Here is a 144,179-nt window from a genome sequence, read left to right as displayed (position 1 = left end):
GAGAAGTGAACTGTAGACAGAGAGACAGACAGAGAAGTGAACTGTAGACAGAGATACAGACAGAGAAGTGAACTGTAGACAGAGATACAGACAGAGAAGTGAACTGTAGACAGAGAGACAGACAGAGAAGTGAACTGTAGACAGAGAGACAGACAGAGAAGTGAACTGTAGACAGAGAGAAAGACAGAGAAGTGAACTGTAGACAGAGATACAGACAGAGAAGTGAACTGTAGACAGAGATACAGACAGAAGTGAACTTTAGACAGAGAGAAGTGAACTGTAGACAGAGAGACAGACAGAGAAGTGAACTGTAGACAGAGAGACAAACAGAGAAGTGAACTGTAGACAGAGAGACAGACAGAGAAGTGATCTGTAGACAGAGATACAGACAGACAAGTGAACTGTAGACAGAGAGACAGACAGACGAGTGAACTGTAGACAGAGAGACAGACAGAGAAGTGAACTGTAGACAGAGAGACAGACAGAGAAGTGAACTGTAGACAGAGAGACAGACAGAGAAGTGAACTGTAGACAGAGAGACAGCCAGAAGTGAACTGTAGACAGAGAGACAGACATAGAAGTGAACTGTAGACAGAGAGACAGACATAGAAGTGAACTGTAGACAGAGAGACAGACATAGATGTGAACTGTAGACAGAGATACAGACAGAGAAGTGAACTGTAGACAGAGAGACAGACAGAGAAGTGAAATGTAGACAGAGAGACAGACAGAGAAGTGAACTGTAGACAGAGAGACAGACAGAAGTGAACTGAAGACAGAGAGAAGTGAACTGTATTCAGAGATACAGACAGAAGTGAACTGTAGACAGAGAGACAGACATAGAAGTGAACTGTAGACAGAGAGACAGACATAGAAGTGAACTGTAGACAGAGAGACAGACAGAGAAGTGAACTGTAGACAGAGAGACAGCCAGAAGTGAACTGTAGACAGAGAGACAGACATAGAAGTGAACTGTAGACAGAGAGACAGCCAGAAGTGAACTGTAGACAGAGAGACAGACATAGAAGTGAACTGTAGACAGAGAGACAGACATAGAAGTGAACTGTAGACAGAGAGACAGACAGACATAGAAGTGAACTGTAGACAGAGAGACAGACATAGAAGTGAACTGTAGACAGAGAGACAGACATAGATGTGAACTGTAGACAGAGAGACAGACAGAGAAGTGAACTGTGGACAGAGAGACAGACATAGATGTGAACTGTAGACAGAGAGACAGACAGAGATGTGAACTGTAGACAGAGATACAGACAGAGAAGTGAACTGTAGACAGAGATACAGACAGAAAAGTGAACTGTAGACAGAGAGACAGACAGACATAGATGTGAACTGTAGACAGAGAGACAGACAGACAGAGAAGTGAACTGTAGACAGAGAGACAGACAGAGAAGTGAACTGTAGACAGAGAGACAGACAGAGAAGTGAACTGTAGACAGAGATACAGACAGAAAAGTGAACTGTAGACAGAGAGACAGACAAGTGAACTGTAGACAGAGAGACAGAAAGAGAAGTGAACTGTAGACAGAGAGACAGACAGAGAAGTGAACTGTAGACAGAGAGACAGACAGAGAAGTGAACTGTAGACAGAGATAAGTGACCTGTAGACAGAGAGACAGACAGAGAAGTGAACTGTAGACAGAGAGACAGACAGAGAAGTGAACTGTTGACAGAGAGACAGACAGAGAAGTGAACTGTAGACAGAGAGACAGACAGAGAAGTGAACTGTAGACAGAGATACAGACAGACAAGTGAACTGTAGACAGAGAGACACACAGAGATGTGAACTGTAGACAGAGAGACAGACATAGATGTGGACTGTAGACAGAAAGACAGACAGAGAAGTGAACTGTAGACAGAGAGACAGACAGAGAAGTGAACTGTAGACAGAGAGACAGACAGAGAAGTGAACTGTAGACAGAGAGACAGACAGAGAAGTGAACTGTAGACAGAGATACAGACAGAAAAGTGAACTGTCGACAGAGAGACAGACAGACAGACAAGTGAACTGTAGACAGAGAGACAGACATATATGTGAACTGTAGACAGAGAGACAGACAGATAAGTGAACTGTGGACAGAGAGACAGACATAGATGTGAACTGTAGACAGAGAGACAGACAGAGAAGTGAACTGTAGACAGAGAGATAGACATAGAAGTAAACTGCAGACAGAGATACAGACAGAGAAGTGAACTGTTGACAGACAGACAGACAGAGAAGTGAACTGTAGACAGAGAGACAGACAGAGAAGTGAACTGTTGACAGAGAGACAGACAGAGAAGTGAACTGTAGACAGAGAGACAGACAGACGAGTGAACTGTAGACAGAGAGACAGACAGAGAAGTGAACTGTAGACAGAGAGACAGACAGAGAAGTGAACTGTAGACAGAGAGACAGACAGAGAAGTGAACTGTAGACAGAGAGACAGCCAGAAGTGAACTGTAGACAGAGAGACAGACATAGAAGTGAACTGTAGACAGAGAGACAGACATAGAAGTGAACTGTAGACAGAGAGACAGACATAGATGTGAACTGTAGACAGAGATACAGACAGAGAAGTGAACTGTAGACAGAGAGACAGACAGAGAAGTGAAATGTAGACAGAGAGACAGACAGAGAAGTGAACTGTAGACAGAGAGACAGACAGAAGTGAACTGAAGACAGAGAGAAGTGAACTGTATTCAGAGATACAGACAGAAGTGAACTGTAGACAGAGAGACAGACATAGAAGTGAACTGTAGACAGAGAGACAGACATAGAAGTGAACTGTAGACAGAGAGACAGACAGAGAAGTGATCTGTAGACAGAGATACAGACAGACATAGAAGTGAACTGTAGACAGAGAGACAGACAGAGAAGTGAACTGTGGACAGAGAGACAGACATAGATGTGAACTGTAGACAGAGAGACAGACAGACAGAGAAGTGAACTGTAGACAGAGAGACAGACAGAGAAGTGAACTGTAGACAGAGAGACAGACAGAGAAGTGAACTGTAGACAGAGATACAGACAGAAAAGTGAACTGTAGACAGAGAGACAGACAAGTGAACTGTAGACAGAGAGACAGACAGAGATGTGAACTGTAGACAGAGAGACAGACAGAGAAGTGAACTGTAGACAGAGAGACAGACAGAGAAGTGAACTGTAGACAGAGAGACAGACAGAGAAGTGAACTGTAGACAGAGAGACAGACAGAGAAGTGAACTGTAGACAGAGATAAGTGACCTGTAGACAGAGAGACAGACAGAGAAGTGAACTGTAGACAGAGATACAGACAGAAAAGTGAACTGTCGACAGAGAGACAGACAGACAGACAAGTGAACTGTAGACAGATATACAGACAGAGAAGTGAACTGTTGACAGAGAGACAGACAGACAAGTGAACTGTAGACAGAGAGACAGACAGAGAAGTGAACTGTGGACAGAGAGACAGACAGAAAAGTGAACTGTCGACAGAGAGACAGACAGACAGAGAAGTGAACTGTAGACAGAGATACAGACAGAGAAGTGAACTGTTGACAGAGTGACAGACAGACAAGTGAACTGTAGACAGAGAGACAGACAGAGAAGTGAACTGTAGACAGAGAGACAGACAGAGAAGTGAACTGTAGACAGAGAGACAGACAGAGAAGTGAACTGTAGACAGAGAGACAGACAGAGATGTGAACTGTAGACAGAGAGACAGACATAGAAGTGAACTGTAGACAGAGAGACAGAGAGACAGACAGAAGTGAACTGTAGACAGAGAGACAGACAGAGAAGTGAAATGTAGACAGAGAGACAGACAGAGAAGTGAACTGTAGACAGAGAGAAAGACAGAAGTGAACTGAAGACAGAGAGAAGTGAACTGTATTCAGAGATACAGACAGAGAAGTGAACTGTAGACAGAGAGACAGACAGAGAAGTGAACTGTAGACAGAGAGACAGACATAGATGTGAACTGTAGACAGAGAGACAGACAGAGAAGTGAACTGTAGACAGAGAGACAGACAGAGAAGTGAAATGTAGACAGAGAGACAGACAGAGAAGTGAACTGTAGACAGAGAGACAGACAGAAGTGAACTGAAGACAGAGAGAAGTGAACTGTATTCAGAGATACAGACAGAGAAGTGAACTGTAGACAGAGAGACAGACAGAGAAGTGAACTGTAGACAGAGAGACAGCAGAGAGACAGACAGAGATGTGAACTGTAGACAGAGATACAGACAGAGAAGTGAACTGTAGACAGAGAGACAGACAGAGAAGTGAACTGTAGACAGAGATACAGACAGAGAAGTGAACTGTAGACAGAGATACAGACAGAGAAGTGAACTGTAGACAGAGAGACAGACAGAGAAGTGAACTGTAGACAGAGAGACAGACAGAGAAGTGAACTGTAGACAGAGAGAAAGACAGAGAAGTGAACTGTAGACAGAGATACAGACAGAGAAGTGAACTGTAGACAGAGATACAGACAGAAGTGAACTTTAGACAGAGAGAAGTGAACTGTAGACAGAGAGACAGACAGAGAAGTGAACTGTAGACAGAGAGACAAACAGAGAAGTGAACTGTAGACAGAGAGACAGACAGAGAAGTGATCTGTAGACAGAGATACAGACAGACAAGTGAACTGTAGACAGAGAGACAGACAGACGAGTGAACTGTAGACAGAGAGACAGACAGAGAAGTGAACTGTAGACAGAGAGACAGACAGAGAAGTGAACTGTAGACAGAGAGACAGACAGAGAAGTGAACTGTAGACAGAGAGACAGCCAGAAGTGAACTGTAGACAGAGAGACAGACATAGAAGTGAACTGTAGACAGAGAGACAGACATAGAAGTGAACTGTAGACAGAGAGACAGACATAGATGTGAACTGTAGACAGAGATACAGACAGAGAAGTGAACTGTAGACAGAGAGACAGACAGAAGTGAACTGAAGACAGAGAGAAGTGAACTGTATTCAGAGATACAGACAGAAGTGAACTGTAGACAGAGAGACAGACATAGAAGTGAACTGTAGACAGAGAGACAGACATAGAAGTGAACTGTAGACAGAGAGACAGACAGAGAAGTGAACTGTAGACAGAGAGACAGCCAGAAGTGAACTGTAGACAGAGAGACAGACATAGAAGTGAACTGTAGACAGAGAGACAGCCAGAAGTGAACTGTAGACAGAGAGACAGACATAGAAGTGAACTGTAGACAGAGAGACAGACATAGAAGTGAACTGTAGACAGAGAGACAGACAGACATAGAAGTGAACTGTAGACAGAGAGACAGACATAGAAGTGAACTGTAGACAGAGAGACAGACATAGATGTGAACTGTAGACAGAGAGACAGACAGAGAAGTGAACTGTGGACAGAGAGACAGACATAGATGTGAACTGTAGACAGAGAGACAGACAGAGATGTGAACTGTAGACAGAGATACAGACAGAGAAGTGAACTGTAGACAGAGATACAGACAGAAAAGTGAACTGTAGACAGAGAGACAGACAGACATAGATGTGAACTGTAGACAGAGAGACAGACAGACAGAGAAGTGAACTGTAGACAGAGAGACAGACAGAGAAGTGAACTGTAGACAGAGAGACAGACAGAGAAGTGAACTGTAGACAGAGATACAGACAGAAAAGTGAACTGTAGACAGAGAGACAGACAAGTGAACTGTAGACAGAGAGACAGAAAGAGAAGTGAACTGTAGACAGAGAGACAGACAGAGAAGTGAACTGTAGACAGAGAGACAGACAGAGAAGTGAACTGTAGACAGAGATAAGTGACCTGTAGACAGAGAGACAGACAGAGAAGTGAACTGTAGACAGAGAGACAGACAGAGAAGTGAACTGTTGACAGAGAGACAGACAGAGAAGTGAACTGTAGACAGAGAGACAGACAGAGAAGTGAACTGTAGACAGAGATACAGACAGACAAGTGAACTGTAGACAGAGAGACACACAGAGATGTGAACTGTAGACAGAGAGACAGACATAGATGTGGACTGTAGACAGAAAGACAGACAGAGAAGTGAACTGTAGACAGAGAGACAGACAGAGAAGTGAAATGTAGACAGAGAGACAGACAGAGAAGTGAACTGTAGACAGAGAGACAGACAGAGAAGTGAACTGTAGACAGAGATACAGACAGAAAAGTGAACTGTCGACAGAGAGACAGACAGACAGACAAGTGAACTGTAGACAGAGAGACAGACATATATGTGAACTGTAGACAGAGAGACAGACAGATAAGTGAACTGTGGACAGAGAGACAGACATAGATGTGAACTGTAGACAGAGAGACAGACAGAGAAGTGAACTGTAGACAGAGAGATAGACATAGAAGTAAACTGCAGACAGAGATACAGACAGAGAAGTGAACTGTTGACAGACAGACAGACAGAGAAGTGAACTGTAGACAGAGAGACAGACAGAGAAGTGAACTGTTGACAGAGAGACAGACAGAGAAGTGAACTGTAGACAGAGAGACAGACAGAGAAGTGAACTGTAGACAGAGAGACAGACAGAGAAGTGAACTGTAGACAGAGATACAGACAGACAAGTGAACTGTAGACAGAGATACAGACAGACAAGTCAACTGTAGACAGAGAGACAGACAGAGAAGTGAACTGTAGACAGAGAGACAGACAGAGAAGTGAACTGTAGACAGAGAGACAGACAGAGAAGTGAACTGTAGACAGAGAGACAGACAGAGAAGTGAACTGTAGACAGAGATACAGACAGACAAGTGAACTGTAGACAGAGAGACAGACAGAGATGTGAACTGTAGACAGAGAGACAGACATAGAAGTGAACTGTAGACAGAGAGACAGACAGAAGTGAACTGTAGACAGAGAGACAGACATAGATGTGAACTGTAGACAGAGAGACAGACAGAGAAGTGAAATGTAGACAGAGAGACAGACAGAGAAGTGAACTGTAGACAGAGAGACAGACAGAAGTGAACTGAAGACAGAGAGAAGTGAACTGTATTCAGAGATACAGACAGAGAAGTGAACTGTAGACAGAGAGACAGACAGAGAAGTGAACTGTAGACAGAGAGACAGACATAGAAGTGAACTGTAGACAGAGAGACAGACATAGAAGTGTACTGTAGACAGAGAGACAGACAGACATAGAAGTGAACTGTAGACAGAGAGACAGACAGAGAAGTGAACTGTGGACAGAGAGACAGACATAGATGTGAACTGTAGACAGAGAGACAGACAGAGATGTGAACTGTAGACAGAGATACAGACAGAGAAGTGAACTGTAGACAGAGAGACAGACAGAGAAGTGAATTGTGGACAGAGAGACAGACATAGATGTGAACTGTAGACAGAGAGACAGACAGAGATGTGAACTGTAGACAGAGATACAGACAGAGAAGTGAACTGTAGACAGAGAGACAGACAGAGAAGTGAACTGTAGACAGAGATACAGACAGAGAAGTGAACTGTAGACAGAGATACAGACAGAAGTGAACTTTAGACAGAGAGAAGTGAACTGTAGACAGAGAGACAGACAGAGAAGTGAACTGTAGACAGAGAGACAAACAGAGAAGTGAACTGTAGACCGAGAGACAGACATAGAAGTGTACTGTAGACAGAAAGACAGACAGACATAGAAGTGAACTGTATACAGAGAGACAGACAGAGAAGTGAACTGTGGACAGAGAGACAGACAGATGTGAACTGTAGACAGAGAGACAGACAGAGATGTGAACTGTAGACAGAGATACAGACAGAGAAGTGAACTGTAGACAGAGAGACAGACAGAGAAGTGAACTGTGGACAGAGAGACAGACATAGATGTGAACTGTAGACAGAGAGACAGACAGAGATGTGAACTGTAGACAGAGATACAGACAGAGAAGTGAACTGTAGACAGAGAGACAGACATAGAAGTGAACTGTAGACAGAGAGACAGACAGACATAGAAGTGAACTGTAGACAGAGAGACAGACATAGAAGTGAACTGTAGACAGAGAGACAGACATAGATGTGAACTGTAGACAGAGAGACAGACAGAGAAGTGAACTGTAGACAGAGAGACAGACAGAGAAGTGAACTGTAGACAGAGATGACAGACAGAAGCACAGTGAACTGTAGACAGAGAGACAGACAGAGAAGTGAACTGTAGACAGAGAGACAGAAAGAGAAGTGAACTGTAGACAGAGAGACAGACAGAGAAGTGAACTGTAGACAGAGAGACAGACAGAGAAGTGAACTGTAGACAGAGATAAGTGACCTGTAGACAGAGAGACAGACAGAGAAGTGAACTGTAGACAGAGAGACAGACAGAGAAGTGAACTGTTGACAGAGAGACAGACAGAGAAGTGAACTGTAGACAGAGAGACAGACAGAGAAGTGAACTGTAGACAGAGATACAGACAGACAAGTGAACTGTAGACAGAGAGACACACAGAGATGTGAACTGTAGACAGAGAGACAGACATAGATGTGGACTGTAGACAGAAAGACAGACAGAGAAGTGAACTGTAGACAGAGAGACAGACAGAGAAGTGATCTGTAGACAGAGATACAGACAGACAAGTGAACTGTAGACAGAGAGACAGACAGACGAGTGAACTGTAGACAGAGAGACAGACAGAGAAGTGAACTGTAGACAGAGAGACAGACAGAGAAGTGAACTGTAGACAGAGAGACAGACAGAGAAGTGAACTGTAGACAGAGAGACAGCCAGAAGTGAACTGTAGACAGAGAGACAGACATAGAAGTGAACTGTAGACAGAGAGACAGACATAGAAGTGAACTGTAGACAGAGAGACAGACATAGATGTGAACTGTAGACAGAGATACAGACAGAGAAGTGAACTGTAGACAGAGAGACAGACAGAGAAGTGAAATGTAGACAGAGAGACAGACAGAGAAGTGAACTGTAGACAGAGAGACAGACAGAAGTGAACTGAAGACAGAGAGAAGTGAACTGTATTCAGAGATACAGACAGAAGTGAACTGTAGACAGAGAGACAGACATAGAAGTGAACTGTAGACAGAGAGACAGACATAGAAGTGAACTGTAGACAGAGAGACAGACAGAGAAGTGATCTGTAGACAGAGATACAGACAGACAAGTGAACTGTAGACAGAGAGACAGACAGACAAGTGAACTGTAGACAGAGAGACAGACAGAGAAGTGAACTGTAGACAGAGATACAGACAGAAAAGTGAACTGTAGACAGAGAGACAGACAAGTGAACTGTAGACAGAGAGACAGACATAGATGTGAACTGTAGACAGAGAGACAGACAGACAGAGAAGTGAACTGTAGACAGAGAGACAGACAGAGAAGTGAACTGTAGACAGAGAGACAGACAGAGAAGTGAACTGTAGACAGAGATACAGACAGAAAAGTGAACTGTAGACAGAGAGACAGACAAGTGAACTGTAGACAGAGAGACAGACAGAGATGTGAACTGTAGACAGAGAGACAGACAGAGAAGTGAACTGTAGACAGAGAGACAGACAGAGAAGTGAACTGTAGACAGAGAGACAGACAGAGAAGTGAACTGTAGACAGAGAGACAGACAGAGAAGTGAACTGTAGACAGAGATAAGTGACCTGTAGACAGAGAGACAGACAGAGAAGTGAACTGTAGACAGAGATACAGACAGAAAAGTGAACTGTCGACAGAGAGACAGACAGACAGACAAGTGAACTGTAGACAGATATACAGACAGAGAAGTGAACTGTTGACAGAGAGACAGACAGACAAGTGAACTGTAGACAGAGAGACAGACAGAGAAGTGAACTGTGGACAGAGAGACAGACAGAAAAGTGAACTGTCGACAGAGAGACAGACAGACAGAGAAGTGAACTGTAGACAGAGATACAGACAGAGAAGTGAACTGTTGACAGAGAGACAGACAGACAAGTGAACTGTAGACAGAGAGACAGACAGAGAAGTGAACTGTAGACAGAGAGACAGACAGAGAAGTGAACTGTAGACAGAGAGACAGACAGAGAAGTGAACTGTAGACAGAGAGACAGACAGAGAAGTGAACTGTAGACAGAGATACAGACAGACAAGTGAACTGTAGACAGAGAGACAGACAGAGATGTGAACTGTAGACAGAGAGACAGACATAGAAGTGAACTGTAGACAGAGAGACAGAGAGACAGACAGAAGTGAACTGTAGACAGAGAGACAGACAGAGAAGTGAAATGTAGACAGAGAGACAGACAGAGAAGTGAACTGTAGACAGAGAGAAAGACAGAAGTGAACTGAAGACAGAGAGAAGTGAACTGTATTCAGAGATACAGACAGAGAAGTGAACTGTAGACAGAGAGACAGACAGAGAAGTGAACTGTAGACAGAGAGACAGACATAGATGTGAACTGTAGACAGAGAGACAGACAGAGAAGTGAACTGTAGACAGAGAGACAGACAGAGAAGTGAAATGTAGACAGAGAGACAGACAGAGAAGTGAACTGTAGACAGAGAGACAGACAGAAGTGAACTGTATTCAGAGATACAGACAGAGAAGTGAACTGTAGACAGAGAGACAGACAGAGAAGTGAACTGTAGACAGAGAGACAGCCAGAAGTGAACTGTAGACAGAGAGACAGACATAGAAGTGAACTGTAGACAGAGAGACAGACAGACATAGAAGTGAACTGTAGACAGAGAGACAGACAAAGATGTGAACTGTAGACAGAGAGACAGACAGAGAAGTGAACTGTGGACAGAGAGACAGACATAGATGTGAACTGTAGACAGAGAGACAGACAGAGAAGTGAACTGTAGACAGAGAGACAGACATAGATGTGAACTGTAGACAGAGAGACAGACAGAGAAGTGAACTGTAGACAGAGAGACAGACAGAGAAGTGAAATGTAGACAGAGAGACAGACAGAGAAGTGAACTGTAGACAGAGAGACAGAGAGAAGTGAACTGTATTCAGAGATACAGACAGAGAAGTGAACTGTAGACAGAGAGACAGACAGAGAAGTGAACTGTAGACAGAGAGACAGCCAGAAGTGAACTGTAGACAGAGAGACAGACATAGAAGTGAACTGTAGACAGAGAGACAGACAGACATAGAAGTGAACTGTAGACAGAGAGACAGACAAAGATGTGAACTGTAGACAGAGAGACAGACAGAGAAGTGAACTGTGGACAGAGAGACAGACATAGATGTGAACTGTAGACAGAGAGACAGACAGAGATGTGAACTGTAGACAGAGATACAGACAGAGAAGTGAACTGTAGACAGAGAGACAGACAGAGAAGTGAACTGTAGACAGAGATACAGACAGAGAAGTGAACTGTAGACAGAGATACAGACAGAGAAGTGAACTGTAGACAGAGAGACAGACAGAGAAGTGAACTGTAGACAGAGAGACAGACAGAGAAGTGAACTGTAGACAGAGAGAAAGACAGAGAAGTGAACTGTAGACAGAGATACAGACAGAGAAGTGAACTGTAGACAGAGATACAGACAGAAGTGAACTTTAGACAGAGAGAAGTGAACTGTAGACAGAGAGACAGACAGAGAAGTGAACTGTAGACAGAGAGACAAACAGAGAAGTGAACTGTAGACAGAGAGACAGACAGAGAAGTGATCTGTAGACAGAGATACAGACAGACAAGTGAACTGTAGACAGAGAGACAGACAGACGAGTGAACTGTAGACAGAGAGACAGACAGAGAAGTGAACTGTAGACAGAGAGACAGACAGAGAAGTGAACTGTAGACAGAGAGACAGACAGAGAAGTGAACTGTAGACAGAGAGACAGCCAGAAGTGAACTGTAGACAGAGAGACAGACATAGAAGTGAACTGTAGACAGAGAGACAGACATAGAAGTGAACTGTAGACAGAGAGACAGACAGAGATAGTGAACTGTAGACAGAGAGACAGACAGAGAAGTGAAATGTAGACAGAGAGACAGACAGAGAAGTGAACTGTAGACAGAGAGACAGACAGAAGTGAACTGAAGACAGAGAGAAGTGAACTGTATTCAGAGATACAGACAGAAGTGAACTGTAGACAGAGAGACAGACATAGAAGTGAACTGTAGACAGAGAGACAGACATAGAAGTGAACTGTAGACAGAGAGACAGACAGAGAAGTGAACTGTAGACAGAGAGACAGCCAGAAGTGAACTGTAGACAGAGAGACAGACATAGAAGTGAACTGTAGACAGAGAGACAGCCAGAAGTGAACTGTAGACAGAGAGACAGACATAGAAGTGAACTGTAGACAGAGAGACAGACATAGAAGTGAACTGTAGACAGAGAGACAGACAGACATAGAAGTGAACTGTAGACAGAGAGACAGACATAGAAGTGAACTGTAGACAGAGAGACAGACATAGATGTGAACTGTAGACAGAGAGACAGACAGAGAAGTGAACTGTGGACAGAGAGACAGACATAGATGTGAACTGTAGACAGAGAGACAGACAGAGATGTGAACTGTAGACAGAGATACAGACAGAGAAGTGAACTGTAGACAGAGATACAGACAGAAAAGTGAACTGTAGACAGAGAGACAGACAGACATAGATGTGAACTGTAGACAGAGAGACAGACAGACAGAGAAGTGAACTGTAGACAGAGAGACAGACAGAGAAGTGAACTGTAGACAGAGAGACAGACAGAGAAGTGAACTGTAGACAGAGATACAGACAGAAAAGTGAACTGTAGACAGAGAGACAGACAAGTGAACTGTAGACAGAGAGACAGAAAGAGAAGTGAACTGTAGACAGAGAGACAGACAGAGAAGTGAACTGTAGACAGAGAGACAGACAGAGAAGTGAACTGTAGACAGAGATAAGTGACCTGTAGACAGAGAGACAGACAGAGAAGTGAACTGTAGACAGAGAGACAGACAGAGAAGTGAACTGTTGACAGAGAGACAGACAGAGAAGTGAACTGTAGACAGAGAGACAGACAGAGAAGTGAACTGTAGACAGAGAGACAGACAGAGAAGTGAACTGTAGACAGAGAGACAGACAGAGAAGTGAACTGTAGACAGAGAGACAGACAGAGATGTGAACTGTAGACAGAGAGACAGACAGAGAAGTGAACTGTAGACAGAGAGACAGACAGAGAAGTGAACTGTAGACAGAGAGACAGACAGAGAAGTGAACTGTAGACAGAGAGACAGACAGAGAAGTGAACTGTAGACAGAGATACAGACAGAGAAGTGAACTGTAGACAGAGAGACAGACATAGATGTGAACTGTAGACAGAGAGACAGACAGAGAAGTGAACTGTAGACAGAGAGACAGACAGAGAAGTGAACTGTAGACAGAGAGACAGACAGAGAAGTGAACTGTAGACAGAGAGACAGACAGAAAAGTGAACTGTAGACAGAGAGACAGACAGATATGTGAACTGTAGACAGAGAGACAGACAGATAAGTGAACTGTAGACAGAGAGACAGACAGAGAAGTGAACTGTAGACAGAGAGACAGACAGAGAAGTGAACTGTAGACAGAGAGACAGACAGAGAAGTGAACTGTAGACAGAGATACAGACAGAGAAGTGAACTGTAGACAGAGAGACAGACAGAGAAGTGAACTGTAGACAGAGAGACAGACAGAGAAGTGAACTGTAGACAGAGAGACAGACAGAGAAGTGAACTGTAGACAGAGAGACAGACAGAGAAGTGAACTGTAGACAGAGAGACAGACAGAGAAGTGAACTGTAGACAGAGAGACAGACAGAGAAGTGAACTGTAGACAGAGAGACAGACAGAGAAGTGAACTGTAGACAGAGAGACAGACAGAGAAGTGAACTGTAGACAGAGAGACAGACAGAGAAGTGAACTGTAGACAGAGAGACAGACAGAGAAGTGAACTGTAGACAGAGAGACAGACAGAGAAGTGAACTGTAGACAGAGAGACAGACAGAGAAGTGAACTGTAGACAGAGAGACAGACAGAGAAGTGAACTGTAGACAGAGAGACAGACAGAGAAGTGAACTGTAGACAGAGAGACAGACAGAGAAGTGAACTGTAGACAGAGAGACAGACAGAGAAGTGAACTGTAGACAGAGAGACAGACAGAGAAGTGAACTGTAGACAGAGAGACAGACAGAGAAGTGAACTGTAGACAGAGAGACAGACAGAGAAGTGAACTGTAGACAGAGAGACAGACAGAGAAGTGAACTGTGGACAGAGAGACAGACATAGATGTGAACTGTAGACAGAGAGACAGACAGAGAAGTGAACTGTAGACAGAGATACAGACAGAGAAGTGAACTGTAGACAGAGAGACAGACAGAGAAGTGAACTGTGGACAGAGAGACAGACATAGATGTGAACTGTAGACAGAGAGACAGACAGAGATGTGAACTGTAGACAGAGATACAGACAGAGAAGTGAACTGTAGACAGAGAGACAGACAGAGAAGTGAACTGTAGACAGAGATACAGACAGAGAAGTGAACTGTAGACAGAGATACAGACAGAAGTGAACTTTAGACAGAGAGAAGTGAACTGTAGACAGAGAGACAGACAGAGAAGTGAACTGTAGACAGAGAGACAGACAGAGAAGTGAACTGTAGACAGAGAGACAGACAGAGAAGTGAACTGTAGACAGAGAGACAGACAGACGAAGTGAACTGTAGACAGAGAGACAGACAGAGAAGTGAACTGTAGACAGAGAGACAGACAGACAAGTGAACTGTAGACAGAGAGACAGACAGAGAAGTGAACTGTAGACAGAGATACAGACAGAGAAGTGAACTGTAGACAGAGAGACAGACAGAGAAGTGAACTGTAGACAGAGAGACAGACAGAGAAGTGAACTGTAGACAGAGAGACAGACAGAGAAGTGAACTGTAGACAGAGAGACAGACAGAGAAGTGAACTGTAGACAGAGAGACAGACATAGAAGTGAACTGTAGACAGAGAGACAGACAAGAAGTGAACTGTAGACAGAGAGACAGACAGAGAAGTGAACTGTAGACAGAGAGACAGACAGAGAAGTGAACTGTAGACAGAGAGACAGACAGAGAAGTGAACTGTAGACAGAGATACAGACAGAGAAGTGAACTGTAGACAGAGATACAGACAGAAGTGAACTTTAGACAGAGAGAAGTGAACTGTAGACAGAGAGACAGACATAGAAGTGAACTGTAGACAGAGAGACAGACAGAGAAGTGAACTGTGGACAGAGAGACAGACAGATGTGAACTGTAGACAGAGAGACAGACAGAGATGTGAACTGTAGACAGAGATACAGACAGAGAAGTGAACTGTAGACAGAGAGACAGACAGAGAAGTGAACTGTGGACAGAGAGACAGACATAGATGTGAACTGTAGACAGAGAGACAGACAGAGAAGTGAACTGTAGACAGAGAGACAGACAGACATAGAAGTGAACTGTAGACAGAGAGACAGACAGAGAAGTGAACTGTGGACAGAGAGACAGACATAGGTGTGAACTGTAGACAGAGAGACAGACAGAGATGTGAACTGTAGACAGAGATACAGACAGAGAAGTGAACTGTAGACAGAGAGACAGACAGAGAAGTGAACTGTGGACAGAGAGACAGACCTAGATGTGAACTGTAGACAGAGAGACAGACAGAGATGTGAACTGTAGACAGAGATACAGACAGAGAAGTGAACTGTAGACAGAGAGACAGACAGAGAAGTGAACTGTAGACAGAGATACAGACAGAGAAGTGAACTGTAGACAGAGATACAGACAGAAGTGAACTGTAGACAGAGATACAGACAGAAGTGAACTTTAGACAGAGAGAAGTGAACTGTAGACAGAGAGACAGACAGAGAAGTGAACTGTAGACAGAGAGACAAACAGAGAAGTGAACTGTAGACAGAGAGACAGACATAGAAGTGTACTGTAGACAGAGAGACAGACAGAGATGTGAACTGTAGACTGAGATACAGACAGAGAAGTGAACTGTAGACAGAGAGACAGACATAGAAGTGTACTGTAGACAGAGAGACAGACAGAGAAGTGATCTGTAGACAGAGAGACAGACAGAGAAGTGATCTGTAGACAGAGATACAGACAGACAAGTGATCTGTAGACAGAGAGACAGACAGACAAGTGAACTGTAGACAGGGAGACAGACAGACAAGTGAACTGGAGACAGAGAGACAGACAGACAAGTGAACTGTAGACAGAGAGACAGACAGAGAAGTGAACTGTAGACAGAGAGACAGACAGAGAAGTGAACTGTAGACAGAGAGACAGACAGAGAAGTGAACTGTAGACAGAGAGACAGACAGAGAAGTGAACTGTAGACAGAGAGACAGACAGAGAAGTGAAATGTAGACAGAGAGACAGAGAGAAGTGAACTGTAGACAGAGAGACAGACAGAGAAGTGAACTGTAGACAGAGATACAGACAGAAAAGTGAACTGTAGACAGAGAGACAGACAGAGAAGTGAACTGTAGACAGAGAGATAGACATAGAAGTAAACTGCAGACAGAGATACAGACAGAGAAGTGAACTGTTGACAGAGAGACAGACAGAGAAGTGAACTGTAGACAGAGATACAGACAGAGAAGTGAACTGTAGACAGAGAGAGACAGAGAAGTGAACTGTAGACAGAGACACAGACAGAGAAGTGAACTGTAGACAGAGAGACAGACAGAGAAGTGAACTGTAGACAGAGAGACAGACAGAGAAGTGAAATGTAGACAGAGAGACAGACAGAGAAGTGAACTGTAGACAGAGAGACAGACAGAAGTGAACTGAAGACAGAGAGAAGTGAACTGTATTCAGAGATACAGACAGAGAAGTGAACTGTAGACAGAGAGACAGACAGAGAAGTGAACTGTAGACAGAGAGACAGACAGAGAAGTGAACTGTAGACAGAGAGACAGACAGAAGTGAACTGTAGACAGAGAGACAGACATAGAAGTGAACTGTAGACAGAGAGACAGACATAGAAGTGAACTGTAGACAGAGAGACAGACACACATAGAAGTGAACTGTAGACAGAGAGACAGACAGAGAAGTGAACTGTAGACAGAGAGACAGACAGAGAAGTGAACTGTAGACAGAGATACAGACAGAGAAGTGAACTGTAGACAGAGAGACAGACAGAGATGTGAACTGTAGACAGAGATACAGACAGAGAAGTGAACTGTAGACAGAGAGACAGACAGAGAAGTGAACTGTAGACAGAGAGACAGACAGAGAAGTGAACTGTAGACAGAGAGACAGACAGAGATGTGAACTGTAGACAGAGATACAGACAGAGAAGTGAACTGTAGACAGAGAGACAGACAGAGAAGTGAACTGTAGACAGAGAGACAGACAGAGAAGTGAACTGTAGACAGAGAGACAGACAGAGAAGTGAACTGTAGACAGAGATACAGACAGAGAAGTGAACTGTAGACAGAGAGACAGACAGAGAAGTGAACTGTAGACAGAGAGACAGACAGAGAAGTGAACTGTAGACAGAGAGACAGACAGAGAAGTGAACTGTAGACAGAGAGACAGACAGAGAAGTGAACTGTAGACAGAGAGACAGACAGAGAAGTGAACTGTAGACAGAGAGACAGACAGAGAAGTGAACTGTAGACAGAGAGACAGACAGAGAAGTGAACTGTAGACAGAGAGACAGACAGAGAAGTGAACTGTAGACAGAGAGACAGACAGAGAAGTGAACTGTAGACAGAGATACAGACAGAGAAGTGAACTGTAGACAGAGATACAGACAGAGAAGTGAACTGTAGACAGAGAGACAGACAGAGAAGTGAACTGTAGACAGAGATACAGACAGAGAAGTGAACTGTAGACAGAGAGACAGACAGAGAAGTGAACTGTAGACAGAGAGACAGACAGAGAAGTGAACTGTAGACAGAGAGACAGACAGAGAAGTGAACTGTAGACAGAGAGACAGACAGAGAAGTGAACTGTAGACAGAGAGACAGACAGAAGTGAACTGAAGACAGAGAGAAGTGAACTGTATTCAGAGATACAGACAGAGAAGTGAACTGTAGACAGAGAGACAGACAGAAGTGAACTGTAGACAGAGAGACAGACATAGAAGTGAACTGTAGACAGAGAGACAGACATAGAAGTGAAATGTAGACAGAGAGACAGACACACATAGAAGTGAACTGTAGACAGAGAGACAGACATAGATGTGAACTGTAGACAGAGAGACAGACAGAGAAGTGAACTGTGGACAGAGAGACAGACATAGATGTGAACTGTAGACAGAGAGACAGACAGAGATGTGAACTGTAGACAGAGAGACAGACAGAGAAGTGAACTGTAGACAGAGAGACAGACAGAGAAGTGAACTGTAGACAGAGAGACAGACAGAGAAGTGAACTGTAGACAGAGAGACAGACAGAGAAGTGAACTGTAGACAGAGATAAGTGACCTGTAGACAGAGAGACAGACAGAGAAGTGAACTGTTGACAGAGAGACAGACAGAGAAGTGAACTGTTGACAGAGAGACAGACAGAGAAGTGAACTGTAGACAGAGAGACAGACAGAGATGTGAACTGTAGACAGAGAGACAGACATAGATGTGAACTGTAGACAGAAAGACAGACAGAGAAGTGAACTGTAGACAGAGAGACAGACATAGATGTGAACTGTAGACAGAGAGACAGACAGAGAAGTGAACTGTAGACAGAGATACAGACAGAGAAGTGAACTGTAGACAGAGAGACAGACAGAGAAGTGAACTGTGGACAGAGAGACAGACATAGATGTGAACTGGAGACAGAGAGACAGACAGAGATGTGAACTGTAGACAGAGATACAGACAGAGATGTGAACTGTAGACAGAGAGACAGACAGAGAAGTGAACTGTAGACAGAGATACAGACAGAGAAGTGAACTGTAGACAGAGATACAGACAGAAGTGAACTTTAGACAGAGAGAAGTGAACTGTAGACAGAGAGACAGACAGAGAAGTGAACTGTAGACAGAGAGACAGACAGAGAAGTGAACTGTAGACAGAGAGACAGACAGATGTGAACTGTAGACAGAGAGACAGACAGAGATGTGAACTGTAGACAGAGATACAGACAGAGAAGTGAACTGTAGACAGAGAGACAGACAGAGAAGTGAACTGTGGACAGAGAGACAGACATAGATGTGAACTGTAGACAGAGAGACAGACAGAGATGTGAACTGTAGACAGAGATACAGACAGAGAAGTGAACTGTAGACAGAGAGACAGACAGAGAAGTGAACTGTAGACAGAGATACAGACAGAGAAGTGAACTGTAGACAGAGATACAGACAGAAGTGAACTTTAGACAGAGAGACAGACAGAGAAGTGAACTGTAGACAGAGAGACAGAGAGAGAAGTGAACTGTAGACAGAGAGACAGACAGAGAAGTGAACTGTAGACAGAGAGACAAACAGAGAAGTGAACTGTAGACAGAGAGACAGACATAGAAGTGTACTGTAGACAGAGAGACAGACAGACATAGAAGTGAACTGTAGACAGAGATACAGACAGAGAAGTGAACTGCAGACAGAGATACAGACAGAGAAGTGAACTGTAGACAGAGAGACAGACAGAGAAGTGAACTGTAGACAGAGATACAGACAGAGAAGTGAACTGTAGACAGAGATACAGACAGAAGTGAACTTTAGACAGAGAGAAGTGAACTGTAGACAGAGAGACAGACATAGAAGTGAACTGTAGACAGAGAGACAGACAGAGAAGTGAACTGTGGACAGAGAGACAGACAGATGTGAACTGTAGACAGAGAGACAGACAGAGATGTGAACTGTAGACAGAGATACAGACAGAGAAGTGAACTGTAGACAGAGAGACAGACAGAGAAGTGAACTGTGGACAGAGAGACAGACATAGATGTGAACTGTAGACAGAGAGACAGACAGAGATGTGAACTGTAGACAGAGAGACAGACAGAGAAGTGTACTGTAGACAGAGAGACAGACAGACATAGAAGTGAACTGTAGACAGAGAGACAGACAGAGAAGTGAACTGTGGACAGAGAGACAGACATAGGTGTGAACTGTAGACAGAGAGACAGACAGAGATGTGAACTGTAGACAGAGATACAGATAGAGAAGTGAACTGTAGACAGAGAGACAGACAGAGAAGTGAACTGTGGACAGAGAGACAGACCTAGATGTGAACTGTAGACAGAGAGACAGACAGAGATGTGAACTGTAGACAGAGATACAGATAGAGAAATAAACTGTTGACAGAGAGACAGACAGAGATGTGAACTGTAGACAGAGATACAGACAGAGAAGTGAATTGTAGACAGAGATACAGACAGAAGTGAACTGTAGACAGAGATACAGACAGAAGTGAACTTTAGACAGAGAGAAGTGAACTGTAGACAGAGAGACAGACAGAGAAGTGAACTGTAGACAGAGAGACAAACAGAGAAGTGAACTGTAGACAGAGAGACAGACAGAGAAGTGAACTGTGGACAGAGAGACAGACATAGATGTGAACTGTAGACAGAGAGACAGACAGAGATGTGAACTGTAGACTGAGATACAGACAGAGAAGTGAACTGTAGACAGAGAGACAGACATAGAAGTGTACTGTAGACAGAGAGACAGACAGAGAAGTGATCTGTAGACAGAGAGACAGACAGAGAAGTGATCTGTAGACAGAGATACAGACAGACAAGTGATCTGTAGACAGAGAGACAGACAGACAAGTGAACTGTAGACAGAGAGACAGACAGACAAGTGAACTGGAGACAGAGAGACAGACAGACAAGTGAACTGTAGACAGAGAGACAGACAGAGAAGTGAACTGTAGACAGAGAGACAGACAGAGAAGTGAACTGTAGACAGAGAGACAGACAGAGAAGTGAACTGTAGACAGAGAGACAGACAGAGAAGTGAACTGTAGACAGAGAGACAGACAGAGAAGTGAAATGTAGACAGAGAGACAGAGAGAAGTGAACTGTAGACAGAGAGACAGACAGAGAAGTGAACTGTAGACAGAGATACAGACAGAAAAGTGAACTGTAGACAGAGAGACAGACAGAGAAGTGAACTGTAGACAGAGAGATAGACATAGAAGTGAACTGTAGACAGAGAGACAGACAGAAGTGAACTGAAGACAGAGAGAAGTGAACTGTATTCAGAGATACAGACAGAGAAGTGAACTGTAGACAGAGAGACAGACAGAGAAGTGAACTGTAGACAGAGAGACAGACAGAGAAGTGAACTGTAGACAGAGAGACAGACAGAAGTGAACTGTAGACAGAGAGACAGACATAGAAGTGAACTGTAGACAGAGAGACAGACATAGAAGTGAACTGTAGACAGAGAGACAGACACACATAGAAGTGAACTGTAGACAGAGAGACAGACAGAGAAGTGAACTGTAGACAGAGAGACAGACAGAAGTGAACTGTAAGACAGAGAGAAGTGAACTGTAGACAGAGATACAGACAGAGAAGTGAACTGTAGACAGAGAGACAGACAGAGAAGTGAACTGTAGACAGAGAGACAGACAGAGAAGTGAACTGTAGACAGAGAGACAGACAGAAGTGAACTGTAGACAGAGAGACAGACATAGAAGTGAACTGTAGACAGAGAGACAGACATAGAAGTGAACTGTAGACAGAGAGACAGACACACATAGAAGTGAACTGTAGACAGAGAGACAGACAGAGAAGTGAACTGTAGACAGAGAGACAGACAGAGAAGTGAACTGTGGACAGAGATACAGACAGAGAAGTGAACTGTAGACAGAGAGACAGACAGAGATGTGAACTGTAGACAGAGATACAGACAGAGAAGTGAACTGTAGACAGAGAGACAGACAGAGAAGTGAACTGTAGACAGAGATACAGACAGAGAAGTGAACTGTAGACAGAGATACAGACAGAAGTGAACTTTAGACAGAGAGAAGTGAACTGTAGACAGAGAGACAGACAGAGAAGTGAACTGTAGACAGAGAGTCAAACAGAGAAGTGAACTGTAGACAGAGAGACAGACAGAGAAGTGATCTGTAGACAGAGATACAGACAGACAAGTGATCTGTAGACATAGAGACAGACAGACAAGTGAACTGTAGACAGAGAGACAGACAGACAAGTGAACTGTAGACAGAGAGACAGACAGAGAAGTGAACTGTAGACAGAGAGACAGACATAGATGTGAACTGTAGACAGAGAGACAGACAGACATAGATGTGAACTGTAGACAGAGAGACAGACAGAGAAGTGAACTGTAGACAGAGATACAGACAGAGAAGTGAACTGTTGACAGAGAGACAGACAGAGAAGTGAACTGTAGACAGAGACACAGACAGAGAAGTGAACTGTAGACAGAGAGACAGACAGAGAAGTGAACTGTAGACAGAGATACAGACAGACAAGTGAACTGTAGACAGAGAGACAGACAGAAGTGAACTGAAGACAGAGATGAAGTGAACTGTATTCAGAGATACAGACAGAGAAGTGAACTGTAGACAGAGAGACAGACAGAAGTGAACTGTAGACAGAGAGACAGACATAGAAGTGAACTGTAGACAGAGAGACAGACATAGAAGTGAAATGTAGACAGAGAGACAGACACACATAGAAGTGAACTGTAGACAGAGAGACAGACATAGATGTGAACTGTAGACAGAGAGACAGACAGAGAAGTGAACTGTGGACAGAGAGACAGACATAGATGTGAACTGTAGACAGAGAGACAGACAGAGATGTGAACTGTAGACAGAGAGACAGACAGAGAAGTGAACTGTAGACAGAGAGACAGACAGAGAAGTGAACTGTAGACAGAGAGACAGACAGAGAAGTGAACTGTAGACAGAGAGACAGACAGAGAAGTGAACTGTAGACAGAGATAAGTGACCTGTAGACAGAGAGACAGACAGAGAAGTGAACTGTTGACAGAGAGACAGACAGAGAAGTGAACTGTAGACAGAGAGACAGACAGAGAAGTGAACTGTAGACAGAGAGACAGACAGAGATGTGAACTGTAGACAGAGAGACAGACATAGAAGTGAACTGTAGACAGAGAGACAGACAGAGAAGTGAACTGTAGACAGAGAGACAGACATAGATGTGAACTGTAGACAGAGAGACAGACAGAGAAGTGAACTGTAGACAGAGATACAGACAGAGAAGTGAACTGTAGACAGAGAGACAGACAGAGAAGTGAACTGTGGACAGAGAGACAGACATAGATGTGAACTGGAGACAGAGAGACAGACAGAGATGTGAACTGTAGACAGAGATACAGACAGAGATGTGAACTGTAGACAGAGAGACAGACAGAGAAGTGAACTGTAGACAGAGATACAGACAGAGAAGTGAACTGTAGACAGAGATACAGACAGAAGTGAACTTTAGACAGAGAGAAGTGAACTGTAGACAGAGAGACAGACAGAGAAGTGAACTGTAGACAGAGAGACAGACAGAGAAGTGAACTGTAGACAGAGAGACAGACAGATGTGAACTGTAGACAGAGAGACAGACAGAGATGTGAACTGTAGACAGAGATACAGACAGAGAAGTGAACTGTAGACAGAGAGACAGACAGAGAAGTGAACTGTGGACAGAGAGACAGACATAGATGTGAACTGTAGACAGAGAGACAGACAGAGATGTGAACTGTAGACAGAGATACAGACAGAGAAGTGAACTGTAGACAGAGAGACAGACAGAGAAGTGAACTGTAGACAGAGAGACAGACAGAGAAGTGAACTGTAGACAGAGATACAGACAGAAGTGAACTTTAGACAGAGAGACAGACAGAGAAGTGAACTGTAGACAGAGAGACAGACAGAGAAGTGAACTGTAGACAGAGAGACAGACAGAGAAGTGAACTGTAGACAGAGAGACAAACAGAGAAGTGAACTGTAGACAGAGAGACAGACATAGAAGTGTACTGTAGACAGAGAGACAGACAGACATAGAAGTGAACTGTAGACAGAGATACAGACAGAGAAGTGAACTGCAGACAGAGATACAGACAGAGAAGTGAACTGTAGACAGAGAGACAGACAGAGAAGTGAACTGTAGACAGAGATACAGACAGAGAAGTGAACTGTAGACAGAGATACAGACAGAAGTGAACTTTAGACAGAGAGAAGTGAACTGTAGACAGAGAGACAGACATAGAAGTGAACTGTAGACAGAGATACAGACAGAGAAGTGAACTGTAGACAGAGATACAGACAGAAGTGAACTGTAGACAGAGATACAGACAGAAGTGAACTTTAGACAGAGAGAAGTGAACTGTAGACAGAGAGACAGACAGAGAAGTGAACTGTAGACAGAGAGACAAACAGAGAAGTGAACTGTAGACAGAGAGACAGACAGAGAAGTGAACTGTGGACAGAGAGACAGACATAGATGTGAACTGTAGACAGAGAGACAGACAGAGATGTGAACTGTAGACTGAGATACAGACAGAGAAGTGAACTGTAGACAGAGAGACAGACATAGAAGTGTACTGTAGACAGAGAGACAGACAGAGAAGTGATCTGTAGACAGAGAGACAGACAGAGAAGTGATCTGTAGACAGAGATACAGACAGACAAGTGATCTGTAGACAGAGAGACAGACAGACAAGTGAACTGTAGACAGGGAGACAGACAGACAAGTGAACTGGAGACAGAGAGACAGACAGACAAGTGAACTGTAGACAGAGAGACAGACAGAGAAGTGAACTGTAGACAGAGAGACAGACAGAGAAGTGAACTGTAGACAGAGAGACAGACAGAGAAGTGAACTGTAGACAGAGAGACAGACAGAGAAGTGAACTGTAGACAGAGAGACAGACAGAGAAGTGAAATGTAGACAGAGAGACAGAGAGAAGTGAACTGTAGACAGAGAGACAGACAGAGAAGTGAACTGTAGACAGAGATACAGACAGAAAAGTGAACTGTAGACAGAGAGACAGACAGAGAAGTGAACTGTAGACAGAGAGATAGACATAGAAGTAAACTGCAGACAGAGATACAGACAGAGAAGTGAACTGTTGACAGAGAGACAGACAGAGAAGTGAACTGTAGACAGAGATACAGACAGAGAAGTGAACTGTAGACAGAGAGAGACAGAGAAGTGAACTGTAGACAGAGACACAGACAGAGAAGTGAACTGTAGACAGAGAGACAGACAGAGAAGTGAACTGTAGACAGAGAGACAGACAGAGAAGTGAACTGTAGACAGAGAGACAGACAGAGAAGTGAACTGTAGACAGAGAGACAGACAGAGAAGTGAACTGTAGACAGAGAGACAGACATAGAAGTGTACTGTAGACAGAGAGACAGACAGACATAGAAGTGAACTGTAGACAGAGATACAGACAGAGAAGTGAACTGTAGACAGAGATACAGACAGAGAAGTGAACTGTAGACAGAGAGACAGACAGAGAAGTGAACTGTAGACAGAGATACAGACAGAGAAGTGAACTGTAGACAGAGATACAGACAGAAGTGAACTTTAGACAGAGAGAAGTGAACTGTAGACAGAGAGACAGACATAGAAGTGAACTGTAGACAGAGATACAGACAGAGAAGTGAACTGTAGACAGAGATACAGACAGAAGTGAACTGTAGACAGAGATACAGACAGAAGTGAACTTTAGACAGAGAGAAGTGAACTGTAGACAGAGAGACAGACAGAGAAGTGAACTGTAGACAGAGAGACAAACAGAGAAGTGAACTGTAGACAGAGAGACAGACAGAGAAGTGAACTGTGGACAGAGAGACAGACATAGATGTGAACTGTAGACAGAGAGACAGACAGAGATGTGAACTGTAGACTGAGATACAGACAGAGAAGTGAACTGTAGACAGAGAGACAGACATAGAAGTGTACTGTAGACAGAGAGACAGACAGAGAAGTGATCTGTAGACAGAGAGACAGACAGAGAAGTGATCTGTAGACAGAGATACAGACAGACAAGTGATCTGTAGACAGAGAGACAGACAGACAAGTGAACTGTAGACAGGGAGACAGACAGACAAGTGAACTGGAGACAGAGAGACAGACAGACAAGTGAACTGTAGACAGAGAGACAGACAGAGAAGTGAACTGTAGACAGAGAGACAGACAGAGAAGTGAACTGTAGACAGAGAGACAGACAGAGAAGTGAACTGTAGACAGAGAGACAGACAGAGAAGTGAACTGTAGACAGAGAGACAGACAGAGAAGTGAAATGTAGACAGAGAGACAGAGAGAAGTGAACTGTAGACAGAGAGACAGACAGAGAAGTGAACTGTAGACAGAGATACAGACAGAAAAGTGAACTGTAGACAGAGAGACAGACAGAGAAGTGAACTGTAGACAGAGAGACAGACATAGAAGTGAACTGTAGACAGAGAGACAGACAGAGAAGTGAACTGTAGACAGAGAGACAGACAGAGAAGTGAACTGTAGACAGAGATACAGACAGAGAAGTGAACTGTAGACAGAGAGACAGACAGAGAAGTGAACTGTAGACAGAGAGACAGACAGAGAAGTGAACTGTAGACAGAGAGACAGACAGAGAAGTGAACTGTAGACAGAGAGACAGACAGAGAAGTGAACTGTAGACAGAGAGACAGACAGAGAAGTGAACTGTAGACAGAGAGACAGACAGAGAAGTGAACTGTAGACAGAGATACAGACAGAGAAGTGAACTGTAGACAGAGATACAGACAGAAGTGAACTTTAGACAGAGAGAAGTGAACTGTAGACAGAGAGACAGACAGAGAAGTGAACTGTAGACAGAGAGACAAACAGAGAAGTGAACTGTAGACAGAGAGACAGACAGAGAAGTGAACTGTGGACAGAGAGACAGACATAGATGTGAACTGTAGACAGAGAGACAGACAGAGATGTGAACTGTAGACTGAGATACAGACAGAGAAGTGAACTGTAGACAGAGAGACAGACATAGAAGTGTACTGTAGACAGAGAGACAGACAGAGAAGTGATCTGTAGACAGAGAGACAGACAGAGAAGTGATCTGTAGACAGAGATACAGACAGACAAGTGATCTGTAGACAGAGAGACAGACAGACAAGTGAACTGTAGACAGAGAGACAGACAGACAAGTGAACTGGAGACAGAGAGACAGACAGACAAGTGAACTGTAGACAGAGAGACAGACAGAGAAGTGAACTGTAGACAGAGAGACAGACAGAGAAGTGAACTGTAGACAGAGAGACAGACAGAGAAGTGAACTGTAGACAGAGAGACAGACAGAGAAGTGAACTGTAGACAGAGAGACAGACAGAGAAGTGAAATGTAGACAGAGAGACAGAGAGAAGTGAACTGTAGACAGAGAGACAGACAGAGAAGTGAACTGTAGACAGAGATACAGACAGAAAAGTGAACTGTAGACAGAGAGACAGACAGAGAAGTGAACTGTAGACAGAGAGATAGACATAGAAGTAAACTGCAGACAGAGATACAGACAGAGAAGTGAACTGTTGACAGAGAGACAGACAGAGAAGTGAACTGTAGACAGAGAGACAGACAGAGAAGTGAACTGTAGACAGAGAGACAGACAGAGAAGTGAACTGTAGACAGAGAGACAGACAGAGAAGTGAACTGTAGACAGAGAGACAGACATAGATGTGAACTGTAGACAGAGAGACAGACAGAGAAGTGAACTGTAGACAGAGATACAGACAGAGAAGTGAACTGTAGACAGAGAGACAGACAGAGAAGTGAACTGTGGACAGAGAGACAGACATAGATGTGAACTGGAGACAGAGAGACAGACAGAGATGTGAACTGTAGACAGAGATACAGACAGAGATGTGAACTGTAGACAGAGAGACAGACAGAGAAGTGAACTGTAGACAGAGATACAGACAGAGAAGTGAACTGTAGACAGAGATACAGACAGAAGTGAACTTTAGACAGAGAGAAGTGAACTGTAGACAGAGAGACAGACAGAGAAGTGAACTGTAGACAGAGAGACAGACAGAGAAGTGAACTGTAGACAGAGAGACAGACAGATGTGAACTGTAGACAGAGAGACAGACAGAGATGTGAACTGTAGACAGAGATACAGACAGAGAAGTGAACTGTAGACAGAGAGACAGACAGAGAAGTGAACTGTGGACAGAGAGACAGACATAGATGTGAACTGTAGACAGAGAGACAGACAGAGATGTGAACTGTAGACAGAGATACAGACAGAGAAGTGAACTGTAGACAGAGAGACAGACAGAGAAGTGAACTGTAGACAGAGATACAGACAGAGAAGTGAACTGTAGACAGAGATACAGACAGAAGTGAACTTTAGACAGAGAGACAGACAGAGAAGTGAACTGTAGACAGAGAGACAGACAGAGAAGTGAACTGTAGACAGAGAGACAGACAGAGAAGTGAACTGTAGACAGAGAGACAAACAGAGAAGTGAACTGTAGACAGAGAGACAGACATAGAAGTGTACTGTAGACAGAGAGACAGACAGACATAGAAGTGAACTGTAGACAGAGATACAGACAGAGAAGTGAACTGCAGACAGAGATACAGACAGAGAAGTGAACTGTAGACAGAGAGACAGACAGAGAAGTGAACTGTAGACAGAGATACAGACAGAGAAGTGAACTGTAGACAGAGATACAGACAGAAGTGAACTTTAGACAGAGAGAAGTGAACTGTAGACAGAGAGACAGACATAGAAGTGAACTGTAGACAGAGAGACAGACAGAGAAGTGAACTGTGACAGAGAGACAGACAGATGTGAACTGTAGACAGAGAGACAGACAGAGATGTGAACTGTAGACAGAGATACAGACAGAGAAGTGAACTGTAGACAGAGAGACAGACAGAGAAGTGAACTGTGGACAGAGAGACAGACATAGATGTGAACTGTAGACAGAGAGACAGACAGAGATGTGAACTGTAGACAGAGAGACAGACAGAGAAGTGAACTGTAGACAGAGAGACAGACAGTACGAGACGAGAGCAGAGGTGAACTGTAGACAGAGACGACAGAGGCAGACAGAGAGAGTGAACTGTAGACAGAGAGACAGACAGAGAAGTGAACTGTAGACAGAGAGACAGACAGAGAAGTGAACTGTAGACAGAGAGACAGACAGAGAAGTGAACTGTAGACAGAGAGACAGACAGAGAAGTGAACTGTAGACAGAGAGACAGACAGAGAAGTGAACTGTAGACAGAGAGACAGACAGAGAAGTGAACTGTAGACAGAGAGACAGACAGAGAAGTGAACTGTAGACAGAGATACAGACAGAAGTGAACTGTAGACAGAGAGACAGACAGAGAAGTGAACTGTAGACAGAGAGACAGACAGAGAAGTGAACTGTAGACAGAGAGACAGACAGAGAAGTGAACTGTAGACAGAGACACAGACAGAGAAGTGAACTGTAGACAGAGAGACAGACAGAGAAGTGAACTGTAGACAGAGAGACAGACAGAGAAGTGAACTGTAGACAGAGAGACAGACAGAGAAGTGAACTGTAGACAGAGAGACAGACAGAGAAGTGAACTGTAGACAGAGAGACAGACATAGAAGTGTACTGTAGACAGAGAGACAGACAGACATAGAAGTGAACTGTAGACAGAGATACAGACAGAGAAGTGAACTGCAGACAGAGATACAGACAGAGAAGTGAACTGTAGACAGAGAGACAGACAGAGAAGTGAACTGTAGACAGAGATACAGACAGAGAAGTGAACTGTAGACAGAGATACAGACAGAAGTGAACTTTAGACAGAGAGAAGTGAACTGTAGACAGAGAGACAGACATAGAAGTGAACTGTAGACAGAGAAGTGAACTGTAGACAGAGAGACAGACAGAGAAGTGAACTGTAGACAGAGAGACAGACAGAGAAGTGAACTGTAGACAGAGAGACAGACAGAGAAGTGAACTGTAGACAGAGAGACAGACAGAGAAGTGAACTGTAGACAGAGAGACAGACAGAGAAGTGAACTGTAGACAGAGAGACAGACAGAGAAGTGAACTGTAGACAGAGAGACAGACAGAGAAGTGAACTGTAGACAGAGAGACAGACAGAGAAGTGAACTGTAGACAGAGATACAGACAGAGAAGTGAACTGTAGACAGAGAGACAGACAGAGAAGTGAACTGTAGACAGAGAGACAGACATAGAAGTGAACTGTAGACAGAGAGACAGACAGAAGTGAACTGAGACAGACAGAGAAGTGAACTGTAGACAGAGAGACAGACAGAGAAGTGAACTGTAGACAGAGAGACAGACAGAGAAGTGAACTGTAGACAGAGATACAGACAGAGAAGTGAACTGTAGACAGAGAGACAGACAGAGAAGTGAACTGTGGACAGAGAGACAGACATAGGTGTGAACTGTAGACAGAGAGACAGACAGAGATGTGAACTGTAGACAGAGATACAGACAGAGAAGTGAACTGTAGACAGAGAGACAGACAGAGAAGTGAACTGTGGACAGAGAGACAGACCTAGATGTGAACTGTAGACAGAGAGACAGACAGAGATGTGAACTGTAGACAGAGATACAGATAGAGAAATGAACTGTAGACAGAGAGACAGACAGAGAAGTGAACTGTAGACAGAGATACAGACAGAGAAGTGAACTGTAGACAGAGATACAGACAGAAGTGAACTGTAGACAGAGATACAGACAGAAGTGAACTTTAGACAGAGAGAAGTGAACTGTAGACAGAGAGACAGACAGAGAAGTGAACTGTAGACAGAGAGACAAACAGAGAAGTGAACTGTAGACAGAGAGACAGACAGAGAAGTGAACTGTGGACAGAGAGACAGACATAGATGTGAACTGTAGACAGAGAGACAGACAGAGATGTGAACTGTAGACTGAGATACAGACAGAGAAGTGAACTGTAGACAGAGAGACAGACATAGAAGTGTACTGTAGACAGAGAGACAGACAGAGAAGTGATCTGTAGACAGAGAGACAGACAGAGAAGTGATCTGTAGACAGAGATACAGACAGACAAGTGATCTGTAGACAGAGAGACAGACAGACAAGTGAACTGTAGACAGGGAGACAGACAGACAAGTGAACTGGAGACAGAGAGACAGACAGACAAGTGAACTGTAGACAGAGAGACAGACAGAGAAGTGAACTGTAGACAGAGAGACAGACAGAGAAGTGAACTGTAGACAGAGAGACAGACAGAGAAGTGAACTGTAGACAGAGAGACAGACAGAGAAGTGAACTGTAGACAGAGAGACAGACAGAGAAGTGAAATGTAGACAGAGAGACAGAGAGAAGTGAACTGTAGACAGAGAGACAGACAGAGAAGTGAACTGTAGACAGAGATACAGACAGAAAAGTGAACTGTAGACAGAGAGACAGACAGAGAAGTGAACTGTAGACAGAGAGATAGACATAGAAGTAAACTGCAGACAGAGATACAGACAGAGAAGTGAACTGTTGACAGAGAGACAGACAGAGAAGTGAACTGTAGACAGAGATACAGACAGAGAAGTGAACTGTAGACAGAGAGAGACAGAGAAGTGAACTGTAGACAGAGACACAGACAGAGAAGTGAACTGTAGACAGAGAGACAGACAGAGAAGTGAACTGTAGACAGAGAGACAGACAGAGAAGTGAAATGTAGACAGAGAGACAGACAGAGAAGTGAACTGTAGACAGAGAGACAGACAGAAGTGAACTGAAGACAGAGAGAAGTGAACTGTATTCAGAGATACAGACAGAGAAGTGAACTGTAGACAGAGAGACAGACAGAGAAGTGAACTGTAGACAGAGAGACAGACAGAGAAGTGAACTGTAGACAGAGAGACAGACAGAAGTGAACTGTAGACAGAGAGACAGACATAGAAGTGAACTGTAGACAGAGAGACAGACATAGAAGTGAACTGTAGACAGAGAGACAGACACACATAGAAGTGAACTGTAGACAGAGAGACAGACAGAGAAGTGAACTGTAGACAGAGAGACAGACAGAGAAGTGAACTGTGGACAGAGATACAGACAGAGAAGTGAACTGTAGACAGAGAGACAGACAGAGATGTGAACTGTAGACAGAGATACAGACAGAGAAGTGAACTGTAGACAGAGAGACAGACAGAGAAGTGAACTGTAGACAGAGATACAGACAGAGAAGTGAACTGTAGACAGAGATACAGACAGAAGTGAACTTTAGACAGAGAGAAGTGAACTGTAGACAGAGAGACAGACAGAGAAGTGAACTGTAGACAGAGAGTCAAACAGAGAAGTGAACTGTAGACAGAGAGACAGACAGAGAAGTGATCTGTAGACAGAGATACAGACAGACAAGTGATCTGTAGACATAGAGACAGACAGACAAGTGAACTGTAGACAGAGAGACAGACAGACAAGTGAACTGTAGACAGAGAGACAGACAGAGAAGTGAACTGTAGACAGAGAGACAGACATATATGTGAACTGTAGACAGAGAGACAGACAGACATAGATGTGAACTGTAGACAGAGAGACAGACAGAGAAGTGAACTGTAGACAGAGATACAGACAGAGAAGTGAACTGTTGACAGAGAGACAGACAGAGAAGTGAACTGTAGACAGAGACACAGACAGAGAAGTGAACTGTAGACAGAGAGACAGACAGAGAAGTGAACTGTAGACAGAGATACAGACAGACAAGTGAACTGTAGACAGAGAGACAGACAGAAGTGAACTGAAGACAGAGATGAAGTGAACTGTATTCAGAGATACAGACAGAGAAGTGAACTGTAGACAGAGAGACAGACATAGATGTGAACTGTAGACAGAGAGACAGACAGAGAAGTGAACTGTAGACAGAGAGACAGACAGAGAAGTGAAATGTAGACAGAGAGACAGACAGAGAAGTGAACTGTAGACAGAGAGACAGACAGAAGTGAACTGAAGACAGAGAGAAGTGAACTGTATTCAGAGATACAGACAGAGAAGTGAACTGTAGACAGAGAGACAGACAGAGAAGTGAACTGTAGACAGAGAGACAGACAGAGAAGTGAACTGTAGACAGAGAGACAGACAGAAGTGAACTGTAGACAGAGAGACAGACATAGAAGTGAACTGTAGACAGAGAGACAGACATAGAAGTGAAATGTAGACAGAGAGACAGACACACATAGAAGTGAACTGTAGACAGAGAGACAGACATAGATGTGAACTGTAGACAGAGAGACAGACAGAGAAGTGAACTGTGGACAGAGAGACAGACATAGACGTGAACTGTAGACAGAGAGACAGACAGAGATGTGAACTGTAGACAGAGAGACAGACAGAGAAGTGAACTGTAGACAGAGAGACAGACAGAGAAGTGAACTGTAGACAGAGAGACAGACAGAGAAGTGAACTGTAGACAGAGAGACAGACAGAGAAGTGAACTGTAGACAGAGATAAGTGACCTGTAGACAGAGAGACAGACAGAGAAGTGAACTGTAGACAGAGAGACAGACAGAGAAGTGAACTGTTGACAGAGAGACAGACAGAGAAGTGAACTGTAGACAGAGAGACAGACAGAGATGTGAACTGTAGACAGAGAGACAGACATAGATGTGAACTGTAGACAGAAAGACAGACAGAGAAGTGAACTGTAGACAGAGAGACAGACATAGATGTGAACTGTAGACAGAGAGACAGACAGAGAAGTGAACTGTAGACAGAGATACAGACAGAGAAGTGAACTGTAGACAGAGAGACAGACAGAGAAGTGAACTGTGGACAGAGAGACAGACATAGATGTGAACTGGAGACAGAGAGACAGACAGAGATGTGAACTGTAGACAGAGATACAGACAGAGATGTGAACTGTAGACAGAGAGACAGACAGAGAAGTGAACTGTAGACAGAGATACAGACAGAGAAGTGAACTGTAGACAGAGATACAGACAGAAGTGAACTTTAGACAGAGAGAAGTGAACTGTAGACAGAGAGACAGACAGAGAAGTGAACTGTAGACAGAGAGACAGACAGAGAAGTGAACTGTAGACAGAGAGACAGACAGATGTGAACTGTAGACAGAGAGACAGACAGAGATGTGAACTGTAGACAGAGATACAGACAGAGAAGTGAACTGTAGACAGAGAGACAGACAGAGAAGTGAACTGTGGACAGAGAGACAGACATAGATGTGAACTGTAGACAGAGAGACAGACAGAGATGTGAACTGTAGACAGAGATACAGACAGAGAAGTGAACTGTAGACAGAGAGACAGACAGAGAAGTGAACTGTAGACAGAGATACAGACAGAGAAGTGAACTGTAGACAGAGATACAGACAGAGAGTGAACTGTAGACAGAGAGACAGACAGAGAAGTGAACTGTAGACAGAGAGACAGACAGAGAAGTGAACTGTAGACAGAGAGACAGACAGAGAAGTGAACTGTAGACAGAGAGACAGACAGAGAAGTGAACTGTAGACAGAGAGACAGACATAGAAGTGAACTGTAGACAGAGAGACAGACAGACATAGAAGTGAACTGTAGACAGAGATACAGACAGAGAAGTGAACTGCAGACAGAGATACAGACAGAGAAGTGAACTGTAGACAGAGAGACAGACAGAGAAGTGAACTGTAGACAGAGATACAGACAGAGAAGTGAACTGTAGACAGAGAGACAGACAGAGAAGTGAACTGTAGACAGAGAGACAGACAGAGAAGTGAACTGTAGACAGAGAGACAGACAGAGAAGTGAACTGTAGACAGAGATACAGACAGAGAAGTGAACTGTAGACAGAGAGACAGACAGAGATGTGAACTGTAGACAGAGATACAGACAGAGAAGTGAACTGTAGACAGAGAGACAGACAGAGAAGTGAACTGTAGACAGAGAGACAGACAGAGAAGTGAACTGTAGACAGAGAGACAGACAGAGAAGTGAACTGTAGACAGAGAGACAGACAGAGAAGTGAACTGTAGACAGAGAGACAGACAGAGAAGTGAACTGTAGACAGAGAGACAGACAGAGAAGTGAACTGTAGACAGAGAGACAGACAGAGAAGTGAACTGTAGACAGAGAGACAGACAGAGAAGTGAACTGTAGACAGAGAGACAGACAGAGAAGTGAACTGTAGACAGAGAGACAGACAGAGAAGTGAACTGTAGACAGAGAGACAGACAGAGAAGTGAACTGTAGACAGAGATACAGACAGAGAAGTGAACTGTAGACAGAGAGACAGACAGAAGTGAACTGTAGACAGAGAGACAGACAGAGAAGTGAACTGTAGACAGAGAGACAGACAGAGAAGTGAACTGTAGACAGAGAGACAGACAGAGAAGTGAACTGTGGACAGAGAGACAGACATAGATGTGAACTGTAGACAGAGAGACAGACAGAGATGTGAACTGTAGACAGAGAGACAGACAGAGAAGTGAACTGTAGACAGAGAGACAGACAGAGAAGTGAACTGTAGACAGAGAGACAGACAGAGAAGTGAACTGTAGACAGAGAGACAGACAGAGAAGTGAACTGTAGACAGAGATACAGACAGAAGTGAACTGTAGACAGAGAGACAGACAGAGAAGTGAACTGTAGACAGAGAGACAGACAGAGAAGTGAACTGTAGACAGAGAGACAGACAGAGAAGTGAACTGTAGACAGAGAGACAGACAGAGAAGTGAACTGTAGACAGAGAGACAGACAGAGAAGTGAACTGTAGACAGAGAGACAGACAGAGAAGTGAACTGTAGACAGAGAGACAGACAGAGAAGTGAACTGTAGACAGAGAGACAGACAGAGAAGTGAACTGTAGACAGAGAGACAGACGAGAAGTGAACTGTAGACAGAGAGACAGACAGAGAAGTGAACTGTAGACAGAGAGACAGACAGAGAAGTGAACTGTAGACAGAGAGACAGACAGAGAAGTGAACTGTAGACAGAGAGACAGACAGAGAAGTGAACTGTAGACAGAGAGACAGACAGAGAAGTGAACTGTAGACAGAGAGACAGACAGAGAAGTGAACTGTAGACAGAGAGACAGACAGAGAAGTGAACTGTAGACAGAGAGACAGACAGAGAAGTGAACTGTAGACAGAGAGACAGACAGAGAAGTGAACTGTAGACAGAGAGACAGACAGAGAAGTGAACTGTAGACAGAGAGACAGACAGAGAAGTGAACTGTAGACAGAGAGACAGACAGAGAAGTGAACTGTAGACAGAGAGACAGACAGAGAAGTGAACTGTAGACAGAGAGACAGACATAGAAGTGAACTGTAGACAGAGAGACAGACAGAGAAGTGAACTGTAGACAGAGAGACAGACAGAGAAGTGAACTGTAGACAGAGAGACAGACAGAGAAGTGAACTGTAGACAGAGAGACAGACAGAGAAGTGAACTGTAGACAGAGATACAGACAGAGAAGTGAACTGTAGACAGAGAGACAGACAGAAGTGAACTGTAGACAGAGACAGACAAGAAGTGAACTGTAGACAGAGAGACAGACAGAGAAGTGAACTGTAGACAGAGAGACAGACAGAGAAGTGAACTGTAGACAGAGAGACAGACAGAGAAGTGAACTGTAGACAGAGAGACAGACAGAAGTGAACTGTAGACAGAGAGACAGACAGAGATGTGAACTGTAGACAGAGAGACAGACAGAGAAGTGAACTGTAGACAGAGAGACAGACAGAGAAGTGAACTGTAGACAGAGAGACAGACAGAGAAGTGAACTGTAGACAGAGAGACAGACAGAGAAGTGAACTGTAGACAGAGAGACAGACAGAGAAGTGAACTGTAGACAGAGAGACAGACAGAGAAGTGAACTGTAGACAGAGAGACAGACAGAGAAGTGAACTGTAGACAGAGAGACAGACAGAGAAGTGAACTGTAGACAGAGAGACAGACAGAGAAGTGAACTGTAGACAGAGATACAGACAGAGAAGTGAACTGTAGACAGAGAGACAGACAGAGAAGTGAACTGTAGACAGAGAGACAGACAGAGAAGTGAACTGTAGACAGAGAGACAGACAGAGAAGTGAACTGTAGACAGAGAGACAGACAGAGAAGTGAACTGTAGACAGAGAGACAGACAGAGAAGTGAACTGTAGACAGAGAGACAGACATAGATGTGAACTGTAGACAGAGAGACAGACAGAGAAGTGAACTGTAGACAGAGAGACAGACAGAGAAGTGAACTGTAGACAGAGAGACAGACAGAGAAGTGAACTGTAGACAGAGATACAGACAGAGAAGTGAACTGTAGACAGAGAGACAGACAGAGAAGTGAACTGTAGACAGAGAGACAGACATAGAAGTGAACTGTAGACAGAGAGACAGACAGAGAAGTGAACTGTAGACAGAGATACAGACAGAGAAGTGAACTGTAGACAGAGAGACAGACAGAGAAGTGAACTGTAGACAGAGAGACAGACAGAGAAGTGAACTGTAGACAGAGAGACAGACAGAAGTGAACTGTAGACAGAGAGACAGACAAGAAGTGAACTGTAGACAGAGAGACAGACAGAGAAGTGAACTGTAGACAGAGAGACAGACAGAGAAGTGAACTGTAGACAGAGAGACAGACAGAAAGTGAACTGTAGACAGAGAGACAGACAGAGAAGTGAACTGTAGACAGAGAGACAGACAGAGAAGTGAACTGTAGACAGAGAGACAGACAGAGAAGTGAACTGTAGACAGAGAGACAGACAGAGAAGTGAACTGTAGACAGAGAGACAGACAGAGAAGTGAACTGTAGACAGAGAGACAGACAGAGAAGTGAACTGTAGACAGAGATACAGACAGAGAAGTGAACTGTAGACAGAGAGACAGACAGAGAAGTGAACTGTAGACAGAGATACAGACAGAGAAGTGAACTGTAGACAGAGAGACAGACAGAGAAGTGAACTGTAGACAGAGAGACAGACAGAGAAGTGAACTGTAGACAGAGAGACAGACAGAGAAGTGAACTGTAGACAGAGAGACAGACAGAGAAGTGAACTGTAGACAGAGATACAGACAGAGAAGTGAACTGTAGACAGAGAGACAGACAGAGAAGTGAACTGTAGACAGAGAGACAGACATAGAAGTGAACTGTAGACAGACAGAGAAGTGAACTGTAGACAGAGATACAGACAGACAAGTGAACTGTAGACAGAGAGACAGACAGAGATGTGAACTGTAGACAGAGAGACAGACATAGAAGTGAACTGTAGACAGAGAGACAGACAGAAGTGAACTGTAGACAGAGAGACAGACAGAAGTGAACTGTAGACAGAGAGACAGACAGAGAAGTGAACTGTAGACAGAGAGACAGACAGAAGTGAACTGTAGACAGAGAGACAGACAGAGAAGTGAACTGTAGACAGAGAGACAGACAGAGAAGTGAACTGTAGACAGAGAGACAGACAGAGAAGTGAACTGTAGACAGAGAGACAGACAGAGAAGTGAACTGTAGACAGAGAGACAGACAGAGAAGTGAACTGTAGACAGAGAGACAGACAGAGAAGTGAACTGTAGACAGAGAGACAGACATAGAAGTGAACTGTAGACAGAGAGACAGACATAGAAGTGAACTGTAGACAGAGAGACAGACAGAGAAGTGAACTGTAGACAGAGAGACAGACAGAGAAGTGAACTGTAGACAGAGAGACAGACAGAGAAGTGAACTGTAGACAGAGATACAGACAGAGAAGTGAACTGTAGACAGAGAGACAGACATAGAAGTGAACTGTAGACAGAGAGACAGACAGAGAAGTGAACTGTAGACAGAGAGACAGACAGAGAAGTGAACTGTAGACAGAGAGACAGACAGAGAAGTGAACTGTAGACAGAGAGACAGACATAGATGTGAACTGTGGACAGAGAGACAGACAGAGAAGTGAACTGTCGACAGAGAGACAGACAAGTGAACTGCAGACAGAGAGACAGACATAGATGTGAACTGTAGACAGAGAGACAGACAGAGAAGTGAACTGTAGACAGAGAGACAGACAGAGAAGTGAACTGTAGACAGAGAGACAGACAGAGAAGTGAACTGTAGACAGAGATAAGTGAACTGTAGACAGAGAGACAGACAATGATGTGAACTGTGGACAGAGAGACAGACAGAGAAGTGAACTGTCGACAGAGAGACAGACAGAGAAGTGAACTGTAGACAGAGAGACAGACAGAGAAGTGAACTGTAGACAGAGAGACAGACAGAGAAGTGAACTGTGGACAGAGAGACAGACATAGATGTGAACTGTAGACAGAGAGACAGATATAGATGTGAACTGTAGACAGAGATACAGACAGAGAAGTGAACTGTAGACAGAGAGACAGACAGAGAAGTGAACTATAGACAGAGATACAGACAGAGAAGTGAACTGTAGACAGAGATACAGACAGAAGTGAACTGTAGACAGAGAGACAGAGATAGAAGTGAACTGTAGACAGAGAGATAGACAGAGAAGTGAACTGTAGACAGAGAGACAGACAGAGAAGTGAACTGTAGACAGAGATAAGTGAACTGTAGACAGAGAGACAGACATAGATGTGAACTGTAGACAGAGAGACAGATATAGATGTGAACTGTAGACAGAGATACAGACAGAGAAGTGAACTGTAGACAGAGAGACAGACAGAGAAGTGAACTGTAGACAGAGATACAGCCAGAGAAGTGAACTGTAGACAGAGATACAGACAGAAGTGAACTGTAGACAGAGAGGCAGAGATAGAAGTGAACTGTAGACAGAGAGACAGACAGAGAAGTGAACTGTAGACAGAGAGACAGACAGAGAAGTGAACTGTAGACAGAGATAAGTGAACTGTAGACAGAGAGACAGACATAGATGTGAACTGTGGACAGAGAGACAGACAGAGAAGTGAACTGTCGACAGAGAGACAGACAAGTGAACTGCAGACAGAGAGACAGACATAGATGTGAACTGTAGACAGAGAGACAGACAGAGAAGTGAACTGTAGACAGAGAGACAGACAGAGAAGTCAACTGTAGACAGAGAGACAGACAGAGAAGTGAACTGCAGACAGAGAGACAGACAGACAAGTGAACTGCAGACAGAGAGACAGACAGAGAAGTGAACTGTAGACAGAGAGACAGACAGAAGTGAACTGTAGACAGAGATACAGACAGAGAAGTGAACTGTAGACAGAGAGACAGACAGAGAAGTGAACTGTAGACAGAGATACAGACAGAGAAGTGAACTGTAGACAGAGAGACAGACAGAGAAGTGAACTGTAGACAGAGAGACAGACATAGAAGTGAACTGTAGACAGAGAGACAGACAGAGAAGTGAACTGTAGACAGAGATACAGACAGACAAGTGAACTGTAGACAGAGATACAGACAGAGAAGTGAACTGTAGACAGAGAGACAGACAGAGAAGTGAACTGTAGACAGAGAGACAGACATAGAAGTGAACTGTAGACAGACAGAGAAGTGAACTGTAGACAGAGATACAGACAGACAAGTGAACTGTAGACAGAGAGACAGACAGAGATGTGAACTGTAGACAGAGAGACAGACATAGAAGTGAACTGTAGACAGAGAGACAGACAGAAGTGAACTGTAGACAGAGAGACAGACAGAAGTGAACTGTAGACAGAGAGACAGACAGAGAAGTGAACTGTAGACAGAGAGACAGACAGAAGTGAACTCTAGACAGAGAGACAGACAGAGAAGTGAACTGTAGACAGAGAGACAGACAGAAGTGAACTGTAGACAGAGAGACAGACAGAGATGTGAACTGTAGACAGAGAGACAGACAGAGAAGTGAACTGTAGACAGAGAGACAGACAGAGAAGTGAACTGTAGACAGAGAGACAGACAGAGAAGTGAACTGTAGACAGAGAGACAGACAGAGAAGTGAACTGTAGACAGAGAGACAGACATAGAAGTGAACTGTAGACAGAGAGGTAGACATAGAAGTGAACTGTGAACAGAGAGACAGACATAGATGTGAACTGTAGACAGAGAGACAGACAGACAAGTGAACTGTAGACAGAGAGACAGACAGAGAAGTGAACTGTAGACAGAGAGACAGACATAGAAGTGAACTGTAGACAGAGAGACAGACAGAGAAGTGAACTGTAGACAGAGATACAGACAGACAAGTGAACTGTAGACAGAGATACAGACAGAGAAGTGAACTGTAGACAGAGAGACAGACAGAGAAGTGAACTGTAGACAGAGAGACAGACATAGAAGTGAACTGTAGACAGACAGAGAAGTGAACTGTAGACAGAGATACAGACAGACAAGTGAACTGTAGACAGAGAGACAGACAGAGATGTGAACTGTAGACAGAGAGACAGACATAGAAGTGAACTGTAGACAGAGAGACAGACAGAAGTGAACTGTAGACAGAGAGACAGACAGAAGTGAACTGTAGACAGAGAGACAGACAGAGAAGTGAACTGTAGACAGAGAGACAGACAGAAGTGAACTCTAGACAGAGAGACAGACAGAGAAGTGAACTGTAGACAGAGAGACAGACAGAAGTGAACTGTAGACAGAGAGACAGACAGAGATGTGAACTGTAGACAGAGAGACAGACAGAGAAGTGAACTGTAGACAGAGAGACAGACAGAGAAGTGAACTGTAGACAGAGAGACAGACAGAGAAGTGAACTGTAGACAGAGAGACAGACAGAGAAGTGAACTGTAGACAGAGAGACAGACAGAGAAGTGAACTGTAGACAGAGAGACAGACATAGAAGTGAACTGTAGACAGAGAGGTAGACATAGAAGTGAACTGTGAACAGAGAGACAGACATAGATGTGAACTGTAGACAGAGAGACAGACAGACAAGTGAACTGTAGACAGAGAGACAGACAGAGAAGTGAACTGTAGACAGAGAGACAGACAATGAAGTGAACTGTCGACAGAGAGACAGACAAGTGAACTGTAGACAGAGATACAGACAGAAAAGTGAACTGTCGACAGAGAGACAGACAGAGATGTGAACTGTAGACAGAGAGACAGACATAGAAGTGAACTGTAGACAGAGATACAGACAGAGAAGTGAACTGTAGACAGAGAGACAGACAGAGAAGTGAACTGTAGACAGACAGACAGAGAAGTGAACTGTAGACAGAGATACAGACAGAGAAGTGAACTGTAGACAGAGAGACAGACAGAGAAGTGAACTGTAGACAGAGAGACAGACAGAGAAGTGAACTGTAGACAGAGAGACAGACAGAGAAGTGAACTGTAGACAGAGAGACAGACAGAGATGTGAACTGTAGACAGAGAGACAGACATAGAAGTGAACTGTAGACAAAGAGACAGACAGAAGTGAACTGTAGACAGAGAGACAGACAGAGAAGTGAACTGTAGACAGAGAGACAGACAGAGAAGTGAACTGTAGACAGAGAGACAGACAGAGAAGTGAACTGTAGACAGAGAGACAGACAGAGAAGTGAACTGTCGACAGAGAGACAGACAAGTGAACTGTAGACAGAGAGACAGACATAGATGTGAACTGTAGACAGAGAGACAGACAGAGAAGTGAACTGTGGACAGAGAGACAGACATAGATGTGAACTGTAGACAGAGAGACAGACAGAGAAGTGAACTGTAGACAGAGAGACAGACAGAAAAGTGAACTGTAGACAGAGAGACAGACAGAGAAGTGAACTGTAGACAGAGAGACAGACAGACAGAGAAGTGAACTGTAGACAGAGAGACAGACAGAGAAGTGAACTGTAGACAGAGAGACAGACAGAGAAGTGAACTGTAGACAGAGATAAGTGAACTTTAGACAGAGAGACAGACATAGATGTGAACTGTGGACAGAGAGACAGACAGAGAAGTGAACTGTAGACAGAGAGACAGACAGAGAAGTGAACTGTAGACAGAGATACAGACAGACAAGTGAACTGTAGACAGAGATACAGACAGAGAAGTGAACTGTAGACAGAGAGACAGACAGAGAAGTGAACTGTAGACAGAGAGACAGACAGACAAGTGAACTGTAGACAGAGAGACAGACATAGAAGTGAACTGTAGACAGAGAGACAGACAGAAGTGAACTGTAGACAGAGAGACAGACAGAAGTGAACTGTAGACAGAGAGACAGACAGAGAAGTGAACTGTAGACAGAGAGACAGACAGAAGTGAACTGTAGACAGAGAGACAGACAGAAGTGAACTCTAGACAGAGAGACAGACAGAAGTGAACTGTAGACAGAGAGACAGACAGAGAAGTGAACTGTAGACAGAGAGACAGACAGAGAAGTGAACTGTAGACAGAGAGACAGACAGAGAAGTGAACTGTAGACAGAGAGACAGACAGAGAAGTGAACTGTAGACAGAGAGACAGACAGAGAAGTGAACTGTAGACAGAGAGACAGACATAGAAGTGGACTGTAGTCAGAGAGGTAGACATAGAAGTGAACTGTGGACAGAGAGACAGACATAGATGTGAACTGTAGACAGAGAGACAGACAGAGAAGTGAACTGTAGACAGAGAGACAGACATATAAGTGAACTGTAGACAGAGGGACAGACATAGAAGTGAACTGTAGACAGAGAGGTAGACATAGAAGTCAACTGTGGAGAGAGAGACAGACATAGATGTGAACTGTAGACAGAGAGACAGACAGAGAAGTGAACTGTAGACAGAGTGACAGACATAGAAGTGAACTGTAGACAGAGATACAGACAGAGAAGTGAACTGTAGACAGAAAGACAGACAGACAAGTGAACTGTAGACAGAGAGACAGACAGAGAAGTGAACTCTAGACAGAGATACAGACAGAAGTGAACTGTAGACAGAGAGAAGTGAACTGTAGACAGAGAGACAGACAGAGAAGTGAACTGTAGACAGAGAGACAGACAGAGAAGTGAACTGTAGACAGAGAGACAGACAGAAGTGAACTGTAGACAGAGAGACAGACAGAAGTAAACTGTAGACAGAGAGACAGAGAAGTGAACTGTAGACAGAGAGACAGACAGAGAAGTGAACTGTAGACAGAGAGACAGACAGAGAAGTGAACTGTAGACAGAGAGACAGACAGAAGTGAACTGTAGACAGAGAGACAGACAGAAGTAAACTGTAGACAGAGAGACAGACAGAAGTGAACTGTAGACAGAGAGACAGACAGAAGTGAACTGTAGACAGTCAGACAGACGGGGGGTGAGATATGTGTTGTTCGTTCTGGAATTAAATATGTGCTATTCAGAATAAGCTTGTAAGCTCGATAATGTAAGGGCCAGGAAATAAAATAGTTTCCATCTTCTCCTGGTCGCTGGTGGTAATAGGAGCTATTAGACCAGCTCACAACCTGCCTGCTGATTAATCACACTGTGTAGTGTTATTCCTGAGACAGTGCCATCTCTCTCTCTCCCTCACTTTCTTCAGCTCTCTCTCTTTCTCTCCCTCTGTCTCTCTCGCTCTCTTCAGGTCTCTTTCTCTCTTCAGCTCTCTCTCTGTCTCTCTCTCTTCAGGACTCTTTCTCTCTTCAGCTCTCTCTCTTTCCAGGTCTCTTTCTTTCTTCAGGTCTCTCTCTTCAGCTCTCTCTCTTCAGCTCTCTCTCTTTTCAGGTCTCTTTCTTTCTTCAGGTCTCTCTCTTCAGCTCTCTCTCTTCAGCTCTCTCTCTTTCCAGGTCTCTTTCTTTCTTCAGGTCTCTCTCTTCAGCTCTCTCTCTTCAGCTCTCTCTCTTTCCAGGTCTCTTTCTTTCTTCAGGTCTCTCTCTTCAGCTCTCTCTCTTCAGCTCTCTCTCTTTTCAGGTCTCTTTCTTTCTTCAGCTCTCTCTCTTCAGGTCTCTTTCTGTCTCTCTCTCTTCAGGACTCTTTCTCTCTTCAGCTCTCTCTCTTCAGGTCTCTCTCTTCAGGTCTCTCTCTTCAGCTCTCTCTCTTCAGCTCTCTTTCTGTCTCTCTCTCTTCAGGACTCTTTCTCTCTTCAGCTCTCTCTCTTCAGGTCTCTCTCTTCAGGTCTCTCTCTTCAGGTCTCTTTCTCTCTTCAGCTCTCTCTCTTCAGCTCTCTTTCTAGCTCTCTCTCTTCAGGTCTCTCTCTTCAGGTCTCTCTCTTCAGGTCTCTTTCTTTCTTCAGCTCTCTCTCTCTCTCTCTTCAGGTCTCTCTCTTCAACTCTCCGTCTCTCTCTTCAGCTCTCTTTCTCTCTTCAGCTCTCTTTCTCTCTTCAGCTCTCTCTCTCTCTTCAGGTCTCTTTCTTTCTTCAGCTCTCTCTCTCTCTTCAGGTCTCTTCAGCTCTCTTTCTCTCTTCAGCTCTCTTTCTTCAGCTCTCTCTCTCTCTTCAGGTCTCTTCAGCTCTCTTTCTGTCTTCAGCTCTCTTTCTCTCTTCAGCTCTCTTTCTCTCTTCAGCTCTCTCTTTTCAGGTCTTTTTCTCTCTTCAGCTCTCTCTCTCTCTTCAGGTCTCTTTCTTTCTTCAGCTCTCTCTCTCTCTTCAGGTCTCTTCAGCTCTCTTTCTCTCTTCAGCTCTCTTTCTTCAGCTCTCTCTCTCTCTTCAGGTGTCTTCAGCTCTCTTTCTCTCTTCAGCTCTCTCTTTTCAGGTCTTTTTCTCTCTTCAGCTCTCTCTCTCTCTCCAGGACTCTCTTCAGCTCTCTCTCTCTCTATCACTCTATTCAGGTCTTTCTCTCTTCAGCTCTCTCACTCTCTCTCTCTCTCTCTAGGTCTCTCTCTCTTCAGCTCTCTCTCTCTCTCTCTATCACTCTATTCAGGTCTTTCTCTCTTCAGCTCTCTCTCTCTCTCTTCAGGTCTCTTCCACTCTCTCTCGCTCTTTCTTTCTCTTTCTCTCTTTCCTTAGCTCTTCCTCTCTGGTGCTTTGTTGTGCAAGCTGCAGGCACGATCAACAATAAACCACCTCACTCAGAGCGGGGGAAGGAGGAATGGAGCGTGCACTTTTTGGGGGAGGAGGGTGGGTATTGGAGAAAGAGGGTGGATTTATTAAGTTTAGACTACAATTCAAAGTATGCCAGAAACAAGTAATGAATCTCCAACAAGAAATAAATAACTTGTGTATTTGAGGGCGAAGGACGAGATAAGATGGGTGGGAAGTGAGAGAGCAGGGTGGGGTGAAAGCAAGCTTTTTACCCAACGTTGTAATAATTCTTCAGAGTGTTTGTTTATTTTGAAGGATATACATCTCTATTGTGATGTAAATTCACACACGACGGCCCCTGCCGGGGCCTTACAGGGCCAGGGCGAGTTATAGAAATGTATAGGTGTGTGTGTGTGTGTGTGTGTGTGTGTGTGTGTGTGTGTGTGTGTGTGTGTGTGTGGGGGGGGGGGGGGGGGGGGGGGGGGGGGGGGGGGGGGGCATTGGGCTTTTACAACAGAATACAGCAGCCATATTATGTGAAAGCTAAAAGGCTACAGTCTGGCAGTGAGGCAGTAAAGGAGAAGGAAGATAGTCAAATGAAGCTGGGCTTAATTGGATAGTCATTGATTGTTTCAAGAGCCGCTGTCCGGTTGCTGATGCATGATGGGTAAGGACGCTGACCCCCCAGACACAGGCCATCCGTCAGAGGTAATGAACGCAGGTTGTTGGGGCCACATCACAGAATCCCAGTCTGTGTGAAAGCAGCTCTATTGAGTGACCAGACCAGACCAGACCATGCACATGGCACCATTGTGCTTTTTTGACAGCCATTATCGCCTCTGTTAGGCATTCCAAGTACATGCACGCAGGCAGCAGATTGTTCATGCCTTAAGGTGCTAGCTATGTATGCTGCCCTTTTTTTCTTTCTTTTTGACTTCTCAAAGAGATTCTAGAAGAAAAAGAATTGGAAGAAAACCAGTGGCAATTCTTTTCCCCCCGCAAGTTTAAAACAGCATCAGAGCAGACCTAGTGTTCATGCCTTGGCTCGTGTGGTGGAAACAGTTGGAGATGTCCGGGGGAGTCTTGTGTATTCTAATGAATAGGAAACAGAATGGGCTGTATTTATTCATCTCTCACTATCCCTTCACTGGATTCCAATGCCTTGCACATCTCTCTGTGTGCGCATCTATGCAGCAGACCCCTGCAGCAAACTGCTGAGATGAATAAATAGCCTTCCAAATGGTGCTGTCTAGAAAGACAAACAGAACAATTGTAGACAGACAGATATAGACAGGGGGACTAAGGGCTTCCCTAAACCCAATCCTAGTGTATGCTACCTGGGTAAAACTTTCTAGGAGAAGGGGATGGTCCCCTGGGAGTCAGTCGGTAGGGTTGGCTGGAGGCTGTTGATTTATGAACGCAGATCTCTGCCCCCAGGGCAGCTGAGTTGGTGTGGGCAGAGTTGGGCACTCAGTGCAGCGCATCATGTATGGCACAGAGCCAGAGAAGCAGAGAACTAGGGGGCATTAGACAAGTGAGCCAGCAAGGGGTGGAAGGAAAAAGAAGATAAAGGTAGAAAGGAGATCGACAAACAGAGAGAGAGAGGGGAAGGGAGAGAGAGAGATGAATGCTAAGATCGTCAATGTCTGGATGTGAAAGCAATTAGACAGCAGGCCTTTGTCCATTTAGAGGAGAGAGAATTGATCTGATCCTGAATCAAAAACCACAAGAACTTACAACATGCCACAGCACACAAAAATGATTAACTGTAAGGCAATACTGCTTGAATCACTTGATTTGTGTTTGAAATGTGCCATACAAATAAAATGCCTTATTATACTATTAATGCTTCTGTTATATACCCGTATATGACCCAATTGAGTTGTGGTCTGCCACATGTCAAATCAAATCAAAGTGTATTTGTCACGTGCGCCGAATACAACAGGTGTAGTAGACCTTACAGTGAAATGCTTACTTACAGGTTCTAACCAGCAGTGCAATTTTTTAAGTATAAAAAAAAATAGTATTTGGTGAACAATAGATGAGTAGAGAAATAAAAACAACAGTAAAAAGACTGAAAAATAACAGTAGCGAGACTATAAAAGTAGCGAGGCTATAACAGTAGCGAGGCTACATACAGACACTGGTTAGTCAGGTTGATTGAGGTAGTATGTACACGTAGGTATGGTTCAAGTGACTATGCATATATGATAAACAGAGAGTAGCAGTAGCGTAAAAGAGGGGTTGGCGGGTGGTGGGACACAATGCAGATAGTCTGGGTAGCCAATGTGCGGGAGCACTGGTTAGTCAGGCTAATTGAGGTAGTATGTACATGAATGTATAGTTAAAGTGACTATACATATACGACAAACAGAGAGTAGCAGCAGTGTAAAGAGGGGTTGGGGGGGGGGGATGCAAATAGTCCGGGTAGCCATTTGATTATCTGTTCAGGAGTCTTATGGCTTGGGGGTAAAAGCAGTTGAGAAGCCTTTTTGTCCTGGACTTGGCCCTCCGGTACCGCTTGCCATGCAGTAGTAGAGAGAACAGTCTATGATGTTTTTTACCATTTTTAGGGCCTTCCTCTGACACCACCTGGTGTAGAGGTCCTGGATGGCAGGAAGCTTTGCCCCAGTGATGTACTGGGCCATACGCACTACCCTCTGTAGTGCCTTGCAGTCGGAGGCCGAGCAGTTGCCGTACCAGGCAGTGATGCAACCAGTCAGAATGCTCTCGATGGTGCAGCTGTATAACCTTTTTAGTTTCCTGAGGGGGAATAGGCATTGTCGTGCACTCTTCACAACTGTCTTGGTGTGTTTGGACCATGTTAGTTTGTTGGTGATGTGGACACCAAGGAACTTGAAGCTCTCAACCTGCTCCACTACAGCCCCGTCGATGAGAATGGGGGCATGCTCAGTCCTCCTTTTCCTGTAGTCCACAATCATCTCCTTAGTCTTGGTTACGTTGAGGGATAGGTTGTTATTCTGGCACCACCCTGCCAGGTCTCTGACCTCCTCCCTATAGGCTGTCTCGTCGTTGATCAGACCTACCACTGTTGTATCGTCTGCAAATGTAATGGTGTTGGAGCCGTGCCTGGCCACACAGTCGTGGGTGAACAGGGTCAAAAAGCACAAGAACTCACAACATGCCACAGCACACACAAATGATTAACTGTAAGGCAATACTGCCTGAATCACTTGTGTGGCATTGTGTTTGAAATGTGCCATACAAATAAAATGCCTTATTATACTATTAATGCTTCTGTTGTATACCCGTATATGACCCAATTGAGTTGTGGTCTGCCACAGGGGCTCAATTAATAAAGTGTATTACTGTATTATATTCTTAGAAATAAAGAAACCATGTTCACATTTCACAAAATAGCCCTGTTTCCATTATGTATGATATTTGAAGAGCATAAACTGTAATGACAGACAGCCAACTAATACTATGAAAGTATTGAGTCTCACAGCAAGCACTTTGCGTTGATGCTGAAATAGAATGCACTGGTGGCTCTGCCTCTTTCTCTCGCTCGCACACACACGCACGCACGCGCACACGCATACACACAAACACGTGTGCAGGCGCATGCACGCACACCCCTACTCACTTGTGTTATTTAAAGAAATCCAATTAAGTTTAATTCTGAACATAATCAGTCTTTCATTAACTTGCATTTATATCTAAAATAAGTGTAGATCAGTTATGATGAGGCCCTCACACGTGTTGCACCAACCGTGTAGAAAGGGCTCTTCTATTCTTCTCTCACAGTGCAACACCACCCTCTGCTGTACTCACACGTCATCATGTAACACAGGCGCCTCTGATAGGGGCTCTCAAAGCCATATTGAAGATGATCATATAGGTGTAATATACTAGTATGTCATTAAGTGTCCAGAAAGCCATTCCATTGCTATGATAAACATAAATATTGTAGTGAGCATAGTCTACAGCTTTCTGCATTCTTTAACATGCTGGTGCACGGTAAAAATGAGGTGTGTCAATTCCATGAACTTCTCTGCTGTTTTATTTCAACTGTTCTTTCATGTGAATATCAAAGAAATTCATCAAAAATGAAATACAGAAAAAACTTGTTGATGGCTTCATTCAAATGAGGATTGCATATTTATAGATGGGCAACAATAGGAGTGAAGCGGCCGCCTGGCAGAGCTCAGAAGAACAGAAACATCAGAGGACTCTCTCGGAGCTTCCTGTTGACCTCGGAAGTGTCCCAAATGGCTCCCTATTCCCTGTATAGTGTACTGCGTTTGACCAGAGCCGTTAAACGTAGTGCACTATAAAAGGGAATAGGGTTCCATTTGGGATGTGACCCTCGTGTCCACTAACTTTGGACTGACCTTGGACACGTTTTAAAATGCCGGTCAGAGTCTGAAGCATTCTGAAGCATCACTCACGTCACAAAGACATCAATAAATCAGTCACGAATAGGAAGTCATGCTGTTTTAAAATTCCATTTGACTCTTATACTACAAGCTATGCTCCATTCAACTTAATGCGTTTGAGCTTTCGGACAAAGTGGTCAGATCTCATTGACCCAACCTCCGAATACAAAAATTAACTCCATCATGTATACCGTAATTTACATAGACTATCATATTGGTCGCCCCTATTCCGATTGGCTTCAATCTGGCTACATGGTTTCTCCTTAATGACCAACACATTCCCAACATCAGAGTGTCTTAGCGAAAGCTTTCAGGCCCACCCTGTGTTAATTGCGATGCCATGCTTATTTGTCACGTAGAAAGCAGCTAGTGTAGTGTAATTACGGGAGGCCTGTGTACCTCTGATACATTATTCCTGAGTGCGTGTCACAGCATGCTAATGAGCTAATGTATTCTTGCTGTTATTGCAATTAGGAGCCCATGCTCAGTAATGGAGGACGGAGGGCTAGTATCAGGGCTAGGGTTGCATCCCAAATGGCACCCCGTTCTTTATATTGTGCACTACTTTTGACTAGAGCCCTCTGGTTAGAAGTAGTGCACTATAAAAGGGAATAGAGTGCCACGTGGGACGCAGCGAAGACAAGCAGGTGCCTCTGAATCTGTGGGTCACAGTAAAGAGAGGCTCGTTACAGACATAAAGGGATGATGAGATCTGCAGGGTTAAGTGTTACATTTTCTAAGGGAAGACTGTAGTGACTTCATCTTGTAAATCAAACAATCATTTAAAACACTACGGCCTTTACAACTTAACGCCTAACAATACGGCGTACAATAATATTAATATGACCAAATATTAACATTTTGCTCAGAAATGAAAAATAATAATACAATATCCAGATTTTCATAGCTTTGTGCTCTACATTCAGTGGTATTGGATGAGGTCTATCATAGTAATGCCCTGTTTTTATTCCAATTCCCCCCAAATGACATTTTAATGAATTCTACAATGAATAACCAACCAAGAAATTATTTTTCAATATCCTCTAATCATATTCCGCCATCCCACTATATTAGAAGATTTAATAGGAGAACGTGCAGAAAACGCAGCATAAAGTGATGCTGGATTTCATTAAGAGTTAATATTCTCAACAAAAAGGTGTGGAATGCGTGTTTTTTCAATCTAGAATAGTCCCTCAAGCATCCGTCTCATTTATTAACAAATTCTGCCCCAAAAATGTTACATTTTCCTCACCTATAAAAACAATTAGAAGACCACATATCTCGTCTTTCTGATTCTTATTCTTATTTTTAATGTATAACAGATCAACTGTTTCCGTTCTGAAATGGCTCTAAAAGGGGCAGTACACCAACGCAGTTAGAGGAACGGACCAAATGTAATGTCATCCCTGATGACAACAACGATGTTCACTCACTTCTATAGCTGGGGCACCTACTAACCATGGGCTATGTCCCAAATAGCACCCTATTCCCAGAGCCCTATGGGTCCAGGTCAAAAGTAGTGCACTAAATAGGGAATAGGGTGACATTTTGGGATGCAACCATGATGTCCTTTACATCACCCATACAGGTCAAGCCCCCAGCCATGCAGGCTCCGAGTCTGGCTGATTGGCTGATCTGATGACTTCAGCCTTTCTGTTCTCTTTATGTCCATATTCATACGTAATGATGCTCCGGTAATACTATAATCAATCCCTAAGTCATAGACCCACGTTTCTTAAGGGACGATGTTCAAGAAGATGGTCTCGTTGGACCATTTTTTATGCAACGGAAAAGGAATTAGTGGCAGTGTTTAGATTTGATATCTACATGTGCCACGGCATAGTTTACACCCTACTGTTACACAGAATCTCCCCGTGTTGCCATTCTGCAGGGTGTCCATTTATCTACCTCATAATTGCCATAATTTAAACCACACACACACACACACACACACACAAAACCTGTGAGAATCATGCAGAGAGCTGGTTATGTGCTGGTTATGTGCTTTGATCCGACTTTACCGACTTTCTCACAGCAGGGGCCACAGTGAGAGAAAAGCAACACAGAGAGACAGAAAGAGACAAGGACACAAATGCAGATCAGATATAAAGAACCGTAAAGAGAAGAGCACTACCTAGAAGTGAGTGAAATCTTCGTTATGACGGATATGGGTTCTGTACAAAGACAAGAGACCGACAGATAGAGTGCCAGAGACACAGAAAAACAGACAACCAGTAGTGAGTGTCCTTACATCCTCCAGAGACAGCCAGTCCATTGCTCTCCCTTTATCCCTCTCTTCCCCGAGGGTGATATATTCAAAAGAGATTCAGGTCAGATTAAGTATAGATTTTGTAAGTCGTAAGGGGATGGACTGTGCCATTGATCCAATTTAGGGGCAGAGAAATGGGGTGATCATTGTACGAGTAATTATATGCACAAACTTCTATCCCCCCTTTGCCCATCTGGTCTCCTGTTTCCATCAGATCTCATTAAAAAACTATGGTTGAGACCAGCCCATCTCTGTGTTTGCCAGTTGACTACACCATAAAAGTCAGTCTCATTGTTCCCTGTTGTGCGATAAGCTGAGTGCACAAATTGGAAAGCGGACTGATTACGTCTCAATAGAGGCATGAAACCCTGACACTCATTTCACATTCACTCTCCCAATCTCCCTCTCAACCTAAAAACTATTTGTCTCTCTTCACACACAAAATGTCTGTCTTCAATGTCTCCTTCCCTCCATCTCAGTTGTATTCCCGGTCTTTATGTCCCTCATGTGAAGTGAAGTAAAAAACATGACAGAATGAGAGCCGAGAGAAAGAAAGAAAAAGGTGTGTGAAAGAGATGGACAGAGACAAAGCAAGAAAGAGTGAGTGTCACAATAAGGACTAATTGTACTGGACAATATCAGAGTATTAGGTTCAAGCAAAAATGCTTAAGTATTTAAATGCCTTCAGGGTGTTTTAGAGAGCGCATAAATTAAACAAGGTAGGGGATTCAGGGCCTTTGTAGCTGGGTGTTAACATAGTGCAGATCACCTTCATGAAAAACTAGAGAATTGACTACCAATGTTGAAACTGGCACGGACATTAGTGAACATGTTACTGGCCCTGTCTACATCACAGAACATCAGGCCTCCTACAGAGTGGACAACAGAGGCAGTTACCCAAACAGCACCCTGTTACCTGTGTAGTGCACTGCCTTTGACAAGGGCCCATTTCACAGGACCTTCACTCTAAATCTGTGTAGAGTAAAGGTCCTGTGAAGCAGCATGGTAGTGGTGATCCTGCTTCGTCCCAAATGGCACCCTATTCCTTATCTATTCCCCATGGGCCCTTGTCAAAGGCAGGTAACAGGGTGCTGTTAGGGTAACTGCCTCTGTTGTCCACTCTGTAGGAGGCCTGATGTTCTGTGATGTAGACAGGGTCAGTAACATGTTCACTAATGTCCGTGCCAGTTTCAACATTGGTAGTCAATTCTCTAGTTCTGAACTGCCTGACAGCTATATGTTAACATTCTTAACATGTAAGTATACATAAACAATTCTAGCCTGGAAAGAGTATTGCATTTTGCTCTCTCAGGAAAGGCATGAATTCTAGCCTGGAAAGAGTATTCCGTTTTGCTCTCTCAGTAAAGGCATGAATTCTAGCCTGGAAAGAGTATTCCGTTTTGCTCTCTCAGTAAAGGCATGAATTCTAGCCAACAACACGGCAACTCTTTTTCACAGGCAAAACCAAACCAAAGTTATTTCCTTTTGTTAGCTAAAAGGAGGGGAATTAGCTGACCACATTTCACTGTAATTCGCAGTGAGTTCCATGTAGAGAATTCCTTGGAGATTAGGCCTCCCACTTTGCATGGCTTTATCCTCATAAGTGCTTTGTTGAAGCCAATGTACGCAGTGTGCTACGATTATCAGCCAACATCATGTTCCTCATTTAGTATTTATTGTGTTTTTGGACAAGGTATGACATTAATCCATTCTTTGGTTTTATTTCCCTGGTACCGTTTCCAAATGCTAACATTTTAGCATTTGTGGCACAAATCCCATTCAAGTTATGGTACGGACATCATTTTTCGCGCATCATGTCCAAATCATCCGAAAGTATCTACAATTGATTGTGAAGCTCAACAAAGTCACTTATAACTGCTTTGAACATGAGGCGTGAAAAAAATGCTAATATCTGTACCATGACATTAATGGGATTTGTGCCACAACTGCAAAAACGCATTGCTGTCACACATTGTCCATAGACTGCTTTACAGAGTAAGGCAACCAATGTAATTTTGTCATTTGGGTGAACTAGTTATGAAACAAAACGTGTATACATTTCCATCAATGTTACAGGATGGGATCAATACTGCTGTAAGACATTAGTAAGCAGTTCAAAACTGTTTTTAACACGGACCCCTTTGTCTCCTCTATCCACGGCCCACGCTCTCATGCACATACACAGACCCACACCAGAACACGATCAACAGACACGAATAACGATACAGTGGCGACATGTGGACATTATAATGTAGTGCACGCACAAAACACACCAGAACAAGCATTCTTTGCAATGTAAATACAGACTGGAGGGACCAGATAGGATGAAAAAAAAAATCCTCCATTTACTAAAATGCCACGGGCTGTTTGTACGTCTGTCTGCTACGTACAGCAGGAATTATATGGCACCCTGCCAAGCAGCAGCCCCGGTGGAAATGTTAGAAAATGATGCACATTCCATTTTGCAGATGTGTTCGTGGTGGAGCGTTTCGGGTTCACATGCTGTGGTGGGTTTCTGTGTGTGTGATGGGGGGGGGAGGGCAGGTCATTCCAGAATATTGGGATTCAAGCAGTAGAATATCCCTGACAATTGTTAAGGCCAGGTCCCAGCAGGTAACAGACAGTGCTACCAGTTCTCTCTTTGGCTGACCCGTGAAACACAGCAAACAGACAATTGATAACCCCCCCCCCCCCATCTTTATCAGGTAGAGTAGCTGAAAACAAAGCAGGAAGCTCAGGAGTATAGAACGAACCAGGGTGTGATCTTAGTTCCCTTTCCCACACCCACTCAGCACCAGCAGGAGCACTAACTCCTTCTCTTTATCCATTTGTCGAACTCGCCTTCTCTTCATCTGTCCATCTCTATTCACTCCTCTTCAAAAGGCAATGGAAAATTCCCCAGCTGAACAGACAACACTGTATCAGGATATGAATCTATCTTCAGACTGTGGAGTGGTTGGTTCTCTGTACAGATTCTCATTTACTCTTCTTTCCATAAAGTTTAGGCCACTAGGCAGGTAGCCGAAAGGTTGCTGGATCGAATCCCTGAGCTGACAAGGTAAAAATCTGTCGTTCTGCCACTGAACAAGGCAGTTAATCCACTGTTCTCCGGTAGGTTGTCATTGTAAATAAGAGTTTGTGCTTAACTGACTTGCCTAGTAAAAAAAATAGGTTTTGAATGTAAAAAAAGGTTTCAGGTGTGATTATTGAATTAGTAGATCTTTTTAAAAAACCATGCGTCTTTCTTTCACATTCGTCACACTGTGACCCACACTTAAATTCACCGACCTTTGGGCTGGCTCGTAATGAGCCCTGGCGTGCAAAGCAGGTCCTTGAGAAATGGGAGTGATATGGAAGGGGATATATCCTGGAGATATGGCGCCATCTGCAGTTCATATAGCCCAGCTACAGTTTTATCACTAAACCAGAAGATGGTGCTGAAAATACAAATGCATCTGACAAGATAAAGGGACCAAATGGTTTCAGAGCCAATAGTACCAAGTTTAATGGTAGTTTGGATAATCAGGAATAAAATCGTTTTAGAAAACAAGCAGCTGTACACACAGAAATTAACCTCACAGACAATAAATACAATCAATCAGCATAGCTTCCCACAGTAGCCGACAGGGAAATTCGACATGGCTATACAACAAGACAGAACAGAGAGAAAGAAAACTAGCTACAATTCTGAATAGGCCTACGTGTACCTGATCACTACAAAACCAGGAAGGGTATCTTATGACAAAAGCAAAATGGAGTACACTCAAAGGTTTGACAACAGAATAGAGTCTAAAAGCATCTATTTAAAAAGACTTAGCTGACTACGGTTTTACTTTCACTTTAATACAGTGAGTGACAAACGCAACTGAATAGTATGAGTTTTGAAAGCATGATCCAAATAAAAACAGCCTACTATGTTGCAAAGCTCTACAGTATACTAAGTCCAGACAGATGCACTGATAGTGGTTTTGTCATCTTATTTTGTTTTATAGATACTCAACGGAAGTGTTCATTTTTCACCACCAAAACAAACAGGGAATGTTATCTAAACTAAAAATGCTGGAAATAGAAGGGGGGGGGAATCCTACAGTTGGCCTGGTTTAAAGGTCAACATCCCTGCCGGGTTGCTGATCCATCTCAATCGCATTTAGCTATAGCAAATCATTCTCTGTGCAATTATACCTATATTAGAAAGAAAGGCTGAGAGGATAGAACCAAAGCACCCTTCCTCCAGCGAACCCTTAAAGCAAGCCACTCGCTCTCGCTGGATAATGTGGGCACCAAGGGGCTTAAACTGCACTAGAAGAATCTAGAACCGAAGCACCTCAAAACACATCAGACAGTGAAATCAAATGTGAAATCAATATGATTGATGGAGAACCTGGTATATTACAGTCATGTGATGAAGCATTTACTGCAGTTTTGAATGGGTCTTCTTGGCTGTTGTTTTTATAACATCTCAGCATCGTAATGAAGAATGTAAAACCTTGTTTTACAGTGTTTTGCTTGCTTGCTGCTTATGAGGTCCAGCGCCACCAAGCCACCTTCATCCTGTCCCAGACTGCATCTATAGAGTCAAAAGCTGGGCGGACATCCAGGATGGAGAACTCATAGGTGTCCTTGTTGATCTCTCCGTCGTAGTAGTCGATCACGTAGCGGACTTCCTTCCCACAGCGGTCCACGATCCAGTCATGACGGTCAAACGGCAATTCATATCTGTAGAAACAAATTTACGTAAATACATTATACTGTGAAATGAACTGTGTAAGCATATCAAGGCACTTCCGCTTTCAAATTACCATGTTATGTTGACGCTTCAATTCAGAATGTACTCTCTGCACAAATAACTTCTTACAGAAACATTTTAAAGTTAAACTCACCCCATCCAGTGACGCATTCGAGCCCTTGGGGAGAACTCCTTAGCTTTGCCACCAAACCGTTTCAGGGATGGACCACATGGACATTCCCTAACAAGTAACATGTCAGTGGGGAACAGGTCAATTCTTTACATTTATTTCCCCATTAAAAAAAACAAACATTTTGTAACAAAGTAAAAGAGGTGCTGGATCTGGGGGCCAGACGGGTTATTGATGTGTCAGCCTGGAAGGCCTCTAAAAGGATGTAATCCATGATTAGCTTAAGTATTAACTATGACCAACTATGAATAAATAAATCCATGATTAACTAAGTACTTGATATACTGGCTCTGAAACGGTTCCGTATTTTTTTTTCTACTCACCCGGCATGGAGGGCCTCCCACTTAAGAATCTCCTGCCATGCTTGCTCGTTGTTGGTGTTGTGGATCTTGATGATGTTGGACATGTCCTGCTGACCCAGTTCATCTTCCTTCCAGCGCCACCTGGTGATGAAGAGGTTAACATGGCTGGTGAGAAATTGAACCTTTCTGCTGTTTTAATGCTGCAATATGTAACTTTTTGGGTGACCCAACTAAATTCACATAGAAATGTGAGTCATAGATCTGTCATTCTCATTGAAAGCAAGTCTAAGAAGCAGTATATCTGTCCTATGTGTGCCATTTCTTTGTTTCCCACGCTCAGGTTTAGTTTTTGCGTCTTATACTTTCGGTTTTGTACACCAGCTTCAAAAAGCTGAAAATACAATAATTTAGGTTATGAAATGGATATTTCACAGCAGTTTAGATGGTACAATGATTCTCTACACTACACAAACTGAAATTAGGCGAAATATTAGAATTTTTGCAACCAGGAAGTGAAATGGCGGAGCAATTTCTGCATAGTGCATCTTTAAAGGACAGAAGTGCTGAGTGATTAACTGAAATTGCAGTTATTTTTCCATTTTTAAACTTTAAACTTTCTGTGAGCTCAATGTGCACAAAGCAGTTTCTCTAGAGATAAATCAGACCAGTCTGGACTGTGCAATGTAGTAGGGAGTTGTAGTTTCCAACAGGCCAATATTAGACATAATTGTCACATTCTATGTATTAAACTAACTACAATGACCATAATCCATTGCGCATCTACTTGTCTGGTCTGTGTTTCTCTTACGCCTGCTATGGAAGAGAGAAGAATGCGCAATGGTGAGGTGATATATACAAAATCTAAGTGATTTATAGTTGGTATTCAGCAGTCATAAAAGTATTCCTTATTTACATTGAAATACAAAATAGTGATTTTGTCACATTTGACATTTTTACATTTTAGTCATTTCGCAGACGCTCTTATCCTGAGCGACTTACAGTAGTGAATACATACATTTCATTTTCATTTCATGCATTTTTTTTTGTCAGACAGCATAGGCAGCAGCTCTATAGAGATGAGATGATGACTTGGAATTGAATAACAGCCAAATGTATTATAAACAACAACTGAAATATTTATTATTAAAGTAAAGTAATGTGAATAAATGGGACTTTTAAAAATGGTTTTATTCTGTGTTACAGTATTCAACCCACAATGCATTTAATGCTAAAAAATAATAATCTAAAACTAAATCTGTGATAATTTGGATATAGTCGAACCAAAACGACTGCAAAAAGCACTAAATGCTCAGCACTAAAGGACAGTGCTGCACAGTGTCGTCTCCTGCTTCTGGAAAGCAGTGTTACGTATAACGAGTACTTGCATGTCTACTAAATAAAACTAAAAAAGTCAGACCAAAACACCTCCCAATTACAGTGTGTTCGCAGATAGTCAAGACCCTGCACTTGAATAGCCCAGGCTATATTTTACAGCTTACTATTCCACCATTTTCAGGAAACAAGATCTGCTCAATTGTATCCTTTGTAAAACTACATTGTTGTATCAAAAGTTAGGGTATCCTTACCCCTTTCTGAGCATGGCGTTCCAGAACATCTGTTCCGAGGGGTAGACCCAGTTCTTGCCCGTTCCGGCCCGGGGTATCTTAGACTCCTCTCGGTTCACTGGTAGAGGGAAGGGCTGGTCTGGGGCAGGGACCTGGTTGGGTGGAGGCATCTGGACAGAACAGGATGATAATAACATTAGCCAACATGTTTAACCTTTGTCTCTATCAACATTTATAAAGTTACTTTTCCCTTCACTAGTCTAGTTGAGCACAATCAACCAACCAGCTGAAATCATGGTGAGAAAAAACCCATAAACATGATCTAAAATCAGCCATACTCGACAGCGATACTGCCCCAGAACGGGGTGACTGCAGGTCCCGACCAAAAAATGTAAATCAACTCAGTCCGGCTTTCAACTTACTGCTGGTGAGAGTTGTAATAGTAGCATGCAGAATGTGCAATTTCCAAATTTGGTAGTAAATGGCAGTTTTCCTCTTAGAGAGCTACACTTCAAAAGTATGTGGGCACCCCTTCAAATTAGTGGATTAGGCTATTTCGGCCACACCCGGTGCTGACAGGTATATAAAATCCCTCACACAGTCATGCAATCTCTATAGACAAACATTGGCAGAGAATGGCCCGTACTGAAGAGCTCAGTGAGTTTCAACATGGCACTGTCATAGGATGCCATTTTTCCAACAAGTTAGTTCATCAAATTTCTGCCCTGGTCAACTGTAAGTGCTGTTATTGTGAAGTGGAAACGTCTAGGAGCAACAACGGCTCAGCCTCGAAGTGGTAGGCCTCACAAGCTCACAAAACGGGACCGCCAAGTGCTGAAGTGCGTAGTGCATAAAAATGGTCTGTCCTCAGTGGCTACACTCACTACCGAGTTCCAAACTGCCTCTGGAAGCAACGTCAGCACAACAACTTCGTCGGGAGAGTCATGAAATGGGTTTCCATGGCCGAGCAGACACACACAAGCCTAAGATCACCACGCGCAATGCCAATTGTTGGCTGGAGTGGTGTAAAGCTTGCCGCCATTGGACTCTGGAGCAGTGGAAACGCATTCTCTGGAGTTATGAATCACACTTCACCATCTGGCAGTCCAAAAGACAAATCTGGGTTTAGTGAATGCCAGAAGGCCCCTTAGTTCCAGTGAAGGAAAATCTTAACGCTACAGCATATAATGACAATTCTGTGCTTCCAACTTTGTGGCAACAGTTAGGGGAAGACTCTTTCCTGTTTCAGCATGACAATGCCCCCGTGCACAAAGAGGTCCATACAGAAATGGTTTGTCGAGATCGGTCTGAAAGAACTTGACTCCCTGCACAGAGCCCTGACCTCAACCCATCAAACACCTTTGGGATGAATTGGAACCCCAACTGCGAGCCAGGCGTAATTGCCCAAATCAGTGCCCGACCTCATTAATGCACTTATGGCTGAATGGAAGCAAGTCCCGGCAGCAATGTTGCAACATCTAGTGGAAAGCCCTCCAAGAAGAGTGGAGGCTGTTATAGGAGCAAAGGGGGGGGGACCAACTCCATATTAATGCACATGATTTTGGAATGAGATGTTCGACAAGCAGGTGTTCACATACACAAAAGTATCTATAACCTGTCCGAAATGTCCAGCTGATCAACAAGCCCATGTTAGGCTAACCAGCTATCTAAATCTTGTAGTTATCATGGCCAGATTACATTCCCAGGGGCCTCGACCCCCATAGATTTTTTTGTTGAGTCACTCTGGGATCATATAAGACATGGCAAAATGTGTAGAATTGCAGGAAATAAGCTTTAAAACTGCAACATTTTCTCTCCGCGAACAAGAGGGGTGTATCATTTTGAACCATTTGGGGTTATGAGGTGGGGGTTTGTTACTACTCCGATATCCTCCTGACCTTTGCCACCTAGGACATTTGCCTGAGCGTACATTCTGAACTAGAAGTTGAGTACCCCTGCTCTACAGTTCCACTGGTAGCAGTGAACAGTTAACATGTACATGCATTATCATCATACTGACCATGTTAGTGGGGTCAATGTCAGTCTGGCTTTGTCCAGCTGCTGCTGCCTTCATAGGACACTCCACAAACTCATAGGCCCGGTCCTGGTGCACTGGCCCTGCTGCAGCAGCAAGCTTCTCTTCTGTAGGGGCAGGGGCAGCAGCAGTAGCCTGGTGCATGGGGCACTCTGATGGAGGGGCAACTGCTGAGGGCATTTATGGCAAAACAAAAGTTAGAACACAGATCCAGGGAATAGGAACAGGAGTTTTTCCTTGTCAAGTAGGTGACACAGTCAGGAATAACTCCTTCCCAAAAGAGAAAAGCTCCACGTGATACATCCTCAGAGGGAAATTGTTACCACAACCTGCCAGACACAACAAAGATCATCCAACACATCAATCACTACACAGATTACAAATTGTGCACTATATACTTTGAGAACCTTTATCTCTTGAAGGTTTTGGCATTCGGGTCCAAATGGTCACCTCTGAGCACTTCTACAATGGGCTAATATTATATGGAAAGTTTCAATCAAATCAAAAGAGGTGCTATGAAAAAAAGTGTTTGAATTAAAATGAATTTACCCTACTAACAATAGTACATGGTAAGCAAAGCTCAGGAAAAACTCAAGAAAAAGCGATATAGACCGGCGAGCTATCGGTTCTGGTGATGAAGCAGAGATGGAGCCTACCTTTGACTGGTGCCTGTGCCTGGTGCATAGGACAGCCCTGTGGTGGGGCCACGCCGCCAACAAACGCAGGAGGGGGAGAGGCCATCATAGATTCGGCCTTGACTGTGGGTGGAGCAGGACTGGACATAGTGGCACCCATCCTGACTGACCTGTCCTTGTCCAGAAAGATGGGCTAGAGGACGGAAGTGGTCAGACGTTAAGTTAACACTCGTCAGCCAAAATACTACTTAGCTTCTTGATAGTACAGTAGTTTACTGGCAGCTATTTTTCTGTCTGATAAATGATAGCTAGTCTGGAGAAAAGATCTAACTAGTTACGCCAGCAAATGCAGTTATGTCGCTAGCTAGAAAAAGCCGAACTTGTTACAAAATAAGTTGTATAATTCAGTTACATATTACCTATAAGCTAGCATTAGCTGCTAGCTAGCACTTTTTCAATGATATGTCTAGAAATAGATGTAACGTTACTGAAAACAAAGCGTATCACACCATCGGATATGTCCTCACTGTATAGTTTACTAATCTGATCAACATAAAGGATCATAAGCACAATTTCCAACATCAAATCACCTACCTGGGTCCTTGAAATCACTGGCGCTTTATCACCAATGTCAACGTGCGGACACGTTTCCCACAATGCAATGTACTCGGCACATTAGTTGTTCGATAGGTCGCTGTGACGCTCCGCAGTTGTGAAACAGTTCGTCTTCTTCCTCGATGAGGTTTAACGGCGGTTGGCATCCAATAAATGTTGCATTACTGCCATCTACTAGACTGGAGTACAACTCCCTTATACGTTGCTTGAATTATTCTTTTTTTAAATACCCTACCATCTAACACTACATTCACAAAAAAATAAAAACAAATGAACAGCACCCTACTCCACTATATAAATATATTTAGTCCTACCTCAGGTCAACAACCTGAAAGGATGGGACACCACCACTTTACACACCTTGTAACTCTTCTGAAGTCAAGTCTTGAACACCCAAATACCTCTCTGCAGCTGCGACCACAACCTCAATTTTCCGCGACTTATGTTCCATCCTTGCAATAGAGTTGATAACCATTGCTGAAAATGTAAAAAATCCAAACTTACTGAAACATATATCTGTTGTTGGCCTATCCCTATGTACTGGTACAGATCTACTACTCACACCATATCCTCTCAGGATCCCTCCCCCTTGACCCATCTTCCTCTACTTTCTTCACTGCATCAGCATTTTCTGCACTACTCTAACCCTGGAAACCTCAACCTGCCTCTCTCGCACAGGACATTTCTGATTCCCCGCCCCATGGGCACCCCTACAATTAACACATACCACTACTTCCCCAAAGCTACACATTCCTTTGTCTCATGCCCTTCTGCACACTTCTCACACCAAGGAACCTCCCTCCTACACACTGCTGCCACATGCCTATAAGCTTGACACCTGTAACAACATGCACAAAGTAGATGTCCTAACCGACTTGCCAAAACTATAGTTTGTTAACAAGAAATTTGTGAAGTGGTTGAAAAAAAGGAGTTTTAATGACTCCAACATAAGTGTATGTAAACTTCCGACTTCAAATGTAAGAGCTTCATGTATGAGCTTTTGTGCTGAATACATTACATTGACACAAGTAATTTTTCCAACAATTGTTTACAGACAGATTATTTCACTTAAAATTCACTGTATCACAATTCCAGTGTGTCAGAAGTTAACATACACTAAGTTGACTGCCTTTAAACAGCTTGGAAAATTCCAGAAAATGATGTCATGGCGTTAGAAGCTTCTGATAGGCTGATAAACATCATTTATTTGAGTCAATTGGAGGTGTACCTGTGGATGTATTTCAAGGCCTACCTTCAAACTCTGTGCCTCTTTGCTTGACATCATGGGAAAACCTAAAGAAATCAGCAAAGATCTCAGAAAAAAAATTGTAGACCTCCACAAGTCTGATTCATCCTTGGGAGCAATTTCCAAATGCCTGAAGGTACCACGCTCATCTGTACAAAGAATAGTACGCAAGTATAAACACCATGGACCCACGCAGCCGTCATACCGCTCAGGAAGGAGATGCGTTCTGTCTCCTAGAGATTAATGTACTTTGGTGCAAAAAGTGCAGATCAATCCCAGAACAATAGCAAAGGACCTTGTGAAGATGCTGGAGGAAACATGTACAAAGTATCTTTATCCACAGTAAAACGAGTCCTAACCGACATAACCTCTTGCCCCCATTCGTTTAACGCAGGGCACCTTCTCCCTCTGATCAGCAGAAACACAAACAATTATCACAAGACCACTTCTTGTTACTCTCACCGATTCCACAGCACCCAACTCTGTTTTCACCCACCCTGAAACCACAAAGAGATGAGCCTAAAGGCAAGGGCCCACTTTTTCCAAAAACTTCACTCCTACTGTCACAGACTCATCTTCATCCTGACCCTGGGTGCAAGCCTCGGGGTCAGAGAACTTCACCACAACTACCACCTCCGATACTTCAACCTCATTCACTTCCATTTCTCCTCCTGTCTTCAGCTCACTCCGCTTACACTTTCTACCATTCTTCTTTAACAAACCATCTCCCTTTTTTTCCTCAATTTTTTACTGACTCAAGCTCACCCTCTTCCTCCCTCTCTCTCTTAGATTTCCTCTGCCTCTTCCTTCGTATTCCAAGTATTCGTCTCCTTACAATAATACTGCACTTCTCCTTACAAACATCTTGTTCTTGCCTCCTCAACGGACGCCATTTATCTGGCTGTCACAATCTCTGTACAATCAGCACGAACCCCTCAGGATGTCCAGCCACAAAGTCATAGCCCGTGTTCATGAGCGTCAAAACCGTGGTGTATCATGGGTAAATTGTGACTGACTGACTAATCGATAAATAATATTGAGTTATTAGTTATTTAGGATGCAAGGGGATTTGTTTGCGAAACAGTAGTCCTACAAACGATGGTTTAGTATGTGGTCCCTTCCTACTATAGATTATAATTAAAGCCAGAGGAGGTGTGGTGTATGGCTAACATACAACAGCTAAGGGCTATTCTCTGCACAACGCAACGAGGAGTGCCTGGATACAGCCCTTACTGGAGGTATATTGGCCATTTACCACACCTCTTCAGGCTTTAATTATTAATAAGGGTCCTTATTGCTATTATAAACTGGTTACCAACATAATAAGAACAGTAAACATGTAATTTTACTCATACCCTGTGGTATTGACTGATATACCACTGCTTTCAGCCAATCAGCATCCAGTACCCAAACTACCTGGTTTGTAATAAAATCCATTGTTCTCTTTCGTTTTCGTAATGGATCGCCAAATGACCTATGGGAACTCCTTCCTCTTCACCCAATGTGATTGAGTTGTTTATTAATGTCCAAGATGTTTACAGTCACAGCGACCTGTCACTATAAAAGGCGTGTTTTATGTATTTGATACCATTCCACTGATTCCGCCATTATCACAAGCCCATTCTCCTCAATTAAGGTGCCACCAACCTCCTGTGGCTACTGGTCCTCACTTGACCAATTCCACCAGAGCTGAGACTGACAGTACAATGTTGACTGTGCCAGTCAAATAGCTTCATCTTGGTGGGAGTTTCGAGCCTGGACCTTGATACATATTTAGGCGGGAGTCTCGACCCCGAAGCACGACGGGTTGGAACCAATGGTAACTGTAACTTTATTTTGAAGCATCTGAAGCCAAAACCGAGACAATCAAAGAACACAAGACACAACAAAACAAACAAGGCATTTGTTGTTACCTTTTCTTGGAACACACTTCCCTTATGTAAAAATTAATTCTTTGAACACTTAAAATAATTTAACTTGGCAAGTCAGTTAAGAACAAATTCTTATTTACAATGAAGGCCTACCAGAACGCAAAAGGCCTCCTGCGGGGACGGGGGCAGGGATTAAAAATACAAAATAAAATACAAATATAGGACAAAACACAGATCACAACAAGTGAGACACCATAACACTACATAAAGAGAGACCTAAGACAACAACATAGCATGGCAGCAACACATGGAAACACAGCATGGTAGCAACACAACATGACAACAACATGGTAGCAACACAACATGGCAGCAGCACAACTCCCAGCCTTAGATGAGCACACATGTTGCATTCTTTGCTTGGGAGCTGAACATGCTCAACCGGCTACACAGGGTAGCAACTTTAGAACTCAATGCTGAAACCAAGAGCATTGACATCTCAACTTGCACGTTTTGAGGGTGAAGCCTCTGGATTCTCAGCAGATGAGTCTCCCACACAGATCAATGATTATTCAGAAAGCTCCAGGTCCTCCCTCCTGAATCCTCCTCCCCCTCCCCCCCCTCCTCCCTCTCTGCGGATGACTTCGTCAACCATTTTGAAAAGAAGGTTGACGATATCCGATCCTCGTTTGCTAAGTCAAACGACACCGCTGGTCCTGCTCACACTGCCCTACCCTGTGCTTTGACCTCTTTCTCCCCTCTCTCTCCAGATGAAATCTCGCGTCTTGTGACGGCCGGCCGCCCAGCAACCTGCCCACTTGACCCTATCCCCTCCTCTCTTCTCCAGACCATTTCCGGAGACCTTCTCCCCTTCCTCACCTCGCTCATCAACTCATCCTTGACCGCTGGCTACGTCCCTTCCGTCTTCAAGAGAGCGAGAGTTGCACCCCTTCTGAAAAAACCTACACTCGATCCCTCCGATGTCAACAACTACAGACCAGTATCCCTTCTTTCTTTTCTCTCCAAAACTCTTGAACGTGCCGTCCTTGGCCAGCTCTCCTGCTATCTCTCTCAGAATGACCTTCTTGATCCTAATCAGTCAGGTTTCAAGACTGGGCATTCAACTGAGACTGCTCTTCTCTGTGTCACGGAGGCTCTCCGCACTGCTAAAGCTAACTCTCTCTCCTCTGCTCTCATCCTTCTAGACCTATCTGCTGTCTTTGATACTGTGAACCATCAGATCCTCCTCTCCACCCTCTCCGAGTTGGGCATCTCCGGCGCGGCTCACGCTTGGATTGCGTCCTACCTGACAGGTCGCTCCTACCAGGTGGCGTGGCGAGAATCTGTCTCCGCACCATGCGCTCTCACCACTGGTGTCCCCCAGGGCTCTGTTCTAGGCCCTCTCCTATTCTCGCTATACACCAAGTCACTTGGCTCTGTCATATCCTCACATGGTCTCTCCTATCATTGCTATGCAGACGACACACAATTAATCTTCTCCTTTCCCCCTTCTGATAACCAGGCGGCGAATCGCATCTCTGCATGTCTGTCAGACATATCAGTGTGGATGACGGATCACCAGCTCAAGCTGAACCTCGGCAAGACGGAGCTGCTCTTCCTCCCGGGGAAGGACTGCCCGTTCCATGATCTCGCCATCACGGTTGACAACTCCCTTGTGTCCTCCTCCCAGAGTGCTAAGAACCTTGGCGTGATCCTGGACAACACCCTGTCGTTCTCCACTAACATCAAGGCGGTGACCCGATCCTGTAGGTTCATGCTCTACAACATTCGCAGAGTACGACCCTGCCTCACACAGGAAGCGGCGCAGGTCCTAATCCAGGCACTTGTCATCTCCTGTCTGGATTACTGCAACTCGCTGTTGGCTGGGCTCCCTGCCTGTGCCATTAAACCCCTACAACTCATCCAGAACGCCGCAGCCCGTCTGGTGTTCAACCTTCCCAAGTTCTCTCACGTCACCCCGTTCCTCCGCTCTCTCCACTGGCTTCCAGTTGAAGCTCGCATCCGCTACAAGACCATGGTGATTGCCTACGGAGCTGTGAAGGGAACGGCACCTCCATACCTTCAGGCTCTGATCAGGCCCTACACCCAAACAAGGGCACTGCGTTCATCCACCACTGGCCTGCTGGCCCCCCTACCTCTGAGGAAGCACAGTTCCCACTCAGCCCAGTCAAAACTGTTCGCTGCTCTGGCACCCCAATGGTGGAACAAGCTCCCTCACGACGCCAGGACAGCGGAGTCAATCACCACCTTCCGGAGACACCTGAAACCCCACCTCTTTAAGGAATACCTAGGATAGGATAAAGTAATCCTTCTAACCCCCCCCCCCCCTTAAAAGATTTAGATGCACTATTGTAAAGTGGTTGTTCCACTGGATATCATAAGGTGAATGCACCATTTTGTAAGTCGTTCTGGATAAGAGCGTCTGCTAAATGACTTAAATGTAAATGTAAATGTAATGACGGGTCTCACTTCCCTTGTGATCCACTGCTCAATAAACGCCATCACCTGGGCACAAATCTCAACGCGGTGAGATGCATAAGGAGCTTAAGTCACTGGACAGTCATATGTCAACCATTGAGTCTGCCCTCGAGCACATCCTGACCAGTCTTCCCCGCCAGTAACAAACCCAACCCTACCTCTGAACGAAGCGTGGTTGTTGAATCTGATGACACAGACTATGATCACTCTGATGAGGATGCTATGTACCACAGCTTTAGCATTATCCAGTCTCAGCCTACTGGCCTGGCAGGGATGATCGAACAGAAAATATCCATGTCTGAAATCTTTGAGAGGGCAAGCAGGAACCTCATCGTGGAACATGCACCTACTGCCATGGCGTCCACATCCACGTTTGATTAATTCAGTTCGTCAAAGACCGACATCCATCCCGTTGTTCAAAGACTTTGTGCATGAGCTCCAATGCACTTGCCAAATGACAGAACCCATGCCATGCCAAGCATGGTGCAGATGAGAATGGTTTTGGCCATTTCCCCCGTATGGACAAATAATTTGCTTCACTTGTTATGCCTGTTTCTCTCTGTCACAGTTCGGACCAAGAGCTACCTAACAAACTTTGCAGGACATCTGAATGCTTCCTACGCAGGACACATGACAGCACTGCTTCAGCTGCTAGGCTTAGCAATTCAGCAGCAATACCGGCCTTCTATCAGAAGGGGCTTCAGGAATGCGTCTCAGCAAACTATGATGCTGAGATTATGAAAGAACTGTCTACAGTTACAGACCTGCTCATCCAGTGCCTTCAGGGCAATGCTCAGATGGTTGGGAAATATTTGTCAACACTCTGTGTTGCACGACGCCACCTATGGTTAAAGCAGTCCAAGCTCCCTGACAAAGAGAAGTTTCCACTCCTAGGTGTACTCATATCACCTGGCCAGACATTTGACCCAGCAGCGGCCCAACTCCTCCAAGTGTCTAAGGAGGACAGAGAAGCACAAATGGAGCTTCAGCGCCTCATTCCAAAGCCTAGAATGCAAGCCATTACTCCTGTCCCAGGGCCCCAACTGGGATACCAAGAAACCAGGCTGAGAATCACACTGCACCTGCTCAGGAGTGGAGGGACAGACACTCTCAGCCCTACCGAAGAGGTTGAGAGCAGCATCGCACAAGGGGCAGAGGTGCACCATATGCAGACCGCATCCCCTCTGCACCACAGTTCGCAGAGCCTCGGTCCTGATGGGACCGACTCTAGCGCAACACCGTTTCCTCAAGTACCACCTTTCCAGTTGGAAAAGGTCAACGGCCAACAAATGGGTATTACGCACTCCAGCACTACATACTACAATTATATCAGTGATCCCCACGCTTCAGGGGTGTCTTGAAAACAAATGCTCGCAACCCTGCTCAAAAGCAGACACTGCTCAGAAATCTCCTTGCTCCTGGAAAAGCATGCAATCGAAAGCATGCAATCGGGGAAAAAAAGTAAAAAATTTAGAAGCACACACTTTGGCACACGCATCCATGGTCTCACATCACCTCTCCAAATTGGGACTAACAACGAATTGTGAAAAGAGTTCTCCGATCCCCACTCAGTGTCTGCACTTCCTGGGCTTCATGCGAACAACACTCTCCAGAAAGAGTTGTATCTCTGACAAATTGTCTTTCAACATTAAAACTGAGAAAACAGGTGACTGCATTAGTCAGAGGCACCTGGGCCTCCTAGCTGCTGCAGTCCATGTTGTAACACTTGGCGTGCTCAACATGCGACCAATACAGTGCTGGTACAACAGACACAATCTACAGTATGTCCCAGAAGGGACAAATACAAAAAACTGAGTTGATGGAGAGCAATACAATGGTGGCGCTTAGCACTTCAAACTCCCAGTGGAGTTCTCCTAGGCGCAGGTCATAACCAGGTGACTTTTACAGCAGATGCCTCCCTACAGGGATGCGGAGAATTCTTGAACCAGTCAGGGGTCCATGGTGTATGGTCAGCACCATGGACAATGGCTCACATTAATATACATTTGGACTTTCCTCCAGGAGATTTTTGCTGCAGTGAAGTCCCCATCTACATTGGAAGTGTATATGGCAATCATCTCTATGGGTCATGACCAGATTGCTGCTGCATCACCAGGGTCACACCCTCTAATATCATAATAATTATTATCATAATTACTAAGGATGAATTTTCCACTTCTCTTATTGCCTTCTCTAACCCCAAACCCGGTCTGGTCTGCCGAGTCTGCTTTACAAGCGTTCCTGGAAGTCATGCGATGTTGGGCCTCTGGGTTTAGAAAAGTTTTGGCAATAGCCTCATATGTTCATTTGTAATATTTGATGTCCCAAATCCCCTTCATAAAGTAGAACACACAAACAGACAGTAAGCAAATTATTTTATTCTGAATATTTATTGACACTTAAAATGCTGCATATTGCTTTACTCAGGCAAATGGCATCAGGTGTAAAATTAAGAACAACAAGTGTGAATTCAATTTAAAAACGTTCATGTTTTTGCCAACATGTAAACTTTCACTTTCCACAAACAGGTCAGGGGTGGTGCTGAATGTTTCTCTCTTTGAGTGAACATTGGACCCCATATCTTCATTACATTTGGAACATTTTAATAAAAAGAAAAACATTCAAATCATAAAAAGCAACACATATCTTCACAGATTTGACATGTATTGTAAAAGATCAACAACAAAAGTAAACAATAACCATCACCCAAACATTAATTTGAACAACTTGAATACATTTATAGGATTCAGGGCTCATCTCTGTAGGCTGAAATCATCTCTGTAGGGTGTATTTCCCCATCTTTCATTCAGTAAAAACTTGCAAAATGAGAGAACTAGTATTTTGAAAGCTGGACTTAAATTTTGAAAGCCTATCTTGTACAATAACCAGTGGTGTGTACTTTCTATTGGTTTTTACTAATAAACATTACTTGAAAAAAATACACAATTACAATGAAATGCGAGACATAAGGTATTCATGTTTATTTGCACTGCCCATATTGCAACTGTGCTGATTAATATCAACTATAATTTTCCTAACTGGATATTTCTGTGCTGGGTGTTAGCCACAGTTGTTTCACATGTTCACAATCATCAACGCTGGATAACATAATGAACAACAAGTACAGAAGAATACTAATGGGGTTAGACATCATGTACATGTCCAGGATTTTTTTTAAAGAAACAAAATACAGCTTGCAATAAAATTGCTATTCGTTTACAGTGATCTCCATGCAGTACCACATGCATTTATAGAGGGTGTGTGAAGAGAGGAACATGATCATGCATGAGCATACTGTCACAACCATAGACTGACTGTATGGCCACAACACACAGTACTGAGGGCTGATGTTCTCATTATGACTATATACCAAAACTCTACCATAGCTTCCTTTCCATAATCCCTCCCTCCGTCACCATATTTCCCCCCTTCATCCTTTCAGATCAGTGAACATCGAGGAGAGTTGATAAGGAGGGGAGACGATAGTAGAACATGTTCAGGGTTTGTACAGTTTTGTTCAACGGAAATGTATAGCGCTTCAGTTAACACTGCTCTATACTGGCACACGTTTCACTGAGAAATAGTTTATTACTGTACATTCATTGCCATAATCCACTCCACACAATTGTATATAATTATGCCATCCTTTTCAGAATGAACATGTGTTGAAATCACATTGAGGTGGGCTTATCAAAACAAACACTGTAGAAAGAACATATTTTGGACATTCCATTGGAAAAGCGGTAACAAAAGCTCACTGTGCAATTAAAATCTGATTTTAAAAAGGCAACCATCACAAAAGAAGACTGGAGAACATGACAAGGCCAAATATGATGACTTGAGTTCCCTATTTTGTTTCACAGACCATTAAAAATATGCTTATGTGTGTCCACCATAGAAATGAAAGTACAGTCAAAATTCAAGTACACAAGTTTTTGAAAAGTAAACTTTTCATTTGGATGAGGACAATGCTAGTAGTTCCTTATCCTCACAAACATTTGTCATCATTCTACTTTGTGTTAAATAGCCATTCAGTCAGTAAAATACTAATGTAGTACGACACACCCTCTTTTCCAAAGACTGTACACGTAAGTCGTGTGTGTGTGTGTGCACTATACTTAACTGCTCAGTGAGAAAGCAGGTATAACATTGATTATAAAATGCATGTCACTGTATCTTGAAAGCTTTTCCTCATAAATGTACATCAATAATACCTCTAATATGCCATTCATCTCCTTAAATAATATATGTAGGTACAAACATTGGCGTGCTGCCCCATTACATAACTGGTAAAAAATATATAACATTTGATACAGTTCAGAAGAAGTTTCTTACCCCAAGATCCTAGAACAAGGGACAAAATATTGAGGACAAAAAGCTCATGTATTATATCTGAGCAAATAAAATCTGAGAAGAATGTCAGAATCCAGCTAACACCGCTCACGATGCATTTCCCTATCGCTTCAACTGACACGTTCTCAAGTTCTCTTTCAACATCCTCTTTCACAGGCAAGCAGCACGGCATATCCTATGGCAATACCAGCAAAATGCGCCGCCCGCCGTCCTCTTTTCGATTAAAACAAAATATTTAAAAAATATATTTAAACTCAAAATCCCCCAAAATCAGTAACCCAGCTGGGCAAATATAAGGAATGGATTCATGCATTTCCTCTTTAACTTTCCCTTTTTCCCATGGAGTGAGAGGCCTTACTCCATTTGAGCCGGGGATATATCAGTCTAATTCAGCATTGACTCAGTTTCAGAGTGACTCCTTGAGAGTGAATGAGAGAGCTGAGCTGAAAGGAATCAAGGTTTAATTGCACTAGATGTCCATCCAGTTCTGACAGACACTGTTTGGGTTTAAAGGGGAAGTTGCTACACCCTGTCCTCCCTCAGCAGACAGACAGCAGCATGGGCTTTTTAATGACACAAACCATTACTGAAATACTTCCTGCATTGGTTCCTCTGTGTTCAAAACGTTAATATTCAACCTCTGTGATTCAGGCAATCAGAATATATATACAGTTGAAGTCGAAAGTTTACATACACTTAGTTCGTAGTCATTAAACCTCGTTTTTCAACCACTCCACAAATTTCTTGTTAACAAACTATAGTTTTGGCAAGTCGGTTAGGACATCTACTTTGTGCATGACACAAGTAATTTTTCCAACAATTGTTTACAGACAGATGATTTCACAGTAATCACAATTCCAGTGGGTCAGAAGTTTACATACACTAAGTTGACTGCCTTTAAACAGCTTGGAAAATTCCCGAAAATGATGTAATGGCATTAGAAGCTTCTGATAGGCTAATTGACAACATTTGAGTCAATTGAAAGTGTACCTGTGGATGTATTTCAAGGCCTACCTTCAAACTCTGTGCCTCTTTGCTTGACATCATGGGAAAACCAAAAGAAATCAGCCAATATCTCAGAAAAAAATTGCAGACCTCCACAAGTCTGGTTCATCCTTGGGAGCAAATTCTAAACGCTTGAAGGTACCACGTTCATCTGTACAAACAATAGTGCGCAAGTATAAACACCATGGGACCACGCAGCCATCATACCGCTCAGGAAGGAGACGCGTTTATTCTCCTAGAGATTAACGTACTTTGGTGCAAAAAGTGCAAATCAATCCCAGAACAACAGCAAAGGACCTTGTGAAGATGCTGGAGGAAACAGGTACAAAAGTATCTATATCCACAGTAAAAACGAGTCCTATATCGACATAAAATGAAAGGCCGCTCAGCAAGGAAGAAGCCACTGCTCCAAAACCGCCATAAAAAAGCCAGACTATGGTTTGCAACTACAAATGGGGAGAAAGATTGTACTTTTTGAATAAATGTCCTCTGGTCTGATGAAACAAAAATAGAACCGTTTGGCCATAATGACCATCATTATGTTTGGAGGAAAAAGGGGGAAGCTTGCAAGCCGAAAAACACCATCCCAACCGTGAAGCACTGGGGTGGCAGCATCGTGTTGTGGGGGTGCTTTGCTGCAGGAGGGACTGGGTGCACTTCACAAAATAGATAGCTTCATTAGGAAGGACAATTATGTGGATATATTGAAGCAGCATCTCAAGACATCAGTCAGGAAGTTAAAGCTTGGTTTGTCTTCCAAATGGACAATGACCCCAAGCATACTTCCAAAGTTGTGGCAAAATGGCTTAAGGACAACAAAGTCAAGGTATTGGAGTGGCCATCACAAGGCCCTGACCTCAATCCTATAGAATATTTGTGGCCAGAACTGAAAAAGCATGTGCAAGCAATGAGGCCTACAAACCTGACTCAGTTACACCAGCTCTGTCAGGAGGAACGAGCCAAAATTCACCCAACTTATTGTGGGAAGCTTGTGGAAAGCTACCCGAAAACGTTTGACCCAAGTTAAACAATTTAAAGGCAATGCTACCAAATACTAATTGAGTGTATGTCAACTTCTGACCCACTGGGAATGTGATGAAAGAAATAAAAGCTGAAATAAATCATTCTCTCTACTATTATTCTGACATTTCACATTCTTAAAATAAAGTGGTGATTCTAACTGATCTAAGACAGGGAATTTTTACTAGGATTAAATGTCAGGAATTGTGAAAAACTGAGTTTAAATGTATTTGGCTAAGGTGTATGTAAACTTCCGACTTCAAATGTATATGAAAGCCAAATGAAATGGAGGTGCTTCAAGTTGTTTTGGGGAGCACAGGACCATTCACACATTGAGTCTATGGTCCAGAACAAGCAGTAAACGTTTGACTTGGTGAAGCGTTTGGGGAAAAACGGACGTCATCCCAGACATGCTGTTTTGTGATAAAATGCAACAGAAAAATGAATTTGCCATGCACAGGAAGTATTGCTAAGAGGCAGTTATACACATCACTGCCCAAGATATTGCCCCTTTGTCCACATCAATGTCCTGCGTCCACTACCATATAGTTCAGTCAGTGCAAGACTTGGCTTTTTGGGAGTTAGTTGACACTGAAATAGTAGTCCCAGTCAGGTAAAGTTACTAATCCAATTGTGCACTAAAAGGGGACAGCGGTTCAATGGTCTCTCCCTACCCATAACATCAACCATCCTCTTGCTTTTTAGTCAGTCTTTCCGTTCCCCTGTGTCCCCACTTTGTGTTGTCGGGCCGAGCGCATGACCTTGTAGCAGCCGCGGGCGATCTTGTGCATCCACATGACGTTCATGACATCCAGACAGATGCTGGAGATGATCCAGGCAGCGCAGCCTCCCCGTGGGACCTGGTAGAAGGCTTCGGTGCCATACACGGACCACATGCGGCTGTAGTAGAGGGGCATGACGGCAATGCGAACCAGGAAGAAGACAACGGCCATGGCCATCCCATTAGCGATGTTGGGCCTGGAGGACTTGGGGTAACCTAACACTTCAAAGAACCAGCTGGAAGAAAGACAGTCAGTACAATGATGTAGAGGAGGAGAAAAACTGAAGTTAACACAACTCTGGGCCTAATGGGATTCAAACAATATAAAAGGGTAATCTCTCACAGGTGGACATAAAAACATCCAGTGAAATCAATATATGAAAGTAATTGTCCAGTGTTTCCAGATTTGTATGAAACATGACCTATAATTATAGTATGAGTGAAATAATTTCTCCTTCCAAAAATGTTAAAAAGCAGCTTCTTTGTGTTGGAATGGTGTGGGCGTACCCCAACAACAGAATGGTGTGGGCGTATAGCGGTCAGTAAAAATATTCACGCGAGACAACCGCTGGTCGACCAGTTCACATCATCCTCTATGAGTAAAAAGAAAGCATTTAAACAGTCTGTTTGAGATACAAGTTTGGGTGGATTTTTTTTTTTTTTCCCTCCAATTTATGCTTTGGCCACATACGAGTATAGGATGAGTCAACAACATTATTTGGGTGCGAGTTAGCAGAATATTAAAAGTGAGATTTTCACTGGACAGTTACTTAACAAATGAATAGGGTTTATTTTTTCAGCAGCTGCTTTGCAGGGCTTCTGAGCCAATTGGTCACGAGTGTCACTGTCCTGTCTAAACTCAGGCCTTAGTGTGGTTGGTACCTACCATAGACATATTCAATGTGTTTATATACATCTGCTACCTACCGCTGGTTGACACACGGCGTGGAGAACTCTGCAAGCAGACGGAAGTTAGCAAAATAAGGCAACATTCCGTGTCCCTGGAAGAACAGGGTAAAAACAGGAAAATGGAGAGAAACAATGAAACAGGAAAGAAAGGGACTCAAAATGCTTTCATTTGATCAAACATCACATCAGTATAGTTAAAGGGAAGCCTTCACACCATGTGTGTACAGAAAGATTAATCCAACATCATTAACAAAAGAACACATGATAATGGTAAAAAAAAAAAAATGGCGGGGGGAAACGATTTAAGATCTCGCTTTTACCATGCGTAACTTTTCAAATTAATTAAGGAGACATTTTAGAGGGGGTTGGATCTAAAATTCAATCATTTAAATGACTTTCTGATTATAGGTCTGCTCCATGGCTATTTTTCAGGAGACTCAGCTAATGTCTTCAGGCTTTTTAAGGGTCCACATTTAGTCTGTGTTCTTATTTCATCTTCAGTAGACCCCAATATACGGAGAGCTCATTCATATCATTGAGGGTATATTTACGATGACAGCCTCGATGACAGCAATGAGGTTCCAGGACTAAAGAAACACACGAAGTTAGTGACTCAGTAAAAAAAAACAGTGTCGGTGAAAAAGCTAAATTACAGTCCCTTCACAAACACACAACATGAATGGGTTAGCAACATTTCTAATAGCATAGTGTTAAGTAAAGCTCAACATAGTGTGCACGTACAGCCAGGGTTTGACGTGTAGACATTCAGCTACTAGCCAAATGAGCAATGATTAGCCATGCATATAAGAGCGATGCTGATCTAAGGGCTGGCATCAGCTCGCTCTCTGCCTGGTGGTATACAAATCTGCTCATAAAACAAGTCTCATTTCCATATCCTATTGCTAACACTGGGCAGGCTTAACACAGGGCAAGATTATCCAAATAGCACACACCGAAAGTGGAAACTTACCTTATAAGACTGAAACAAAAGTTCATATGTGGCATATACTTACTCTCAAGATATGGACATGGTTCAAGTTATACCAGAGAGGATATGAACTTTCCCAGCATCTCCATGCTAGGACCTCTAGGTACTGGTAAATCCATACTGTTACTGGACAGATAGGTCATATCTGCTCAGTGTATCACAACAGCAATAACAGCAGACAAGACAGGAAGGATTCAGTCTAGAGGAGTCAGGCCTGGTCTTAAGCTTTTACACAACCTAATTTGAATTGGGTAGTTTTTGCATGAATGTTTCGCTGGTAATTGTGGGACTATATTATTTTAAGAAACCGTATTAGCAAAGGATAGAGAGACAGACCGTAGAGAAAGTTAGAGGTCGCAACATTGTATCTGTCCCATTATGGCGTATGTGAGAGTATGGGCAGCGCCATTGAGGCCATCTCCATTTTGAAGTAGTCAATATTCCTCTTCTACTACTTCTATGAGTTGGTAAACAAATGGAAAGGGTGCATACTGCCACCTGGAGTGTGTTGTTTGAACAGGTATAAACCCAAGGTTGGCGATTTCCTGCCACCTGCAGGTATGGAATGTTTGCTCACAAGTATAATTCATTGGCTGATCCCCTAACCCATAGGAAGTCCCACCCAGTTGATTAATTCAAAATGTTGAATGTCCTTAATGGCGTTGCCCATTCTTAAACTGGCTTTTGGGCACTAGAGTCCTCTTATCGATCTCTATGAGACAGACAGATTAGAGAGAAAGGTGCAACTATAGTTAGAAGCATAACGAAGCAACAACATTGATAACATGGGCTTTCGAAATCAAACAGCAATCAAATATTAGCCTATGAATTAGTTTGCTTGTTCTGGGTATAGACTTATTGTTTTTACAATGATCTAATATGCCATAATCTACATAAAACAGCTGGTTCAATTAATAATAGTCACCGAATTAACAACATACTGACATAACAGCTTTGATACAATGCCACACAAAAAAGTAAAATCAATCAATTAGTAAGTTATAAAGGGCTTTTTAGTTGAACGGATTGCAGCAAATGTGAATAGTATGTCCCAAAGTTACTTGGTTTTTGTAATAACAAGCATGACTGTACTAAGCAGTCATGAGTGTCCAGTGACAGTATGGCCTTTAAAATAATAACGCTTTCACATTTTCTCTCAAATGTACATTGAAATGCATTGTACCTCAGAGCAGTTTTGCAATGCATACACTGTACATTATTGTCCTTCCAAGTTAGATATGAATACAATTTGCATACAACGCTAAGGGATAAACTCAACTAAGCTTATTGTAGAAAGATTTAAGGTTATGGGATGGTTTGAACCAAGTCCACTCTTAAAAACAGAGACACTAGAGGCTTGAAGTTAAGTGGGCAAGCCCTCACAGAGCTAAAGCATTACAGTGAGGACACATTCATAGACGAGACACATTTAAGCATCATTCATGGCAAACGTGTTATTATCATCATCATCAACATTTCAGTTATTCTCAAGGGTCCTCTGCCATAACAGTCTAGGAAGAAGCAGCTTTGGAAATAGTGGGGCAGAGGACGAGAGTTTGAGAGAAAGGAGGCAGAACTCATCTTTGGCACAAAACAGTAAGAGGCAGTAACGTTGTTTTGGCATGCACATACAGTACTGTTGGAGACCCCTCCACCAACATTGGGAAAGCCCGGACAAATGGAGGCATGCACAGCTCAGCACAGCTCAGTCCAGCTCAATAAAAGGCTGAGGGATCAGTGAAATAAATGCAGGTCTTAAGGGCAAGGTGAGGAGGAAGGGAAGGAGGGTGTCGGCCATTACCATCATTAAGCATTCCATGCAAAAAATACCAACATTGTTATGAGCTACAGAACCTGGTGATCTGGATGGCTACAGACCAAGGGTGAACAGCAGTGTCCTGGATGGCTGGGCGTACAACCTGTTCCACCATTATAACCAGTGGTTATAACCAGGTCCATTGTCACTGTCCAGACAAACAAGCACGTTCCTTGACTAGACAGTGCCGATTAAGCATGGTAATACCCGAAAAATCAACAAACATATCAGTCATTCTTTCAATCCAAACTATCCCTAATGATCATCCTGACCAAAACGTATGCATACTTCTTGTATCAGAACCGCAATCATTTTCACAGTGAATCACAATCCCTAACATGAGACAAAACGTAACCAACGAAAGCAATTCCCAATAACTTCCAACACATAGGCTGACATAAGAGTGCTGCTCCTGGGTGAATGATACTGTCAAGCCAACAGTATGGCCCTATACTCTTCTAATGATTCCTATACACATAGATTCAACAGCTGAGGATTAGCTAATGAGATGCATTAGAAGAACATGTGAAAATAGTGCCAGCAGGCGAGCGCCACATGTTCTCACTAGCAGAGTCCTAGCAGAGCTAATAGGAACAGAACTATGTTAACATGTTAGCACTCTCCTTACACCCAATCTCCTGGCCCTGTCATCACAATCACCCAGCATGACATGGCACAGCTGTTCACCTTTAGTTGTCTCTTTCCCATCTTGCCTGCACGTTCTGCTATTGGACAATAGGGAACTCACCAGTACATAGTAGTAAGCATACAACGCTGCCAGGTGGTGCACTACAAAAAACTTGTCGCCTATCGCCTTCCAATAGTAAAATATTAGCAGCAGATCTGGAAACAGACGAAAAGAACACAGTATTAAACAGAACATATTACATCAAGGTGAACAAAAGTGTTAAGAAATGCAACAACAAAAATTCTGGTACAGCCAAAAAAGGTAAAACAAAACCGATTTTGCCAATGTCGCCGAAGAGTGGCTAGGGATTGCCAAGAGGTCAGGTAGTGAACGAAGACCTTTAGAAGTGTGTATGAGACTAAAGTGTCTTTGTTGTTCTCACCAGATATGAGGTAGCCTGTTGTCACGCCAACATTTATCTTCACAAGTGTTGGATCTCCCCTGTTGGCAGAAAAAGACACAAATGGGTAACTTTCAACACACAGTAATAGTATGTACAGAACACAGTGGCTCCATCATGCACTTCAACAAAGCGACAGAGTCCTCACCAGACGGGGTCTTCATTGATGGCGTCATCAAAGAGCAGGATGTAGAGGCAGAAGAGTCCCACCAGCAGGGCATGAAGCGTGGACACTGTCCTAAAAGAACACACACACACCCCTTGTCAAATCTGTGATAAAACACTTTAATAAGTGATGCAGATTAAGCGTTCCTGTGCACAGTGCAGGTGGAATTAATTGATTGGTTGTACGGCCACCGGCAGACAGATTCAGACCAATTAGAACAGGAGATTAAACACCGTTCAGGGGTCACTCAGACAGGCAGGCTATTAGGCAGTCAGACAGGCAAGCAGGCAGTCAGACAGGCAGAAAGCCAGTCAGTCAAGCAGGTTAGACAGGTTGTCAAGTAAATCAGGTGCTCAGGCAGACTCAGTTAGGCTGTATCTACTGTAAGCCAGGTCTGCGCTCCTCCTGTAACTACCCACATCAACATCTCCCTGCCAGTCTGCCAGAGAAAGACCAGACCACTACAGAACCTTCACAGACAGGGTCATCTGAGGGTAATCTGTAATCTTCAAGACAGCTGTACTGCAGTATACAGTACACTCTGCTATGGACAGACAAGTCAATAAAAGGGACAGTTGTAATAATAATAACTGACACCATAAGGATTTTATATCATAACTGTGCATGGTACACAGTGTACCATATGGTGTGATAAGTGTATTTTTGTCAGATATTTTGATTAGTAAATCTGGTGAGATATGGAGCCACATTAAGTCATGAACTGTGTAAAACCACTGGATGACTTGAGGAGTTGACAAATTAACAACTTAGCAGGCTGTCGACACTTTACTGTAAATATTCTGACCCACAATTGTGGATACGTTCGAAAACATTAACCAAGTGTGAACGTGCCCATTATGGAAATAATGAAGATGACTCTATTCTACATCCACTAAAATGTATGCATTAATGTGCTGACACATGAAGCATATTATCAGTGTGTGTTGCAGCCAGTAGCCAGTGTTCTATACCTTGAGTTCCACTCCACCTTCTGCTTGTCTGCAAGGCGTAAGAAGCCAGGGCTGACATGGGTGGAGACCCAGGGACTGACCCGGTGGAAGAGCCACTGGAAGGATAGGAAACTGGTGACCGAGATGACCAGAATGAGCTGGCTGAACAGGTCCATGGCCGCCTAAGCCCACTGGAGAGAGGAAGGGAGAAAGGTGAACCGTCAGTTGGATAGATTCAACAAAACACATATAGGTTGCGTTGAGACAACATACAGTGGGGAGAACAAGTATTTGTTAACCTGCAAAATCGGCAGTGTTTCCTACTTACAAAGCATGTAGAGGTCTAATTTTTATCATAGGTACACTTCAACTGTGAGAGACGGAATCTAAAACAAAAATCCAGATAATCACATATGATTTTTAAGTAATTAATTAGCATTTTATTGCATGACATAAGTATTTGATACATCAGAAAAGCAGAACTTAATATTTGGTACAGTAACCTTTGTTTGCAATTACAGAGATCATACATTTCCTGTAGTTCTTGACCAGGTTTGCACACACTGCAGCAGGGATTTTGGCCCACTCCTCCATACAGACCTTCTCCAGATCCTTCAGGTTTCGGGGCTGTTGCTGGGCAATACGGACTTTCAGCTCCCTCCAAAGATTTTCTATTGGGTTCAGGTCTGGAGACTGGCTAGGCCACTCCAGGACCTTGAGATGCTTCTTACGGAGACACTCCTTAGTTGCCCTGGCTGTTTGTTTCAGGTCGTTGTCATGCTGGAAGACCCAGCCACAACCCATCTTCAATGCTCTTACTGAAGGAAGGAGGTTGTTGGCCAAGATCTCGCGATACATGGCCCCATCCATCCTCCCCTCAATACGGTGCAGTCGTCCTGTCCCCTTTGCAGAAAAGCATCCCCAAAGAATGATGTTTCCACCTCCATGCTTCACGGTTGGGATGGTGGTGTTCTTGGGGTTGTACTCATCCTTCTTCTTCCTCCAAACACAACGAGTGGAGTTTAGACCAAAAATCTATTTTTGTCTCATCAGACCACATGACCTTCTCCCATTCCTCCTCTGGATCATCCAGATGGTCATTGGCAAACTTCAGACGGGCCTGGACATGCGCTGGCTTGAGCAGGGGGACCTTGCGTTCACTGCAGGATTTTAATCCATGATGGCGTAGTGTGTTACTAATGGTTTTCTTTGAGACTGTGGTCCCAGCTCTCTTCAGGTCATTGACCAGGTCCTGCCGTGTAGTTCTGCACTGATCCCTCACCTTCCTCATGATCATTGATGCCCCACGAGGTGAGATCTTGCATGGAGCCCCAGACAGAGGGTGATTGACCGTCATCTTGAACTTCTTCCATTTTCTAATAATTGCTCCAACAATTGTTGCCTTCTCACCAAGCTGCTTGCCTATTGTCCTGTAGCCCATCCCAGCCTTGTGCAGGTATACAATTTTATCCCTGATGTCCTTACACAGCTCTCTGGTCTTGGCCATTGTGGAGAGGTTGGAGTCTGTTTGATTGAGTGTGTGGACAGGTGTCTTTTATACAGGTAACGAGTTCAAACAGGTGCAGTTAATACAGGTAATGAGTGGAGAACAGGAGGGCTTCTTAAAGAAAAACTAACAGGTCTGTGAGAGCCGGAATTCTTACTGGTTGGTAGGTGATCAAATACTTATGTCATGCAATAAAATACAAATTAATTACTTAAAAATCATACAATGTGATTTTCTGGATTTTTGTTTTAGATTCCGTCTCTCACAGTTGAAGTGTACCTATGATAAAAATTACAGACCTCTACATGCTTTGTAAGTAGGAAAACCTGCAAAATCGGCAGTGTATCAAATACTTGTTCTCCCCACTGTATAGGCAAAACAACGAACAACTGTGGATACAACTAGGTAGACAGGCAGTATACTAAGTTTTAGGTTACAGGCAGTAAGGAACACAAACATTTTTGGCCCAACCTCAAGCTTATCACTTATAAATCCAAATCAACAGAGTTGATCTTCACTCACCTCCAATTTATCCTAGAAAAGTTATTTTCTGCAGCCTGTGTTTATCCATTTGAATTGCACCAGACATTTCACTTCTTGCAAGTCCATGGCATGACTGTGGTGTGACTGTCTCAGTGTGATGGTGTTAAATGTGTGTCAGTCAGTGAAAACCAAGTCAGTCAATGTTTAACAGAACTCACCTTTGGTTTGGCTGAACTAAGGGAGTGGAGAAGATGGGTGCTTTAGGCTAATGAACCGACATACTGGTCCAAAGCGACATACTGACACCAACAGAGGAAGTGCTGTGGAGAATATATGGTTTGTGGCTATACTGACATACTTTATGGCCAGGGACAGGGTACAGGCAAAGCATAAACTAAATAGTTCACCTAGAATGTCCCCCAGGAATTGTTCCAGAGACACTGTAGTAGATCAATATGGGTATTACATATGGACTGACAGTAGACTATAACACAGAGTAGGTTAAATATTAAAAGTGAAGGCTTTTATTTAACTAGGCAAGTCAGCTAATGACAAATTCTTATTTACAATGACAGCCTAGGAACAGTGGGTTAACTGCCTTGTTCAGGAGCAGAACGATAGATCTTTACCTTGTCAGCTCGGGGATTCGATCTAGCAACCTTTTGGTTACCGGCCCAACATTCTAAGCATTAGGCTACCTGCCACCCCATACCTCGTTCAAAGGCATGCATACACTGTGCATGCCAAACATTAGGAACACCATCCTAATATTGAGTTGCACCCCCTTTTTACCCTCAGAACGCCTGGGCATGGACTACACAAGCTGTTGAAAACGCTCCACAGGGATGCTGGCCCATGTTGACTCCAATGCTTCCCACAGTTGTGTCAAGTTGGCTAGATGTCCTTTGTGCGGTGGACCACTCGATACACACGGGAAAAAGTTGAGGTTGAAAAAACAGTTTTGCATTTCTTGACACACTCAAACCAGTGCGACTGGCACCTACTACCATACCTCGTTCAAAGGCACTTAAATATTTTGTCTTGCTCATTCACCCTTTAAAAAATGGCACACATACACAATCCATGTCTCAATTGTCTCAAGGCTTAAAAATCCTTCTTTAACCGGTCTCCCTTCATCTACACTAATTGAGGTGGATATAACAAGTGACATCAATATGGGATCATAGCTTTCACCTGGATTCACCTGGTCAGTCGGTCATGGAAAGAGCAGGTGTTCTTAATGTTTTGAATACTCAGTGTAGATATGGTGTGTGCAACTGGGGCAAAATGTTCATAAATCTGACCATATAGGCCGATGCATCAAACAAACTACTATCCTCTATTGTCAGGATTCTAGAAGGCAAACTTTAGCACACAACAGTAATGTCTGGAGTTTTACAGTTAGTCCCCAGAGTAGAGAGATGGACTCATTCTGCTAGAATCTTCCTTTCTGACCCGTGCAGAGTATAGAAAGCACTGATCCATACAGATAAGCCTTTGGCTCAAAACATCACCAGCCAACCAAGCACCAGCTCAGACCAGCAGAAGCCATTACACACACACACACACACACACACACACACACACACACACAGCGCGCTGTGGAGATTGTCATGCTGCCTTGGGTGCTGCTGCTGCGATTGGACACCCTTGAACATCCTGATGTTCTGGCTCTTATTTCGTACTGTACCATGTCGCCACATTATGAATACCAATGCATGCAGCCAGTACCTTTCATGCAGTAAAATGCAGACACTAAAATTAGGCCTACATTTTCAACTCAGCAGCACAGCATGTTAGTTTTCATCTCCAGACGATTCTACTGTATGCACATGACAGTTACAGTTGAAGTCGGAAGTTTACATACACCTTAGCCAAATATATTTAAACTCAGTTTCACAATTCCTGACATTTAATCCTAGTAACAATTCCCTGTCTTAGGTCAGTTAGGATCACCACTTTATTTTAAGAATGTTAAATGTCAGAATAATAGGAGAGAATGATTTATTTCAGCTTTTATTTCTTTCATCACATTCCCAGTGGGTCAGAAGTTTACATACACTCAATTAGTATTTGGTAGCATTGCCTTTAAAATTGTTTAACTTGGGTCAAACGCTTCAGGTAGCCTTCCACAAGCTTCCCACAATAAGTTGGGTGAATTTTGGCCCATTCCTCCTGACAGAGCTGGTGTAACTGAGTCAGGTTTGTAAGCCTCCTTGCTCACACACGCTTTTTCAGTTCTGCCCACAAATTTTCAATAGGATTGAGGTCAGGGCTTTGTGATGGCCACTCCAATACCTTGACTTTGTTGTACTTAAGCCTTTGGAAGTATGCTTGGGGTCATTGTCCATTTGGAAGACACATTTGCGACCAAGCTTTAACTTCCTGACTGATGTCTTGAGATGTTGCTTAAATATACTGCTCAAAAAAATAAAAGGGAACACTTAAACAACACATCCTAGATCTGAATGAAAGAAATAATCTTATTAAATACTTTTTTCTTTACATAGTTGAATGTGCTGACAACAAAATCACACAAAAATAATCAATGGAAATCCAATTTATCAACCCATGGAGGTCTGGATTTGGAGTCACACTCAAAATTAAAGTGGAAAATCACACTACAGGCTGATCCAACTTTGATGTAATGTCCTTAAAACTATTCAAAATGAGGCTCAGTAGTGTGTGTGGCCTCCACGTGCCTGTATGACCTCCCTACAACGCCTTGCCATGCTCCTGGTGAGGTGACGGATGGTCTCCTGAGGGATCTCCTCCCAGACCTGGACTAAAGCATCCGCCAACTCCTGGACAGTCTGTGGTGCAACGTGGCATTGGTGGCTGGAGTGAGACATGATGTCCCAGATGTGCTCAATTGGATTCAGGTCTGGGGAACGGGCGGGCCAGTCCATAGCATCAATGCCTTCCTCTTGCAGGAACTGCTGACACACTCCAGCCACATGAGGTCTAGCATTGTCTTGCATTAGGAGGAACCCAGGGCCAACCGCACCAGCATATGGTCTCACAAGGGGTCTGAGGATCTCATCTCGGTACCTAATGGCAGTTAGGCTACCTCTGGCGAGCACATGAACGGCTGTGTGGCCCCCCAAAGAAATGCCACCCCACACCATGACTGACCCACCGCCGAACCGGTCATGCTGGAGGATGTTGCAGGCAGCAGAACGTTCTCCACGGCGTCTCCAGACTCTGTCACGTCTGTCACGTGCTCAGTGTGAACCTGCTTTCATCTGTGAAGAGCACAGGGCGCCAGTGGCGAAATTGCAAATCTTGGTGTTCTCTGGCAAATGCCAAACGTCCTGCACGGTGTTGGGCTGTAAGCACAACCCCCACCTGTGGACGTCGGGCCCTCATGGAGTCTGTTTCTGACCGTTTGAGCAGACACATGCACATTTGTGGCCTGCTGGAGGTCATTTTGCAGGGCTCTGGCAGTGCTTCTCCTGCTCCTCCTTGCACAAAGGCGGAGGTAGCGGTCCTGCTGCTGGGTTGTTGCCCTCCTACGGCCTCCTCCACGTCTCCTAATGTACTGGCCTGTCTCCTGGTAGCGCCTCCATGCTCTGGACACTACGCTGACAGACACAGCAAACCTTCTTGCCACAGCTCGCATTGATGTGCCATCCTGGATGAGCTGCACTACCTGAGCCACTTGTGTGGGTTGTAGACTCCGTCTCATGCTACCACTAGAGTGAAAGCACCGCCAGCATTCAAAAGTGACCAAAACATCAGCCAGGAAGCATAGGAACTGAGAAGTGGTCTGTGGTCCCCACCTGCAGAACCACTCCTTTATTGGGGGTGTCTTGCTAATTGCCTATAATTTCCACCTGTTGTCTATTCCATTTGCACAACAGCAGTTGAATTTTATTGTCAATCAGTGTTGCTTCCTAAGTGGACAGTTTGATTTCACAGAAGTGTGATTGACTTGGAGTTACATTGTGTTGTTTAAGTGTTCCCTTTATTTTTTTGAGCAGTGTATATATCCACATAATTTACCTCCCTCATGATGCCATCTATTTTGTGAAGAGCACCCAGTCCCACCTGCAGCAAAGCACCCCCACAACATGATGCTGCCAACCCCATGCTTCATGGTTGGGATGATGTTCTTTGGCTTGCAAGCCTCCCCCTTTTTCCTCCAAACATAACGATGGTCATTATGGCCAAACAGTTCTATTATTGTTTCATCAGACCAGAGAACATTTCTCCAAAAAGTACAATCTTTGCCCAGATGTGCAGTTGCAAACCGTAGTCTGGCTTTTTTATGGTGGTTTTGGAGCAGTGGCTTCTTCCTTGCTGAGGGGCCTTTCAGGTTATGTCAATATAGGACTCGTTTTACTGTGGATATAGATACTGTTGTACCCGTTTCCTCCAGCATCTTTACAAGGTCATTTGCTGTTGTTCTGGGATTGATTTGCACTTTTTGCACCAAAGTACGTTCATCTCTAGGAGACAGAACGCGTCTCCTTCCTGAGCAGTATGATGGCTGCGTGGTCCCATGGTGTTTATACTTGCGTACTATTGTTTGTACAGATGAACGTGGTACCTTCAGGCGTTTGGAAATTGCTCCCAAGGATGAACCAGACTTGTGGAGGTCTACAATTTTTTTTCCTGAGGTATTGGCTGATTTCTTTTGATTTCCGCATGATGTCAAGCAAAGAGGCACTGAGTTTGAAGGTAGGCCTTGAAATTCATCCCCAGGTACACCTCCAATTGACTCAAATTATGTCAATTAGCCTATCAGAAGCTTCTAACGCCATGACATCATTTTCTGGAATTTTTCAAGCTGTTTAAAGGCACAGTCAAGTTAGTGTATGTAAACATCTGACCCACTGGAATTGTGATACAGTGAATTATAAGTGACATAATCTGTCTGTAAACAATTGTCGGAAAAATTACTTGTGTCATGCACAAAGTAGATGTCCTAACCGACTTGCCAAAACTATAGTTTGTTAACAAGAAATGTGTGGAGTGGTTGAAAAACAAGTTTTAATGACTCCAACCTAAGTGTATGTAAACTTTCGACTTCAACTGTATGTACTTTATTATTATTATTGCCTATGCCAGTCGATAGGCTAATGGGCTAGTACACTGTGAATCCATGACCATAAGGGCTCAGATCCCAGCAGCAGTAGAGCAGAGCGTCGGTTGGGGCTATGACCCAGGAGACAGCCCGTCTCTGCCTTAGCAGTGGTGTGTGGCAGTAAACCAGCCCGATCCTGCCACTCAGAGATACACTCACCAGCACTGCAGAAAGCAAAGCAAAGCAAAGCACACACACACACACACGACATGATACCTTCTGATACCTTCTGAATACTCTCCCAGTGAGCCAGTTCAATCAGTGTGGTTTACAATCAAGCGCAATAGTAAATTATTATTTTTAATTGAACCTTTATTTAACTAAGCAAATCAGTTAAGAGCAAATTCTTATTGACAATGACGGCCTACACAGGCCAAACCCGGACGACGCTGGGCCAATTGTGCGCCGCCCTATGGGACTCCCAATCACGGCCGGTTGTGATACAGCCTGGAATCAAACCAGGGTGTCTGTAGTGACGCCTCAAGCACTGAGATGCAGTGGCTTAGACCGCTGCGCCACTAAGGAGCCCTAGTAGTGGTGTGTGTGTGTGTGTGTGTGTGTGTGTGTGTGTATTCATATCATATAGGCTATGAACACTTGGACACTTCTTGGAATGCAAATGGTTCAAATGGTTGGGCCTACACAAAGTTTCACAAATATACCTAGTCAGTCAGTGCACCTAGATTTTCTCTAATTCTAGCTTCCTCAACCACAACAAAGGTCCCAGCCAACAAAGCAGTGTCATGGCTGATGTTAACAAGTGCATGTCAGGCACAGCAGGCTACTGCAGTCGGTGTGGGAGTCATGGCTCCCACTGCACTCTCTGCCTGTCTGTCACACTTGAAGCATTTGCATAAAGGGCTGATTAGATTGGCTTTTGGATAAGTCAACCATGTCGAACTCCAAAGATGTACATCTCTGAAACAGTTAGGGTAGACATATACCTTATCTTCCTGAAAAACACTACATCTCTAGTTCTCTCTCTGGCCTGGGTTCCATTTTAGAGGACTCCAGTGCTTTATTATATGTTATTACCATAGTGAGGAGGTCGAACCACTCGACCAAAAAACATTTAAAAATAAAAGATACCATAAATTACCATACGCATAAAAAGCTTATTTCTCTCAAATTTTGTGTACAAATGTATTTACATCTCTGTTAGTGAGCATTTATCCTTTGCCAAGATAATCCATCCACCGAAAACATGTGGCATATCAAGAAGCTGATTAAAAGCAGGTTCATTACACAGGTGCACCTTGTGCTGGGGACAATAAAATGCAGGTGTGTCAGACAACACAATGCCACACGTCTCAAGTTTTGAGGGAGCGCGCAATTGGCATGCTGACTGCAGGAATGTCTACCAGAGCTGTTGCCAGAGAATTTAATGTTAATTTCTCTACCATAAACCATGTCGTTTTAGAGAATTTGGCAGTATGTCCAAACGGCCTCACAACCGCAGACCACGTGTAACCACGCCAGCCTAGAACATCCACGTCCGGCTTCTTCCCCTGTGGGATCATCGGAGACCAGCCACCCGGACAGCTGATGAGACCGTGGGTTTGCACAACTGAAGGATTTCTGCACAAACTGTCAGAAATTCTCAGGGAAGCTCATCTGCGTTCTCGTTGTCCTCACCAGGGTCTTGACCTGACTGTAGTTTGGCTTAGTAACCGACTTCAGTGGGCAAATGCTCACCTCCGATGGCACTGGCATGCTAGAGAAGTGTGCTCTTCACGGATTCATCCAAATTTCAACTGTACCGGGCAGATGGAAGACAGTATGGCGTCGTGTGGGCGATCGGGTTTGCTGATGTCAACGTTGTGAACAGAGTGCCCCATGGTGGCGTTAGGGTTATGGTTTGTGCTGGCATAAACTACGGACAACGAACACAATTGCATTTTATCGAATGCAATTTGAATGCACAGAGATACCGTGATGAGATCCTAAGGCCCATACATGTAATTTTGTTGTTTAAACACTTCATTGAAATACTGTAGAATTACAATCATTCCTATGGAGGACTGCTCCTTCTGGGGAGTACCAATATGGCCGACCGGTGGCTTCAAAGCCTTCCACTGGCCAATACATAGCATTGGCAATCCAGGGTTTATATACGTCATTGTTTTTTTCTACATGTATGGACACGGTGCAGCCTTTAGTAGGTACGCAAACCCAAGTCAGCCTGTGCTCATGGTTCTCACAGGGGAAGTGAAATGATGGGCTAGAATGACTTTGCTCATGATCACGCACACCGCAAACGCAAGTTCCTTGAACTTTCTTTTGCGGGTGCCTTTTCATTATCTGGATAGACACATGCGGTTTCTAGCTAACATTACACCAATAGGGGGAGTGGGTTTAAATACATTATTATATAAATGATTTAACTTGTATACAATCGATTACTTTTGGGTGTCAGGGAAAATGTATGGGAGTAAAAAGTACATATTTTATTTAGGAATGTTGTGGAGTAAAATAGTAAAGTAAAGATACCCAAGAAAACTACTTTAGTAGCCTACTTCAAAGTATTTTACTTATTTACTTTACACCACTGGATGCAGCACATGAAACACATGCAGGGGCAGTTATATGATTTGGTTTGACACAGAGACAGAGACACACACAGTGCTTCCTAGGGCAGATAGATGTCAATTCCTTGCAGGAGCCAGGCAAGGACACTGAGGTCAAATGTAAACATATAGAGACAGCTGACGCATAATGGTATCCATAGTGCAATTCAGCAACAGTTTTTGCCTCACTATGAAATCTATATAACTACCACCCAGTGTGTCAACGCTGCTGATGACAGTTGTTCAACTCACCTTCCACAGTAGGCCTACGCATTCATATTATTTGAACGTGAGAATGACACGAGGGTTTGAATAGGGGGGCAGTTAGTAGCCTAGGTAATTGTAATACAAGCAGCCTAATAACCAACAAACGTTGGAATAAGCCTAGGTCAAGATACATCCAGGGTCATGCAGTTGCCTAAACAAGGTAGGGGAAACTAAAACAAACTGCCTCAAGTACATGTAATGACTTTTAAAAGTATTTTCAAATAAGTCATGGGAGTGGCCACACGAAGAAGTAATGGGGGTTTGGGGGTGCAGGGCAGTCATGAGGGAAACGTTAACATTTTCAGCAATGAGACAACACATGGTAGCAGTTTTTTTGGGGGGGTTCTTGTTCACAAAATATAAAAATAAATCCAACACAATATTTAGGCTAATTGGTGCAAATATATTAAACTATTACTTATTTTGCAATATTTTCTAGATATGAACAAATCGCCTACGGTAACAACTGCCCCACAAGCCTATTTTGCGTCGGTCAACTCAAGTCCATTTTTTTTTCTACAATGTTGCTAAATGTGGCGATACGTTGGATGTTAAGGTCTTTACTTGCAAATCATCACCCAACAAAATGTAGGCTATTAATCGCAGCATCTGCTGTGACGTAACGTGTAATATTGCAATTACACGGCAGATGCATTACAATCAAAGATCATGCAGTCAATCGATGCAATATATTGTTAATGTGAAACAATGTAACCAACAACAACATGAATGGGCCAGTTCACGCCGCATTGGCCTTTCTGCAGCATTCCCTTTAAATGTCAAAGAATAACTAATATATATATATATAGTCTATGCTTAAATTATAAACGCACATAGCCTAAATAGACACAAATCCTCGAGACTTACCTCTCATTCAGATATGTTCAGCACTCAACTGGTTTGTGATGGTGCTAAGGCATAGCAAATTCTGTCGAATGCCATGTTTAATCATTTTGTTCAAACGGATAGCTCTCTGACTCATAGCCTGCTTCTACCTAGCAAAAGGATGCCGGACCATTATTCTAAACTGCAATGCAATGGATGATAAATCCACCCCACAAAACACGCATATTGACAGCGGTGTGGGATGCATCAGAGTAGCATAACTGATGGTCGTTTATGGAAGTGAGGGGGGAGGTTACTGTAGGGTAGTGATGTTCAGTTCGCGAATGATTCGTTCTTTGTTAACGATTCTTTTACTGACTCGAGAGTCATGATTCGTTTTTCTAAGTGACTGGTTCGATTGCAGAGACGTGCTAAGACCACCACTTGTCTGTTATATGCGCGCAAAAAAATAGACTATGAGTTAGACAGGAAAAATACATGTTTAGAATTGACAATTGATCGCATGGCGCATGAATGACTGCAATTAATTTATTATTGAATATTGCAATGGACAAAGCTTTGTAAAACCAAAACGTACACAGCCTCTGCTCAACAAACTCAAACTCTAGAACGAATCGTTCCAGGGGCTGCATTTCGCGAACGACTGTTCTTATCACCAGAGAGGAAGAGGAAGAGAGAGGCCCAATTTGGCGGAAAATGGGTCTCCCGCCAGCAGGTGGCGTTTGTTCGTTGTTTCTCCCACCAAGCAAGGAGTTTTTGTATGGATGTCCAATGAGTGTCGAATTTGGCCAACAGAAATGAATGGCTTTTTTTGCTACGTGAGGTTTAATTGATCGAACATAAGTTTCGTAATACTTAAGTTGTTACAAGTGTATTGATATAAGTAGGACACATGACATCCCGGTAACTTTGGGGGGAAAAAACAGAAGAGGAAAGAGGCCACGTTTTAGAGACAAAATAAATAAATGCTGAAACTGATGTTGGACAAATTCGATATGTTAATAAAATTCACATTCGATATGTTAATAAACGAAAATCGTTAAGGCTGGATCATTGACATAAAGCTTATTTTACACTGCTCCAACGAAATGAGGTAGAATTCTCGCCTGCCACGCGGGAGGCCCGGGTTCGATTCCCGGCCAATGCGCCACATTGATGCTGTTAACCCGGATCACTGGTTGCTGGGGAAAAGGAGGAGGTCAAAAGGGGGGTGAGTGTAACTAATGTGAAATGGCTAGTTAGTTAGCGGTGGTGCGCGCTAATAGCGTTTCAATCGGTTGACGTCACCCGAGGTTACAGTAACAATTGTGGGATTATGCCATGTGTGATAACAGGTGACAAATTGTTCATAAGAAACTCGGTTTCCTACTATAGGCAGTTGGCTGCATAGTGATTGTAACTCCGATGCAGATGTGCACGCACCAACATTGTCTATTGGCATAATCATAGAATTACATAATTTGAGCCTGTTTCTTCCTATTCCAATAAATACGTGTTAAGCCTACCTGTTTGACAGACACAATTATGGCAGTTGTTGATTTCGGTATAGCCAAATAGTCCAATACTGTCGCATGCACTGATTAAATACATACGTGTCTGGGAAGGGTTTGGTTAAAACCATCGAGCCCTGGTTTTAACCAAACAAACCAAACCCTTCCCAGACACGGAGGTATTTAATCAGTGCATGCGACAGTATTGGACTAATTGGCTGTTAAAGAAAATGGCAAAAAGGATATCTACTGTTTGCTTTAAATAAATGAAACGTATCCAAATGATATCAAGCGTTCTATAACAATGCTTAACTCGGTGATGCCTTATGGTAGCAACAAGCTATGCCTGCGAAAGACGTGACTCCGATGCATATGGGGATATATTGATTCCTCTCTATGACATCCTGAAGCTGAGCTGCAGCCTATAATATTCGAAGAGATAAAAAAAATTGACTTTGCTATTCTGCCCCTATTAATTGAGCTTTTCTCTTCCTGAAAAGAGAAGATGTTTGTTTAAACCCAGGCCCTGGCTATTCATGAAACGAGGCTAGTAGCAAAGCATCTCTCTCCATTGAATACAGGTGGTTAACGTCAACAACCTTCATCGAATATTCAAAAAAGGGTTTCAACAATGAGATATATGCACCAATATAAAGAAAGTATAGACGGGAGCTAGACAGCCCACCGTACCGCTTTGTGTACAACGACTCCCATTGTTAGGGCGGAGACAGGTATCTTGTCAGTATCTCCATAATCTTTGTTATCACCTTGCCTGGTTACCCAGACTCCTTGTTCCGATAAAACGCTACGCCACGCCCACGGACGTTTCTTCTCTGCAATGTGAGAAGTATTTGGCGAAGGAGAGAGCAGCGGAAGAATTGAGTCTTACCTACTTATCACCCTCACCGCAGTCAAGCAATGCATTCCGCCAAGAGTCGTTCACAGTCTTGTCCGGTTCCAGCCACAACTAGACCTCGTTTCAAATGTATCAAGAAATTATCTTATTTGTATGTCTAAAACATGAACATCGTTTAAAGCATACGTTTACAAGTCTCCGTCACAAATGACAGGTTCATTAACCCCTGTGGTGAACGAGAGGCTGGTAGAATCATGACTCTTTCGAGTTTGTATTCTATCGTTCGCCGGTAGGGGGTCCTGCATGCTCTGGGCATTATTGACTCAAATGAACGAAATGAGTCGAAAGATTCTTTATTTTGACTGAACGAGTCGAAAAGATTCGAGTCAGTAAAAAGAGCCGACCTTCCCAATGCGCTTTATCCTATGGGTATCGAATTACAGCTACAGTAGAGATTCACACAGTCACACGATAGGTCCCCCACAATTTATTCCTTTTTTTGTCCACATATGGCGCATGTGCAGAACTTTTATTTTCACACGAGGTTCAAGCAGAGAGAAAGTGGGTCTACAAAAGACCCGTGTTTGGAAAGTTTCTTTAATAAGATGCGTTTTCTCAAAACTTTGATTGAAGTATGAAGCCTTTATTTTTACAATAGCTTACCTAACAAAGTTGTTCATTGCTGTGATCTTTGTAAATCCAGTTCTATTCACTCATCTATGTTGTTAAATCTCATTGACATGAAATTGTTGTTTGAGCTGACCCTAAAGGTGCTATTCTTCTTTTAGGATAATATAACAATTCTCCAAGTGCAACTGTTGAGGATTTTGTAGCCTCAATACAACTAGAAGGAATCGACATTTTAAACTGTAAATGTCATAAAGTGCATATAAGACCACTGTGTCAAGATGTTACTATTCCCTCTGCTAAAATGTACTGGAATGCAGCCCTAGGACAAGTGAACTGGAATAAAGTCTTGTTGTTGGCTGGCAAATATTGCATATCTAATAAGGTGAAAGAAGTATCATACAAATTCATTCACAGAATCTACTCATTCATAAAATCTTCTATGAATCTACATTCATAGAATTATACATAGATTTAAAATAGCTATTGATAACAAATGTGTATTTTGTGGTTGTGACCTAGAAACTCTTGACCATTTATTTTGGGACTGTTCTTATGTCAGAAGATTTTGGAGTGGGTTAGAAGATTTTATTTTAAAAGAAACGACTATTAATGTTAATCTGAGACTCTGATATTATGTTTTATTTTGAACCAAATGATATGGACCCTGATTTAACTTTCATTGTTAATTTGTTTATCTTTCATGGAAGATTCTTTATCCATAAAATTAAGTGGGCAGAGAACAAACCCCTTTTCACATTATTTAAGATAGAATTTAAATATTATTTTTGAAATGATCAGTAAATGTAAAAACAAAAAAGCAATATGCAACATAAAACTTTTTGACAAATTGAAAATGTACTCGATATGTAATACCCCTGACAGGTTTATGTACTCTTGTTTATATATTTTTGTATTTGTTGTGTTCATAATAAAAAAAGAAATTAAAAAAAGGTTGAAAACCAATGAAACAAAAAAGAAACAAAAAAGTATACCAATAAAAAATAATAAATAATTAGATCTCATTGACATGAGATCTCAGTGCAATTCCCATTCTCACCAGCGGATGGAGACGACCCCTTCTTTATTCGGTGTAAAGATTTCCCAGCAATACTTACCATAGAGAGGCTGTATCTTTAGCTCTGTGTATTCAGCATTGCTTGTGGTACCTGTCCCTGCTGTAACTTGTATCATTTTAGCTTACTTTGTCCTATCAATTGAGCCTACTCATTTCATCACTTCCCTCCCCCATCAGTTTACCATCCAGAGGATCCCTCGTAGCCTTGAGGTCTGTCAGTCCTGGAGTTCCTCTGTGGTCACCACTCTGAACGCCCTGGTGTATTCCTTCTCTCTTCGATTCAGGCCAGACATGGTAGGTTGAATCATAATATAATATATCATATAGCCTAATCAGGTCTGACATAGTACTCTAGGTATTCACTCTCAGATCAGACATGGAAGTTTTATTCATAATAGAATATAATCGCGCCAGATCTGGGACCAGGTTGTAGTACCATTTTCCCAACTTGTAATTTTCAGATTCCTTTGCTACCACATCACTATCAACATTTGTCTGCCAGCATTAATCTACAATGTTAAACATTTTATTGGCTTTCAGTCCTCTCTCCAGTCAAAAGTCCCTCCCAGTGGCTGTGTAAAATCTCTTCCTGTACTGTAAGATTAATTACATATTCATGATTCATGGGCCTTTCAGTGGTCTAGGTCAATTTCTTAGAGGAAACCAGTTCACTCAACTCAGACTCATTCTCAGATTGAGGGAGGGAGAGAAAGAGACAGAAAGGGGAAGAGGGAGTGACAGAGACAGAGAGAGAGAGAGGAGAAGAGGAAGGGAAAAATAGATAGAGTTGGGTGGGAGGTTTTTACAGGACTGAACAGAAAAACCGGGACCTCCAACTTTCTCTCTCCTCCCTCTCTACCCCTCCTCCATTCCTCTCTTCTACCGTCTCCTCTCCCCCTCTGTGTGTTGTGTAATGGTGGGGGCTGGGTGCCGGACAGAGGGAGAAGGGCCTTGTTCACAGGATGTGGCAGGACCTGACTGGTTCCTCACAGCCAGCTGACTGTAGCCTAACTGCAGCTCTGCTCTGGACAACAGGGATGAATGGTGGGAGAGAGGGAGGAAGGGAAAAAAGGGGTGTGGTGCAGAGCGTGAGTTTATTACCCTCATACTGTAGGGATGTACAGTACATACAAAGTTTTACGACTCTGTTCAACACTCTCCCTCTCTCCTTCCAGCATATAGTGTTTGTGTCAGCACTAACAGGATCCATTCTTGAGAATAACTAAAATGCTGAAAACATGAGCATGTCTGTGTGGGAGTGGTGGCAGGAAGCAGGGGGGTTTCACAGTGGAGGCAGGAGACATTCTGGGGAGGAATCACAGTGAAGTGTGGGGTCAGGCCAGGGTGCTGGGCAGGTGGGAAGAGAGGGGGAGTGGGGGTCTCTGTAAGGAGAGGGGAAGGTTGTTAAGCATGTGTTAGCCATAAAAGGGCATTTTTCTGAGATCACACTCCTACACACACCCCATCACCCCCCCTGTTTCCTTCCCCAGATGTGTCAGCACAATCCAATAAGATGACAGCTTCTTCACAGTGAGAGGTTTGAAGTGTGCTCAAAGGGGTGTATTAATACTTTTATTTTGCTAGAATAAACTTGGTTACATAATGCATTCCAGAATAAATTTGGGCTGTATTTTGATGTAAGTAGTGTTTTCCCAAGGCCGGTTTCAGACAAGGAAATGTATTCTTATTTGGAAGCAGTTCTTATAGAGGCCAGGTTTACACCTTTCTTACAATCAGGTGTCTTATTGAATTCCCCATATGACAATGACCTCACCTGGTCTAAAGGTGAAATGACATACCAACAAACCATGGCTCAGTCTGTAGTAACACTCGGATAGGTGGCTAATGTTAATCCTAATCACGTATAGCAGTGACAGATAGCCTAGGTCCTACCTCTCAACAGACTAGGTCATATGTCAATTAGATCCTCTCGACACTCAACTTTTCCATGACTGGAAAACAATTGGGAGAACCAAGAATAGTGGAAGACTATATATTTTATATAGTGCAATGGCTAGTGCAATGGCTTTGATTGAAGGTCAAACATTGAACCAAACCAAATGACCATGACCAAGGATCCACCTTCCCAGTACTTGGCATTCCTGTGTGAGCTGTTAGGTACAGTAGCTTCTGTTAAGGCTAAGCTAAAGCCAGCCTTAGCTTTTCTACATTTGATTTCCCCCTGAATGTTCACTCCACTCCACTCCACTCCGCTCCAGTGCTGGAACACCATATGGTTCATCTTAACCATATTAGGAAATACTGTAAGGTTAGAGAATGGAATGGATTATTTGGTTGTTTCTTGAAAGATTCCGACCAAGAATACGATCCTACCATCACTCCCTTTTCCTCTGCTTTCATGTTATATTTAAAGGTACTGACATGGACTCTAATCAGGCTTTTGGATTTATTGTTAACCAAACACGTCAGGGCCAGCATGCTGGAATATAGAAGAAGCTGGACCTCAGAAATTCAATGTGTGGATATTAGCTCATGTATGTATACTAGACACTGCACAACACATTAATGAGCCACTGTCTGTGTTAAATGTATCCATATAAGTTGGTTTCAGATGGTTACTGTTGAAACTTTGCTGGTAGCCCCGGATAAGCAATTTCTTTCGGGATCTTTGTGCTCTGCCTAAAATAAAAGGTAACCCTTTACATTAGGTTGCTTTTATACCTGTGTGGTAACACTGTAATTACTAGTAACAACATTCTCTGCTGTTTATCTCCTTTATATAAAACTTTCAGGCATCTATAGATTGAATGTGGGCCCTATTCACTGTCGGTCAGTATTTCACTGGAACCACCAGTTCCATCTGTTCAAACAGAGCCTCTGTGACATCTCCCCATCTCCACAGTAACCCAACCCGTCTCTACTCCAGCTGTCAAAAATAATAATAATAGAAAAGTAGCATTCACAGACATTTACGTCAAACAGCTGTGGAAACCGCCGATTTATCAGAGAGACAGTCAGCAAGTCAGCGATCTAATGCATCTAGTCTGTCTGTGGGGGGGAAGAGAGGAGAAGGCATGTGGCGGGCCAACTCATAAACCCACTGACTCAACCCAACTCTTTTCATGAATCTATTTTTCTCTGGAGCTTAATTTCGGTTCCGGTCTTACATCCACAGATCTATCGCTCTCTACACTCAATTATGAACAATACTGTCTTTGTTGAGGCTGATAGTATTGAAAGGAGGAGGTACGGTTATTTAGAACTTTCTACACCGAAAATGGCCAAAGATATACAGGTAACTGCCAAAATAAAGGAAATACCAACATCAAGTGTCTTAATAGGGCATTGGGCCACGAGCCACCAGAACCACCAGAACAGCTTCAATGTGCCTTCGCATAGATTCTACAAATTCCTGGAAATCTATTGTAGGAATGCAACATCTTCCATGAGAAATTCCATCATTTGGTGTTGATGGTGGTAGAAAATGCTGTCTCAGGCACCGCTACAGGATCTCCCATAAGTGTTCAATTGGGTTGAGATCTGGTGACTGAGACACATCCTTTAAACCCCCTATGCTCCTTTAAGACCCCTCTTTCAAAGTCACTGAGATCTCTTCTTCTAGCCATGATAACCAAAGTAATGGGCAACTGGGCATTTTTATACATGACCCTAAGCACGATGGAATTTTTTTGATAAAATGGTTTTATGGTTTTACGTTTTACGTGTCCCCAATCGATTGTGTTTTTTTTTGTTCGTTTATTTGCGTTGTTTGTAACTTATTGTTTTACTTATTTTGTACATAATATTGCCGCTACTGTCTCTTATGACCGAAAGTAACTTCTGGACATCAGGACTGCGATTACTCACCACGGACTGACAGAATCCTTTTTTTCCTTTAACGAGTCTGACGAGCCCAACACGAATTATACACTGCTTTCTCGGGAACAGGCCCAGATCCCCGTGATTTGCATGAAGAGGAGGTGGAGAGAAAGGGGTCAGAGAGCGGGTGTCACGATCGTCTAAAGGAGTAGACCAAGGCGCAGCGTGCTTAGAGTTCCACATGTTTAATAAATATGAAAGCTCACCAAAACAATACAGACAAAGCGTGACGTTCTGGGCTGCTCACAGGCAGCTACACAAACACAAGATCCCACAAAGCACAGGTGGGAAAAGGCTGCCTAAGTATGATTCCTAGTCAGAGACAACGATAGACAGCTGCCTCTGATTAGGAACCCTACTCGGCCCAAAACAAAGAAATACAAAAACATAGAAAAAGGAACATAGAACGACCACCCAATGTAACACCCTGGCCTAACCAAAATAAAGAACAAAAACCCCTCTCTATGGCCAGGGCGTTACAGCGGGCTACCTTCTGAGAATTCGTAGGCGATCGAAAAAAACCTTCACTTCCTCCCATTCTGCTAACAAACGTGCAATCTTTGAAGAATAAAATCGATGACCTACGCGCAAGATTAAACAACCAATGGGACATTCAAAACTATAATATCTTATGCTTCACGGAGTCATGGCTGAACGACGACACTATCAACATACAGCTGGCTGGTTATACGCTGCACCGGCAGGATAGAACAGCGCCGTCTGGTAAGACAAGGGGCGGCCGACCATGTATTTTTATAAATAACAGCTGGTGCACGATATCTAAGGAAGTCTCGAGCTATTGCTTGCCTGAGGTAGAGTATCTCATGATAAGCTGTAGACCACACTATCTACCTAGAGAGTTTTCATCTGTATTTTTCGTAACTGGTTACATACCACCACAAACTGAGCTGGCACTAAGACAACATTGAATGAGCTGTATTCCGCCATAAGCAAACAAGAAAACGCTCACCCAGAGGTGGCGCTCCTAGTAGCCGGGGACTTTATTACAGGGAACCTTAAATCAATTTTACCAAATTTCTATCAGCATGTGAAATGTGCAACCAGAGGGAAAAAAACTCTGGATCACCTTTACTCCACACACAGAGATGCATACCATGCTCTCCCTCGCCCTCCATTTGGTAAATCTGATCATAATTCTATCCTCCTGATTCCTGCTTCCAAGCAAAAATGTAAGCAGGAAGCACCAGAGACTAGATCAATAAAAAAGTGGTCAGAAGAAGCAAATGCTAAGCTACAGGATTGTTTTGCTAGCACAGACTGGAGTATGTCCCGGGATTGAGGAGTACACCACATCAGTCATTGGCTTCATCAATAAGTGCATCGATGACGTCACCCCCACAGTGACCATACGTACTTACCCCAACCAGAAGCCATGGATTACAGGCAACATCCGCACTGAGCTAAAGGCTAGAGCTGCCACTTTTATGGAGCGAGACTTTAACCCGGAAGCTTATAAGAAATCCAGCTATGCCCTCAGACGAACCATCAAACAGGCAAAGTGTCAATACAGGACTAAGATCGAATCGTACTACACCGGCTCTGACACTCGTCAGATGTGGCAGGGCTTGCAAACCATTAGAAACTACAAAGGGAAGCAGAGTCGAGAACTGCCCAGTGACACGAGCCTACCAGACGAGCTAAACTACTTCTATGCTCGCTTCGAGGCAAATAACACTAAAACATGCATAAGAGCACCAGCTGTTCCGGGAGACTGTGTGATCATGCTCTCCGCAGCCGATGTGAGTAAGACCTTTAAACAGGTCAACATTCACAAGGTCGCAGGGCCAGACAGATTACCAGGACGTGCACTGCGAGCATGCGCTGACCAACTGAAAGGCTGGTCATGGCTCACATCAACACCATTATCCCAGAAACCCTAGACCCACACCAAATTGCATACCGCCCCAACAGATCCACAGATGATGCAATCTCTATTGCACTCCACACTGCCCTTTCCCACCTGGACAAAAAGTACACCTATGTGAGAATGCTATTCATTGACTACAGCTCAGCATTCAACACCCTAGTGACCTCAAAGCTCATCAACAAGCTAAGGACCCTGGCACTAAACACCTCCCTCTGCAACTGGATCCTGGACTTCCTGGCGAGCTGCCCCCAGGTGGTAAGGGTAGGTAACAACACATCCGCCACACTGATCCTCAAGACAGGGGCCCCTCAGAGGTGCATGCTCAGTCCCCTCCTGTACTCCCTGTTCACTCCAACACCATCATTAAGTTTGCCAATGATACAACAGTGGTAGGCCTGATCGCCGACAATGACGAGACAATCTATAGGGAGGAGGTCAGAGACCTGGCCATGTGGTGCCAGGACAACAACCTCTCCCTCAACGTGATCAAGACAAAGGAGATGATTGTGGACTACAGGATAAAGAGGGCTGAGCATGTCCCCTTTCTCATCAACGGGGCTGTAGTGGAGCAGGTTGAGAGCTTCAAGTTCCTTGGTGTCCACATCACCAACAAACTAACATGGTCCAAGCACACCAAGGCAGTCGTGAAGAGGGCACGACAAAACCTATTCCCCCTCAGGAGACTGAAAATATTTTGCGTGGGTCCAGAGATCCTCAAAAGGTTCTACAGCTGCACCATCGAGAGCATCCTGACTGGTTGCATCACTGCCTGGTATGGCAACTGCTCGGCCTCAGAGCATAAGGCCCATCACTGGGGCCAAACTTCCTGCCAACCAGGACCTCTATACCAGGCGGTGTCAGTGGAAGGCCCTAAAAATTGTCAAAGACTCCAGCCACCCAAGTCGTAGACACTTCTCTCTGCTACCGTACAGCAAGCGGTACCGGAGCGCCAAGTCTAGGTCCAAGAGGCTTCTAAACAGCTTCTACCCCCAAGCCATAAGACTCCTGAACATATAATCAAATGGCTACCCAGACTATTTGCATTGCCCCCCCACCTCTTTTACACCGCTGCTACTCTCAGTTGTTATCATCTATGCATAGTCACTTTAATAACTCTACCTACATGTACATATTACCTCAACTAACCGGTGCCCCCACACATTGACTCTGTACTGGTACCCCCCCTTGAATATAGTCTCACTATTGTTATTTTACTGCTGCTCTTTAATTACTTGTTACTGTTAATTTCTTATTCTTATCCATATTTTTTTTAACTGCATTGTTGGTTAGGGGCTCGTAAGTAAGCATTTCATCATAAGGTGTATTCGGCATTTCATCATAAGGTGTATTCGGCGCATGTGAATAATACAATTTAGTGTGATTTGATTTTAATGTTTTGATTCATTAATTAACTCAGGAACCACACCTGTGTGGAAGCAGCTGCTTTCAATATACTTTGTCTCCTTAATTCACTCGTGTTTCCTTTATTTTGGCAATTACTTGTATGTTCACTCTGGTTTGAATTGTCACCAGCTAGACTCAGCTACTGCGTACAGACAGCTTAGTACAGTCAGTATAGCGGGCGTAACGTCCAGATCTAGTTTCTTATGTCAGACAGTAATTGGTAGTTCTTATAACAGTTTTTAACACCTGTAGACAGTCTAGTCTGCTGTCTGGTGACTCACCCCATCTACCCCAGACAGTGAATCAGAAAATGACTACAACTGATGATAGACAGACGGACAGAGGCCTCACCTTCTATTGCTCAATGTATTGTTGACTATAGGCCTATGCCTGGTGCAGTGTTTGTTGTGATGATGTTACCAGGTATGCGACTTCTCTCCCGTTCTAGAACACTCTTCCTCAACCTGTGATGCATCAGGAACACCTCACTCAGATGTGAAGTGCAATTAGTACCTCTCTGTCTGTCGGTCGACTGAACAAATTATGGGCCTTGAACAAATGAACAGGTGTGCCTAGCGTGGATGTGGTCTGACGTCATGCAGCTGATCGTCATGGACATCATGTGCGGGTTCTGCTCATTCTAGGTCTCAGCAAGGTTGTGTAGCGGGGCTGAATCATTCCTGTTCCCAGAACAGAGCACAACAGAAGAAGGGATAGTCAGTGGGCCTATGGTATAAACCCCACGGTGCCAACACACACACCGTGCCAGGGAAAGCATGCTAGGAATGTTCCAGTCAGGTTTATGAATGCAGCGCTACAAAAGAAAGGCTTTAGAGAGCCAACACTCTTCTTATGTGAGGTGTACTGTGATTCCAATTCTAGAAATGCCCAAACATAGCCCAATCTAAGAAGCTTTCCCAGCAAAGGCCACTGAATTTTTTTCAGGAATACATGATGTATGAACAGAACAGTAGGGGAAGTTTTTTGGGGGAAGGGGAAGTTTTTGACTGAATATTTCACTCAATAGGTTTCTTCCAAATGGAACGCTGACCTACATTGAGGGTTTCCCTTACAAAGCAGCAATAATCCAAGTGTACAGGAGTAGTAGTTAAACATAGAATTTCATTGCAACCACCAGCAAATATTGGTCAGTTTCTCAATCAATTCACCACCAGTGAATCCAGTATCTTAGGTACAGTACAGAAGGGTGAAGGGAGGGGGCACAGAGCACTTGGCACTGAGTCCTCTAGCCTTTGATTTATTTTGTGTTGAAGGCTCACTCTACTTCCACTCAAATTTGCAACTGTGTGATGACAGATGGAGACAGTGTTTTTCCCAATTAGGGCCTAGCTGAGAGCAAACACTCTCAGATCTCATGGCTCTGAGCTATATAACCTTTTGAGCTAGAGTGTAGAGTCAGCTATTCAGCTCTTTACTGCTGGCTGACACTGAACTTAATGCTAGGAACTGGAGCTGTGAGGACATATGAAATATGCTGATGTCAGGCATGGTTATCAATCATACCTGTATTAATATGAGATATTGTACTTCTAGTACTGTTACTGTATAAATTATGCCATTTTTGGTAAATAACAGTAGTTATCTGATTGTATCAGTAGTAATAATTCAAGTATTATCAGCCCCCCAACCCTGTTAATGACAGTATGATTGTAGTGCCAGTATGACTTGATTTCCATGACGGTGTGTGTGGAGAGGAGAGGATATTACAGTGTTGGTTGGTGTGTGTGTGCCCAGACTAAGTCTGTGCTGAGAGAGCCAACGTTATGAGAGAGAGAGCTGTATGATGTATATTCCAGACCCTGCGGCCCTGTGTCTCCACAGCCGTCTGTCTGTCTACTTTCCTGTAATTCCCCTACTCCCCAAACACTACTCCCTCACTCTCTCCTAGCCCTACCCCCTCTTTCACTCTCTTCTTCTCCTCCTTCCCCTACTCCCCAGACCATACTCCTTCACGCTCCTCCAGCCCACAAGGCATGGAGTCTCCATAGTTCTATATCCTCTCTTTCTCTGTCTCTCTCTCTCTCCTATTATTTTTCTTTTCTTCTTTTTCTTTTTCTTCTCAGACTCCTTTAGGCACGAAGGTGCTCTCTATAGGCCCAGATCTATGTCTCCTCTTTCTCGCTCTTCTCAGTTTTACTCCATCTCCCTACTCTTTCTCGAAATCTCCATCTCCCTCCATCCCTCCCTCCTGACTGTATATCCAGAGCCAGCAGAGTACAGCACATTCTGTTTCTCAAGAGTGAGCTGAGAAGGAGTGGAGGTGCGACTTGGTGATTTTTGCGGGCTTGTGAGTGGTTTGGAGTGTCATGGTGTTTGAACATGTGCTCATCCCTCTGTTTTACTTACTCACTCTCACCTTGATAACCTAGCCTGATGGAACCAGCCTGATTGCTGCGTTTACCATTCTATTTCACATCTGTCTCTCTTTCTCTCTCGCTCTCGCTCTCGCTCTCTTTGTTGTTTCAGGTGCTGTGTAACAGCTCAGGGACCTGCGTCCCCCTGTGCGATGCAGGAGTTATCCTGGGATTGAAGATGGTCCTGATTGTCTACATCGAAAGCATCGGCAGAGTTGAGAGCCTGTCCCTCTGTGGGAAGATCCTCTACCCTCTCAGACTTCATACAACTTTTTCATTATGTTACAAATGGGAACACTTTGCTCTGAAAAAAAAATGCTTAATAGTTTGCTTGAATGACATACTGTGACGGACATTTTTCTACAACTCCAATGGAAAGACTTTGGAACATAGAGCCCTATACATAGTTACTATGTAAAGATGCTTCGGATAAGTGGAATGTGTTATGTAATGTCACTTTCATTTATGGTACAGAGAACAGTGTGAAGAAATACAAAATATATTTAGCTATAGCTGACTTGAGTGAGGTGTTGGTGTAAGCTAACTACCATTGAATTAATCAAGCTATTTCACAACCTCAGCTTTCTGGTTTTGAATTAAAACTGATGAAGAGGAACAGAGAGAACACACCAAAACATTATGTCAAAGACAGAACAGTGGAACCAGCTGTTTGTATTGCTGTGTAGTGATAAAGCAGCTGTCATTGTGAGAGGAACCCAGTATAAAGACAGATGCAAGACAGCATATTAGTATTTCTGAACAAGGGTCCTATAACCATGCCACGTAGTACTATCAATGAACAACATCAGGTATTATGAGGGAAATTTTTGAAAAGTTTTATGCACATTTAATTAATACTCTTGCCAAAATGAAAAGGACGAGCTCTGTCTTCAGAGTTGTGGAAGGATAGGTTTTATTTCAGCCGTACTCTTTGACATTATGTTTTACTTGTACATCTCTCTCACTAATAACACCTTTCCATCCTGCACGGCAGGAAGAGCAAATTAAAAGCATATTTGTGTGCTTGCATCAAGTGTGACTGAAACGGACAACCAAACACTTCCTTGAATGATAGTCATTGATATTTAATTATAGGGACCGTTTTTTTAAGACAACAAACGCTTCAAAGCAAAGATTGCTGTTGTCTTTGGAGCATTTGAATTATACTGAACAAAAATCTAAAAGCAACATGCAACAATTTCATTTTTTTTGTGTTACAGTTAATATACGGAAATCAGTCAATTGAAAAACATTTAATAGGCCCTAATCTATGGATTTCACATGTCTGGGTAGGGGCACACTGGGGAGTCAGGCACCGGCCTATCAAACAGGCTTTATTACAGACAGAAATACTGTTTCATCAGTTGTCCGGGTGGTTGGTCTCAGATGATCCCGCAGATGAAGAAGCCGGATGTGGAGGACCTGGGCTGGCGTGGTTATACGTGGTCTGCCGTTGTGAGGCCAGTTGGACGTACTACCAAATTCTCTAAAACAACGTTGGAGGGGGTTTATGGTAGAGAAATTAACATTCAATTCTCTGGCAACAGTTCTGGTGGACAATCCTGCAGTCAGCATGCCAAATGCACACTCCCTCAAAACTTGAGACATCCGTGGAATTGTGTTGTGTGACAAAACTGCACACTTTAGAGTGGCCTTTTATTGTCCCCAGCAGAAGGCTGTGTAATGATCGTGCTGTTTAATCAGCTTCTTGATATGCCAGACTTGGATTATCTTGGCAAAGGAGAAATGCTCACTAACAGGGATGTAAACTAATTTGTGCATAAAACATGAGAGATTTAATGTTTTTGTGCATATGGAACATTTCTGGGATCTTTTATTTCAGCTCATGAAACATGGGACCAACACTTTAAATGTTGCGTTTATATTTTTGTTCAGTATATAATGTAATTGGGGTCTGAGATGAATAGTTGTGCAAATCCATTGTGATGTGTTTCCTGTTCCTGGTTGTTCTGGTTCATGTAAGGACCAACGCTGGAGTACAGAAGCAGGTATAGGGAGTCAAACATTTAATCAGGAACAGACATGAAACAAGACAGGAACAGCGTCAGCACACGGGTATACAAGAACATATGACAATCAATGCTGAAGCGGGGAACAGAGCGGGAGAACAGACAGATATAGGGGAGGTAATGACAGAGTCCAGGTGAGTCCAATAATTGCTGATGTGCGTGACGGGGGAAGGCAGGTGTGCGTTATGATGGTGGCAGGAGTGCTGGGGAGCCTGGCGCCATCGAGCGCCAGGGGGGAAAAAGTGGGAGCAGGCGTGACAGTACCCTCCCATCTAGGGTCATGACCCGGCGTCCCACCTGGGTGAGCCTGACGGGCTGGCAGGGGCGCTGGACTAGCCGGCTAGGCGTGAAATCCCGACGAACCGGCAGAGGCGTGAGAGCCTTGCGAGCCGGCTGAGGCATAGGAGCCTGACAATCTGGCTAAGGCATGAAGGCCTGTCGATCCCGCTGAGGCGTGGGAGCCCGATGATCCGGCGGAGGTGGAGCAGCCTAACGAGCCGGCTAAGGCCTGACGTGGAAAGGGCGCCTTCCGAGCCAACTGGGGTAAGAAACCTCTCGAGCCAGATAGGTTGTGACAGCCGGACAAGCTGGCTTAGGCATCCCCGGTTCCATCGGTGGAGGTCCCCGAACCCGACGTCACCACCAACCGGAAAGCCACTCCCCAATGCTTTGTTTGGTGGCTTCAGCATTCTGTAAGGATAGACGCTGGAGTAGAGAAGCAGGTATGGGGAGTAAAACATTTAATCAGGAACAGACATGAAACAAGACAGGAACAGTGTCAGCACACGGGAATACAAGGACATATGACAAACAATGCTGAAGCCGGGAACAGAGTGGGGGCACAGACAGATATAGGGGAGGTAACGACAGAGGTGATTGAGTCCAGGTGAGTCCAATAATCGCTGATGCGTGTGACGGGGGAAGGCAGGTGTGCGTAATGATGGTGGCAGGAGTGCGTAATGTTTGAGAGCCAGGGGGGAAGAGCGGGAGCAGGCGTGACAACTAGAATGGGCATAGACTATAATGGAGACGTTGAGTTTTACTGGCCCAGAGAAAGGGAAAAGTCTGTATTCTGTTGCTGTATTCTGTTGAAGTTTCCGCTATTTCTAAGTCTTATCTCAGAATGTCAGTGTGACAAATATACACGTTGCTAAATCTCTCTCGGTCGATAACAGTAGAGACTTGGCACAGGGCTTTCCAATACTTTTTTCATGGTTAAATAAAAGACAGTTGGTAGGGTCTCAAACCCCAAATTGTACTTATTTATGTCCTGACAACAACACATGGTCTTTCAAATTGGATAATGTACACTGCTCAAAAAATAAAGGGAACACTAAAATAACACATCCTAGAACTGAATGAATGAAATAATCTTATTAAACACTTTTTTCTTTACATAGTTGAATGTGCTGACAACAAAATCACACAAAAATAATCAATGGAAATCCAATTTATCAACCCATGGAGGTCTGGATTTGGAGTCACACTCAAAATTAAAGTGGAAAACCACACTACAGGCTGATCCAACTTTGATGTAATGTCCTTAAAACAAGTCTAAATGAGGCTCAGTAGTGTGTGTGGCCTCTACGTGCCTGTATGACCTCCCTACAACGCCTGGGCATGCTCCTGATGAGGTGGCGGATGGTCTCCTGAGGGATCTCCTCCCAGACCTGGACTAAAGCATCCGCCAACTCCTGGACAGTCTGTGGTGCAACGTGGCGTTGGTGGCTGGAGTGAGACATGATGTCCCAGATGTGCTCAATTGGATTCAGGTCTGGGGAACGGGCGGGCCAGTCCATAGCATCAATGCCTTCCTCTTGCAGGAACTGCTGACACACTCCAGCCACATGAGGTCGAGCATTGTCTTGCATTAGGAGGAACCCAGGGCCAACCGCACCAGCATATGGTCTCACAAGGGGTCTGAGGATCTCATCTCGGTACCTAATGGCAGTCAGGCTACCTCTGGCGAGCACATGGAATGCCACCCCACACCATGACCGACCCACCGCCAAACCGGTCATGCTGGAGGATGTTGCAGGCAGCAGAACGTTCTCCACGGCATCTCCAGACTCTGTCACATCTGTCACGTGCTCAGTGTGAACCTGCTTTCATCTGTGAAGAGCACAGGGCGCCAGTGGCGAATTTGCCAATCTTGGTGTTCTCTGGCAAATGCCAAACGTCCTGCACGGTGTTGGGCTGTAAGCACAACCCCCACCTGTGGACGTCGGGCCCTCATACCACCCTCATGGAGTCTGTTTCTGACCGTTTGAGCAGACACAGCCTGCTGGAGGTCATTTTGCAGGGGTCTTGCAGTGCTCCTCCTGCTCCTCCTTGCACAAAGGTGGAGGTAGCGGTCCTGCTGCTGGGTTGTTGCCCTCCTACGGCCTCCTCCACGTCTCCTGATGTACTGGCCTGTCTCCTGGTAGCGCCTCCATGCTCTGGACACTACGCTGACAGACACAGCAAACCTTCTTGCCACAGCTCGCATTGATGTGCCATCCTGGATGAGCTGCACTACCTGAGCCACTTGTGTGGGTTGTAGACTCCGTCTCATGCTACCACTAGAGTGAAAGCACCGCCAGCATTCAAAAGTGACCAAAACATCAGCCAGGAAGCATAGGAACTGAGAAGTGGTCTGTGGTCCCCACCTGCAGAACCACTACTTTATTGGGGGTGTCTTGCTAATTGCCTATAATTTCCACCTGTTGTCTATTCCATTTGCACAACAGCATGTGAAATTGATTGTCAATCAGTGTTGCTTCCTAAGTGGACAGTTTGATTTCACAGAAGTGTGATTGACTTGGAGTTACATTGTGTTGTTTAAGTGTTCCCTTTATTTTTTTTAGCAGTGTACATTGAGACTAAGCAAGTTGACACATTTTCAGAACTCTGTATGTTTAGTCCATCCCTACGTTCAGATACGAGCACAAACTCATTCAACCTAATATGGTCATGGATGTGTGACATCTTGTTCCTGCTGAGAACGCACTGGGCACAACCACTGTCATAGCCCGAGTCCATACATCTCAAACCATGAATTATACATGAACCTAAAGGCTTGCAGCATGCAGCATCTGCCATTAAATTAACTCATAGACCACATCATAACCCACATCAAGACACCAATGGGAATAGGAGCCCCTACACACACACACACACACACACACACACACACACACACACACACACACACACACACACACACACACACACACACACACACACACACACACACACACACACACACACTCGGCCTGGTAACACACACACACACACAAGGTGAAGTGATCGAACTTAGAGAGCTTTTTAAGATGTTTGCAGCATGTATTTATTTTATTTGACCAGGTTAGTCTCATTTAGATAAAAAATATATATATATATATTTGAAAGCTGAGCATTCATGTCTGTATTTGCACATTCATGTTATCAAAGTCATCATCAGGTTATACCAGACATTAGACAAGGTAGGGCTGGGCGCGCCTTGTCTGAGTTAAATAAATCACTATAGGCTGGTAAAGACATGCAGGCCTTACGTTATGATGAGACGGATCTCGACAACATAGAAAATATGTCTTGGAACATGCATGGGCTACACGGACTGCTAACCTCAAAGACCCAGCAGAAGAGAGGCAATGTCTGAGGTATGTCACTGAATCAGCACACACACAGACCATATCTTTTGAAATCAGAGCTCTTTTAAGTTGACCTCTATGAGGATGACACAAGTGGGTCAGTAACAAATGCCACTCTGGCCTCTTACAACGTGGAAAGGTACTGTATAGCTGACCCTTTTAGAAGCTTGACCGTGACATGCTAAAGGACTTGAGAATAGATCATCAAAATACATCAAAGGTCCAATGCAGCTGTTTTTATCTCAATATCATTGCTGGGCAAAAATTAAGTACCTTACTGTAATGGTTTCCAGTTGAAATGGGCAAAAATAAACAAAAATTGTGAATACGCTCAAGGTGTGGAAAATGCTTAACCCAAAGATAAGGCGAATGACTTCTATATTTAAATGTTCAATGGACAAACAATAGACAGACATAGACACGTTCCTCTGTGAGGTTCGTAGCAATCTGTCCCATTCCAAAGACAAGACACTAAACTGACCAGGTAAATCCAGTTGAAAGCTATGATCCCTTATTGACGTCACTTGATAAATCCACTTCAATCAGTGTAGATGAAGGGGAAGGTGACAGGTTAAAGAAGGATTTTTAAGCATTGATACAATTGAGACATGAATTATGTATGTGTGTCTTTTAAAGGGTGAATGGGCAAGACAAAATATTTAAGTGTCATTGAACGGGGTAGTGTAGAAGGTGCCAGGTGCAACGGTTTGTGTCAAGAACTGCAATGCAGCTGGGTTTTTCACACTCAACAGTTTTCTGTGTGTATGGACCATCACCGAAAGGACTCAACACAATATTATGAAGGTGTTCTTAATGTTTTGTACATTCAGTGTATGCTCATCCTTCTTTCTGTTCTCTCTCCATCTGCCTCCAAGTGCCTGGGCCCTGGTCAAAACATAAGACAACTTGTAAGGCCAGATTGAACCATGGACTAGACGTCTCTATCACTTTAAAGTGCCTATAGCTGATTTACAGCCATCGGCCTTAGCCTGATGAATGTCACTTAAGGCATTAAATGCTGTCTAAATTCTGTTTTATTGTGACCCCTATCCTCAGAGAGGGGTCAACTTCTGGTTTCATAGGTCGCTAGAATTTAGAGCCTATCAGAGGGTGAACATTTGCTGTTATTGGCAGAGAGGTTTGGCACTCTCTTTTTTATTGGTCTATTAACTAATTTACGGCATAGTGATGTCACCGTAATTTCAGGCCGTAATTTCAAACAGCTTTTACACTAAAAGGGCATTATCATCATTTTCACAATTTCAAGGTATTATTCTAGCCTCATAGTGTGGAAATATATAAAACACAGAAAAATCATGTTTTTGACTGCACTCTGCCTTTAAAAGTGACTGTACCAGGATGGAAGCAGAAGGATATAACTGCCCAGCTACTTTACCAGTTGAACAGGTTGAGTGTTGAAGCTTGTGAAACCAATTCTGTTCTGGAGGATTACCTGAGAACCTTACACTGACAAATGGCATACTTTCAAACAGGGTCCCTTTATACACACCACAAAGGTTGAGTGAAATAGGAAGATAGATGTTTGTGTGGGTGCGTGTGTGTGTGTGTGTGTGTGTGTGTGTGTGTGTGTGTGTGTGTGTGTGTGTGTGTGTGTGTGTGTGTGTGTGTGTGTGTGTGTGTGTGTGTGTGTGTGTGTGTGTGTGTGTGTGTGTGCTGTGTGTGTGTTGCTTGGAAGGAGGACAATTTGCGGACTCAACACTTTCAGTGTGTAGCAATCTGGCTATTATTCAGGGGGCAAATTATTGCGCCAATAAAATGCATGGCAGCCAGCCAAGATTTAATTAATTTGATATTTTACAAGCATGTAAGGCTGCAGTGATACAATCAATAAGAGGCACCAAGATCAGTTTTATCAATATATGCTTATTATAGGGAACGTAAGTAAATAAATCAGTGTTTGGATTCTTTTAGTAGCCTACAAATCATCAAACAATTAAATGAAACCTATTACTTACCTAAATATGTATTATAGGCTATGCTGTGCTTAATTGCAGTCATTTTTCAGTGTAAATCAGTGAAGTTTGTAGCCACAACAACATCATCAGACATCAAATGTCAAACCAAATGGACAGTAAAAACAGATAACATAGGATAGCTTGTGCCTGGTAAAATCACTAGCATCATTCTCTTCCGTAGAAATGCGCTACAGTAGCAGCCTCCAACAATGGGGAGAGAGGTATGTAGAATCCCCTCCTCTGATTGGCTCGGAAGGCTCCGTCAATGGTCTTGCGAATTTTTTTCCAAACAAAAATGAGGTATTGATGCGAGAAGTTTTAGTCCGACCAGCCTCTGCGATACTCACAGTCTACACATTTGCACGGATTTAAACTCCTCCTTTGGACTGACTGAACGGGACACCGAACTACGCTGTTCATTGTGTGATACAAAGTAACCGAAAGGAATCGTTTTTGCTACTTTGTAGCAGTGGATATTGACTTTGGTTGTAAATCTAAAACAAATATGACTTCATTCAATAAGGGACCAGCCTACGGGTTATCAGCAGAGGTGAAAAGCAAAGTGAGTAAAGAACTAAAAAGTAAATAATTTGTTTGTTTTTTTATAACGACATTTTGGTTTGTAAATTATTGCCGACCAACTGAACCAACTAAAATGAGCTACAGAGTTGAACATGTGAGTCGTCCTTGTTAATAGTTTGATGCACTGGTATGGCAGATCATCTTTGGTTATGATTAATAGGCTACAAGGGCCATTTTCATATGGGACTGACCCCTATAGAAATTTAGACGAAAAAAAACAAACAAGTTTCACACATTAATTAAAAGTTTACCAACTATTTTTGAAAACAACACTTAAGTAAAAACAATCACTGGAAGTAGCATGAGTGCAAGCCAACTAAGCCCAATGTATTGTTTGTAGCAGTGGGACAGGGAGGAGTTCGCTAGTGATGGTTCGTTCGAATGTTTTTTTATTTTTTTTTTTTTTTTTTTTTTAAACAGTTAACGTCAGGAACCGAATCGCGTCTGTGAAAGAGCCATATATTTGGCTCCCATATTATTACTACTGCTTTTTTTTATCTCCAGATAACGATTAATTGCAGAAAAGTTATAAAAACATTCTCTGAATATTGTAATTTCTCACTGCAGGAACAATAGTAAGGTTAGAGACTTTTTCTGGTCCACACATTTATGCAGTGCGTTGTTTTTTTTTTCTCGTTTTTTTCTTCAGGCCACCTAATAATTTCGTCCGGTAAAGCTGTAGGCTATTTGAACTCCCATGTCAAGATCTGACATAATGCTAGGCAACTTTGTAGGTTTTACATTAGAGATTGGTTATTACTGAACGAATAGCCATTTTAGGAGCCAAATAAACTGCTGTTTTAACTGACCTGAGCCAAATGAGCCAGCTCACTGATAACTGACATCATTAGAGTCTGCAGCATAGGGCCAATGGGTAGGCTATGCCCCCACATTTAAATGTGGCAATGGGGGCTACACTGTAACTGTACAGCTGTCTCAGTCAGTCAGAGATGTTATAACAGGTTATTTAGTGTAACTTGAACAACAAATGCAATGAGGGGTGAATTACCGGGGTCGGGCCCTGGTTTAAAGCCGCAATCCTGAAATTGTGTTTCAGCCAAATGGCAGCCCATATAAATGAGAGAAATGTAACCACCAAATCTAAATTTTTGATGTAAAAGACACCTTTTTTTGTGATTTCACATTTTTGAGAAACTTGCCCCAAACAGCAAGTCACTTCCTCAAATCACTTAGACATGAACTCACTCATAAAAACTGAATCTCTGCTGTATTCTTTGACACTCTCTTTGGTCAATGTATTACAAGTTATGAATCTTACGTAGGCAAAGCATCAAATTATTTGATATTTTAAAAAGAACAATGGTGTAATTTTGCCCCCTTTTTCTCCCCAATTTCATGTTATCCAAGTACGATCTTGTCTCATCGCAGCTACTGCGATGAGACAAGATCGTGTCATGCATCCTCCGAAACATGACCCGCCAAGCTGCGCTTCTTAAAAACCACTCACTTAACCCGGAAGCCAGCCGCACCAAAGGTCGTGTCATGCATCCTCCGAAACATGACCCGCCAAGCTGCGCTTCTTAAAAACCACTCACTTAACCCGGAAGCCAGCTGCACCAATGTGTCAGAGGAAACACTGTTCAACTGACGACCGAGGTCAGCTTGCAGGTGCTCGGCCTGCCACAAAGAGTTGCTAGAATGCGATGAGCCAAGTAAAGTCCCCTCCCGGCCAAACCCTCCACTAACCCAGACCTTTGCCAATTGTGTGCCGCCCTATGGGACTCCCGGTCACGGCCAGTTGTGACACAGCCTGGGATCGAACCCCAGGTCATAGTGACACCGCAACACTGTGATGCAGTGCCTTAGACCGCTGCCCCACTCGGGAGCCGAGCTAGTATCAAGTTTTGTTTTGGCTGGGGTTGTGAAAACTGTAGGCACAGTGATTTCAGGTATCCGATTGGCCACATATCTCCCGGTCTGCCTGGTAGGCGGAGTTTGTCTTTTCAGACATTTAAATGATTCAAAATGGGAGCACTGACTACCCGGTGCACGGGGCTTCTGAATCAAGTGCACCTATCTCCAACAGCTCAAACAAAAAGGAGCGCAAGTCTTTATCATTGGCTTTTCTACAGTAATGTTTGCTCAACTAGGAATGCCTTGAAGATCGACCAGTCGATCATGATCGCCCAGTTGATGACACTGCATTAGACAACAAGGTGGACGAAATTAGGGCACCAGTTGCCTTCCAGAGAGACATCAGAGATTGTAACATTCTCTGTTTCACGGAAACATGGCTTACTCGGAATATGTTGTCAGAGTCGGTACAGCCACCCAGTTTCTTCACACATCGCGCTGACCGAAACAAAGATCTCTCTGGTAAGAAGAAGGGCGGGGGTGTATGCCTTATGATTAACGACTCATGGTGTAATCATAACAACATACAGGAACTCAAGTCCATTTGTTCACCTGACCTAGAATTCATTACAATCAAATACTGACCGCATTATCTACCAAGAGAATTCTCTTCGACTATATTCACAGCCGTGTATATCCCCCCCCCCCCCCCCCCCCAAGCAGATACCTCAACAGGCCCTGAAAGAACTTCACTGAACTCTATGTAAACTGGAAACCATATATCCTGAGGCTGCATTTATTGTAGCTGTGGATTTTTATAAAGCTAATCTGAGAACAAGGCTTCCTAAATCCGATCAGCATATCGAATGCGCGACACGAGCTGGTAGCATTCTGGGCTATTGCAACTCTAACTTCCATAATGCATACAAAGCCCGCCCTCCCTTCGGCAAATCTGACCATGACTCCATTTTGTTTTTCCCAGCTTATAGATAGAAACTAAAACAGGAAACGTCTGTGCTCAGGTCTATCCAACGCTGGTCTGACCAATCGGAATCACGTGGACTGGGATATGTTCCGGATAGCCTCAGGCAACAACATTGACATATACACTGACTTGGTGAGCGTGTTTATTAGCAAGTGCATCGGTGATGTTGTACCCACTGACTATTAAAACCTTCCTTAATCAGAAACCGTGGCTTGATGGCAGCATTCGCGCAAAACTGAACGCACAAACCACCACTTTTAATCATGGCGAAGCGACTGGAAACATGACCGAAAACAAACATTGTAGCTATTCCCTCCGCAAGACAATCAAACAAGCAAAGTGTCAGTATAGAGACAAAGTAGAGTCAATTCAACAGCTCAAAGACATCTGTGGCAGGGTCTACAGTCAATCACGGTTTACAAAAAGAAAACCAGCCCTGTCGCAGACATCAACGTCTTGCTCCCAGACAAATTGAACAACTTCTTTGCTCGCTTTGAGGACAATGCAGTGCCACTGACATTGCCCGCTACCAAAGCCTGTGGGCTTTCCTTCACCATGTCCAACGTGAGTAAAACATTTAAACGTGTTTACCCTCGCAAGGCTGCCGGCCCAGACGGCATCCCTAGCCGCATCTTCAGAGCATGTGCAGACTAGCTGGCTGGTGTGTTTTATGGACATATTCAATCAATCCCTATCCCAGTCAGCTGTGCCCACATGCTTCAAGATGGCCACCATTGTTCCTGTTCCCAAGAAAGCTAAGGTAACTGAACTAAATGATGATTTCCCTGTAGCACTCACTTCTGTCATCATGAAGTGCTTTGAGAGACTAGTCAAGGATCATATCACCTCCACCCTACCTGATACCCTAGACCAACTCCAATTTGCTTACCGCCCCAATAGGTCCACAGATAACACAATCACCATCACACTGCACACTGCCCTATCCCATCTGGACAAGAGGAATACCTATGTAAGAATGCTGTTCATTGACTACAGCTCAGCATTTAACACCATAGTACCCTCCAAACTGGGTCTCGACCCCGCCCTGTGCAACTGGGTCCAGTCCTGGACTTTCTGGCGGGCCACCCCCAGGTGGTGATTGTAGGAAACAACATCTCCACCCCGCTGATTCTCAACACTGGGGTCCCACAAGGGTGTGTTCTCAGCCCTCTCCTGTACTCCCTGTTCACCCATGACTGTGTGGCCATGCACGCCTCCAACTCAATCATCAAGTTTGCAGACGACACTACAGTGGTAGGCTTGATTACCAACAACGACGAGATGGCCTACAGGGAGGAGGTGAGGGCCCTCGGAGTGTGGTGTCAGGAAAATCTCACTCAACATCAACAAAACAAAGGAGATGATCGTGGACTTCAGGAAACAGCAGAGGGAGCATCCCCCCCCATCCACATCGACGGAACAGTAGTGGAGAAGGTGGAAAGTTTTATGTTCCTCGGCGTACACATCACGGACAAACTGAAATGGTCCATCCACACAGACAGCGTGGTGAAGAGGGCGCAACAGCGCCTCTTCAACCTCGAGACTGAAGTTTGACTTATAACCTAAAACACAAACTTTTACAGATGCACAATCGAGAGCATCCTGTCGGGCTGTATCACCGCCTGGTACGGCAACTGCTCCGCCCTCAACCTCAAGGTTCTCCAGAGGGTGGTTCGGTCTGCACAACACATCACCGGGGGCAAACTACCTGCCCTCCAGGACACCTACAGCACCCGATGTCACAGGAAGGCCAAAAAGATCATCAAGGATAACAACCACCCGAGGCATTGCCTGTTCACCCCGCTATCATCCAGAAGGCGAGGTCAGTACAGGTGCATGAAAGCGGGGACCGAGAGACTGAAAAACAGATTCTATCTCAAGGCCATCAGACTGTTAAACAGCCATCACAAACATAGAGTGGCTGCTGCCAACATACAGACTCAAATCTCTGGCCACTTTAATACCTTTATTAAAATGTATCACTAGTCACTTTAAATAATGCCACTTTAATGTCTACATATCCTACATTATTCATCTCATATGTATATACTGTATTCTATACCATCGACTGCATCTTGCCTATGCCGCACGACCATCGCTCATCCATATATTTATATGTGCATATTCTTATTCATCCCTTTACATTTGTGTGTGTGTATAAGGTAGTCGTTGTGAATTTGTTAGATTTCTTGTTAAATATTACTGCACTGTCGGAACTAGAAGCACAAGCATTTCGCTACACTCGCATTAACATCTGCTAACCATGTGTATGTGACCAATAAATTTGATTTGATGTCCCACTGGTTTATAACACATTGGCCTAGGCTACCGAAGTTGTCCCTCTGTAGGAAATGACTGAATCATGACATCGTCCATCAGCCTATCCATCGGAAACAGGACAGTCAAGGCCGAAGGAGCATAGCCTACTCAGGCCCGTGTGTAATGTTTATGTGAAACTGTGTCTCGTGTACAGTTTCTATCTGCCCTGTCTCGGTTTGAATTGATAGCAGTGGTGCCAGAAGCCAGCCAAGGTTTCTCTCTCTCCTGATAAAAGATAAGCAGGCTGTCATAGCCTATTGTTGGCCAATGATGTGAAAATCCAGTTAGAGAGGGATGATAATGGATATTTTTAAACAAACCTTGAGGAGAAATTGACCAGGAGCACAAAAACTTGTGAACAACACAGTGGAATCTAGGCTACTGTATTTAAGTGTGTTGCAGAACGATGAGATCATCAACAAACATACACAGTGGTGTTAGTGTAGCCTACACAGTCCATTTATACATAGCCTTGCACTGGCTGGCTTTCAAGTAACAGATTTCTATGTCAACTTTTGGCACAGTAAGTCAGGAATTTGTCAAACACTCCAGCAGATTGTAAATTTATCAAGCTCTGATTAAATACAGACTGCAGAAACTGGAGAAAACTATACATGCAATCACCCGTATTGTACGGGCTTCTTTGGAAGTCACATGTCAGAGATGCTTAGAATTCCTCAATGATCCCTCTCTATTACCAACATCCCCTAGTCTCACATTGCCACACTTCCTGAACGTGAGAAACTGGAACCTGGAAACTGGCAACAAACAACCCAATCTGAAAGATCTCTAATTCACTGAGCTTTAGTGTCTCTCTCGCTCTCCTATTGGACTATGATTTTTGTCATTTTGAGAGGTCTCTCTCTGCCTGAAGATGGGCTATTACGAGTGTAAGTTCATTAAGCTGTGGTTCCAAGCAGAGTTAAAATCCTGTGCCTCAAACCATCTGTTTCTCATGCCTTAATGAGACCAGACCACCTCATTCCTTAATTAGCACAGTTTCTGTTGTCTCTCTGTTGTGGTCCATCTGATCCATAAAGTGGTTCAAGACAGGCTACAGTTTTAGGCTACTGCGTCATGTCTCCTAGCTGTACCTACTGCTTAAGTGCCCCTGTTTATGTTTGTACTTTCATTCACATTGTGGTGGTATGAAAAGCTTTCAGGTGAGGTAATCTCTTGAACCTTGACAGGATCAGATGGGCGATACTAGTACAGCCAAACGCTGGCTCAGCCGGGAAAATATTAAAATGATGTTCGCTCTCGTTCTTCTAATGCGTGTGTGCGTTCTGATATTTTCCAGGGTGGCTGTCAACACGCATGCTTTATTTGAGGGTTAATTGTGATAAATATTCAGTGCATTCTGAAAGGGGGGAAATGGAAAGCAGCTTAGTTTCCAATGTAAATGCTTGCTAATGTCGAAAGATGAGCAGCAACTGTCATTCAACTACACACACACGCACTTTAAATTAAGGATACAGGTTGTCCTTTCTCGCTTGAATTATTTTAGACAAAAAGAAAAAGCTAAAGCTGAATGTTTGGAACAGTCCGTGTGTTCCAAAGTTACTTTCTTCAGCCCATATTGTTTAGAAAGTCAAACCACCATGTTAGTTATTTGTAATCAAACAAGCCAGCAGTGCTTTCCAAGGGGTCACCGCCACTCAGGTTGAAGTGTTGACCAAATGTTTGACTGACTGACTAACTGGTGTTTTTTTTGGCTGGGACTTCTCAAGTGTTTGTAAAATAGAGCAGGAATTCCCTCTGGAGCCTGGGAGCACATGAACTCACATCTGTTATATCTTCCCTACAGCAGTTGGAGGGTCGTGAACTTAGAGTTTGACTGCTCTTGTTAGGGTAGAGCTTTAGCTGAATCCGGTGCTGTGTGAAAGAGGGAGTCGTGTTAATGAGGTCAGAAGACATTGGGTTGCCACCAAGTAGCCTATAGCCCTCCTGAGAATTTCATGTTGAGTTTGTTTTCATTTCAGCCCGACGGTTTCAGAAGTAAAGATTTCCATACAGAAAAAAACAACATAATGTTCCGTTTGTTTCTCACCCAAAGGGTTTCAGTAGTAAATATGATATTTTCTCCAGCCGGGTCTGATAGGAGATCACATTTATCTGATTACTCACTAATACATGCTTGCTAAAATAGTTGATCGTAGATAGTGGGGCTGCAAAGCCTCGCCATTCATGTAGGTCTGAATCTGCCTTGTTTGTTTTTCCCCTCCATTGAAGTCTTTGGGTGGGCGAGTTGTTGGTTCCTTAAGCAAACAGAGAATTTGGTTATATATCTCTGCTGAATCTTTGGCAGGAAAGAGATTGCAGACGTGCAGTCTTGGAACCACAAGACACACAACAATGCAAGCTCTGTCCAGCTCCTCTGCTCTCCTCTACCTCAATGTGTGTTTTCTCTAGTGGCCCTGGAGCAGGCAGGGAGCCCTGGATAGGAGCCAGGTGTTGGCTGAATGAGGCCCAACTCAGGCTTCCCTGGCTAGGGAGAGGAATTAGGAGAACAGGGCAGTCTGGCTGGTGGTGGTCTTAATACACCATAATCATGTTCTGTAGGGCACAACATAGAAAAACACTTTGAAACAGTACATGAAAAATTTGTCTAGGTAGTCCTTCTCAAAAGTCCAGGTAGTCCCTCCATGTTTGTCTGTTTTCTATGCTTTGGTGCCAAATGAACATGACCCAGATATGTGGTGGAGGACTGGTTATTGTGGGGTTGTCTTACCCCCCCCCCCCCCCCCCCCCCCGTCCTTTTTTAATAGTAAAACACAATACCATTACTACCAATGTGGGGGGAGCGCTGCAGGGACAAGTGTTGGGGGATGGAGTGTTCCCCTGCTATTTGCTGACAGGAGACAATTCCCTCCCTGCAATGGTTCAGGCTGGATTTTCTTTTCACAGTGAGACTGATTCCTAAATTCTTTGTTTTGTCTCGTTAACCCCTGAGATGCTGTTTTGGGGTGAACAGAAACTGAGCCCTTTTCCTGAAACCATTGTTCAGCTTTTTTTAAACTTTCACATCCCCAAGATCGATACTGGGTGTTTCACCAACCTTGACATGTTCAACTTTGATGAAGGCTAATGTTAGCTAGTGCACCTATTTTGTTTGTGATAACACTATTGTCTGTAACAACATGTGAAAGACTTAATGGACGATTGTTGACTCTGTTGGACTTTTTGTTATTGTTGGTTTCTTGCTTAATTAACATCAGAGGCTCTTTCCACGTCTCAAGTTTGGTTTTATTAAGGCTCAAGTTAGGATTTGGCCTAGTGCAGTGATTGGTTTTATTAAGGCTCCAAACCATATGTAAACATTTCTAGTTCACTACACATTTTATTGCACGGCCAATCACTTCACATTATGTGGTCTACTGAGAGTTTTCAGAGCTAACGGATAGTGGTTAAATATGAATGAATACCAGCTGGACTGTTTGTTCAATACTTGGTCATGTGTGTGATTGAACAAATAATTAATCAAGTGGGGGTCATTCTGGTCATAGAATCTGTCCAGTTCCCTGTTAGAGATGCCCTCAATTCTATAAGATATTGTATAAATGGGACCGATAACTTGATTTGTAAGGAACTTCATGACTATATAATTCCCTTTGACTAGAAATTGTTTCAAAGAGAAACAATACCAGACTGGATGATACACGTTATTGATTTAAACAACAATTGCCTCGAAACAGTGGTGTATCTTAGCCAAAATTGAATTGATCGTGTTGGACTTCTGGGGCATTTTGTCCCTTTAAACTTTCTTCTCCGTCCAGATGTTTTCTAGGTTCTGCAACGTCATCAGGAAATGCTTTGGGCTACAGTGTTGGATTGTGGAAGACGGGCTTGTCTGGGGTTCAATTCCAGTGGGGTTTAGCCCATGTAGCTTTCCAGATTTCTTCTCAGAAGCTTTCCTTTTATCGACTCCAAGACATAAGAGAACTGGGGGGAGTTGGCAGTGTTCCTAGAGAAGTACTGCTGTGCTGGGAGAGAAGTGAAGAAAGAGAAATCTCTCCTCTCTAATCCTCCCTGATTTCTCTCTGAGGGCTCTGTGTGTTCTCGGGTGATGGTTTGGCTTCCAGCTGCTGTCAGTCAGTGGCACAAAAAGCCTCTGATGAATTTTTGTAAATGACAGTGTGCTGTCAAGCTGTTCAGAAGGGATGGACAAGTTCCTCTATAACCCTTCCACTCCATCCCAGTCCTCTCATTGAGTCATGTCTTGCAACTAGAACACCACTTTGGCCCTTTTACAAGATGGAGGGATGTTTGAAGATTTGCCTTTGACTGTTATTATGTGAGAACAGGGCCTCGTTTCTCTCTCTCTCTCTCTCTCTCTCTCTCTCTCACACACACACACACGTACACCGCTTCAGAGAGGGCATGTCTTTCTGGTGACGGCCTTCACATTCCAGCTGACAGGATTTAGTGTGTGTGTGGGGGGGGGGGGGGTGGTGATTAACTGCAGTTAAACGAAAACAAGCCTTTCTCTGCCGAATAGGGGGGAAGAAGTTGGCTACAAGTTTATGGGTTTCAAGCTTTCGTCTCACATAGTAGTGCTAAAAGGCTGTCATAACCCCATTGGCTTTATTAGCTTTCAATATGCCTGGTTTACATTGCTACATAGCCTACATATAGCATCCCTCTTGAAGCCCAGCATTAACATGTGGTGCTAAAGAGCTAATATCAGCACACTGCGAATAAGCTACAGTTGTAGAGTAAAGGTGAACCAAAGAATGGACTATAATGAAAGGGAGAGGAGTGGAATGGAGGCAAGATGCTTTGTCTCCTGTGGTCTTCCTCTTTGACTAGATTATAGAGATGAGTTTGTTTGTTTAACTGACTCCGTGTGAACTGTGAGATGCACTTGTGAAAAGCCCATGTTTATAGGACATAGGCCAATGTTTTTGTTTACAATGGAATATGAACTAATGGGTGACTGTAGCTGCAAAGCACAGTTAAATATACTCTGTTGTTTGACATTTGTAGAAAGGACCTGGAAAAGTTCCATGGCATTGTTCAATTCAATTGTGGGTAACTGACAGTACAGTACTTAGTCATTTACAGTAGATTACAACACATTCAATGTAGGCCTACCATTTTTAGCAGATCCAGTGAATCTGTTTACATTTAATGACTTTTGGCTTCCGCATGTGTTCTGTAGTGTGCGTTTGGCAATTGAAACCTTGAGCATGGTAAATGCTCCAGAGAGCCAGCGGGGGAGGTTTCCAAGCCCTTGACTTCTCATGTTGTGTTTGTGTGTGTATTGGAGAGGAAGCAGTGGGAGAAGAAGAGGAGCATGCCATTGTAATTGGCTTCACATTCACACACACACACACACACACACTTCCTCTGATGGCTACTGTCCATGCCATGATGCCCATAGCATCACTTCCTCTCTGAGATGTGTCCTGGTGCACATTAGCTACCCAGCATTTTAGTGCGCTGACCCTGGGAGAACGGACTGTCCCTAACATACAAGACCACAATAAATAGATTATTGTCATTTATTTTCCTGGCAATAGACCAGGATTAATGTGCTCTAGAAAAAACTACATCGGACCACACTAAGGGCCTTAAGTGACTTCATTTGGGCTGGTGTCTTTCAGTCTCAAAAATATATTCTCTTTTAGTTCTCAGAAAACCGGGGTTGCATCATGGGCTCCCTTATGAACAACAGGTGAATTTGTGTATATATTTTTTTCTCACACTGGCTTTGAAGCCGACGTGGGAATCTGAAAGCATTTCTGACGTAACGTTGGGACTCACTAGAAGGGTTGATGTCCTTACTGTTTGTTTGGACCCAATAAGGTTCTAACAACAATCTATATTACATGAATCACTTAGCTAAATCACTTTGCTCCTGAGTGGCGCAGCGGTCTAAGGCACTGCATCTCAGTGCTCGCGGTGTCACTACAGACCCTAGTTCAATTCCAGGCTGTCTCACAACCGGCTGTGATTGGGAGTCCCATAGGGCGGCGCACAATTGGCCCAGCGTTTTCTGGGTTAGGCCGTCATTGTAAATAAGAATTTGTTCTTAAAACCTCCTTAAGGATCGGAACTTTTTTTTTTTTTTTTTTCAATTTTCGCCTAAAATAACATACCCAAATCTAACTGCCTGTAGCTCAGGACCTGAAGCAAGGATATGCATGATACCATTTGAAAGGAAACACTTTGACGTTTGTGGAAATGTGAAATGAATGTAGGAGATCATAACACATTTGATCTGGTAAAAGATAATACAAAGGAACAAAAAAGTGCATGTTTTTTTCATCTTTGAAATGCAAGCGAAAGGTCACAATGTACTAGTCCAGGTTAGGCGCAATTTCGATTTTGGCCACTAGATGGCAGCAGTGTGCAGAGACTGATAAAATGAACCATTGCGTTTCTGTTCAAAATGTTGTATCAAGACTGCCCAAATGTGCCTAATTTGGTTTATTAATAAATGTTCAATTTCATAACTGTACACGCTCCTCAAACAATGTAATGGTATTCTTGCACTGTAGTAGCTACTGTAAATTGGAGAGTGCAGTTAAATTCTTGTTAATCTAAGCTTTCAGCCCATATCAGATATGTCTGTCCTGGGAAATGTTCTTGTTATTTACAACCTCATGCTAATCACATTAGCCTACATTAGCTCAACCATTCCGTGTGGGGGGACACCGATCCCGTAGAGGTTAACTGACTTGCCTCATTAAATAAATAAAAATAATAAACGTCTGGTTGGCACAACATTTTAAAGCCAAACGTCTGGGCTTTTATGCTATTCCAGACAGAAGGTCAACATTTGAGCTTTAAGCCCCCCCCCTCCCCCCCCCAGTCACAGCCTGTTGATTTACCCCACAGCTCAGTACTTACTCTGCTGAAATGACACCCTATTCTTTTTATAGTGCACTACTTTTCACCAGGGCTCTAGTCAAAAGTAGTGCACTAAATAGGGAATTGTGTGCCATTTGGGGCACACCTGTAAAAGCCCAGCTTGCTAACAACTTCTTACAATCTTCTCGATGGGGAAAACTTTTTGGTTTTTATTACATTGTCAAAGGACATTATGAAACACGCCATGCAAACCTGTAGCTTGATCAGTGATACAGACTTGAACATAGAAGATGTTTGTCTAGGTTCTGAGATAACTTTTACTAAGCCACTGTGCTTTCACCTTCTCAGATCGCAGGCAAATATGACATGCAAAAGGAGGAGGAGCTTCGGTTCTGGATCGAGGAGGTGACGGCGATGGCCATTGGCGAGAACTTCCAGAAGGGCCTAAAGGATGGAGTCATCCTGGGAGAGTAAGTGTCTGTTTACTGCAGAGCTGTCGGTGACAGAGAGTTGACATTGGTGTGTGAGTGTGTGTGTGGCGCCCTCCACACTATGCTGTGATCTAAAGCTAATGTTTGCCGAGTGGAGACTGATTAGGATTTTACATATGAGTAATCAATCACACTCCAGTCACTATCCAAAGATTGATGTGGTGATTTGCATTTTGTCTGTTTTATATTACAGTTGAATACTGCAGATATTGTCCTCAGCATATTTCCTCCAAGAATTATATCTATATTTTTTTTACATTGAACTTGAACACTTTAAACTGAATGTGTGTGTAAGATGCATAAACATTTCGCTACACCCGCAATAACATCTGCAAAATATGTACGCGATCAATCAGATTTGATTTCATAGACTGACCTTCTCTCTTTCTTAGGTTGATAAACAAACTGCAACCTGGCTCGATAAAGAAAATTAACCACTCACAACTGAACTGGCACAAGGTAGGCTAACCTAAACCTCAATGTATGGAGTTTAGAGTACACAATCTCCCGTAATAATATGAACACTTAAAAAAAAAAAGCACAAAGACAAAAGAGTGGCTGTTCAGCTCATTAATACCGTTTTAAGACCTGTAAGCCATATGTCGTGCATGGAGAATAAGTGGACTCCTTCATTAAGCCTTCAGCTCTCTCTCCTCACTCTGGCTCTTTCACACACACACACACACACACACACACACACACACACACACACACACACACACACACACACACACACACACACCTTCTTTATGGAGTTATTACTTCCTGATGTTCATACTAAAGCCCCCCCCAATCGCTGCTATGCCCATCAGGAGGATGTAATGTCACAGAACATTCTGATAGAAATGTAGCATGTAGAAAATATACTATTGTCTTGTCAGCAATAATAGGGAATCGTGCCAGCTCTATTCAATCTATTTCTATCTGTAACCTGTGTTATGTTCCCCCAGCTGGAGAACCTTGGCAACTTCATCAAAGCCATCCTGGCCTACGGCATGAAGCCCAATGACATCTTCGAGGCCAACGACCTGTTTGAGAACGGCAACATGACCCAAGTCCAGAGCACATTGCTCTCCCTTGCTAGCATAGTAAGTGTGATACCCAGGGGGGAGAAAGACTTCCTTAATTATGAATATTATTTAGATGTTTTAAAACATACAAGACATGTTATGGTACAGTTAGTGTCTCCTGGGAGAAAGACTTTGACACCTACTGTAAAGTGTTACCAAGACATTCTGATAGGGTTCCTTCTCTCCAAGGGACTTGTAGCATCAATATATTTCCACATTCTTATCTTCTTCCACAGGCAAAGACCAAAGGCATGCACACATCGTGTGACATTGGTGTGAAATACGCAGACAAACAGACACGCCATTTTGATGACGATAAGATCAAGGCTGGACAATGTGTCATCGGACTGCAGGTAAGACATGATGATGCTTAAACAGCCACAGGTTGTTGGGCTCTGTTACTGGATGTGACTATATAATAAAAAATAAAAAATGTGTTCATTATTATACCTTTTCAATATCTCGCCAATGGAAATCATCCTGATTTAATTAACGATTTTGTATGTAGCTTATTTATCTGATTCTTCAATCGCTGGTAATAGATGTGGGGCGGCAGGTAGCCTAGCGGTTAAGAGCATTGGGCCAGTAACCTGGTTCTAATCCCCAAACGAACTAGGTGAAGTCGCCCTGGATAAGAGTGTGTGCTAAGTGCTAAATGACTAAAATGTAAGTGTAATACGTCTATTCAGCTATGTTCCTGTGTATTTTAGATGGGGACCAACAAGTGTGCGAGCCAGGCTGGTATGACAGCATATGGGACCAGAAGACATCTTTACGACCCAAGGTCCCAGACAGACAAGCCTTATGACCAGACCACCATCAGTCTGCAGATGGGTACCAACAAAGGAGCCAGCCAGGTATAATCAATTATGTATATTAACACTGTGAATGTCTATGGGTAGAACGAACACTGATGCATTTACAGGGCTCCACTTCCCCTGTTGAAACCTCGATGCAACCTATGTAATGGAAGGAACTAGCTAGCAAGTGCTACTTTCAAGAGAGCCAAGGGAATGTAACAGAGAGCAATGGGATCTAGTGTACAATATGATGGAGACTTCACATGGCTTTTCATTGCACATCGTCATAATCACATGGTTGATGATACATGATATGTATGTTTGTCTTGAAGACAATCCAAGTCAATAACTGTTTTCCTGGAAAGCTCCTAAAGTGTACCCCCTCCCTGGCCCTCTCTCCCTCTCCTCTTCCCCCCCCCAGGCCGGTATGTCCTGCCCGGGAACGCGTCGGGACATCTTCGACAATAAGCAGGTGCATCCAGTGGACAACTCCACCATCTCCCTGCAGATGGGCACCAACAAGGTGGCGTCCCAGAAAGGCATGAGTGCGTACGGCCTGGGACGCCAGGTGTACGACCCCAAGTACTGCGGCTCACCCACCGAGCCAGTCATACATACCAACGGGAGCCAAGGCACGGGCACCAACTGCTCTGAGATCAGCGACAGTGACTATCAGGCAGAGGAATTCCTCCAGGAGGGAGAGGGGGAGGAGTACCCAGTGGCTTATCAGGAAGAGGACAACTACAGCGACGTGGCCCACTACAACAACATCGACCAGGGAATCGACTATTAGGGCTGTCCGGGGCCATCCGGCACTAGCCTGGTCCCAGATTAGTTTGTGCTGTCTTGCCAAAGACCATAGGAGTTGGCAAGACCGCACAAACAGATCTGGGACCAGGTTAATCCGGCACCACCTTAACACCACAACGACCGCTAGACGGAGCAGTATTAAACCAGTGTATTTTATCGATGACAAACAGAGCAAGTCTTTTGCTATCCTCGCTAATCTTTGACATTTTTTTTTATTGAAGCATAAGAGATAAATATTGTCTTGAGCGCGTTCCTTCTCCACCTCCTCCCCAACTCTCCTTCCATTTGAGCAGTAGTGTTCATGCTGTTGTAGTTAAAGCATAAAGTGCTGAGATACAGTGTTGGAGATGCTATATTTTTATACTATTACATTATGAAGTATGGGACACTGAAGTAAAGATTAATTTAGCCAACTTTGTAGCATTTGCAACCATTCCACTTTTTTTTATCCCATAGACTTCTTTTACTGATCATATCATCCTTTTTAAAGGAATTAATTCACCGACTGCTTTGCTTTCTGCCAACCTAAAAGGACCAATTATTACCTTTTTTATATCAATACAATTGAGTGAGCCTCAGAGTAACCAGTGTCCATCTCATTTGGTAGGTTTCAATACAAGTCACTGCACCATTTCTTTTCCTAAAATCGCGCAGAGTAATTTCTAATGGCTATTCCATTAGACCAGATGCATACAGTAGGGCTAGTCTTATTGTGCCATGCCATGTCTCATGTTCTTATAGCCACCCTCCATTCCCACTGTATTTATTGCCATGTCTCTCATTATAAACTAGTGTGGTGTCTGAAAAGGCACCCTATTCCCTATATAGTGCACTACTTTTAGCCAGGGCTCTGGTCTAAAGTAGTGCACTATATAGGGTTGTATTTCAGACGCAGCCTGTCCTCTGTTATGTAATTATATAAAAAGAAAATAAAGCAAAAATGTATGTTCCAAATAAAGCCTATTCCTTGGTTCTCCAAGCTTTCATAGTCCATTGTCAACTTTATTTGCACTGTCTTCCAATCTTTTATCAAATTTCCTCTATATAAATTGGTAATGTAATTTAACCAGAATTAAATGACATGCCTGAAGCAGGAAGAATTTTTCCACATTGTGATTCTGATTGGCATTTGCCCTTTAATACTAACTGGTTTGCAGGACTTTTGATTTCATTAGGAGGGCACGCTAGTCTTGTACATTTTATGACGACGAATTGGAACGTCAGTGAGCCTTGGCTGTATATTAAAACTATTCATATAGACCTAAAATAACTCTAAATATTCTGTTATGAGGCTTTAGCCACAGTGGATGTCTCTGAGACGGCTTTTGGAAGCAGCCCTCTGCCTGAATTGATGTCCACAGTTTTCTACAGACTGTTGTAAACTGCTTTTCCACTCAGAGCGGTTGTCTCAAAAGTGGAACGAAAAAAGAAGTCTGCAAAATAAAGTCATAGGATTTGTCTGGGCCCGTAGTGTTCTGGTCAAAAGTATTGCACTATGTAGGGAATAGGATGCCATTACTGCCATTACTGATGTGCCCCTCCATACATCAATTACTGACCATTTTTAGTCATATACTGTTGAAAATGAATCATTGAAATGTTAACTGCAGTCTGTTTGTGTGGCCAAAATAAATACATGCATTTATGCTGCTTCTCAGGAATTGTTTTTCAATTGTGACAGTAAAGTAGAGCTTGATTAACTGTTCCAATGGCTTGGCCAGAGATCCAACCCGATAAACAACCATGACAGAGGACTAGCAGCTCAGCCAGCATCCACAGACATATTTGGAAACATCAGACAGAGTAGAATTTAATTAAGCTAAGCTTTGCTGCTCTCTCTTTTTGTCCCACTCCTGAATGGAATAAGCAGAAGAAAGGCTGAACTGAAAGCAATGTGATGAGTGTGTTTTGAGAACTAGCATTCCTGTGTTCTGGGAAAGGGATGGTTGAGTGAGTCAGTTCTGAGGGTGGCTGTTTGTGTGTTGGACATGGTGTGTGTGTGTGTGTGTGGAGCGTTAGTGTTGGACATGGTCTGCAAAAAGGCGATGTATGGTAATTCACTCAAGGCCTCAATCTGGAAGGAATGTTAAGAGCTGCAGCATATGGTTTACTGGCTTTGTAAAGGCAGACCTAACATATTGTGTTACACACCACACCATTAACTTTTAGTGGGAATGCATGTACAAAGTGTTTCTCCTTTTGTGAGTCCACAATTATATATTAAGTACATCGCTCAAGGTCTTATAATTCTTGAAATCCACTTGTTTGCTTTCCATAGTCAAATTCACACTATCACAGTTTATGAATCATGCCTACTTATACACTGCGTCAACAGCGCCATAGTTATTGGTAGTTGACCTCTCGTGTGTCCAGCCATGTGATGAGCTAATCGAACAGACTGTGTCCATACTGGGCTTCGTAACACCAAGTACTGACATGCCAACTCAACCAATGGGCTTCATGAGAAAACTATGGCATTCATTCAAGAGCTGTCTCCTTTTTTTTAGCCGCAGTCAGTTCGCTGCTTGGGAATAATCAGTGCTTTGTGTGTGAGCTTTGGAATCCAGGATGAAAACGCAAGACTCAATTTTAGAGAATGCAGTCCAAATAAGGTGGTTACCGCAGCAACCGCAGTAGGAAGGCCTTTAAAGGCAAGGCAGAACTCGAAACGACCAGTCCTGCAGCATGGCGGGAGGCAAACACAAACCGTGTTGATACCCCGCCACACACACACACACACACACACACACACACACACACACACACACACACACACACACACACACACACACACACACACACACACACACACACACACACACACACACACACACACACACACACACACACACACACACACACACACACACACACACACACACACACACAGAGCTCAGGGCCAAAAACATGTCAGGAAGCCTGTGTATTGAAGGTCTTTGATAAACGATGTGTGGTAACCATTACCCACGGACTGTTACTGTTTAAGAGACTACTATTCGGTCTTGGTTAATTTCCATATTTGCGGTGTCTTTTGGTCAGTTACAGTAACTTGAGAAAGTTTACCAATGATTTTAATAGGTAACAGAGAAGGTACAGTGGTGTGTATTCACATTGCAGCTGAGGGAATCTAGCATTGTGGCTGACATTGAAGCCTCATCGTTTCTCAATGCCCAGAGATCTTCCAACCAGTCAACACATCTATGAGAGGACCAGGCTTCAGACGGAGGGTCTGTGGTTTGAAACGGCTTTTAGCTTCATCTCAGGTTATCAACCATGCATATTTTGAAAAATATTTTGGTAATAATACCACCATGCATATTTCTATTGATTTCATATTACTCGAGTGGCCTGGTTTCGCAGTGTAACGTGATAGAGCCACGCAGGGATTTAATGACACATGATGGATGGTTGGTTGCCTCCAAAGACAATAGAAAAGAAGGAGACTGTGGGCTAGCGTCTCTCCGAGGTCTGGACTTTATTAGCTAAGAGCTCCAGCTAGCTGCTCCTCGGGCTGTAATTCAACAAATCTCGCCTGGGATGGGGGGAACAGGGGTTGGGGGGAACAGAGGATGGGGGGAACAGGGGTTAGGGGGAACAGGGGATGGGGGGAATAGGGGTTGGGGGGGACAGGGGATGGGGGGACTGGGGATGGGGGAACAGGGGATGGTTTGGAAAAGGGGATGGGGGAACAGGGGGAACAGGGAATGGGGGGAACAGGAGATGGGGGAACAGGGAATGGGGGGAACAGGGAATGGGGGGAACAGGAGATGGGGGAACAGGGAATGGGGGGAACAGGAGATGGGGGGAACAGGGAATGGGGAGAACAGGGGATGGGGGAACAGGGGTTAGGGGGAACAGGGGTTATGGGGAAACAGGGAATGGGGGAACAGGGGATGGGGGAAACAGGGGACGGGGGAACAGGGGACGGGGGTACAGGGGACGGGGGGAACAGGGGACGGGGGGAACAGGGGTTGGGGAACAGGGGATGGGGGAACAGGGGTTAGGGGGAACAGGGAATGGGGGGAACAGGGGATGGGGGGAACAGGGGATGGGGGAACAGGGGATGGGGGAACAGGGAATGGGGGAACAGGGGTTAGGGGGAACAGGGGTTAGGGGGAACAGGGGATGGGGGAAACAGGGGATGGGGGGAAACAGGGAATGGGGGGAACAGGGGATGGGGGAGGATATATCAGGCTCCTGACAGATACATGGACATGAGGCTAGGGGGGATGTGTGTGTGTGTGTGTGCGTGTGTGCGTGCGCATGTGTGTAGGGCCATTTTCTGCAGCTGACGGGCTGGTGATCATCATGAGATAAAGTCACTACTGGTGAGACTTGGGCCCTGATCCAAGACCAGTGGGAGTCCCTTGGAGGGAGCCAGGGGCCCTTTACTAGCCCAGTGAACCTGAACCTGTAAGATGACATTTTAAAAAGAGGAATTGCTGTACCTGACATAGAAACATATTTTAATAGCTTGACTACCTGTCAAATAAACTGCACAATGAATCTACAATGAATGTGTCTACTGTGTTCAAGGGATACCTTTGAATGACAGCCTGTCAAACAATGTACAAAGTGCACACAAAAGCCTTCACTGCCTTCATTGGTTGTGAACTACACAGATCTAACAATATACATAGGTTGAGTTGGGTCTTGGAGTGAGTATGATGAGGCCCTATCCTCCCTCACATGCCAGTGGATGGCTGTTAGCAAAATGTTTGCATTGCTCAGACTCAGAGAATGTGCACAAGTACAAAGTTAACCACCATTGCACCATAACCTGTACTAAAAGGCCTCAGGATCTTTTACTCATGGTCACATCCAAGACACAGTACATTCTGCTGCAATGTTAGCATCTGGTTGGAAAGACCAAAGCTTTGCTTCGCCATCAACATACGAATGTTGTACTAAATTCTCCCACTTTTTTCCTTACAATCTCTAATGAAGGAGTATAGCATCTCTAATGCTTCTCAGTTGCCTAGCGTGCTAAGAATTAGCCTTGTGTGTGAAGCCCAAATTGTGTCTTCATTTGGGAAGAGAGGTGCACTAACTCAGCCCTCTGTGGCTGATGCTAATCTAAACCAGCTGGGTGCTGGATGAGAGTCATACGCCATTATCTGTAAATTACTTGTTTCTCAGTCTAGCAATTAGACCTAATTTCCTTGCATGTTGACATTGGGTGAGACAATACAACATTAACCATTGGGGAACAGAGGGAATCTGGTGTCTCTATAGTCCAAACACCACGCTGTGAGTTAGTGACAGCAACATGGGCAAACAATGGAGTCAGTATTTCTCCCAGTGAGGTGTTGAATACCTCAGATTCAATTTGGGGAAATACAATTAGAAGGCATCCTCTGTTTTACTGTCAATTAGTGAGAGGGCCAGAAGCAACTCCTACTTCTGACATATACAACTCAACAGTAGGCCTAGCGTGTAACGAGTACCAGGCAGAGACTATTATGTACTCAGTATTCAGTGACTTCCAGCCCTCCATGACACCTACAGCACCCGATGTCATACGAAGGCCAAAAAGATCATCAAGGACATCAACTGCCCGAGCCACTGCCTGTCCACCCCGCAATCATCCAGAAGGCGAGGTCAGTACAGGTGCATCAAAGCTGGGACCGAGAGACTGAAAAACAGCTTCTATCTCAAGGCCATCAGACTGCTAAACAGCCATCACTAGCACATCAGAGGTGGCTGTCTATAGAAATAGATTAGGAATCGCTGGCCACTTTTAGAAATGGATCACTAGCCACTTTAATAATGTTTCCGTATTTAGCATTACATATGTATAAACTGCACTCCACACTATTCTACGGTATCTTAGTCACTTTTAAATTGCGTTTACATGTCGCATCACCCATTTCATATGTATATACTGTATTATATTCTATACTACACTACTGACTGTTAAACAGCCATCTCCAGCACATCAGAGGCAGCTGCCAATAGACATAGTGACAAGGTACCCTCCGGAACTTTCATTGCGCACACCTGGCCCCTATTCCCAGTGATTAGTAATTGTATAAGTGTGTCCTTGGTTTACCATTGTCCTGTCGATTATTGTTACAATGTCCGTTGGTGCGTGTGAGAACCTGTGCTGTGTGTTTTGGCTTTTGTGCCGTTGTGGATTGCGCAGATGATTATGGGTCTCGTCCCGTGTGTTAATCATTGTGCTCTTGTGTTATTTATTCGAGGTACTCCTCGCTCTTTTGTTTGGGTTTCAACCCTGTGTTTTGTATAGTGTTTGTTTGGTCTTCGTCCCTGTGCCTTTACACGGCACGCTGTAATTTGGGTATAAAAAACCCTATTACGCATTCCAGCGCCGATCTCCCGAATCATTCATACCAACATGACACATAGATTAGGAATCACTGGCCACTTCAAGGAAATGAAACACTAGCCACTTTAATAACGTCTCCGTATCTTGAATTACTCATCTCATATGTATAAACTGTACTCAATACTATTCTACGGTATCTTAGTCACTTTAATTGTGTGTAAATATTGCATCACCCATCTCATATGTATATACTGTATTCTATACTATGCCACTGTATCTTAGTCCAATGCCACTTTGACATATATGTAAACTCAGCAACAACAACAAAAAAGTCCCCTTTTCAGGACCCTGTCTTTCAAAGATAATTCATAAAAATCCAAATAACTTCACAGATCTTCATTGTAAAGGGTGTAAACACTGTTTCCCATGCTTTTTCAATTAACCTTAAACAATTAATGAACATGCACCTGTGGAACGGTCGTCAAGACACTAACAGCTTACAGACGGTAGGCAATTAAGGTTACAGTTATGAAAACTTAGGACACTAAAGAGGCTTTTCTACTGACTCTGAAAAACATCAAAAGAAAGATGCCCAGGGTCCCTCCTCATCTGCGTGAATGTGCATTAGTCATGCTGCAAGGAGTCATGAGGACTGCAGATATGGCCAGGGCAATAAATTGCAATGTCCATACTGTGACACGCCTAAGACAGAGCTACAGGGAGACAGGATGGACAGCTGATCGTCCTCGCAGTGGCAGACCACGTGTAACAACACCTACACAGGATCGGTACATCAGAACATCACACTTGCGGGACAGGTACAGGATGGCAACAACAACTGCCAGAGTTACACCAGGAACGCACAATCCCTCCATCAGTGCTCAGACTGTCCGCAATAGGCTAAAAAAGGCTGGACTGAGGGCTTGTAGGCCTGCTGTAAGGCAGGTCCTCACCAGACATCACCGGCAATAACGTCGCCTATGGGCACAAACCCACCGTCGCTGGACCAGACAGGACTGGCAAAAAATGCTCTTCACTGACGAGTCGCGGTTTTGTCTCACCAGGGGTGATGGTCGGATTCGCGTTTATCGTTGAAGGAATGAGCGTTACACTGAGGCCTGTACTCTGGAGCGGGATTGATTTGGAGGTGGAGGGTTCGTCATGGTTTGGGGCGGTGTGTCACAGCATCATCGGACTGAGCTTGTTGTCATTGCAGGCAATCTCAACGCTGTGCGTTACAGGGAAGACATCCTCCTCCCTCATGTGGTACCCTTCCTGCAGGCTCATCCTGACATGACCCTCCTGCACGACAATGCCACCAGCCATACTGCTCGTTCTGTGCGTGATTTCCTGCAAGACAGGAATGTCAGTGTTCTGCCATGGCCAGCGAAGAGCCCAGATCTCAATCCCATTGAGCACGTCTGGGACCTGTTGGATCGGAGGGTGAGGGCTAGGGCAAGTCCCCCCAGAAATGTCCGGGAACTTGCAGGTGCTTGTGGAAGAGTAGGGTAACATCTCACAGCAAGAACTGGCAAATCTGGTGCAGTCCATGAGGAGGAGATGCACTGCAGTACTTAATGCAGCTGGTGGCCACACCAGATACCGACTGTTACTTTTGATTTTGACCCCCCTCCTCCCTTTGTTCAGGGACACATTATTCCATTTCTCTTAGTCACATGTCTGTGGAACTTGTTCAGTTTATGTCTCAGTTGTTGAATCTTGTTATGTTCATACAAATATTTACACATGTTAAGTTTGCTGAAAATAAACGCAGCTGACATTGAGAGGACGTTTCTTTTTTTGCTGAGTTTATCTATATTCTTAATCCATTCCTTACTTAGATGTACGTGTATTTTGGGTATATGTTGTGAAACAGTTAGATATTACTTGTTAGATATTACTGCATTGTCGGAGCTCGAAGAACAAGCATTTCGCTACACCCGCAATAACATCTGCTAAACATGTGTATGTGACCAATACAATTCATTTCATTTTGATTGTAAGGCATCACTAACCAGTAAGGAATTTGAGAGGGTTTCATGAGAGAGCACACTGAAAGAGTCAGTAAGAGTGACTTCTCTGCAGTGCTAGAACCATCCATTTTGCCATTTGGATGAGGCCACCACAGGACTGATTGAGTCTGGGCCAGGTAAAAAGCCATCAATATCCAAATCATGTCCAAAATACTGCACCAGGAACCCTATGCAGTATGCAGTCCCCACTCCCTCCCTTAAGTCTCTTGCCTGCGTTTTCCTTCGACACTTTTCCACAGACTGCGTTCTGTTCTGTTCCCTGCAAAACAGTTCCTTTCAAATGTATTTTGTTGGACATGTATTTGGCCACAGTGCCCCAGCAGCCCCAATGCCACCAGCTGATGAGTTCTGGTCAGAAGGTTCTGGTAGGTTAGGTTGCATAATCCTGAGCTCTCTCACACATGCATGCACACACACACTCGCACGCTCGCTCACACACAGATACACACATTTATGCAGGCATGCACACACGCACCAACATTCTGTCTCCCAACATTATGTCTCCCAACCTCCAGCTTACCAAATGCCAGAGCTGAAATTAATTTACAATTCATTTCTGTTGTTTGTCTATGAACCAGATGACACACACAACTTTGCAGAGCTGGAAATGATTCAAATGGTTGGTTATTATACGTTCCCTACTGCACTTAGTCTCAAAAACCCGACCCTGGGCAACAGTGACTATAAGGTCTCTTTTGGCAACTTTGATAAGGGGGAAAAATTGGGGTGGACCCTCTTCAGACAGACACCTCTCCCCAAAAATCATGCGGCACTGGGACAGACATGCCAGAACGTCGTGATTCAAAACCAAAGTTTGCAGGCAAAACCTTTACTGTAGGTTTTAGTGAAAGTAGGATGCAAACTAGCCACTTGTGAAATGCACTCATTAAAAATAACTCCATCTTGCTAGCTACTATTTTGTATTTTGTTCAAGGGGATAAAGTAGTGACGGAGGCAGTGACGTAGCTCCTCTATGCCAAAAGAGTCTACCATTGAAACCAGATCCTATAGTCATTGTTGCCTATGATCAGGTTTCGAGACTATAATGCACCTGGTCTTAATGAACGAGACATTTTTCTAACCGCAGAGGTTACCAGGTTATGAGGTAGCCTGGTATCCTTGACCTCAGAGGTGTCGCATGATGGAGCGTTACACCGTAGTGTGGGGCAAAGAAAACAAACACAGTGGTTAAAGAGCAGACTGTGTTTTGAAACTGACCTGGAGACAGCATTCCTGGCTCTAATCTAATAGAGAAACACAGCAAACAACAGCTCTGTAGCTGCTGCAGAGGCTACTACCACCAAGGAGAGAGCACCAAGGCAAGGACTCTCACTCAGTCACCCAGTCAGAGATCAGGATTGCTCGTGGGAAGGGCTTGGTTGGGTGATGATTAGACAATGGAAAACTTGTGAGGCCCTTCTGACTAGGACCTAAGGAGTCAGAGTCACTACCGTTGGGCAGCCAAACAGATGAGCTAGAGATTGAGTTAGTCACTTTATTGGTATTCTGAAGACTAACATCTCATCTCTGTCACTAATGTTATTAGCGTTAGCCGTCCTATGCTAGTGCATCATGTCATGTGTCTCTGGCTAGTAGTTGGGTTAAAAATAGATATCAATGGGAAAATGGTACTTTCTCTATCTCTCTTTCTTTCTCTTACAACCATAGTATCAGTGCCTGTGTATCCTGTACTGGTGGAACCATCTGGTGGAGTAGACATTGAAGTGCAAGTAATTGGAGAGCCTAGAATCAGATGGTACAAAGTTTCGTTTTCGCAAGCTTTCAGAACTCCACTATAACCGTGTGAATATACAGACCATTCCATTCTTATTTAATAACCTCTATTCCATGTTGTCTGTGCACAGTATTAGATTCCACATCAAATGTAAACATAATCAGGTTCACACTTTGTGTGATGTTAGTGACCTTAGGATATGTGGGAAATGATACATAGATACATTATTATTAGAACTACTAAAGTCTGACATACGTATTACTATTTGCCTTCCGCTGGCATCTGTAGTGCCAAAACTGTAGAAACTACCAACAAACGATACTCCTTGAAGAGTACGCTCGGGTTGGGGTGTTGGGTTTCAACATAGCCTGAAGGTAGGGAGGGGCTTTCCCGCTTGCTGTGGTGGAAGGGTGCAGCGCTAAAGTTGTTTCTCCAAGATGAGGCATGATCGTCAGAGCGCTTGTTCTTATGAAAATGGTTGGAAAGTCCGAACAGTTTGCGGTATTATGTAGTCGCTTGCGAAGAACGAGTCGGCTCTAAGAGCCGGCTCTTGAAGATGAACGTTGGGAGCTGGCTCGCATATCAGAAGAGCCGAATCTATTTATAAAAATAAATAAAAAATGAAGATATGACTAATAAAAAGATTTAAACGAATATAATTAACTAATTCAAAGAACGAAAAAATATAAAATAGTATAGGCCTAAATGCTCAAGCGCACACAGATTCGTTCTGACTGTCTGCTCAGACTAAGCCTCACCTGTTGTTCCTGTCAATCAGACACGTAGTGTCAACCAATGAACCAAAGATGCGTGAAGGAGGGCCGAGCCAACTCACTCACAGTCACACACTTAGCAGCCGAGGAGAGAGAGGAATTACAGCTGTGAATACAACAGCTGGAAAATGAGTCGGAAGCACAGTAGCATTTGGATGCATTTTAATAATATAGACAATGTTAGAGCACAGTGTAGAATTTGCCAAAACAAAATCTCATCTACACACAACCTACACTGGCATATGTTGAACTGTGCACCCAACTGTGTGTAAGGGATGCATCACTGGTGGCAGGGAAGTCAGACGCAGGAGAGCAGAACTAGGTAATAGCCGGAGCAGTTTAATTGTAAAACCAACGGCATAAAGAATAACAAAACCCGTCGCGCACCAGTAAACATGTGCACAAGCACTTACAACAAACAATTCCACACAAAGACATGGGGGGAACAGAGGGTTAAATACACAATACTTAATGAGGGAAATGAGAACCAGGTGTGTAGGAAAACAAGACAAAACAAATGGAAAATGAAAAGTGGATCGACGATGGCTAGAAAACCGGTGACGCCGAATGCCGCCCGAACAAGGAGAGGAACCGACTTCGGTGGAAGTTGTGACACTGTGAAGCTAGCTGTAGCGGAGCTTCGAGAAGCTAGCGGGCCTACTAGTGATAGTGGTGGAGCCAGCACGACCACACGTGGAGATGTATCCACTCAATCAAGTAGGCCTACTCCGCGACCCACAGCAACGCAGTCTTCTATGGACCAGTTTATGCCAATGTATATGTCTGTAGAAAAACAAGGCCAAATTGATATTGCATTGGCTAAAATGATTGCCACCGATTTCCAGCCATTTTCGATCGTGGAAGACAGAGGTTTTAGAAATCATATCAATAGTCTAAATCCAATGTACACAATTCCAAGCAGGAAAACCCTTTCAAAATCACGTATTCCACAACTTTACGAAAGCACACAGGCTTCAGTGCGGGAAAGAGTCCAAAAAGCTACTGCAGTTTGCCTTACCACTGACTGCTGGACATCAAGGGTAACCACTTCTTACATGTCGGTTACATGTCACTTCATCGAAGATTTTTCGATGTCTAGCTGTATTCTGGACTGCTTTGAGTTCAGCGACAGACACACCTCAGAGAACTTGGCAGAGGAACTGTTGTGAGTGGCCAGAGAATGACAAGTAGATGGAAAAGTGGTATGTTGTGTTAGCGACAATGTAGCTAACATAACCAAGGTCATGAAAAATGTTTAAATGGACCCATTATCCATTTCTTGCCCACACAATCAACCTGATTTTAAGAGATGCTCTGAAGGTGATGAAGCCCACTGTGGACAAAGTGAAAGCAGCTGTGAAATACTTCCACAGGAGCACAGTAGGTGCTGAAAAACTAGTCTACACAACGCCAGATGGGGATGCCTGAGCTGAGGCCTAAACAAGACTGGAATTCAAGGTGGAATTCAACATTTTATATGTTGAAGTGGTTTCTTGAGTCAAAGGATGCCATCATCTCTACCCTGGCCATTGTCAATGCACCTGTTGATGCTCTGACCCAAGAGGAATGGGAGATGGTGGAGGAGGTGTGCATAGTCCTGGAACCCTTTGAGCAGGTGGAGAGAGGTACAGGAAACAGTTATTACAACATCATTATTTAATCCAGTATTATATATGTATATGAGTAGTAGATGAGAATGTAGTATCAGTAGGCAAAACATGAACCTGAATTAATAAGTTACTGTTCTCTCTTTTCAGTTGTGACAGCCTCAAAAATGATACTCTTGTGTAAAGGTCTGCAGCGAATCCCAGCCAGCTGCCAGAGAGAAGCAAATGTAACCTAAGGACATGTGACAGAGTTGATGGACACGCTATGTTCATCAATGGACAGAAAGTTCCACAGAATGGAATATAATCACGTGCTATCAGAAACCGCTGCACCTGACCCCAGGTTTAAGAAGTTAGCCTTCAGTGATGCCAGAGCGAATGATCTTCAAAGAATAACCTCAGCAGCAGGGAGGGACAGCCCCAGCAGTCAGCTGGCTCAGGCACCAGGGCAACAGAAAGAAGAGGGATCAGATGGAGCAGAAGCACCAGCAATAGTGCCACAAACGTCTGCTGTTTGGATGCTGTTTGATGAGAGAGCAACAGGGGATGCCGCACAAAGGAATCCCTCAGCAGATGCCATAATGGAGGTCCGATACAATTTGGAGGAGCTGAGAGAAGAATGCAAATCTCTCATAAAAACTAAATATGGTCAGCATTGCTGTGTGCTGATGGTTATAACATTGCAATAAAGAAGAGAGAGAAAAGAGGGACCAGTTTAATGTTTTAAGTGGGATGCTGCAGTTTTGCACATTGTTATTTATTTTTCTTTGATATGGTGCAATATCCTATAATTATGTTGTTCAGATTGTTCGTTTTGAATTGTTACTTTTATATGCACTTTGTTTATATACATTAAACAATTTCTACTTTAAATGCACGTGTAATACCATCCTTCTTTTTTACATTTATTTCAATTTGTGGGATGCTGCAGTTTTGCAAATTGTTATTTATTTTTCTTTGATATGGTGCAATATTCTATTATGCTGTTCAGATTGTATTCATTTTGAATGGTTAGATTTATATGCACTTTGTTGACATACATTAAAAAGTTATACTTTAAATGCAAATGTTTAATAGCATTCCTTTTCATAACAAAGCAATGCATTTTTAAATACATTGTGGTTAACGTAGAGTATGATTTCATTTAATAATTTAATTATAATTGTTTTAACACCAATCATAGTCAAACTATCGCAAACTGTTACAATACAGTTTTGCAATACAAATACAAAACATATATTTTTTAAAGAGCTGTTTGGGTGCCAAACGAGCCGGCTCACTGAAAAGAGACGGAATTCCCATCACTAGTATTATGACCCCGATTCGAAAATCTTACATGGTCACGAACACGCATGTGTTCTCTGTTCTCTTTTGTTTGAGACGTGAATGCAACATATCAATTATTCATTTGTAGCCAAACTGGATATTGAATTGCAAAAATCGCTGAAGTTGGAGACTTATATCTCCCTCACTAACTTTAAGCATCAGCTATCTGAGCAGCTTACCGATCGTTGCAGCTTTACACAGCCTATCTGTAAATAGCCCATCCAACTACCTACCTCCTCCCCATATTGTTTCATTTATTTTTTTGCTCTTTTGCACACCAGTATTTCTACTTGCACATCTATCATTCCAGTTTTATTTTGCTAAATTGTAATTACTTTGCTACAATGGATTATTTATTGCCATACCTCCTTACTCAATTTGCACACATTGTATACAGATTTTTCTATTGTGTTATTGACTGTACTTTTGTTTATCCCACGTTTAACTCTGTTGTTTTTTTGTCGAACTGCTTAGCTTTATCTTGGCCAGGTCGCAGTTTTAAATGAGAACTTGTTCTCAAATGGCCTACCTGGTGAAATAAAAAAAGGAGGCTGAAGAAATTTGCCTTGTCACCCAAAACCCTGACTAACTTTTTCAGATCCACAATCGAGAGCAGCCTGGTACGGAAGCTACACCGCCCTCAACCGCAAGGCACTCCAGAGGGTGGTGCGGTCTGCACAACGCATCACTGGGGGCAAACTACCTACCCTCCATGACACCTACAGCACCCAATGTCACAGGAAGGCCAAAAAGATCATCAAGGATAACAACCACCCAAGCCACAGCCTGTTCACACCGCTACCATCCAGAAGGCGAGGTCAGTACAGGTGCATCAAAGCTGGGACAGAAGCTGTTTTTCAGTCTCTCAATCTCAAGGCCATCAGACTGCTAAACAGCAATTACTAACTCAGAGAGGCTGCTGCCTACATTGCGACCCAATCACTGGCCACTTCAGTAAATGGATCAGTAGTCACTTTAAACAAAGCCACTTTAAATAATGCCACTTTAATAATGTTTACATATTTTACATGACTCATATGTATACAGTTGAAGTCAGAAGTTTACATACACCTTAGCCAAATACATTTAAACTCAGTTTTTCACAATTCCTGACATTTAATCCCAGTAAAAATTCCCTGTCTTAGGTCAGTTAGGATCACCACTTTATTTTAAGAATGTGAAATGTCAGAATAATAGTAGAAAGAATGATTTATTTCAGCTTTTATTTCTTTCATCACATTCCCAGTGGGTCAGAAGTTTATACACTCAATTAGTATTTGGTAGCATTGCCTTTGAATTGTTTAACTTGGGTCAAAAGTTTTGGGTAGCCTTCCACAAGCTTCCCACAATAAGTTGGGTGAATTTTGTCCCATTCCACCTGACAGAGCTGGTGTAACTGAGTCAGGTCTGTAGGCCTCCTTGCTCGCACACGCTTCTTCAGTTCTGCCCACACATTTTCTATAGGATTGAGGTCAGGGCTTTGTGATGGCTACTCCAATACCTTGACTTTGTTGACCTTAAGCCATTTTGCCACAACTTTGGAAGTATGCTTGGGGTCATTGTCCATTTGGAAGACCCATTTGCAACCAAGCTTTAACTTCCTGACTGATGTCTTGAGATGTTGCTTCAATATATCCACATAATTTTCCTGCCTTATTATGCCATCTATTTTGTGAAGTGCACCAGTCCCTCCTGCAGCAAAGCACCCCCTTAACATGATGCTGCCACCCCCGTGCTTCACGGTTGGGATGGTGTTCTTCGGCTTGCAAG

The 144,179-nt window shown here is 43.6% G+C and overlaps 3 protein-coding genes and 1 long non-coding RNA gene across 9 annotated transcripts; 2 read left to right on the top strand and 2 right to left on the bottom strand.

The window, feature by feature from the left end:
• Positions 1–55,726: 55,726 nt before the first annotated feature.
• hccsb (holocytochrome c synthase b) lies at positions 55,727–62,424 on the bottom strand. Of its 3 annotated transcripts, none has more exons than XM_014157357.3 (7): positions 62,294–62,424; positions 61,721–61,892; positions 61,050–61,231; positions 59,051–59,199; positions 57,486–57,605; positions 57,127–57,213; positions 55,727–56,962 (listed from the first exon to the last, which is right to left on the bottom strand). In XM_014157357.3, exons 2-7 carry the CDS (start codon positions 61,857–61,859, stop codon positions 56,764–56,766), a joined length of 876 nt encoding a protein of 291 aa, XP_014012832.1. In that variant the 5' UTR covers positions 61,860–61,892; positions 62,294–62,424; the 3' UTR covers positions 55,727–56,763. The 3 variants fall into 3 exon arrangements, with proteins under 3 accessions (XP_014012832.1, XP_014012829.1, XP_014012831.1); XM_014157354.3 differs by having other exon boundaries at positions 56,092–56,962; positions 61,050–61,234; XM_014157356.3 differs by lacking the exon at positions 62,294–62,424 and adding an exon at positions 62,119–62,197 and having other exon boundaries at positions 56,092–56,962; positions 61,050–61,234.
• Positions 62,425–70,285: 7,861 nt separating this feature from the next.
• tlcd4a (TLC domain containing 4a) lies at positions 70,286–94,379 on the bottom strand. Of its 3 annotated transcripts, none has more exons than XM_045702113.2 (7): positions 94,142–94,379; positions 81,025–81,194; positions 80,036–80,125; positions 79,870–79,928; positions 79,548–79,642; positions 76,014–76,087; positions 70,286–75,322 (listed from the first exon to the last, which is right to left on the bottom strand). In XM_045702113.2, exons 2-7 carry the CDS (start codon positions 81,177–81,179, stop codon positions 75,007–75,009), a joined length of 789 nt encoding a protein of 262 aa, XP_045558069.2. In that variant the 5' UTR covers positions 81,180–81,194; positions 94,142–94,379; the 3' UTR covers positions 70,286–75,006. The 3 variants fall into 3 exon arrangements, with proteins under 3 accessions (XP_045558069.2, XP_045558068.2, XP_045558070.2); XM_045702112.2 differs by lacking the exon at positions 94,142–94,379 and adding an exon at positions 91,784–92,041; XM_045702114.2 differs by lacking the exon at positions 94,142–94,379 and adding an exon at positions 83,033–83,206.
• Positions 92,161–107,521, top strand: LOC106578493 (uncharacterized). Its single transcript, XR_001322465.3, has 3 exons — positions 92,161–92,972; positions 95,991–96,107; positions 105,433–107,521. It is a non-coding gene; the product is annotated as an uncharacterized LOC106578493 (long non-coding RNA).
• Positions 107,522–113,268: 5,747 nt separating this feature from the next.
• On the top strand, positions 113,269–129,625 carry LOC106578491 (calponin-3). Of its 2 annotated transcripts, none has more exons than XM_014157349.3 (7): positions 113,269–113,520; positions 125,824–125,945; positions 126,359–126,425; positions 126,917–127,054; positions 127,273–127,389; positions 127,747–127,893; positions 128,258–129,625. In XM_014157349.3, exons 1-7 carry the CDS (start codon positions 113,464–113,466, stop codon positions 128,627–128,629), a joined length of 1,020 nt encoding a protein of 339 aa, XP_014012824.1. In that variant the 5' UTR covers positions 113,269–113,463; the 3' UTR covers positions 128,630–129,625. The 2 variants fall into 2 exon arrangements, with proteins under 2 accessions (XP_014012824.1, XP_045558067.1); XM_045702111.2 differs by having other exon boundaries at positions 113,401–113,539; positions 128,258–128,909.
• The last annotated feature ends 14,554 nt before the right edge of the window (positions 129,626–144,179 follow it).

This window comes from Salmo salar, chromosome 19 (assembly GCF_965601325.2).
Source record: "Salmo salar chromosome 19, fSalSal1, whole genome shotgun sequence".
NCBI classification, from domain to species: Eukaryota; Metazoa; Chordata; class Actinopteri; order Salmoniformes; family Salmonidae; genus Salmo; species Salmo salar.
This window is presented reverse-complemented; position numbering and strand designations above follow the sequence as displayed.

What these genes read in the sequence shown, in the direction of transcription:
- hccsb (XM_014157354.3), bottom strand. Translation starts at nt 61,859, where the DNA reads ATGGGTGCCACTATGTCCAGTCCTGCTCCACCCACAGTCAAGGCCGAA. An exon ending in GGCACAGGCACCAGTCAAAG is followed by an intron (nt 61,235 to 61,720) that starts GTAGGCTCCATC and finishes AAATGCCCTCAG; the next exon opens with CAGTTGCCCCTCCATCAGAG. An exon ending in ACATTGACCCCACTAACATG is followed by an intron (nt 59,200 to 61,049) that starts GTCAGTATGATG and finishes TGTTCTGTCCAG; the next exon opens with ATGCCTCCACCCAACCAGGT.
- tlcd4a (XM_045702113.2), bottom strand. Translation starts at nt 81,179, where the DNA reads ATGGACCTGTTCAGCCAGCTCATTCTGGTCATCTCGGTCACCAGTTTC. An exon ending in AAGGTGGAGTGGAACTCAAG is followed by an intron (nt 80,126 to 81,024) that starts GTATAGAACACT and finishes GTGTTCTTTTAG; the next exon opens with GACAGTGTCCACGCTTCATG. An exon ending in ACGCCGTGTGTCAACCAGCG is followed by an intron (nt 75,323 to 76,013) that starts GTAGGTAGCAGA and finishes TCTTTCTTCCAG; the next exon opens with CTGGTTCTTTGAAGTGTTAG.
- LOC106578491 (XM_014157349.3), top strand. Translation starts at nt 113,464, where the DNA reads ATGACTTCATTCAATAAGGGACCAGCCTACGGGTTATCAGCAGAGGTG. An exon ending in TGCTCTCCCTTGCTAGCATA is followed by an intron (nt 127,055 to 127,272) that starts GTAAGTGTGATA and finishes CTTCTTCCACAG; the next exon opens with GCAAAGACCAAAGGCATGCA. An exon ending in AATGTGTCATCGGACTGCAG is followed by an intron (nt 127,390 to 127,746) that starts GTAAGACATGAT and finishes TGTGTATTTTAG; the next exon opens with ATGGGGACCAACAAGTGTGC.